Raw genomic sequence first — 139374 nt, forward strand, 5'->3', positions numbered from 1 at the left:
CAGTCTCTAGTGGGCAATATTTTTAAAAGGAATATTTTTCAATATTTTTATTGGTGACATAGATGAGGAAATTGAGTCTTTCATTAGTGAATCTGCAGATGACACTGAGCTGGGAGCTGTGTCCCTCTGTGGGAAGGTAGGAGGGCTCTGCAGAGACCTGGAACTGTTGGATGAATGGGCAGAGTCCAGGAAGATGAAGTTTAATAAGCCCAAGTGCCCAGTGCTGCATTTTGGCCACAATAACCCCTGCCATGCTCTGGGCTGGGAATGGTGTGGCTGGGCAGTGCCCAGGCAGAAAGGGACCTGGGGGTGCTGGTGACAGCCGGCTGAACATGAGCCAGCAGTGTGTCCTGGTGGCCAGGAAGGCCAAGGGCTCCTGGCCTGGATCAGGAATGGTGTGGCCAGCAGGAGCAGGGAGTCTATTAAACATTGACCAAAATACAACAAAAGGACTACATAAGTGTGAAAAATGCCAATCACCTGGTTTTTAAAATTTTGAAAGTTTAATAGTAATAACATGGTTAGAAAAATAGTAATATAATTAGAGTGATAATAATTTGGACAATTTGGACTAGGACAATATGAGACAATAGAAACAAAGAGTTACAGACAGTCCAGGTACCTCTTTCTGGGCAAAATAAGCCCAGAAAAGGACCCACATTAACTGAGGATTAACCCTTAAAAGCAACAGCCTGTTGCATATTCATACACCTCATCCATGATGCATAAATTCCATTCAAACACAGGATTCTGTCTGGGCAGTGTCAGCTTCTGCCTCTGAATCCTGATGGCGTCTTCAGGGCTGAGTGAGGCAGGAAGAACTCAATAATGGAGCAATAAATTCTCTTTCTCTGAAAGATTTGGGTGTCCTGTGGCTGCTATCTCGGTGTGAGTCCTTTTTTAAGAAAAAAAGTATCTCACACAGCATAGTTTCTATTTTAACATGTTAGAACTTAAAACTATATTTAACACATTACTTAAGACAATTAATACAGCATTACTTTCTAACATAACACATAAAATATTCATTTCTATATTTGTGAAAAGCCAATGATAAAATACACAATTTTCACATTAAATGTGTTGTTTTGGAAAGTTATGCTGTATTAATCTCTTTTAAGTAGTGGTGTATTGATCTCTTTTAAGCAGTGCTGTATTAATCTCTTTTAAGTAGTGTGGTAAATATAGTTTTTAGGCTACAGCATAATATTAAAATAGAAACTATGTGATGTAAGATACTTTCTGTAACTAGCTCAAGGAATGGATAAGATAATCAAGAAATTCTTCACATAGAGATAACAGCAAGAACACACCAAGATCCCAAGAGAAGAACTCTTGCCTCATAATTGGGAAAGCTCAGATGAGGGGGAGAGTTGAAATTAAGCAGAAACCCCCTTAGTTTGAAAGGAATTTGATTGTTGTATGAGATTTATGAATATGCAATAGGCTGTTGCTTTTAAGGGTTAATCCTTTGTTAGCAAGGTGTGCTTTTGTGCCAGAATGCAAAAGCACCCGGACATCCCTAATTCTTTGCTTTTTTCTTGTCTTTTATTGTCCTAACTTTGATTGTCCAAATTCTTATTGTCCTAATTTTTATTACAATTTTCATTATTACTAAACTTCTAAAGTTTTAACACAAGTGAATGGTGTTTGTCACAACTACTATTACTTCTAACACCCATCACCTGTATTTTTACCTCACGTGGCCCTGTTTCAGTGCATCTTTCATAGCTCTAATTCTCTAAAGTGTCTGGTTTTTTTGCATGGCCATATTTTGAAACTTATTGAAACAACCTCTCTCTCACCAATGTCACCTCTGTTCCGTGGCCCTCCTAAGTCAGCAGCCTTATCTCAGTGATTGGTCTTATGTATTATTTGTGTATACAGTGAAGTATATAGGGTACTATTACTTATACTGTTATTATAATAATTAATATTTGGAAATTTATTTTGTAACTTTTATTTAGTTAAGGTATAAAGTATTTTTTCTTTAATAGATTGTTTAATTAGGATTTATTGTTTGTTTTTATTTAATTTGTTAAATTTTTCATTTTTGAAGGTGTTTGTGGATGGGCAGAGTGGTTAGATAAGGTTATGTAATATAATCTTTTAAAATTTTTATAATTATGTTCATGTACTAGTAAGGGAAAATTGATGGTGGTTTTGTTTTGTACCAGTTATGTTTAGTAGTACTAATATTTGTTATATTATTAATAATACTGGAAGTAGTATTGATTTTTAAAATTTAATTAATACTCTGGTTTAATTGATTTAATGTTATAGTTGAGGTGAGTTGAGGTAAAAACAAATTTCATCTAACTTGTTTTGTAGGGTTTTAGGGGTAAAACTGTTATTATAGGGGTTTTTTATAATGATGATTTTTTTATGGTTGTTTGGATTTTCTTTTAATATTAGGTGTTATTATAGTGAGTTGCTTGTTATATGGGCTATTTTATATTTTGAGGGAATGTTTTTCTAGGTTTTATTTTTATAAATGAGTTAATATTTTTGGTAATTTCTGTGGAAATTTGTTAAGATTAATAGTTTTATTTTTAGGGGGTACAGGAGTGTCCTGGGGTGACTTTATGACACTCATATCCCCATTTGTCTGTTTAGCCCAGAAATAAGCTCTGCACATTTAAGGCAGGTTCTGAGAGAGAAGGGGCAGAGAAGAAGGCACAGGTTGTTATCACAAACTGCATTCACTCTGCACATTGTGCTCCTGCAGCTCTGCCAGAATCGTGTTAATTTTTACCTCCATGAGGCAGAGAAGTTCCCTGTACTGTGGGTTTTCCTTTTTCTCTGTTCCTGTTTAACCTGCCCTGGACTGAACATCACAAGAGCACCGGCAGCTCACAGCCGTGGCGCACCTGGCAGGGCCTGGCAACAGGGACTGATAAGGGACTGTGAGAGACTGATAAGGGACTGATAAGGGACTGAGTGAACTGAACTACACCCCACAGAGGGGGCTTTCTGAGCTTGTCATCTCTTCACACGGTGAGAGGTTCTGCTGTTTAATATTGTTCAGTTTTTGTGCTGGTAAATGCTTTGCTGGTTAAATGAACAGTTTTTTCCACTTTTATCCAAGGAAATCTTTTTCCCTAAGCAGCTGGGGGTGGGGGAGCATGAATTTGCTCCCTAGAGGAAACTCCTTTAAAGAATTTTCTCCCAAAATTGCCCTAAACCAGGACACTTTGCACCACTTTCTCCCTCCTCCTCCTGTCCCTGCCAGCTCCAGCAAAGCCATTCCCCCACTGGCACCAGCTGCCTCCTGTCCCTCGCTCCCATTTTGCCCACTCTGAACTCCTGGAGCCGCCTGCCTGCGGAGCCGCAGCCGCCGTGGGGCCGGGTAATGGTGCAGGGAATGCTGGCAGGGATTCCTGGGCTGGGCTGGGCCAGGCCAGGTGCCCGGGGCCAGCTCTGAGCCTCTGCTCCTGCCCCTGGGCAGGCAACAGAACACAGCAGGAAAGGCTCGGGGATCGGCAAAGGCCAGGCAGAGATCACTCACCGGTCACTGGTGTAAAGGGACACGACTGGGGGGAATTCTTTGAATTTATTATGACACAAATCATGGCAAGAGAACGAGCGGTAACGCAGCAGGGCTCAGCCTCGGAACCAGGACTGTGCCCTCGGCCCCCGGCAGCCGCCCCAGGGGGATAAAGGATCCCCGGGCCGAGCAGCGGCTCTGCCCCAGCACGGGGATGTGTCCGGAGCCCCCGCTCCGGGCCGGGCTCGCAGGGCCGAGCGCGGAGCAGGCGCTGAGCTGCTCCTGGAGCTTCCAGCGCTGCTGGATCCGGCGGGCGCGGCACAGGCAGGGCCGGGGGCATCGCTCGGTGCCTGGCGGCGTTTGCCGTCCCCAGGGAGAGACTGAGCCCGGCCCGCAGCGCCAGCTCATCCTCACCCTTCTATTGCAATTGCTCCATGGTTAAACCAAGGGGAAACTCCCTCTTGTCGCCAGTTCAAAGCCTTGAGTCAAGGGGAGAACGGAGGTTCCCTCTCGATTTAGATCCCTAAATGATTGTGAAAAATACGGTTTCTTTTCTTAGTAAAATTTAAAAGTTTAATAAAGGACAATAGGAGACAAATATAGTAAAGGAAAACTTACAGTCAGGTGGGTCTTGGCACTCAGCCAAGAGCACACACTGTTTTTGGAAACACTTTTAAAATACTATTTCTTTGCATCATCTCTTCTAGATTTAGACTTTAAAAAACTAGTTTACATGTTTTTAAAAGTGTTTAGCTTGGGTCTTCTTTGGGTCTGCCTTTTTAGAGCATGTGTATTTGTTGGTTGTGCTTTTAGTCTATTCTTATCTTTATTTTTTAGTTATTGGGCTTTTTACAGACAATGAGTGCTGATAGTTGGAATATTAGTTAACAGGTCTTCATCATGTGTTTTTTGGACATTATCCCAAGCAAGCAGGCATTTCAACACAAGCATATTTGTATCAGCTACCTTTAGGTTTTAGTTAACAACAGAAATTAAAATTATATTTCTATAGCAAAGTTATTTTAACACTACACATATAGAATGCATTTTAATATTTGCAAAAAGCCAATACTATCATATGCATCTATAACATGATGCAAAAGGAGAGTCTCCCCTCAGTTTAATCCCGAGTCAAAAGTGAATCAAGAGGGGTTTTCCTTAATTTAGCCCCCTAAAATGAGTGGAAATGCAGTTTCCTTCTCAATTTCCCTCAACGAAGCCCATTCTGGGGGCTTTTGGACATCTTTTTCATCTGTGAAGGTCCCTTCAAATGGAGGGTCCCCCTGGATGGAACTCTTACAGTGGCACATCAAGAGGTTCCTCTCAAGGGAAGCCCTTTCAGACCAGGGACAGCCGTGTTTGCTCAGTTTGAACCTGAAGATGATGAAAATGGGGCTCTTTCCCTCAATTCCAACAGCACCATAAAGTTATTCTCCTTCCATTTCAACATGAAAATCATGGAAAACAGTGATTACCTGCCAAGGGAGGCACCCAAAATGAGGAAAAATGTGTGTTCTCCTGCAATTGAGACCCTTCAAATCGCAGGTGAATGGGAATCCTCCCCAGTACAAACACAATTACAGAAAAGCTTTCTCCTCTCCATTTCAATCCCATTTTTGGGGCACCCGGGAGGGACTGGGGGCACTTCCCCCTCCTCACTGCTCACCCCTGGGGCTGCTGCCCCTCGCACAGTGCTGAGCAGTTCCCTCCCAGTTCCCTGCCAGTTTCCCTCTTCCTGGCAAGCCCCGGCAGGGATGGGGAGAGCACTGGGCAGGAGCTGGGAGCGCTGTTCCTTCCCAGGGCTCCTGATATCCCTGCCAGTGCTCCTTCCTGCTCACTCCCGCTGCTCCCACTCTCCCTCCCAGTTCCCTCCTGGCATTCCCTGTGCTCCCAGTTCCCTCCCAGTGCTCCCAGCGGCAAAGCCCTGGGGGCACAGCGTGCTCTGCTCTTGAAGAGGCGAGACTGGAGCTGTCAGGAGAGCAAACCCGGCTGGGAAACTACACACTGTCACACAGGAACAAAACCCTTAACGAGGATGGGTTTCTCTTGCTGGCACAAGGAGAGAAGCAGAAATCTGACAGGAATATTCTTCATCATTCTGCCCAGGCTCTGTCAAACCCTCCAGCTCCTGCACCTCGGGAAATAACAAGTGGCTTCTAAGCAGTGACTTTGATGTCACTGAGCAGGTTATTATGGATTAATCTCACACTGGAAAGCAGCCTTCACACCCTACTGCTCTTTGCATTATCCAAAGAGTTTGGAGGCTGCCCAGGGAGCTCCTGAGTTATATCTTCGTTGTCAATCTTTTCAGCCCCTTCTTTAATTGTAAAAACATAAATAAAATGCAGGGAGCATTGGCCCAGGGTCTCAGGACTTGCATATCTCTTCTAAAGAAAGGGAAAAAAGAGTGTTTGTCCCAAACAACAGTGTTTAAAAGTTCATGTTATGTACATATATTTTAATAGGGGAAAGAGGAAAAGTGAAATATCAATTACTGTGCCAGTAGTGCTCCAGCCTGTTTCTGTTCTCTTCTTTCAATTCTAGCATCTCTATGATACCAAATAAAACCCCATAACTAAAAGAATATTTAATTCTAGATGAAGGAGAAGCAATCTGGCTGCAGGCTTGTGGCACTCCACTGCCTGGGTTCCACTAAGTGAGCTCATCCCCTCGGCACTTCCAAGACAGATCCCAAAGTCCTGAGCATCAGCTTTCAGCTTTTTGAACACTGAACTGTAAGAAAAGCTGCTGGGGAGGGCCATGCTCCAGGCACATCTGTGCCATTTCATCTCTCCAGCTCTCTCAGCTCAGCTCGGCTCTTTTCCTCTCCTTGCTGGCTTTGGCTCATGCATTTCTTGAGGGGCTGCCCTGCACTGACCAGAGCATGAACTGAGCATCAGACAAACAGCTTCTGGCACTGTGGCTCTGTCCTAAATGGAACATTTCCCAAAGGAATTCCAGGGCCTCCATTTCACTTAAAATGCCTTTTAAAGGAACCTGGTTTGGTGCACTCCATTTCTAAACAAGGAGAGCACAACACTCCTGCACTCCCTGCCGGGGTCATTCTTTGAGCCTTGAAGAAAGGCTTCAAAGCAGCACAGAGCTTGTTAGGCACCCACAACTTCATCCGAAATTTAAGTCAATAGCATGGGCAGAGCCTGACTTTAAAACCTATTTTAAAACTGAATTAAAAAACAGTTGCATTGCCAATTGACAGGATGAGAAAGGTTTCCTTAGCAGTTGTTGAGATGGCAAAGTAAGTGAGAGGATGGAGCATGGAGTGGGGGAAAGGAGGGGAAAACTTTCATTTGCACGGTCGGTTTCTAATCATTGTGCTCACACCCCAAGGACTTGCAGAAGCCATTCTTATATCAAGAAAGGGAAAGGTTCCTGAGTATTTTTCATTTCAGCAAGTGCCCTCAGCAGCAGGAGATGGGAGTAATTTCCAGGAATCAGACATTTTATTGTGTATGACAAACACTGGGGATGTCTAAGGACCATTTGTGGGTTTGATGAGATTATTTTGCAATTGTTCATGTATTAATTTTTTTATAGTATTTAGTTTTTTCTCTGCTGGAGGCTCCTGACTCCCTTAGACAGGGCTGTTATTTTTGATGATAACTTTGGAGTGGTCGGTGCTGTAGAACTGGCTTATAAATTGCAACAAAGTTATTTAATGTATAGCTTTAGAAAGTTAGTATGAATAGATCTCTGTTCTTTGTCTCTGATGAACAAGTCTTTGTTTTAACTACCATTACGTGTGTTTCAAATGATTAGATAGAATTCTTGTCAATATGTTTTGCTCTGTGTGTGATTAGCTGAAATCTAAGCCGAGATAGTTTTATACTGTGCTATAATGTAACACCCCCTTAGCATTTCCCGTTGTAAACATCCTGTCTCCATTGTCCTAACAATGTACTGAGACTGATGTGCTGAATAAATAGCTGATGTCACCAGTCCAGATTGCCCCGTCCTGTTCGATTGTAAATAAGTGCCCTAGCAGGAGCTGCTGTGGCTCTCATTAAAAACTCCCTTCTGTTTCTGTTCTGTACTGGGCCAGCGAGTCTCCCTTCTCTGCTGGGATGGGTTTGTGCCCCACGAGGGGCCGGGTGATCCTTGGCTCACCCTCAGCACTGGTGGCAGTCCCCATGAGCTCACTGTGCACACACAGTGGGACTGTTCTGGCTCTTGGGAGAGCCCCCATGGGCGCTCCCAGATTGGAATGGCTGGGCTGAAGCACAGCAGGAATTGCAGTGCCCTCTGTGCCCGTGCCCAGCACAGCTGTGACATTCACTGTTCCACTGCCCTGGCTCAGGCTGCAAGGGGGCTGTGGCTGCTCACTGGGGACACCTCCCACCCAAAGGCCACCAGCTGTGGGCTACAGCTGTCGGTGCTCTTCCTTGGTGCACAGTTGGCTTAGTTAAAAGCACAGGCTCTCCATGGATGCCTTGCTCAGTTACAGTCCCTGGCAATGCAGCTGTGATAGCTCTGAGTGGTTTGGGTTGAATTAGTGCTGGAGTGCTGGAAGCAAGAGCTAAAGCTATCAGCTCTTGGTTACAGTGTACTGAAATAATAGTTGGGAACACTGAAAATCTAAGAATTATGGTTTTGTCTCAGCTTAGAATTTAAAAGCCCTGTCTCTGTTGTGAAGTACTAGTAACTCCTGTGGGCATAAATTGATGACAAAAGTTTGTTTAGAGGAATGTTAATGTAGAAATTGTTAGTTTGCATCGTGCCCCTGGGGGTAATAAGTCGGGGTTGCTCGGGAGATTTCTGGTGATTTTACAAATTGCATCTGCTCTAAGTTTGTTTGCGATGGAGCCGCCGTTCTTTGTTTTGTGACACGGTGGCGCTGTGAGCCCTTGTTGAAGTTCCCGACAGAGGCTTTTCTGTTATGTTACATTTGGAGCGACAGCGATCAGTATAATATCTCTTTCTCTTTTTGTACTGAGGGTAAGAATCAGGTGATTTTGTATTGTTCTCTGCTTCAGAACTGTCGTTTTTAAAAATTACTTAGGTTTTCTTACAGTTAAAACATGGCTCTTTAATGGGCTCTACCTGTAAAGCAGTGAGGGTTTCTTCAATAGTTTTGGTTTGAGCCTCAATAACTCTTTGGAATTTATTTCCCAGCGAATCTTGGGACTTTGTAAGTTGTTCCCCCAGAGCAGGAGCTTGTATGGTCATGTTGTGCTGTGGAGTGCTGAGCTCACCACAAGCTGAGAGCATTCGTGGCACTGTTGGTGGATGGGCTGGTAAAAGAACCCTTTTACATTTATTGTTTGTATCAGTAAAGGCAAGGCTTTAATTCAAAGAGGATGTGCTGTTTCCTTAGGAGGCTGCTGTTGAACTGCTTGTGCCAAGAGATCTAAAAAGGCAGGAGAAGGTTTAGTTGTGGCTTGTTAAATCAGAGAATCGGCATTTTCATGGGTTCCTGCAGTTGTAGCATTAAATGAGTCTTTCTGGCTGCATTTCTAATATCTCTTATTCCTGGTCTAGAAAGAGATTCGGCTTGGTCTTCAGCTTTATGGTTTGGAGGATCTCTAGCTAATTGACTGATTGTTAGTTGGACATTAAGACTTCTAGCAGAGCTCTCCACTGATCTGTGAAGATGCTTTCACTGTTCCAAGTCCCACAGAATATATTATGAGTTTGTTAAAATTACAGCTGAAATGTTACAGCAGTCTGAAGGTGTGAGGTGATAAGAATCATATCTACTTCTCACCACGTTACTAAAATACTGGGAGTTTAAGCTGATGTCTTTAAAAGCTTTCCTTAACTTCTCAATATCCTAATGTGCTATAGGCTCCCACCGAGGATTAGCATTATTTTCCTTATATCGAACTGGCACAGCAAGGAGTTTTCTGTATGGTGAATAAAAATCTTTACCTCTTATGAGTTTAGGTCTAATGTCAGCCAAATCAGTCAGTTCCCGTTGTGTGTTCACGGGGCTGGGATGGAACGGGTTAAACTCTTCCTCTGCTCCAGAGTCCGTGCCCTGCTTCATTTCCCTGTGGAGGAGTTTGCCAATCGCGGGGTTTTCTCTCGTTGCTCTCTTTGCCGGCAGCCAGAGCTCGGGTTTTTGCAGCGTTGGCAGAGCAGCCTCGCTCCTTGAGCTGGGCAGAGCTGCCCTCGCTGCCGGCCGGGCAGGGCTGGAGGATCCCGGGCGGGCCGGGGATGGCAGCGGGGCTGAGCCGGGAGAGCGGCGGGGGCTGCGGGGCAGCGCCGGGGGCAGCGCGGCTGCGCTCGGGCTTGCGGGGCCTCTGGGCAGGGCTGGAGGGAGGGAGGGCTCGGAGACACGGCTGGGGACGCGCAGGGGCTGCACACAAGAGTGGGGAAGTGGAAAGCTTTGCAGGTTGTTCAAATAAATTAATTATTACATCCGTTGAGCGGAGGGAATACATTTGTGTTTGTATCGACTTGGTTTGTGGTAAAAGTATTGTATAGTTTGAATTTAACTGGGTCTCAGAGGGAAGATGAATACGGAAGTATTATTTAGAGTTAGAAATTGCTTTCGAACCTAAGATAGTAAACTTTTCAGGTTTTGTTTGAAATATCATAGGAATTAGATTAGAGCGTTAAGGCATTTATCAATGTCTTTTGGTTGCTTGGATATTTTGTGCTGGATTATGTTTTTTAAAAGCTTGCTTGATGTTATGTAACAGGAAATAATATTGGTTTCTGTTTGAGTTGAGCTAGTGAGGTCAGTGGAGGTTTTGAGTGGTTTTTTTGTAAACTAATTCTTTCAGATCTTGTTTCTTTGTAGTAGCAATGAACAAACAAATTTTGAGGTTTTAATGCTTGAAAGATAGCTGAGTTATTGTTTTCTTTAGAATGGATGTACTGTTTTGTTGGTTTTTTTAGTTTCTATAGAGACGGGGTAACTCAAAAGTCTATTAAAAGATTTTATTATATTATCAGTCTCAAAAAAGAATGAAACATAAGAACCATAAGCCTCAACGTTGTCCTTATAAAAGCTATTTCCTAATTGCAGTACCTTATCAATGTTTTTCAAGCTATTTTCTTTTACCACACAATACTGCTATTACTTCTTACACGAATCACTTGGATTTGTACCTCACATACTCCTATTTACAATGCATCTATCAGAGCTCTAAATCTCTAAAATATCTACTCTTTTTCTGAACCATCTTTTATGTATATATATATCTACACTCTGATATACTCTTTTTGTATTTTAAAACTTATTTCTAATTCAATCTCTCAACAATAAAATCCCTATTCCATAGCTTTCCTAAGTCAACACACCTGATCTCAATATTTGCATACAGATATACAAGACCGTGTGATCAATTTTTACAGATTCTGTACAAATCCGTTCCTCGCAGCTCCGGAGCAGCCAAAGCTCGGAGCAGCGCCCGAGGGGCAGCGGGGGCGCGGCAGCGGCAGCCGGGTGTGAGCAGGGCAGGGAGAGGCGAGCTCAGGATCCCGGGCACCCGAGCAGGGGGGACAGGGCCCTGCGGCACTGAGGGGTGACACTGAGGGGCCCGTGCAGGGGCTGCTCTCACCAGCACAGGCTCAGCCCACAGCCCCACAGCAGGAGAAGCAGCTCTGGGCTGGGTTGTGGCGGTGGCACCGAATTCCCTTCCCTATGCAGCAGCTCCGACCGTCCTCCTCCAAAGGCGACACAGATAAAGAGCCAGCAGCTGACAGACAGATAGACAGACAGACAGAAAGACCCTTCTTCACAGTCAGGTGCCTGATGCCAAAAGTGGGATTCCTCCTCAGCACGTGTCAGCGGTTCTTCCTCCTCTTCCAAGGACAGTCCAATAGTGCCACGTTCCGGCCACTTTGTGATGATTTCCCGGAGCCGAGGGAGATCTGGATTTCCCATTGGAGCTCGTTGTGTCATGAGGGCAATGCACTCACTGCAGGCAGCATCGGTGGCAGGATGGATTGCAGAGACTTTTCCTTTGCAGCCCCAGCCCAGCGCTGGCACTGGGGATGGAGAGGCACTGAGGTGACCCTGAGAGGAAGTGCAAGGCACAGGGCGCAGCTGAGGAAGGACAGCGCTGTGCTGGGCTCAGAGGTGAAGCTGGCACTGCCCAGCGTGGAGAAGGTCCTTTGTGCAGCCCCTGTTACAGGGGAGCTTGGGCCTTGCTGCAGAGATACGGCCGCTCATGGGAGCAGTTGTCACTCTTGAATCTCCTCTCAACCAGGTACACACACTCGGAATTGCCAAGGACAGGAACCCTGCAGGGAGGAGCAGAGGCAGCGCTGGCTGCCAGGGGAAGCCCTTGTGCCCCTGTGCCCCCAGGCCCTGCCCGGCTCCCCGGCACTCACCGGGAGCTGTAGCTGCTGCCGTCCCCCCACTGCAGGCGCTCGCCCCGTCTGCGCAGCCCGAGCCAGTAATCGATGTTCCCATGGAGGCGGAAGAGCAAATCCTGCCCAGGAGAGAGGAGTGGGAGCTGCCCCGGCCCCTCGGCGGGACACGTGCCCGGGGCTGCCCCCGCACGCCGGGGCTCCTTCCCTGCAAGGCCCCGGCCCAGGGCTGCAGCCCCGGCCCTACGAGCACCGAGCCCGGCCCAGGAGCGCCCCCAGGCTGCCCTCAGCCACCCCACACCGCCCGCAGCCCCTCACTCACCATGGCCTCCTCATCCTTGGCAATGGCCAGGGAGGCATTGAGCTTGGAGCACTGTTCCTGACCCTGCTCCCACGTGCTGTAATCCAGTGAGAAGTTGTAGCAGACCCCATTGTAGCCCACCCAGCCATGGGGACAGCCCAGAACCAACAGCGGAGTCGCAGGTGTGACTGGAACCTGTGGTGCTGCAGGAGGAAGAGGAGAAGGTCTGAGGATTCCCCTGTGCAGGGAGCAGGGAGCCCGCTCTGCCCCGAGGGGCTGGGCCCAGGCTGCTGCCCCTCCCTTACCTGCCAGCACAGCCAAGGCCGCCCCCAAAGCCAGCACCAGCACCAGGAGCAGCAGAATCAGCACTGCCGTGCCCACGGGATGGCACCTGAACCGTTCACCTGGAGCAGGAAAGAGCTGCTGGCTGCCAGAAGCAGAGCCGGCCCTGCAATCTGCTCAGCCCACGGCCAGGGAGCAGAGCAGGGAGCCCTGAGGCAGTGTGGGCCTCCCTCAGCTGGCAGCCAGAGAGCCAAGAGCCTGGCCACAGGCAGGGACACAGCTGTGGCCACAGGCAGGGACACAGCTGTGGGCACAGGCTGCAGCAGGAGAACTGCACAGCCTTGGGGGCAGCTGGGGCTCTTGCTTCCAGCCACGGATGGGGCCCAGCAGAGCACAAGGCCTCTTCCAGACATCGGGAAACAGCCACACACCTGCCAGCCCTGGCCTTGGGAGGGGACACGGGCCCCTGTCTAGAGGCCACAGGGGTGGCCCTGTACTCACCCAGGAGTCTTCTGAGGTTCCTTTTGTGTTCATTGCCCGTTGCTGCTGTGCCCTGGGGAGCCAGGGGCTCCCTCACGCTCCCGTCACTGGTGCAGAATCCATTCTCCACATCTGCACTCACTGCACGCTCACAAGTGGCATCCCCCTGCTTATGCCAAGAGGCTTCTTGGGCCCCAGGCAAGTGTGGAACCGCGGCTGCTGGTCCCTCCTGGAGATGCTGGGGCTCATTCGCAACTCTACTCATGGAGCAGAATTCACTCTTCTCCTGCTCACAGGCAGCATCTCTCTGCCCAGAACAAACAGCACCTTGCTGCAGAGATATCAGGAGTGCTGCTGGCAGATCCTTTGGGAGCTCGGTCTCGGAAACAGCTTCACAGCCGCGCTGATGGCACCCTGAAAGGGACACGAAGAGAGGTCGCTGCTGGTGCCGGCCGTGCGGGGGCTCAGGAGGGCGGTGGCAGCTGTGGCTGCGCTGTCCCCGCTGCCCAGAAGTGCGGTAGCAGGGCGCTTTGCGCCCGCACCCGGCGCCTGCAGCGCTTTGGGCTCTGAGGCACTGCGTTCAAGTTCATGCCGTGCCAGCCCCGAGCCGGGCACGGACACCTCCCGCCCGAGCAGCGGCCCCAGCCCGGTGCCGCACGGGCGGGAAGGGTCCCGCCCCAGAGCAGCCGCCTCCGTCCTAGCGAGAGCAGCCGGGATGAGCCATCGCTGCCGCGGCAGCGGCTCCATGCCGGCCATCCGGGCAAGGAGGAGAGCGCGGGCAGCCGCTCCCTCGGCTGCGATCCCAGCGCAGGGGGCACACGGGGGAAGCCGGCACCAGGAACTCGCCAGAACCCCCCGGCCCTCACCGCGGCCCCCTCCGCCCGCAGCGAGCCCCGAGCTGGGGCAGCACCGACCGCGGTCCCACCTGGGCTGGAGCCGCCGCCTCGCTGGGCCCCGGTGCCGCCGCCGCTCCGAGGTCCGTCACGACTTCGCCACCCGCCGCCGCCGCTCCGGTCCCGTCCTGGTCACACCCACCGGCCCGGCACGGCCGGAGTCAGGTTCCGCTGTGGAGGAAGTAGTGGTGGTATATGTTAAAGGGCACCAAAAAAAGGATGACTCAAGAGATGCATGGGAACAATTTAGCCGATTTAGGAGCTCGTTTTGCCCAATCAGCGTTGAAAGCAGCGAGGGTCCTGCCTTCACCCGCGGTGCTGTGATGGCCGTGCCGAGCCGAGCCCCGGCCGGTGGCGATGGCCGGGCCGTGCAGCGCAGGGGGAGAGCGGGGGGCGCGGCCCCCAGAGGGGGAGACCGCCAGGAGCAGCTTCCCCGGGGGCTGAGGTTCTTCTGCAGGTCCTCCGGCGTGGGTCCCTTTTCCTTAGAGCGGGGTTTTCGCACAGGATTCCCAGCGGCCGTCCCCTCCCACCGCGCCTTTGCAGCCCAGGCAGATAAAAGTGTATTCCAGTTCTCGACGATATCCACCTGGTTTGGATTTGCACGGGAGGTATTTAAAAAAGCGACGCAAAAGTTTTAGCTACTAAAAGCTGTACAGCTTCTGAGACAGTAAAGAAGAAATTAAATCCCAAACAAGAGAGATAAAGAGATGCCTTAATCTTAAAGCTAAAATCCTCTGATAAAACTATGGAAAAAAGACTTTGTACTCGATAACGCTTAAAAGTATAGAGAGATAGAATTCTACTGAAGATCAAACAAAAGACTGCACAGCAAAGCAAACAAATATGAAAGTTACTGTAATCCCATAAAAAATTGAAACAGAGAGAAGAGTAATAAAATTCTGTGCCTCCAAGAAAAAAAAAATATCTCTGTTCCCAGAGATAAAAAATAATTCCAAAAATATATATTAAAAACCTTAACCTTTAAACAACACATCTTTGAAACAAGACCCCATAAGTTAAAATAGCCTGTAAGCAAGCTGTAAAAAAAAGCTTGTAAAAAGTTTTAATATTGGTTCCATCATGTGAATTCATCCATACGTATAACAGACACTGTTCATAAGATATAATCACCATATTTATAACTGGCTTTTCATGAACTCTGACATATCTTTGTGAGATTATCTACAAGACATGGTGTCACTTTGGGCTCTCTCTGTTTTGCTCTCCAGCTGCAGGTGCATCTCTTTGAACAGGCTGTCTGCAGCCGTTCCCTGCACTGCCTGCTCAGCCTCGAGTCCCTTCCCTTGTTCCAGCAGGGTTGCTGTGCCCTGACCCAGGGCTGTCTCATGGTTTTCCTGTGTTTCAGAGTTCCAGGATGAGATCTCTGGGCTCTGTCGAAAGCCTCATCTGAGCTGAGGTCCTGTGGTCTTTCCGACCCTTTTGTGGAAAGGCTTCACAATTACAAGGTTGCCCAAGCGGCTGCTATTCATAAAAAATTAAGAACCACCAAAACTTAGTTTTTCTTTCCTAGTGGAAAAGTATCAATAGCATTAACAACAGAGATTCTCTCCCTAAGGAAGCTGAAAAAACCCTATTTTAAAACAGTAAACTAACTAAAATTTTAAGTTTTGTTTATTACATTAACAGTAAAAAGTCATAAGAGGAAATAAGTGTTCTAAAAGTTTATTCTAACTTATTACTCTCTCTTTTACTTAATGCGAATAAACTTTTCTTCATACGATTTTAAAGTTTTACACTTACTTTACCTTTCTCCGAATCCTATCCACAACAAAAAGTAGATACATTAGTAATTAACCAACACTAAACCCACTCCAATCATTTAGTACATTCAAAAAAAATAATCTCATAACAAACGCACACCACCTAAGCCATAAAGGAACTTCAAGGACTGAAAGCACATGCCTGCCTTCCCCATGTGCCTACACATCAGCTGCCTACTTTCTCTCGCTTAATTGGAGCACTTTCTGCTTCCTCCTCCTGTCCCTGCCAGCTCCAGCAAAGCCATTTTCACCCTCATGGACCACTGCCTCTTCTCCCTCGCTCCCCCCAGGCCCAGCCCCGCCCGGCGTTGTCACGCCGGCCGGGCCTCCCCGGCTCGGCCCGCCTCGGCGCAGCGTCCTCCGATCCCCCCGGCCCCGCCTCGGGGTGCCCGCGGCACCCGGTCCCTCCCCTCCCGCGGCCGTCCTCGGGTGCGCCATTTCGCGCCCGGTCCCGCCCTCCCCGGCCGTCCCCTCGGGTGCGCCGCGGCGCCCGGGCCCCCCCCCCCCCCCCCGGCTCCGGCCCCACTCGGGGTGGCAGCGTCTCCGTCCCCTCCCCCCCCTCGGGGTGCGCGCGGCCCCGGTCCCCCCCTCCCCGGCCTCCACTCGGGGGGCCGCGTCGCCGGTCCCGCCCCATCCCTCCGGGTGCGCCGCGGCGCCCGGTCCCCCCTCCCGCGGCCCTCCTCAGGGTGCGCCGCGGCGCCCGGTCCCCCCCGGCCCCGACCGCCTCGGGGTGCGCGGCGGCGCCCGGTCCCCTCCCGCCCCTCCTCGCGGGTGCGCGGCGGCGCCCGGTCCCCCCACCCCGCCCCACTCCGGGTGCGCGCGTCGCGGTCCGCCCCCTCGGTGCGCCGCGGCGCCCGGTCCCCCTCCGCGGCCCCACCTCGGGGTGTGTCAGCGTCGTCCGGTCCCCTCCCAAACCCCCCTCGGGGTGCGCGGCGGCGCCCGGTCCCCCCTCCCTCGCCCTCCCGGGTCCCGGCCACGTCCCCCGCCCACGGGTGCGCGGCGTCGCCCGGTCCCCTCCGCCCCTCGGGGTGCGCGGCGGCGCCGGTCTCCCCCTCGGCCCTCGACGCCGCGGCGCGCCGGTCCGTCCCGCCCCATCTCGGTGCGCCGCGGCGCCCGGTCGTCCCCCCCGGCTCCGGCCCCACCTCGGGGTGTGCAGCGTCGTCCGGTCCCCTGCCAAACCCCCCTCGGGGTGCGCGGCGGCGCCCGGTCCCCCCCTCCCCCGGCCCCGCCTCGGGGTGCGCGGCGGCGCCCGGTCCCGGCCCCAGCCCCGCCTCCGTGTGCACGGCGGCGCCCGGTCCCAGCCCCGTCTCCGTGTGCACGGCGGCGCCCGGTCCCCCCCTCCCGCGGCCCTCCTCGGGGTGCGCGGGGGCGGCCGGTCTCCCCCCCGGCCCCGAACCCGCCTCGGGGTGCGCGGCGGTGGCTGCTCCCCCCCGCCCCCGGTCCCCGCTGCGAGGTGCGCGGCGGCGGCCGGTCCTCACCACCGCCCTCTTCGCCCGCAGCGAGCCCCGAGCTGGGGCAGCACCAACCGCGGGTCCCACCTGGGCTGGAGGTGTCCCGGAGCTCCGCCGCCGCCTCGCCGGATCCCAGGTGCCGCCGCCACTCCGGTTCGGGCCGACAAGGCGAAAGGTTTTGCCGCCGGTCTTTTAAAGTCTACAGCTGGGCGGGAGGGGTTTTGGCCCTTTTAACCAATCAGCGTGCTAGGGGAAGCAGCCAATCACGGCGAGGAGCGCGCGCTGGGCGAGATGTTCGGAGGCGCTCGGCTTTCCCCGCTCGGCTTTTCCCTCGCTGCCGCCGGCGCTTTCCCCGCTCCCGGGGCTCGGCTTTGCCCGCCGGCTCCGCTTGGCCCCGGGCGAACTCACTCCCCCCGTGGCTCCCCAACCCTGCGGCGGGGCGAACCCCCGGCATTTGCCGAAGGGCTCTGACTGCCCCTGGCTACTGAAGCCTCACGCTCCGTGTCCTAGAATGCCGTAAACATGTGCTGAAATGCTTATTTGAAGTTAGTCTTGTGTTTTTCGTGAACTCTGATTTCTCTGAGAATTGTTACTGGAGAGATTCAAAGCGGTAAATGCAGTGCCTCATAATTATTATCATGTGCAGCATAACACAATCGAATTTCTTTAACAGAAATGCTGATAACATTTATCATATGCTATTACACTAACTACAATCTCCCGGTTTGCTGGACACTTTGCCAAATTCTACATTCTGAGTAATGTTATATTTTATTACTCTACTGAGTTAATTTTGTTTAGAGTCATTTATGTTGAGGTGGATTTCTGTCAGGTTTGAGCGTTGCTGAGTTTGGACAAGGTCAAGTTTAAGTCTTCACTTTAAGCCATTTCTTGTTGTATTCCAATTTCATTAAGATCAGTTTTTAGTCAGTATTAAAGATGTTAACTTTGAGTTCCATTAAGTGTACGCCTAATGCCACCGAGGTGACATTGAATTACTCTGCAATTAATTTCAAGTCCTAAGTTAATTTTGTTTAAATATGTTTGTTTACATGGCAAGATGTGGTTATTTCCTTCTAGAGATAAGACAGATCCCACTGAAGCAGCTGGGATGAAACACTGATAAACACCTGCTTTTGGATAGAAGAAGATACAGTTTGTGGGGCCCTTGATCCTCTCACAGATTGCACAGGTGTCAGTGCTGCACTGCCTGACAGGATCATTGATTGTGATCTCTTCTGCTTTATCTCCCACAGATAACACAGGAGAGTGGGTGGTTGTTCTACATTATGGCTGTTATCCATTGTAAGCTGTTCAGTGTTTCATTGTATGGATACAGGAATGCTGGAAGAATATTGTCTCCAATTCCTGAGACAGTCACTGCTGATATATTGGTTCCATCATGTGAATTCACTCATTTTTATAACAGGCATTATTCATAAGACACCATTACCTTATTTATAACTGGCTTTTCATGAACTTTGACATATCTTTGTGTGACTATCTACAAGACATGGTGTCACTTTGGGCTCTCTCTGTTTTGCTCTCCAGCTGCAGGTGCATCTCTTTGAACAGGCTGTCTGCAGCCGTTCCCTGCACTGCCTGCTCAGCCTTGAGTCCCTTCTCTTGTTCCAGCAGGGTTGCTGTGCCCTGACCCAGGGCTGTCTCATGGTTTTCCTGTGTTTTCAGAGTTCCAGGATGAGATCTCTGGGCTCTGTCAAAAGCCTCATCTGAGCTGAGGTCCTGTGGTCTTTGCCGACCCTTTTGTGCCACATCCTCATGGGACAGGGCTGTGACCTGCTGAGGGCAAGGCTGCTCCTGCTCTGTGGCAATCAGACACAGCCCCAGGTATTCTCACAGGAGCACTCCAGCTGTTTGCTGTGTTTGGGGCATCTCATAGCTGCTATTATTGAGAGATTTGTTTTTGAGGTGTGTGAGGGAGACCCTCCCAATGAGGGTCTGGGCTCTGGCCAGGCCCTGGCTCTACCTGGTCGCAAAAAATTGCCAACAAACCCAGATGTTTTCTGCCTCAAAACTATATTCAAGTCTCTTGGCCTTGGCAATTTGACCCTATACCAATAGGACAGCTGGATCTATTTTTAAAGTGAGCTTGGACACCTTTCCTGGGAATGGCTCTGCAGGTCCTCACTGAAATGAGGTTTGTCAGCTGCTGCAGGCTCTGGGTGATGGTGCAGTATTTAAGACATTGATAATCATGCAATTTCACAAGTGTTATTAATTACATGCATTATCTGACTTATTCTTGATTACTGTCAGGTTCTTTTTTCACTGCATGTATTGTTTTGTTTTGATGTCCCCTTCAATGTTCATAGCAAGAGACATGCATGTTATTTTTAAAACAAAAAGAAAGGGGAATTGGCTCCTAAAGAATGTCTGAATAATGCAATATTTGTACTAAAAGTATTTTAAAGGCTTTTCTGTAGGTGTCACAGTGAGGGTGGCTGTGACAAACCTCTCTGGTTCCCTGACTTCAGGCCAGGGTGGTGAAAATGAAAAGGAGCGGGTTCGATGGAGCTGCCCAGAAAGAGCAGAGAGAAGGTTTTAAAACAATGAGAAAAACGCAAAAGGCTACTAACACCAAAGGATCCACAAAAGCATTGAGACATCAGGGTAATCTAAATTCTACCCCTAATGACTCGAGACCCACCTGTTTCTATTGCCATGAGAAGGGGCACTAGCAGAAATTTTGCAGGAAAAGGAAGCAGGATGAAAAGAGGTTTCAGGAGGAGTAGGGGTGTCAGGGACTGTATTTAATGAGGACTGAAACACCAAAAGAGCCCTTGATTAAATTAAGAATTGGTCCTCACAAGGACAAGCACTTTGTGATCATTTTTAAAAAATGTATGGATATATAGGAATATTTGAAATCAGAAAACAAATTAGTCAGGGGCATCTCACATGTTGAAAAGTGAACAAAAAGGTGTGGAGGACTCATCCCCCTGGGGGCTGCTATATAGTATACAGGCCATTTAAAAGGATCCAGATTCATTTTGCCAAATTACCCCGAGTGGGCAGGTGGAAATATCTATTCGTTATTAATTGACTCAGTGGATAGAGGCCATCCCTGCAGCTCGGGCTACAGCTCAAACAGCAGCCAAAATGTTGTTGAAGCCTATTATTCCAAGATTTGGATTCCAATTGAAAGGGATAAAAGCAAATAATTTGGGGTAGAAGTTTTTATAGTAATGAATGTATGTTTTATGTAGTTTGGCCAAACTAAGTGTGTGAGTGTTTGATATGTGTGATTTGTTTGTCAAAGTAATTGTGTTACAGCAGAGGGAAAATGTGCAATGTGTACCAAAGGCTGGCTAAAAAGTATAGTTTATGTCCACTAGAAATTTTTATACAAGCTACTAATTGTAGGCATTGGATGTAACTATTGTAAGGAGGGTTGTTACATTAACAGGTATTAACATTGCCGCAGGGGTTATCCACCATCAGGGTTGGGTCCAGAGTGTGGACACACTGATACAGTAGTGAGCTCAGCTGGAACATACAAACAGCTTGACTACAGATGGAAAACTTGGTAATTTTGTAGATGAAATTTTAACCTTTGCTCAAACACCAGCTTGCCATCAATTCTGGAATCATTGGGTTGAGTAACCCCACTGTATTTGGAGGCCAAACAACATCATGAAGAATGAATTCAGCATTTCCTGAGACACTGGGATCAGGGGCTAATGCCAGCAGCAGAGGTCCAGAAAGAAACAGAGCACTGGACGTGTGCTGGGCATGGCCTAGGCTGTGCCCCGTGGGCTTGTATTGTCTGTACAGTTTAACTCGTGCTGGAAGGGAACCAAAATAGAAGAAGGGGAAAATCAACTGCTTTGTTTAACCTGCTTAAATCGCTTATGTGACCAGCTTACAATAGCATGCCTTTTCAGGGATTTTATAGGAACACCTTTAAGTAATAGAGATAGAACCTTTAATGCAGCTGTTCAATGAATAGAAGACAGAGACCAATGAGTTTTAGCTGTAATAGCCTATGAACAGGCAAGAGAGCAAGTGTGCCATTCTGTGATAGATAGTTGTGTTATCACCGACAGCTGTTGGGGGAAGGAAATTTATGAGTCACACCATAGATTTGTTTCTGCTACAGATAGATGGGCATTGCAGGTGTGTTTACTGGTGGCAAAGATTATTTAGTAATTATCCCCAACATCAGAGTAAATAGCAACCAGTAAGTTAGATCTTATAACAATTTTTTAAATTGCTTAACTAAATTGTTTTAGTATTTGTTTTATAGAAAAGAGTGTTGAAACATTTCCTGGGGTTGGCACATCTCCAAAGCGTCTTATATTTAATAAAAAAAGAACTGTCAATTAACCCAGGGAAAGCGATAGGACAGTGCCTCCAGACTGTAAGGATCCTGTGCCATCATCCTTGCACCCAGGTGGTCTACACAGAAATAGTATCCTGTGCTATAATCATTGTATCTGAGGGGTGCACACAGAAATAGTATCCTGTGCTATAATCACTGTATCCAAGGGGTAAGAGTGGAGATTGGCTCAGCAGAAATGGTACCAGCAATGAGGTTCCAGGACAGAGATTGTGATACCCAGAAGACAATCTCAGCCCTTGGCTGCAGCCCAAGGGGCCGTGAGAGAGGTGGAGAGTCCAGACTCCTGAGGTACCTGCTCCTGACATGGATCCTGGTACCCTGTGCATCTGCAACCCCTGCAATAAATGCTGCCAACTCATGTGGGACAGCCACAATTCAATGACTGTTTTTGCAGTACATCACTCTGTTGATGCTGAATGTTACAACCAGACAAGTTTACAAACTTGCCACAGAAATGGCTGAGCCTATTGGGGGTGGGAGTTAATCTAGGATTGGGCCAATGGACACCTTCATGCCCAGACTGCCCCACAGAGGGAGAATTCCTTTGTTTCCCAAAAAGAGAAGAGTGGGGAAATTCAGAACAAAACCAGCAAGGTAAGAATAAAGGGAAAAATCCAAGGGTGTTGTATAACCAATGAAGGCAGCAAGACAGCAACTGGGATTTGCCAACTTCAGGTAGAAATCTTTTTGTAGATTTAATGCACAAAATGACAGCCGAGTTGGATTTATCAAGGTTGCATTTGTGGGGGAACTCAAATGGCTGAAAGATGGCCATGGAGGGGTGAAGGTCTAGCTCCAGAACACTTTTAAAAAGGGAAATACACCCAAATTTCTGAGACAATAAAATGGCCTGAAGGGTGTACTTTAAGTCACCAGGTAATTGGAGCAGTTTGTATAACTTGAGAAGGAAAGAACTATACCAAGAACTATACCAAAGAGGTGGGACATACCCCCTGTGAATCTACCTTAATTGTAAATTCAGATAATAGAACGATGACCTGGTGGCCAAACAAAACCCATGGGTATTGGAGAACAACAAAGAGAAATTTTTGCAAATGGGACAATCAAATTAATCTGTGCTGGTATAATAGTTCTGCAGCTGGCCCTTACCATTCCATAGAAAATACAGATCCCTATTGGAACCAACCAGACAATATAAGTAGAACATGGAAGGCCCCTGATGGGCTATATTGGATTTGTGGACAGCAAGTGTGCAGTCAGTTACCCTGGAGATGGAAAGGGACCTGTAGGTTAGGAGTTATCCAACCCTCCTCCTGCACCCTGCCCTGCTCCAAGGGAAATCCACTGGAGAAAGCCCCACTTGATAAAGCCATGGGCAAAAACAAGGCAAACCTAAACATTTTGATTAGGGGCAGCTATAAATGGAGTGAAAATGAATGGCACACAGAAAGGATCATAAACTTTTACGATGCAGCTGTTTGGGCTGTAAACAGATCTGGGGAATATAGAACTCCAAACTATATGTAAATCGTTTGATAAGACTGCAAAAGGTAATTGAGGTCAGTTTGAACAAAACAGCTACCCAACAAAGCATGCACCTGCTAGTAACAGTCTATCAGAGCAGATTGGCCTTGGACTATCTAATGGCTGAAAAAGGAGGAGTTTGTGAAAAATATAACACATCAAAATGCTGTCTAAAACAAAAAAACAATGGAAAAGTGTTGATCAAAAGAAGCTAATTGTACCTGTTAAAAAGTGGAACCCCTCTAGGCAGAAATCTGATGGCTTATACTAGCTGGACTCATTATTGGAATTGTTGGCTAGACCATTTTTTATCTCCTGTGTTATGTAAGTGAAAATACCACATATTAAATTTAATCAAAAAGAGAAATGAGGCAATGTGAAAACCTGGATTTTTGGGGATGTAGAAGATACTGAGATTCAGTCTTTTAATAGAAAGCATGAATCAATATGATCAAAAGAGAAAATGGGAGAAATTGTGCTAAATGGATATGATTCATGCTAACAATTGTAACTATATTGATATTTTAGAAAATATTTGTTAAAAAGTAATAGAGGAAAAGGATATGTAATTAGTGTCATGAAACAGATGTTCTCAGATGTTCATGGAAAAATAGGATAGAGGATGGAGTATTGAGATAAGCAATATCCTAAAACAGAATCGGCCTTGTGATGAACAAAGTTAGGAAAACTCCCAAAGTAAAATTTGCCTTAGGATGAACAAAGTTGGGACAACTCCCAAAGCAGAATTGGCCTTGTGATGTACAAAACTGGGATGATTCCAGGTTTCCACCTATGAAATAATAAGGGTTATTTTTGGCATATAATGCTGGCTTCTATAACACAAGACTTGGGGCACGTGTGCAAACTGTGGGGTTGTTCAAAGGACAGTGCGGATGAGGAGATGCCTTCATCAGAAATGACCCCCAAAAAGCCAAAAGACCCCTTAGCAACAGGTGGAGCATGTGCTGTGCAGTGCAGTGACACAGATTTCAATAACAGAAAACAGGAGGGGATTTACAGGAAAATATTGATGAATGTGTGTTAGCATACAGTATATAAGTTGTGTTTGGATCCTTTTGCCTTTTGTACGTGAGGCAGGGTGAGAAAAACCCTCCCTATACCAAATTGATCGGTTTTGTTTATGCTTTATCCAAATCACTGCCAAATTATTTTGTATCTGCTTGATTGTATTTGATTGCGTTATTTTATATAAAATTGCTGCTCAATTAAAATTGGTGCTAAATTCTAATTTTGTGGTTTATTAAATTAGACATATAGGGACCTCATTCATAACAGTGTAGTCACTTTTGTTTTATTCTCTGTGAGAGGACACAAAGTTGGCAAAGCTTTGGTAAGATTCTGCTCCTCCCTCCTCTCCCTGAAAAAGCCAAGTCTTACAGTGCCCTGTGTAGTGGTTTTGGTGCTGATCAATCACTAGTGCACTCATTTCCTGCTGCTGTGAGATAGGGTTAGGACAAAGTTAAAGCAGGCTTAAAACTTTAAAAGGGTATAAAGAAAATTTTATTAATAGTAACTAAAAAAAAAATAGCAAGAATTAGAGCAAACCTTTTAGAAAACTTCTAAAACTTCTCCTCCTCCCACAACTTTTTCTTTTACACTGACAATGTAAAGAAACAAAACCAAAAATTTCCACTTAGTTTACTACCTCTAAAATAGTCTTTCTTCAGTTCATTTAGGGAGAGAAGTCCCTCTTGGTAATGTTATGGAGACATCTCCACAAGAAGAAAGAGTTTTCTCCTGGTTCCTAATTTGGTCACAAATCGCAGCTGCCCAGGAGAAATTTATCATGAAGTTTCTGTCATTTTCTACATCCTTCCTACAGATCACTGGGCTCTCTCAGGGTCCAGAAGTCACTTTTCCTTTTGGATGGATGGCCTGAAGGCACCCAGGGGCTGCAGGCTGGGACTGCTTCAGAAATCCCTTTGGCTTGGAAGGATCCTTCTACCTGAGAGCTGAATGGGCTGTGCCAACCCCAGAGCGAGAGGGACTCAAGGCAACAGAATTAAAGGCTGGTGAGAGAACCCAAAGAATAGACTGTAACATGCAGAGCAGGTGAGAGAGAACCAAAGATTGAAGATGTCCGAAAAGTGGAGTCAAGCTTCCACCAGCTTGAAGATTGTTTAACTAACACTTTGGGCAGGGAGTTTGAACTTTATCATTTATTGATGTAGTTGTCCTGTTTTAATAGATGAGAATCACAAGCATCTGTTGAGGGGAAATACACAGGGAACCATCAGAGGTATTGGGGCAGTTCCCTTAAGGACCAACAAGTAGAGTGAAAAAGGAAATAGAGGGCAAGACCAGGTTGGCTCCTGTGTTCAACACCAAGAAGATTCCATAGCCCTGCTGTGGGCAGCAATCCCATAGGCATGGCAAGGTGGGGGCAAGAAAGGCACCCCAGAGTTCTGTCATTGCTCAGCTGTCTTTTAATACAACAGGAACCAGAAGGTAAGACTGAGTTGGGCTCTGTACTCACCACTAAGATCCACCTGCTGTGAGTAGCAACCCCATGGGCATGGTAGATGGGGTAAGAAAGACACACCAGACCTCAGTGATCCCATTTTGTCCATTCCAAATAGGTGAGGCAAAGAAAATCTAAGATTTTTTTCCTTCTGTTCCCACTGTCCTTGCCCACATCAACAGATGCTAGTATGTTTCATTAAAAATTTTTGGAGAGATTATCAGAATTTAAAATGGCTGTTAATTCTTCAAGCCAAATGACTCATAGGAAAAGAGGGTTTTTAAATAGATGAACATTGTGATGGTTGGCTCTCACAATTGAGAGACAGATATTATGTATATGTGAGGAGAAGTTTTGTAGATGAATAGTGCTGTTACTGTAATATGTCCCCCCACAGTCCCCTTTCCCTCCCCCTTGCAGCAGCCTCAGTTCCCAGGGCATTTGGGGAGGGCCGGCTCATTACCAGGAGGGGCCACAGGACAACACCTGAGCTCCAGTCAAGGTGTGAGGAAGTGATCTCCACCTGTGGAGGGCAGAGAAGGAGCTGACTGACAAAACTCTGGGAGGGGCTGAGGGTATAAAAGGCAGAGCATCCATTTTGTAAACAAGCACGTGGCTGACAGTCACAGAGGCCCCCAGTGCTGTAATTTTTCCTTATTCAGTCTGTTGTTGTATATTTTGTTAAGGTTTAATAAACCTCTAAAATTTTAAAAGTGACGGTCCTTCCTCTCATCTTCCAAGGACAGTCCAGAAGTGTCACCTTCAGGCCAGTTTGTGATGATTTCCAGGAGCCCAGGGTGATTTGGATTTCCCAACTAAGCTTGTTGTACAATGTGATAAATTTTAAATATAGGTATTGGCTTTCACATTTATGTACTACCTTTTGTTTTGCACGCTATTACTGATCACAAAAACCCTGAAATAGTACAATTTGTAATTACTGCATTTGATATAGTATAATCAGTCAGTTTATGTATGCACTCTGTAGCTTTAATAAATAGAAGTGTCACAGATACTAGCTTAGGCCATAGCACAATAGAGACTGGGATATCTTGGAATGATTGTTTCATGTAACTAACTCAGAAAATGGTGTCAAATACTTAAGTGATTTTCCACATTCAAGGACTTCCTTATCAGAAAGACAAGATAACAGAAACAAGAGCATGAAAAAAAAAAGGCTTTATTGATCCTCATTATCAGGGAGTGAAAATACAAAAAGATAGAATCACAAGAAACCATGAAATATAACAGCTTAAGGTACAAGATGGCCTGAAACAGTTAAAAAAACCTAAATCAGCAAGAAAATTCAAAATTATGGTGCAACTCTTAAAAGCTGTTAAAAATTTACATATATTACATATATTACATATATTACATATATATAATTTAATAATATATTTCATATTATAAATCTTAAATATTAGAGCTACATGCACTCTTATAAATGTACATGTAGCTCTAATATGTAACAGCATATAGAAAGCGTAGGTTGAGTTAACCCTGTGCAAGCATAAAAACAGGACTTAAGGGCAGGACTTAAACCCATAATAAACTTTTATACAAAGTGTAAATAGTGAGCTGTATTTCCCACACATAATGAGGGCAATGCACTCACTGCAGGCAGCATCGGTGCCAGGATGGATTGCAGAGACTTTTCCTTTGCAGCCCCAGCCCAGCGCTGGCACTGGGGATGGAGAGGCACTGAGGTGACCCTGAGAGGAAGTGCAAGGCACAGGGCGCAGCTGAGGAAGGACAGCGCTGTGCTGGGCTCAGAGGTGAAGCTGGCACTGCCCAGCGTGGAGAAGGTCCTTTGTGCAGCCCCTGTTACAGGGGAGCTTGGGCCTTGCTGCAGAGATACGGCCGCTCACTGGAGCAGTTGTCACTCCTCAATCTCCTCTCAGCCAGGTACACACACTCGGAATTGCCGAGGACAGGAACCCTGCAGGGAGGAGCAGAGGCAGCGCTGGCTGCCAGGGGAAGCCCTTGTGCCCCTGTGCCCCCAGGCCCTGCCCGGCTCCCCGGCACTCACCGGGAGCTGTAGCTGCTGCCGTCCCCCCACTGCAGGCGCTCGCCCCGTCTGCGCAGCCCGAGCCAGTAATCGACGTTCCCACAGAGGCGGGAGAGCAAATCCTGCCCAGGAGAGAGGAATGGGAGCTGCCCCGGCCCCTCGGGGGGACACGTGCCCGGGGCTGCCCCCGCACGCCGGGGCTCCTTCCCTGCAAGGCCCCGGCCCAGGGCTGCAGCCCCGGCTCTGCGAGCACCGAGCCCGGCCCAGGAGCGCCCCCAGGCTGCCCTCAGCCACCCCACACCGCCCGCAGCCTCTCACTCACCATGGCCTCCTCATCCTTGACAATGGCCAGGGTGGCATTGAGCTCGGAGCACCGTTCCTGACCCTGCTCCCACGTGCTGTACTCCCGTGAGAAGCCGTAGCAGACCCCATTGTACCCAACCCAGCCATGGGGACAGCCCAGAACTGACAGCGGAGTCGCAGGTGTGACTGGAACCTGTGGTGCTGCAGGGGGAAGAGGAGAAGCTCTGAGGATTCCCCTGTGCAGGGAGCAGGGAGCCCGCTCTGCCCCGAGGGGCTGGGCCCAGGCTGCTGCCCCTCCCTTACCTGCCAGCACAGCCAAGGCCGCCCCCAAAGCCAGCACCAGCACCAGGAGCAGCAGAATCAGCACCGCCGTGCCCACGGGATGGCACCTGAACCGTTCACCTGGAGCAGGAAAGAGCTGCTGGCTGCCAGAAGCAGAGCCGGCCCTGCAATCTGCTCAGCCCATGGCCAGGGAGCAGAGCAGGGAGCCCTGAGGCAGTGTGGGCCTCCCTCAGCTGGCAGCCAGAGAGCCAAGAGCCTGGCCACAGGCAGAGACACAGCTGTGGCCACAGGCAGGGACACAGCTGTGGGCACAGGCTGCAGCAGGAGAACTGCACAGCCTTGGGGGCAGCTGGGGCTCTTGCTTCCAGCCACGGATGGGGCCCAGCAGAGCACGAGGCCTCTTCCAGACATCGGGAAACAGCCACACACCTGCCAGCCCTGGCCTTGGGAGGGGACACGGGCCCCTGCCTAGAGGGCACAGGGGTGGCCCTGCACTCACCCAGGAATCCTGCAAGGTTCCTTTTGTGTTCATTGCCCGTTGTTGCTGTGCCCTGGGGAGCCAGGGGCTCCCTCACGCTCCCATCCCTGGTGCAGAATCCATTCTCCACATCTGCACTCGCTGCACGCTCACAAGTGGCATCCCCCTGCTTATGCCAAGAGGCTTCTTGGGCCCCAGGCAAGTGTGGAACCGCGGCTGCTGGTCCCTCCTGGAGATGCAGGAGCTTCATCATGAATGCTGGCAGATCCTTAGGGAGCTCGGCCTTGGGAACAGCTTTGCAGCCGCGCTGATGGCACCCTGAAAGGGACACGAAGAGAGGTCGCTGCTGGTGCCGGCCGTGCGTGGCGAGGGCGGTGGCAGCTGTGGCTGCGCTGTCGCCGCTGCCCAGAGGTGCGGCAGCAGGTGCGGAGACAAGCGCAGCCTCCGGCAGCTCTGCGGTGGCCGCAGCCGCGGCCCCTGTGGCTCTGCAGCCGCTGCAGCCCAGCTCCGTGGCGGGCCGGGCGCTGAGAGCGCCTGCGAGCTGCCGGCTGCTGCTGGCCCGGGGCAGCTGCGGCTCGGAGTCCGCCTGCCGAGGGGCAAGAAGCAGCAGCCCCGGGCTGCTCACCATTGTGCCCCGCATGATTCCCTGCCCCGGCGCCTCGGAGCCCGGGCACACCGAGCGCCGGCACGGCCGCTGCGGCTCCCAAGAACACAGGGCAGCGCCGAGAAGCCTCGGCCCCGGAGCAGGCTGCATGCGCCGCTTTGTGCCCGCACTCGGCGCCTGCAGCGCTTTGGGCTCTGAGGCACTGCGTTGAAGTTCATGCCGTGCCAGCCCCGAGCCGGGCACAGACACCTCCCGCCCGAGCAGCGGCCCCGAGCCCGGTGCCGCACGGGCGGGAACGGTCCCGGGCACGGAGCAGCCGCCTCCGTCCTAGCGAGAGCAGCCGGGATGAGCCATCGCTGCCGCGGCACCGGCTCGTCCCCGGCGATCTCAGCGCAGGGGGCACACGGGGGAAGCCGGCACAAGGAACTCGCCAGAGCCTCCCTGGCCCTCACCGGGGCCCCCTCTGCCCGCAGCAAGCCCCGAGCTGGGGCACAACCGACAGCGAGTCCCACCTGGGCTGAAGCTGCATCGGAGCTGCTCCAACACCTGGCCACTGCCTCTGCTCTCCGGGCACTCGAGCTGGTGCCACTGGGTGCCGAGGGCCCTGTGGCAGGGCTTTCGGCCGTTTTGACCAATGGAGAGTGCGGGGAAGCAGCGAGGGCGGTTTACGAGACGTGGTCAGAGAGCGGAGAGCGGGGGACAGGGGGAAGGGGGAAAGGGCTGGCATGTCATGGAAATCAACCATGCAATTTAGATTTCCCGCACCAAAGTGACTCCCGAGCCATATTGGGAGCCAGAGTCAGGGCTCTGGCTCCCAATATGGCTCGGGAGTGGCATATTCAGAAGCAGGAGCCACACGAGAAGAGCACCCAGGTTACTCCTGTCCTGCAAAAACCTTGCTAAGAAAAAGGGCCCCATGCTGTTGCCGCTGGTCGAGAACGAGAGCCCCAGGAAATCCGCTTCTGGGGCTCTCAAAAGTGAATTACGGCAGGAATTTTTGCAGTGAGTCTAGCCAGGTGCCCGGTGCCAGCCCCGAGCCGGGCTCCGGGTGCCGCCACCGCTGTGGAATGACCCGAACGCGGCGCCGGCCGCCCTTCCCATCCCGGCCGGACAACGCGGGCACTCGGGCCGGTGCCGCTCTGCGCTCACACCCCGCGGGCACTCGGGCTGGTGCAAAAACCTTGCTAAGGAAAAGGGCCCCTCTCTGTTGAAGCTGGTCGAGAACCGTAGCCCCTTGGAAGCCCCTTCTGGGGTTCTTAACAGTGAATTACGGCAGGCATTTTTGGAGTGAGCCTGGCCAGGTGCCCGGTACCAGCAATTCCCGCGAGTTCCTTGTGCCGGCTTCCCGGGCACTCGGGCTGGTGCCGCCCTGCCCTCACACACCGCGGGCACTCGCGCTGGTGCAAAAACCTTGCCAAGGAAAAAGGCCCCATGCTGTTGCCGCTGGTCTAGAACGGGAGCCCCAGGAAATCCGCTTCTGGGGCTCTCATAAGTGAATTACGGCAGGAATTTCTGCAGTGAGCCTGGCCAGATGGCCGGTGCCAGCCCCGAGCCGGGCTCCGGGTGCCGCCACCGCTGTGGAATGACCCGAACGCGGCGCCGGCCGCCCTTCCCATCCCGGCCGGACACCGCGGGCACTCGGGCTGGTGCCGCCCTGCGCTCACACTCCGCGGGCACTCCGGCTGGTGCCGCCCTGCGCTCACACTCCGCGGGCACTCGGGCTGGTGCAAAAACCTTGCTAAGGAAAAGGGCCCCTCTCTGTTGAAGCTGGTCGAGAACCGTAGCCCCTTGGAAGCCCCTTCTGGGGTTCTTAACAGTGAATTACGGCAGGCATTTTTGGAGTGAGCCTGGCCAGGTGCCCGGTACCAGCAATTCCCGCGAGTTCCTTGTGCCGGCTTCCCCCATGTCCCCCTCGCCCCTCACCGCGGCCCTCCCTCCGCGAACCCTGAGCTGGGACAGCGCCGACCGCGGGTCCCACCTGGTCTGGAGCCGCCTCCGAGTTCCGCCGCCGCCTCGCCGGGCTCCGGGTGCCGGCACCGCTGAGGAATTAAACCTGCGCTCCGCCCGCCGCCCCTCCCATTCCGGCCGGACTCCGCGGGCACTCGGGCTGGTGCCGCTCTGCGCTCACACCCCGCGGGCACTCGGGTTGGTGCCGCTCTGCGCTCACACTCTGCGGGCACTCGGGCTGGTGCCTCTGCACAGAGCCGATCTGGGAGCTGCTTTTGGCCGTTTTGACCGATGTGCGTGAAGGAAAGCAGCGAGGGGCAGCGACGAGTGAGGGAGAGGAGCAGCGAGCTGGAGGGGAAGGGCAGAGCAGGGTGTCTCATGGAAATCACCGTAGTGATTTGTTTTCTTGCACCAAAGCGATTCCCGGCGCCATATTGGGAGTCAGAGTCAGGGGCATATTCAAAAGCAGGAACCACGGATGGGAGCAGTCAGGTCACTCCTGTCCTGCAAAAACCTTGCCAAGGAAAAGGGCCCCATGCTGTTGCCGCTGGTCGAGAACGGGAGCCCCAGGAAATCCGCTTCTGGGGCTCTCATAAGTGAATTACGGCAGGAATTTTTGCAGTGAGCCTGGCCAGGTGCCAGCCCCGAGCCGGGCTCCGGGTGCCGCCGCCGCTGTGGAATGACCCGAACGCGGGGCCGGCCGCCCTTCCCATCCCGGCCGGACTCCGCGGGCACTCGGGCTGGTGCCGCCCTGCGCTCACACTCGCGGGCACTCGGGCTGGTGCAAAAACCTTGCTAAGGAAAAGGGCCCCTCTCTGTTGAAGCTGGTCGAGAACCGTAGCCCCTTGGAAGCCCCTTCTGGGGTTCTTAACAGTGAATTACGGCAGGCATTTTTGGAGTGAGCCTGGCCAGGTGCCCGGTACCAGCAATTCCCGCGAGTTCCTTGTGCCGGCTTCCCGGGCACTCGGGCTGGTGCCGCCCTGCGCTCACACTCCGCGGGCACTCGCGCTGGTGCAAAAACCTTGCCAAGGAAAAAGGCCCCATGCTGTTGCCGCTGGTCTAGAACGGGAGCCCCAGGAAATCCGCTTCTGGGGCTCTCATAAGTGAATTACGGCAGGAATTTCTGCAGTGAGCCTGGCCAGATGGCCGGTGCCAGCCCCGAGCCGGGCTCCGGGTGCCGCCACCGCTGTGGAATGACCCGAACGCGGCGCCGGCCGCCCTTCCCATCCCGGCCGGACAACGCGGGCACTCGGGCTGGTGCCGCTCTGCGCTCACACTCCGCGGGCACTCCGGCTGGTGCCGCCGTGCGCTCACACTCCGCGGGCACTCGGGCCGGTGCAAAAACCTTGCTAAGGAAAAGGGCCCCTCTTTGTTGAAGCTGGTCGAGAACCGTAGCCCCTTGGAAGCCCCTTCTGGGCTTCTTAACAGTGAATTACGGCAGGCATTTTTGGAGTGAGCCTGGCCAGGTGCCCGGTACCAGCAATTCCCGCGAGTTCCTTGTCCCGGCTTCCCCCATGTCCGCCTCGCCCCTCACCGCGGCCCTCCCTCCGCGAACCCTGAGCTGGGACAGCGCCGACCGCGGGTCCCACCTGGTCTGGAGCCGCCTCCGAGTTCCGCCGCCGCCTCGCCGGGCTCCGGGTGCCGGCACCGCTGAGGAATTAAACCTGCGCTCCGCCCGCCGCCCCTCCCATTCCGGCCGGACTCCGCGGGCACTCGGGCTGGTGCCGCTCTGCACTCACACCCCGCGGGCACTGCAGCTGGTGCCGCCCTGCGCTCACACCCCGCGTGCACTCGGGCTGGTGCCTCTGCACAGAGCCGATCTGGGAGCTGCTTTTGGCCGTTTTGACCGATGTGCGTGAAGGAAAGCAGCGAGGGGCAGCGACGAGTGAGGGAGAGGAGCAGCGAGCTGGGGGGGAAGGGCAGAGCAGGGTGTCTCATGGAAATCACCGTAGTGATTTGTTTTCTTGCACCAAAGCGACTCCCGGCGCCATATTGGGAGTCAGAGTCTGGGGCATATTCAGAAGCAGGAACCACGCGATGGGAGCAGTCAGGTCACTCCTGTCCTGCAAAAACCTTGCTAAGGAAAAGGGCCCCATGCTGTTGCCGCTGGTCGAGAACGGGAGCCCCAGGAAATCCGCTTCTGGGGCTCTCATAAGTGAATTACGGCAGGAATTTTTGCAGTGAGCCTGGCCAGGTGCCAGCCCCGAGCCGGGCTCCGGGTGCCGCCACCGCTGTGGAATGACCCGAACGCGGCGCCGGCCGCCCTTCCCATCCCGGCCGGACTCCGCGGGCACTCGGGCCGGTGCCGCTCTGCGCTCACACCCCGCGGGCACTCGGGCCGGTGCCGCCCTGCGCTCACACCCCGCGGGCACTCGGGCTGGTGCAAAAACCTTGCTAAGGAAAAGGGCCCCTCTCTGTTGAAGCTGGTCGAGAACCGTAGCCCCTTGGAAGCCCATTCTGGGGTTCTTAGCAGTGAATTACGGCAGGCATTTTTGGAGTGAGCCTGGCCAGGTGCCCGGTACCAGCAATTCCCGCGAGTTCCTTGTGCCGGCTTCCCCATGTTCCCCCCGCCCCTCACCGCGGAGCCCCAGGAAATCCGCTTCTGGAGCTCTCAAAATGAATTACGGCAGGAATTTTTGCAGTGAGTCTAGCCAGGTGCCCGGTGCCAGCCCCGAGCCGGGCTCCGGGTGCCGCCACCGCTGTGGAACGATCCGAACGCGGCACCAGCCGCCCTTCCCATCACCGGCCGGACTCCGCGGGCACTCGGGCTGGTGCCGCCCTGCGCTCACACCCCGCGGGCACTCGGGCTGGTGCAAAAACCTTGCTAAGGAAAAGGGCCCCTCTCTGTTGAAGCTGGTCGAGAACCGTAGCCCCTTGGAAGCCCCTTCTGGGGTTCTTAGCAGTGAATTACGGCAGGCATTTTTGGAGTGAGCCTGGCCAGGTGCCCGGTACCAGCAATTCCCGCGAGTTCCTTGTGCCGGCTTCCCCCATGTCCCCCTCGCCCCTCACCGCGGCCCTCCCTCCGCGAACCCTGAGCTGGGACAGCGCCGACCGCGGGTCCCACCTGGTCTGGAGCCCGCTCCGAGCTCCGCTGCTGCCGCCGCCTCGCCGGGCTCCGGGTGCCGGCACCGCTGCGGAATTAAACCTGCGCTCCGCCCGCCGCCCCTCCCATTCCGGCCGGACTCCGCGGGCACTCGGGCCGGTGCCGCTCTGCGCTCACACTCCGCGGGCACTCGGGCTGGTGCCGCTCTGCGATTACACCCCGCGGGCACTCGGGCTGGTGCCGCCCTGCGCTCACACTCCGCGGGCACTCGGGCCGGTGCCGCTCTGCGCTCACACCCCGCGGGCACTCGGGCTGGTGCCTCTGCACAGAGCCGATCTGGGAGCTGCTTTTGGCCGTTTTGACCGATGTGCGTCCTGCGCTGCAGGAAAGCAGCGAGGGGCAGCGACGAGTGAGGGAGAGGAGCAGCGAGCTGGGGGGGAAGGGCAGAGCAGGGTGTCTCATGGAAATCACCGTAGTGATTTGTTTTCTTGCACCAAAGCGACTCCCGGCGCCATATTGGGAGTCAGAGTCTGGGGCATATTCAGAAGCAGGAACCACGCGATGGGAGCAGTCAGGTCACTCCTGTCCTGCAAAAACCTTGCTAAGGAAAAGGGCCCCATGCTGTTGGAGCTGGTCGAGAACGGGAGCCCCAGGAAATCCGCTTCTGGGGCTCTCAAAAGTGAATTACGGCAGGAATTTTTGCAGTGAGTCTAGCCAGGTGCCCGGTGCCAGCCCCGAGCCGGGCTCCGGGTGCCGCCACCGCTGTGGAATGACCCGAACGCGGCGCCGGCCGCCCTTCCCATCACCGGCCGGACTCCGCGGGCACTCGGGCTGGTGCCGCCGTGCGCTCACACTCCGCGGGCACTCGGGCTGGTGCCGCCCTGCGCTCACACTCCGCGGGCACTCGGGCCGGTGCCGCCCCGCGCTCACACTCCGCGGGCACGGGGGCTGGTGCCGCTATGCGCTCACACCCCGCGGGCACTCGCGCTGGTGCAAAAACCTTGTTAAGGAAAAGGGCCCCTCTCTGTTGAAGCTGGTCGAGAACCGTAGCCCCTTGGAAGCCCCTTCTGGAGTTCCGAACGGTGAATTACGGCAGGAATTTTTGGAGTGAGCCTGGACAAGTGCCCGGTACCAGCCCCGAGCCGGGCTCCGGGTGCCGCCACCGCTGTGGAACGATCCGAACGCGGCACCAGCCGCCCTTCCCATCCCGGCCGGTATCCGCGGGCACTCGGGCTGGTGCCGCCCTGCGCTCACACTCCGCGGGCACTCGGGCTGGTGCCGCCGCAGCTCGGGGCTCTCGCTGTGGGACGGTTTTGGCTCCTCAGGGTGCGGCAGCGATGCCGAGCAGTAGGGGAGCAGCGAGCGGGGCGGCCAAGCGAGTAGCGCGCCGCCGGGACACCGACGTTCCTGTCCCGAAAAAGGCGTGCTAAGAAAAAGGGCCCCACTCTGTTGGAGCTGGGGAAGAAGCGCAGCCCCGGGGAAGCCGCTTCTGGGGCTCTCAACAGTGAATTCTCGCAGGGATTCTTGGGCTTGGCTGGGCTGGGCCAGGCCAGGTCCCGGGGCCAGCTCTGAGCCTCTGCTCCTGCCCCTGGGCAGGCAACAGAACACAGCAGGAAAGGCTCGGGGCTCTCAAGAAAGGCAGCCAGAGATCTCTCACCCAACATGAGCATAACAGGTCCAGACTGGGGAAATTACAATTAATTGAATTTATTATCATACAAATCAGAGCAAGAGAATGAGATGTACACCAAATCCTAAAAATGCACCTTCCTGACACTGTTCTCTCCTTCCTGGCTTCACTTTCTCCCCAGTTCCCTCTCCTCCTCCTCCCCACACAGCGGCACAGAGGGATGGGTATTACAGTCACGTCATGTCACTGCTTCTCCCTTGGAGAGACAAATCCCTTGTCCTGCTCCAGCCTGGGATTCCTCCCACAGGAGGACAGTCAGATCCTTCTCAGGCAGGCAGACAGACAGACAGACAGCAGATCCTTCTTCACAGACAGGTGCCTGATGCCAATAGTGGGATTCCTGCTCAGCACGTGTCAGCGGTTCTTCCTCTTCCAAAGACAGTCCAAAAGTGTCTCATTCTGGCCACTTTGTCATGATTTCCAAGAGGCCCAGGCAATTCGGATTTCCCATTGGAGCTTGTTGTATCATGAGGGCAATGCACTCACTCCAGCCAGCATCGATGGCAGGATGGATTGCAGAGACTTTTCCTTTGCAGCCCCAGCCCAGCGCTGGCACTGGGGATGGAGAGGCACTGAGGTGACCCTGAGAGGAAGTGCAAGGCACAGGGCGCAGCTGAGGAAGGACAGCGCTGTGCTGGGCTCAGAGGTGAAGCTGGCACTGCCCAGTGTGGAGAAGGTCCTTTGTGCAGCCCCTGTTACAGGGGAGCTTGGGCCTTGCTGCAGAGATAGGGCCGCTCGTTGGAGCAGTTGTCACTCCTCAATCTCTCATCAGCCAGGTACACACACTCGGAATTGCCAAAAACAGGAACCCTGCAGGGAGGAGCAGAGGCAGCGCTGGCTGCCAGGGGAAGCCCTTGTGCCCCTGTGCCCCCAGGCCCTGCCCGGCTCCCCGGCACTCACCGGGAGCTGTAGCTGCTGCCGTCCCGCCACTGCAGGCGCTCGCCCCGTCTGCGCAGCCCGAGCCAGTAATCGACGTTCCCACAGAGGCGGCAGAGCAAATCCTGCCCAGGAGAGAGGAGTGGGAGCTGCCCCGGCCCCTCGGGGGGACACGTGCCCGGGGCTGCCCCAGCACGCCGGGGCTCCTTCCCTGCAAGGCCCCGGCCCAGGGCTGCAGCCCCGGCTCTGCGAGCACCGAGCCCGGCCCAGGAGCGCCCCCAGGCTGCCCTCAGCCACCCCACACCGCCCGCAGCCCCTCACTCACCATGGCCTCCTCATCCTTGGCAATGGCCAGGGAGGCATTGAGCTCGGAGCACCGTTCCTGACCCTGCTCCCACGTGCTGTAATCCCGTGAGAAGTAGTAGCAGACCCCATTGTAGCCCACCCATTCATGGGGACAGCCCAGAACCAACAGCAGAGTCGCAGGTGTGACTGGAACCTGTGGTGCTGCAGGGGGAAGAGGAGAAGCTCTGAGGATTCCCCTGTGCAGGGAGCAGGGAGCCCGCTCTGCCCCGAGGGGCTGGGCCCAGGCTGCTGCCCCTCCCTTACCTGACTGCACAGCCAAGGCCGCCCCCAAAGCCAGCACCAGCACCAGGAGCAGCAGAATCAGCACCGCCGTGCCCACGGGATGGGACCTGAACCATTCACCTGGAGCAGGAAAGAGCTGCTGGCTGCCAGAAGCAGAGCCAGCCCTGCAATCTGCTCAGCCCATGGCCAGGGAGCAGAGCAGGGAGCCCTGAGGCAGTGTGGGCCTCCCTCAGCTGGCAGCCAGAGAGCCAAGAGCCTGGCCACAGGCAGGGACACAGCTGTGGCCACAGGCAGGGACACAGCTGTGGGCACAGGCTGCAGCAGGAGAACTGCACAGCCTTGGGGGCAGCTGGGGCTCTTGCTTCCAGCCACGGATGGGGCCCAGCAGAGCACGAGGCCTCTTCCAGACATCGGGAAACAGCCACACACCTGCCAGCCCTGGCCTTGGGAGGGGACACGGGCCCCTGTCTAGAGGCCACAGAGATGGCCCTGTACTCACCCAGGAGTCTTCTGAGGGTCCTTTTACATTCATTGCCCGTTGCTGCTGTGCCCTGGGGAGCCAGGGGCTCCCTCACACTCCCATCCCTGGTGCAGAATCCATTCTCCACATCTGCACTCGCTGCACGCTCACAAGTGGCATCCCCCTGCTTATGCCAAGAGGCTTCTTGGGCTCCAGGAAAGTGTGGAACGGCGGCTGCTGGTCCCTCCTGGACATACCAAGGCTCGTTCGCTGCTCCAGGAATGGAGCAGATTTCACTCTCCTCTTGCTCACAGGCGCCATCTCTCTGCCTGGAACAAACAGCACCTTGCTCTCGAGACATTAGGAGTGCTCTCGGCAGATCGTTTGGGAGCTCGGCTTCGGGAACAGCTTTGCAGCCGCGCTGATGGCACCCTGAAAGGGACACGATGAGAGGTCGCTGCTGGTGCCGGTCCTGCGGGACACCGAGGCTCAGGCACGGACACCTCCCGCCCGAGCAGCGGCCCCGAGCCCGGTGCCGCACGGCCGGGAACAGTCCCAGGCACGGAGCAGCCGCCTCCGTCCTAGCGAGAGCAGCCGGGATGAGCCATCGCTGCCGCGGCAGCGGCTCCATCCCAGCCATCCAGGCAAGAAGGAGAGCGCGGGCAGCCGCTCCCTCGGCTGCGATCCCAGCGCAGGGGGCACACGGGGGAAGCAGGCACCAGGAACAGAACCCCCCGGGCCCTCACCGCGGCCCCCTCCGCTCGCAAGAAGCCCCGAGCTGGTCCAGCACCGACCGTGGGTCCCACCTGGGCTGGAGCCGCCTCCGAGCTCCGCCGCCGCCGCGCCGGTCCCCGGGTGCCGCCGCCGCCCCGGCATGTCCCGAACAGCCACTTTCCCGTATAGGATGTCCTGAACGCTCCCTTTGCCGTCACAGAGCATTTAGAGTCGGCCGTGGGCTAGTTCCGGCTTTGGCCAATCAGCGCACGGAACGCAGCCATTTTGGCCAATCAGCGCAGAGCCTGGGCCGCGGACTGTGGGAGTCTTGTGGAAGTAAAGCCGAGCGAGAAGGTTTCGACAGCGAGCCCGAGAACCGAAACAATTTGTCTGTCGTCGGGCAACTGAACACAGGATGGTGTTAGCATGCTGGGTAGCCTATGGGGATCCCGGGCCTGTTGCCAGAGCGCACGAGTCACAGCTTGTGAAATACAAAGCTGTATTTCGTGTCGGGTACAAACAGGCGACGTGTGTATTTGTGAGTGAGAAATGTGGGCCCCGACAATGGGAGAGCTGTGAATTTTAATAATAACTGAGGTAAATAAAGCATGGAAAAAGGCATTTGAAACTATCTTTTGTTTGCACTTAACCCTGCTTGATTTAGGAGCATTTGAATTAAAATGTTAAGGATGTTGCTTTTTGCTTGCATTTAATCCATAAAGAGCTCTGCAATAATAACTATTTGAAGTATAATTTCAGAATATTACTTGTATCCTCTAAAGTATAGCTTTGGAATATATCTAAAGGAAAATATGCTTATCTCACGCCTTATTGAAGCAGAGAAAAACAGCTTGAGAAAGGAAGATGAAGATCATCTCAAGGATTTATGGTTTTGACCAATGGGAAGCTGGACATCGCTGTTATGAGATTTATAGTCTCTGCAATTAAAAGGTGACCCACATCTGGGGAGCTGGACTCCACCAGATGGGATTCGTCTTTCTTCTTTCAGAAACTGGACCGTCACCACCTGGGGATACTCCTTTTGAGATACATCCTGAGAAATTATAATCACAATAGTGTACAGAATTGTAATGTAATAATTCGGAATAAAAACTGCTGATGAGAAAAAAACCTGGAAATAGAAACTGCTGAAAAAAAACCTGATAAGTACCCCTACAAATACCTGTAACCATCAATTATCGGTGTGCAGTTGGAGGGAAAACTTTCCTCACTGTACTCAGCGGTGTACCCATACTTTACCATATTAAATAATAAATTGATTGCTGCTTGAATATTCGTCTAGTCAAGCTTCTTATTCATAACATTAGGAATGCCGGGAACCATCTCCCGTCGGGGACAGGGGGTGACCGGGCCGTCACCGGGCCCTGCTCGGTGCTGGGGCAGCGCGGGCGGCAGGCCCGGGAGCGGGGCCGGGGGGATCGCGCCCGGGACCGCGCTGGGGCTCGGGGCCGCGCCGGGCACCGGGGGAGCGGCGGCCACTCACGGCTGCACCGGTTTCCGCGCGTATCGCGATATCATCCTCAGCGCCGCCGCCCCGCCGCCGCCATCGCGCCGCTCCTCCCCGGGGGCGGAGCGCTTTGGGCCTCGGCGCGATGGAGGCGCTGCGGCGGCCGGCGCTGCCCGAGGACGCGGTGCGCTACCGCCTGTTCGCGGCGGCGGCGGCGGGCCCGGGCGGCGAGGCGCTGCTGCGGCGCTGCGCTGAGCTGGCCCTGGTGCGCTTCGCTCCGCTCCTGGCTGCCTACGTGTGGCAGCGGCAGCCGTTCCGCCTGCGCTACGTGCCGGGCCGCGGTGAGCCGGGAGCGGGCCGGGAGGCGCGGCGGGAGGAGCGCCCGGAGCGGGGGGACTGTGAGGGAGATCCGGCGGCCGGAAACCGACGGCGTGTGAGAAGGGATCCGGCGGGCTCGAACCGGGAGCGTGTGAGGGGGACCCGGCGGCTTCCCCGACTCTCGGTGCCACAGCACGGGTTAACCCAGTGAGGCATCTGGTGCCGCCTCCCTGCTGCAGCCGGGCCGTCCCCGAGCACAGGACACAAGATTCTGTCAGCAGGGTCTGGGATATCCGCAGTGAGGGAGACTCCGCAGCCCGTGTGGACAATCTGTTGCCGGGCACGGCGTTGCTGAGCCGCCTCTCCTGTCTGTGCCCCGTGCAGGCGAGATCCCGGCGCACTTGGGCGGCACCACGGAGTTCGGGGATAACGTGGAGGATGAGTGGTTCATTGTGTACCTGCTGCGGGAGATCACCAGGGAGTTCCCGGGGCTGGCAGCCAGGTAAGGCGGGTGCTGCTGAGCTGCTTTAGTGGGAGGGCTGCCAAGGGGCAGTGCCTGTGCTCTGAAGGTCCTGTCTTACCATTGCCATCCTTGGAGGTGTTTCCCCATCCCAGACACGTTGGAAGTGTCCAAGGGCAGGTTGGATGGGGCTTGGAGCAGCCCGGGCTAGTGGAAGGTGTGCCTGCCTATGGCAAGGGTGTTGGAACCAGGTGTTGGTCTTTAAGGTCCCTTCTAACCTTAGACTTTCTATGAGTTTATGAATGTTAAAAAAAACCCCAGCAGACATGGATTCAGAAGTGTCCCTGAGGGTAGGGAATGCTCAGGGCTGGAGTGTTGCTGTCTCTGTAAGGACACAGGCTTTGTCTGGTCCAGGTGAAATAATGAGCAGACACCTTCACCTGGATATGGGTGGTTGCTAATGGCAGTGAATTAGAACGGGGATCATTATTTTGGTCATTAGCCAAAAATTGTTCAATTATTTTTCCCCTACTCCAAGATTCTTAAAAGGGCGGGACTACACCACCAAAATTGATTGCAAATGTGTACCTGGAGTGTCAGGCTCATACTTTCCTTTTGTTTGAGGGAACAGAGTGAGGGAGTTGAGAACGTTGCATTCAGGGCTTTTCTTAGCATGAGGAACCAGCAGAGGTCGCATGTGACACCTGAAATGCTGCTTTTTAATGCCTGTGATATTCTGAAGCAGTTAGGATATCTTGGTTCCCCTGAAGCACTTCTCCAGTTGAAGAGACACATGGTATTATTCTTGTTAGGGAAATAAGATATATTTGATGAAATTTGTTGCAGTTCAAATAGGGATTTTTCCTGGTTGGATCGTGGTCTCTTGCATCTCAAATAACCTTTTTAGAAAAGCTGTGCTGCTTCCTGCACTGGTTCTCTATTTGTACTTGAAGGAGAAGGATGATTTCAAGGTGAAGCAGTGTGTCTGTGGCTTTTGAACATTCCAGGGAAAATACATTTTAACCCTTGAACTTGTGTTAGGAGTTGCAGTGGGGCCAGAGCTTGAATCCTTATCTCTGTGTGAAATGAATTAATGTGTTTAAAGGGGACATGTGCAGGTTGTTCCCCTTTGAAAGTAATTTATTTTGGAAATCAAAAAGAAAAAAGCAAGATGTGGGGATTGATTCATTCATCTAAAGCAAGGGGAGAAATACACTTGAGTGAAGAAAACCCCCATGTGTGATTGTGTGAGGTGTGACTGATTTCACTGGTTTACATTTCATTTCCACCCCTCTAGAATTCAATATTCTTCAAGATCCATACATAACACCATAGACCTATCTGGGCCCATGCAAGTGTAATTTTTATGTGTGTGTGGTTTTTGTGACTTCTGGGAGTTTTGGTGAGGTTCTGTCAGATTTTTTTTTAAAGATGCCTTTGATTAGTTTTTTGAAGTTAATAAATTGGACATAAATGGACTGCTTGTTTGAAGGTTATAATGTTGGACAACTTTATTGAGATTCTTAGGTTAATATCCTTTAATTTACTTCAAATACAGGAATGCCCCTTGGCTGTATTGAGTTCCAAGTGTTCATGGCCAAGAGGTTTGAGTTGTTCTGGTTCTCTCAGCATTTCTGTGTGACCAACAGTCGCCCTTAGGAAGCCTGACTGTGAGGAGGAAGGGGAGGGAGAATTGTTTGGGTTCATGCCTGTGGCTTGCATTCAATAGGGAGAAATGGAAGGATCAGCCAAGTACCTGGAGCTGTTGCACATGGCAGAAGATCACTTCCAGCAATCTGTTGCAGTCCCAGAAAGGTGAGAGCTGCTTGAAATTCATGAGTGTCATAGACCCTACAAATCCTGTAAGTGACCTTTGAAATGCTTGTTACAAGCACCTGAACCCTTTTCTGCACTGCACATTGAGCATGGGAGCTGTGGCCAGGGCATACAAGTACTAATTCCTCTGGAATGCTCCACTGGGAGAAGTTCTGGCCTGAGTAACTCTTTTATCTTGGTTTTGTGAAATGCTGAGCTCTTCCAAGTGGATTCCAAGTGGTGACTGCAAAGCAATTTTTGCTTGGTTGACTGCAGAAAGTGTAGAAAAGTTTCATTGAACAGCAGTGCCAGTGAATAATGAATACAGGGTAATCTGTCTCCTTTACTCAAGGGGCTGGCTGTGGATTTCTCTGGAAGATCAAATCCAGAAAAGAAATCACTACAGAAATATCTGAGGCTTTGGCAGGTCATAATATCTTGGCTGTTATTTTTTTGAGTTTCCAGTCTGTGCTGGTTGGGATCTGATAATCTCAATATTTACCAAGGCAAATGAAATGTAAAGGAAAAGAGCCATGACCAATGGGTTTGGAGCCATCAGCTGGGAATTGCAGGGACTGACTGTGCCCTGTTTTGGCCAATGCTCTGGGTAGTGCTCTGGGACTTCCCCAGATTCATTTCCCTTTTGGATGTGCTTGCACAGAAGGAAAAATGAAGAATTCAAGTGAAAACCTGAATGCAGAGCATGTGATCCCATTGAATCCATTTCAGTAAATTGATTTTGGTTTTTCTTCTAGCTGTGATGAAGTGAGCCCAGGTGATGAAATCCTGGCACTACTACAGACAACCCCCATTGATGTGAAGGAATTGGAGAGAGAAGCAGCTTGTCTTCCTGCAGAGGATGGTGAGCTGGATGGGGGAATTATTCCTATTACAGATGGTTATTTGTGGGGGGAGAGGGGCAATGCTGACAGCTGTGAAGGGAGAGCAAATCCAGCCTTCCTCAAGACTAAACACTGGATTGGCTCTCCCAGTTTAGAGTAAGCCTTTCTTCCTCCACTGAGTGGCCAAAGGCTTCTCAGTGACTAGAATGGTCTCTCTGAGTTTGAGCTCTGCAAAGCAGAGTTTGTAAGTAGAGACAAGAAATCTGCACTCAGTTCTTCTCAGCCTCTCTCTGCCTCTGCTGTGTGTGAGCCAGGAGCAGCACAAGAGCTGAACTGCAGAACTGAGCTGCAGGATGGTTGCAGCCCTGTCAGTCAGCTGGTTTGGGCCTGTGGGCCAGCAGGCTTGTGCAGAGTAACAGATCTGTGCTGTGTTCTTGCAGATGACAGCTGGCTGGATATGACACCAGGTGCTCTGGATCAGATGCTGAAGGAGACAAGAAATGAGTCCCTTCCTTCCCCAAATGAGGAGGAGCAAAACTATGACTTGGAAACAGTTGCTGAGAGCATGAAGGCTTCACTTTGTCAGCAGTTCAGGGAGAGCACTGGCAGGTTGGACAGGGATTAGAGATGGACAGCAAGAGCTGGGAAGTGTGAAGAAGGTTCTGCTAAATTTCAAGGAATTTGGACTGCTGAGAGGTGAGAGACTCAGAGAGATCTGTGGTGGAAAAATGGGGTTAACAGAGGTTTTTTAATTGAGACAAGAATAATGAGCAGTTAGTGGTGGAAAACAGAGGTACTTGAACCTTGGGAAGGGTTGGTGTTTGACCAGGAAAGGTAATTTACACTGAAAATACATAAAATTCTCCACTGATGAGTAGCTAGATCAAGTTTAGATACTTTAAAACATAATTGAGGTGAAGAACATGATCACATTGAACTGCTGTGTGGCCTGTGCTATAGAAAAGGTCCAAACAGATGGAGGGACTCCCTTAGTGATGAGGAGAACTCCTGAGCTGAGGTTCAGAACAAAGCTGCTCTTTTGCAAACACTCCAGCTGCTGTTGCTGCTTGGATAATCTGACTTTTCCATCAGTGGGGCTGGGATTTCTCTGGGGCTCTGCTCATCCCAGCTCTTTCCATTTGTTCAGCAGCTTCCCAGGGGAGCCCTGCAGGGCTCTGGGAGTGCTCCCAGGAGAGTTTGGCATGGCAGAAGAAGCATTTCCATGCTGCCTCTTCCTCTGCTTTGAGGTAACACACCAGGCATCTCCACTTTTAATTCTGAGTGTTTTTAGTGAAGGAAGCCTGATGGAATTAATTAGGGAAGACAAGAGGTGTGTGGTTCCCTTTCAATGGATTTCTGTCCAAGTGTATTCTGGAGTTGTTGAACTGGTTAATTTTCCCTTATTGTCTGTGTTTCAACTGGGGGAATCCCCATTCACCTGCAATGCTGAGGGCATCAATGGAAAGAAACCCTGCCTTGGCCATTGTTTCAGGGCTATCAATGGATGAGGAATCCCCATTTTCTTGCTGAAATAGATCAGGGAACACCCTTTGTTGTTGTGGTATGTTGTAATGTCCTGTTTTAGATTTCCAGGTCACCTCCCAGGTGTGGCAATACCCGTTCCCCTTCCCCCTCGCCCCTTGCTGAGTGAGTCCTGTCAATCAGGCTTAACAATCCAACAAGGCGTCGTGTGGTTGGTCAAATTCAAAGGATGCCCCTCACGCCAGGGGGTCATTGGCCTGTCTGGGTGTCCCTCACCCCTTGAGACCCCGCCCGCCCACCTGGTTCGTGGCTCACCTGTCCCCTCCCCTCCCCTCTCCCTGAGCTTAAAAGGTGAAGCACGCCATGCGCTCGGCATTCTGTTGGGGTTCTTCCCAAGATTCAGACATCTGTAACCATGGAATAAACCTCTGGATATTAAACCCTCCAGCAGAATCCCTCCTTTTTTCTCTTCACCTTTGCCTGAAGCCACTTCCTAAGGTAAAAGGAGTCCCCAACAAGCATGGACTTGTTTAGTGCCCAGCTGAAACCACCAGCAAGCAGAAGGTGTCTCTGGGGTGATACACCACAGAAGCCGCCTTTGCCTCAGCAGCGAGGGTGAGACTGGCCCAGGCACAATCTAACTGGTAATATTGGGATTCATATTCAATAGTGGTTTGTGTTTGGGGGCCTGTGGCTGGGAGTGGCCAGCTGGGTCCTGAAAATCCACGATACGCAGGATAGTTCCCAGACCCAAGGTGGCACCAGTGCCAAGTCGGGCTGGTTTGATACTACCGACTGGCTCCTGCAATCTGCCATCCATCCGTGCAAGGGTGAGGGACTTTTGAAAATCCTGAGCTCGGCCCACCCATGGAAAGGTGAGGGGCTTTCCAAAATCCTGAGCTCAGCCTCCTCTCTGTGTCCAGGCCCCCACCCCAGTGCCTGTGGTAGAGTGAGGGGGACACGGCTGGGGCTCCGATCCTCCTATTTTGGTCACCATTTTGGGGTGACCAAAGCAGCGCCATCATCACTTCCCCTTTCCCGGGTCAGGAATTCCTAAATGCAAGCTTTCAGAATCCCACCCGGCGCTTCTGGATCGGCCTCTCGGTGCCTGTGGCCGGGACGGGCTGGATATGGGAGAACGGCTCCGACCTCGACCAGGAGGGGTGAGCGCTGGCGGTCGGGAGGGCACCCCGCTGTCCCCAAGGGCACCCCATTATCCCCGAGGCCACCCCATTGTCCCCGAGGGTGACACGGGCTCCTTCCTGCCACGCCCGCAGGTTCCAGCTGGAGGTCGGGAAGGCGCCTGGATCCTGCGGAACGCTGAAGGGGAATGGGATCAGCCCTCAGAGCTGCGACACGATGCTGCAGTGGATCTGCCAGAAAGAATCTGTCGAGATCTGAGCCTCCGTTGCACCCCAAAACCGGCGTTAACGCGGTAAAAATCCCCATTCCCGCGGTGCCAGCATCCCCCGGGGATGGGCAGAGCCGCAGCCCGAGGCAGGCGATGTAGGAGAGGTATCGACCTAAAAAACCGAATAAAACCTAACAATAACTTGGAGAATTGCACTTTTGGGAGGAACATCGGGAAGAGGGAGGGAGAAAGGGAGAAACGTGGTGTTTTAATTAACGGGTAGGAGAGGTGAGGCCGCAGGGCTGCTCTCCTCTCGGAGGTGTTGCCGCTCCACGCACAGGGCTGGGAATGCCGGGCTGTGAGCTCTGCAAAACGATGAGTCCCTTTTCAGATACATCTGGAAATTTATCAATCGATCCGTCCCGTGCATCCCTTAAAATCGCTTAAAATCCCTAAAATTTTAATAAATTTAACCCCATACTATCACCATTCCCCCGAATGTGCTCACCTTGGCACCCCGCAGCTCTCACTTGAAGATATCTTCAAAATATCTTCAAAACCCTCTCCAAAATCCTTCCAAAATTCCAGAACCTGTCCAAAAATTAATTAAAACTCTTTTCCAGACCTCTCTGGCGGGGCCAAACCCGAGGATTTTCCCACCTGCTGCCCTCCCTGGAGCCCATTCCCGAGGGATGTTACGTGGGACAACGCTGCTGCTTTGCTTTCGGGGTGGGGATCCCCAGTTTGAGGAGGCTTTTGGGGGATTCCCGCTTTTTTCCAGAGGGTCTCCACGCTTCTGGGGGTTTCTCCCCACTTTTGGGGGTCACAGAAGGGTTTGGAGACATGGCTGGGGACCCTGAGGACAGGATGCTGGGAGAGGGGAGATTGTTACTATAATTATTGTCATCATCATCATCATATCATTATTATCATTATTATAATTATTAGAACTATTATTAAATAAATATTATTAAATAATTATTATATAATTCTTATATAATAAGAATAATTCTTATGTAATAAGAATTCTTATTCTTATAATTCTTATATAATAATAATTCTTATATAATAAGAATTATTATTAAATAAATAATAATGATAATAAAAACCAGCGACTTATTATTATATAATAATTATTATTATTATTCTGATGAAATCCTTTCCTGTATTATTTTAGTATAGTTTTAATATAATATATATCATAAAATAATATTATATATAAATGAAATAATACATATTTATATATATTATTTATATGTAATATATATTTATATTTTTATATATATAATATATTTAATATATATTTTATATAATTTTATATATATAAATAATAAAATATTATGATATATTATTATGATACATTATTATATTATAATATCATTATAATATATAATATTATTAATAAAGATTATATATTTCATCATTACTATTATTATATTCAAGAATATAGACATTAATATTAATTCTTACTCTATATTTAATATTAACATAATTATTAATATAACATCAATATATTGATATAGTTTAATATAGTACTAATATCGTAATACGATATTAAAATATGAATATGAATATAATTAATATTACTATTAATACAAAAATTAGACAAATTAAATATAAATATAAATATAAATATAAATATAAATATAAATATAAATATAAATATAAATATACATAGACTCAATAATGATGATAATGATGATAATGATAATGAAGATTATAATTATGATAAAAATAAAAATAATAACAGTACCAATAATAATAATAATAATAATAATAATAATATTAACACCCTCTCTCCATCCCAAAGCCACCTCCTCAGGTCCCCCTCCCTGGGCACTCCCAGATGGTCCCAGGGATCCTGGGGCACTCCATTCACACAGTATATAATTATACAGTTATAATTGCCCCTCCCGTTTCTTTCTGGAAAGAGGAAACAGCCCTCCCTTTTTTTCAAACCTGACTGCTTTCAGACTCGACTTTTGCATCAGAACCTGAACTGATTGGTCCTGCTGGATCTCTGACCGTTCCTCTCTCATAAACAGGTAACCAATGCACAGGGCAATGCCAGCCCCCAGAGGACCCTGGAGCCCTGCACAACCATGAATAACTTGGCTTTTTCTCTCTCCATCCCCCTTCCAAGGGGCTTTAAAGGAGGTGTGAGAGTTTTAGCAGTGCCAGGAGATGCTTGGCCTCTGCTGGGAAGGGCAGCTCCCTTCTGTGGGACAGCAGTGACTCTGGCACAGCCTCAGCACCAATCCTGACGCCTGTGAGGAGAGGCCAAGCCGCTCTGATATTTCAAATAATCATCTGAATAGTGGGAAAGCCACTTTCTACCTAGGCTGTGTGACTGACCAAAATAAAATGGAAATGGGTTCAGGGCCAGCCTGCTCCCCTTTGCTCTCATGCCACTGCTGTCCCCTCACCCAAATGGCTTCTGTCCCTCCTGGTGTGGCTTTTGCTCTCTAGCCAGGTATTCATAGCAAGATATTCCCTTCTACCTGAGCCTTTTAGCCATAATAAACACACCAAACTCTCTGTTTCCTTGGTGCTGATCTGTGCAGATTAGCAGTGGTGCACCTGCAGAGAATCTTTTCAGGGCTGGAGGAACAAACTAAATTTTCTCTCACCTCCCCGAGGGCAGGATATCACTTAGAATGCATAAATATGGGTTTTTAGGCTGTTTTTCTTGAGGGCTGGGCTCACTGGAGTTTGCAGAGGTTTTTGCAGAGGAAAAGCCCAGCTCCTTTGGGGTTCTCTTGGGCAGATGATATTTTCTGAAAAATCCTTTCCTTAGGATTTTTCCTCCTGAGAAGATGTGAGGCCTCGGGAACAAAATGAAAGCAATGGTTATCTGCTGCTGTGGAATGCAACAGGTGCATCTGTGATTGGTCTCGTGTGGTTGTTTCTAATTAATGGCCAATCACAGCTGGCTCCGACTCTCCATGACAAAAGCCTTTGTTACCATTCTTTCTTTTTCTATTCTTAGCCAGCCTTCTGATGAAATCCTTTCTTCTATTCTTTTACTATAGTTTTAATATAATATGTGTGCTTGAGATAAAAGCAGAGTCTGCAGGTGTCACCTTGTGAGAGGTGGCAGCAGACAAACAGCCACCACCTGTAACACAGCAAACTCCAAACGCCAGGAGATGATGATGCTGCTGTGTCTGCTTCAAAAGAGTGCAGGAAACGTTAAAGAGTGTTAAAATTTTAAAAGTTGAATAGTAATAAAATGGTTAATAAGAAAATTTTAAGAGTGTAAAGATTTTAAAAGCTGAACAGTAATAAAATGGTTATAAAAATAGCAATATAATTAAATAAAACTTAATAATAAAAATTTGGACAATTTGGATTAGGACAGTATGAGACAATAAAGACAAAGAGTTACAGACAGTCTGGGTACCTTTTCTGGGCAAAAAATATGCCCGAAAAAGGAGCCACGTTAGCAGAGGATTAACCTTTAAAAGCAACAGCCAGTTACATATTCATACACCTCATCCATGATGCATAAATTCCATTCAAACCCAGGATTCTGTCTGGACAGTGTCAGCTTCTTCCTCTTAATCCTGACTGAGTCTTCAGGGCTGAGTGAGGTGAGAAGAACTCGATAATGGAGCAATAAATTATCTTTCTCTGAAAGATTTGGGTGTCCCTGTGGCTGCTACCTCAGTGCGATGTGGGTATCACACACAGTATCTCACATAGCATAGTTTCTATTTTAACCTTATGTTATAACCTAAAACTGTATTTAACACGCTACTTAAGAGAATTAACACAGCATAACTTTCTAACACAACACATATAATATTAATTTGAATATTTGCTAAAAGCCAATAATAAAATAACATATTTCACACTGTGCCAGGGCATCTCCACCCTCTCAGGGAAGGGTTTCTTCCTAATATCTCACCTAACCATTCCCCCTTGTCTCAAATCCCTCTCCAGCTCGCCTGCAGCCTGTTCAGGCACTTGCAGCATCTCTAAGGTCTCATCTCCCGGGAGAGTTCTCCTCTCCAGGTGGACATCCTGAGCTCTCCCAGGCCGCATCCAAAGCAGAGGAGCTCCATATCCACATAATTAATAACCAGGACGGGTTTACAAACTGTTTGTTGTCGTTTTTTTGTTGGGTGGTTTTGGTTTGGTTTTTTTTAACAAAAAAATTCGGGGTTTTTTGGTATTTTAACAAAAAATTCCGTCTTTAGGGTTTTACCGCCTGTCTCCACGTGAGGGCGCTGCTCTCCCGCCGCCGCCTCGGCCTGAGGGGGCGTGGCTTGTAATTACGGGGGCGTGGCCTCCGTGCGATGCTGGAGCGGCCTCCCCGCGCTGTGGGCGGGGCCAGAGGGGCGTGGCCAGCGGGGCGGGGCGGGGCCAGCGGGGCGGGGCGGGGCCGGTGCGGGCCGGGACCCCGCGGGGAGCGGGAGGAGGAGGAGGAGGAGGAGCGGGGAAGAAGAAAAGAAGGGCGGACGGAACGACAGAGCTGGCGGCCGCAGCAGCGATGGTGAGCGGGGGCTGCGGGGCCGGTGCGGGCCGGGGAGCGGTGTCCCGGCGCGGCCTGTGTGAGGCAGCGAGGCCCGGGCCTCGTCCGGCGGGGCTGGGTGCGGGCTGAGGGGTCCCGGGCGCGCTTCAGGGGATGCCTGGCCCGGGGTTTGTGGTCAGGTCCTCACTTTGTCCGCCATCTGAGGCCCATACCCTTCCCCTGAGCCTAAATATGTCCTTATATCCACATACTGCTTTTCCACAATTACCTGGTTTCGGGGCAGAGAGGGTTAGGAGCGGTGTTTTCGCCTGTCTTGGTTAATTTCCCTTGGGTGGGGCACAGTGATGTTTTCCTCGTGATTTTGCTGAAGGTGCCGATCTGGCCGAGAGAAATCGTGTCTGCTGATTGATTGTTGTTTTTTTTAGAGACGCTGGTTGCTAATTGGCTGTTATTTTTTTAGCTGGAAGCAAACTTCGGGATTGCTTGGACTATAGCCCACATTGGCGTGAATCTCGCAATTCCTCAAACCTGGAAGGGGCACTAGATTTCTTGGTTGTTTGGTTGGGCCTTTCCCCCCCCGTCAGCAGGGGGAATTGAAATCACAGCTGCTGAGTGATAAATGAAGCAGCATTATCTTTGTCCCATTCCTTTGTCCCGCTTGGTTACGGCATTCCCAAGTGCCGTGGCACAGCACCCAGAGCCCGGCACAGCTTGTGTTGGGGTTGCTTTCAGCTGCCAAAATTTGGCACTGGGTAAATCCTGGGCTGCTTGTCCAGACTGGCCTGGGGCTGCTGGGGCCCTGTTGTGCCAAAGCTTTGCGGAGGAAATTGCTGCTTATTGCACCTGAAAGACCTGCTCGGGTCGGCTCTTGTATTCGCTGGATTGGGCAGTAGCTGTTGCACGGGATTCCTGGCTGCTGGAAAGCTTAGCAAGTTGTGTTTGTGCTCGGGGAAGGAGGAGAAACACTGACACACAACATTTTCCCTGAACTGTGGTTTCACCCTGGCATCCTTCCTGTGACCTTAGCAAAAGGCAGGGTGAAGCACTGGAAATTTTATTACCTACACGGGTAAAATCTTTCTTTTTCCGTGTTCTGCTCATGTCTAGCCTCTTTCTTTCTTATCTAGACAGGGTAAAATCTTTGTTTTTCTGTGTTCAGCTTATGTCCAGCCTGCTCAGAGTTTCCCACACTCTTCCTACCCCGAGCAGGGGAGGGTTTGCTGGGGTGCTGCCTCATTCGCTTCCTGCCTGGGGTTTCTGCAGCAGTGCTGGGTGCTGTGCAGATAACCCCAATCCCAGCGTTTATTGTGTGTGGCGTGGCAGCAATCACAGCCTGGCTGTGGCTCAGACTGGAGCACCCCACTTCTGAGTAAGGATTTTGGGGTTCTGCTCGTCTCTTTTTTCCAAATACGCGACTTTGCCGATAAAAAGTTGTCTCCATCTTCTCCTCTACCAGCTGCAGGTGTCCTGGTCTATTTGCTGTGGTGGTTGTGATACAGCTTTCTGTGTTAGGAAAATGTGTATTTCCTGGGAATCTGCCTGTAGAACACCCTCAGGATCATTGTGTTCTGTCTCCTTTGCCCCCTCTTGCTCATCAGGATTTATCCCTGCCATATCAGGAAGGACGTGTGATGGATATTGCAGGGGTCAAAGGCTCTGTGTGCAGGTGTTGATAAGATAATTTTTGAGGATTCTGCCCTATGGTTGGACCTGCCCAGGAGCAGGGCCCTTCCTGCAGAGTGGCAGCATTCAGATTGTGCTGATACTGGGGGCTTTGTGTGTGCCAGGCTTGCATAACCCTGCTGGGGAGCCGTGCCAGGGCTCCCTGCTGCCGCCTTTGTCCATGGATGCCTGCTCCCAGAACAATTGCCATGCTGGGCTCTGCTTCCACACTGCTCCTGCCAAGGCTCAGTGCTGGGGGTACCTCTCGGTGGCACCCAGGTGCTCGCTGATATTGCCAAGAAATGCCCATTTTATTCTCTGGGATCTGAGGTGTGGAGGAATGGAATGTGTCCGGATGAGCCCCGCATGCAGGGAGCTGGGCACTTCTTTTGCCCTAATTATTGTGGGTGGCAGCAGAGGATGTTTCCTTGCACATTCCTGGAGCTGGTGACCCACAGAGATCCATGGTGAGCTCACCGTTGGGTGGATCCTGTCTCTTGTGGGGTCTGTGCTGCCCGGAGTGTTTGCAGAACCTTCTATACATTGGTTTGCCTAAGGGAGCAATGGGAATGTGACACCTTGTGTGTGTTTTGGGTTAAATGAAATTTGAATTTGATTTTTGGAGTCCTTTGGGCTCCGGTAAAATGGTACTTTTTTTTCTGAGCCACCAATCATTTTTTTTCCCATTTTGTTTTGGTGGTTTTACATTCCATCTCTGCAATGGAAGCTAGAATGCTGCTGTACTTACTGTGACTCGCTGCCTTGTTTGTTTTTTGTGCTGAAGCTATAATTAGCCATTGTTTGGCCACTCCCCTTGGGCTCTCAGGGCTGGTGGTACAGTATGTATACATTCATTTTGCGGATGCTATACGTGGCAAACCTCCCCCCAGGTGCTCTCATTCTAGAAAAAGAAAAAGCTTCAGTATGGCAGTGGTGGAAGTAAATGCAACGCAGATGAAACTGGTGGTATTGGGGAGCTGTGGTAAGATGAGTGTGGCCTGAGTGTGTTTTTAATTTCACTTCGGCCCATACACCCAAAAGTTCATGATTTTTGATTTCTAAGCGATCACGCATCCTGTGTCACTCTGTCTGCCCACATCCTCTGGTCCTGCTGGGCAGCACGCGGCCCAAACCTCAAGCTGCAATTAGGAGCTGACTAACGAACATTCCCTGCCTGCTCTTATGCAAAGGTATTTGTCAGGCTGGGGCTGGCAGGGAGGGAGCAGGAGCAGAGTCATTGCCGGGGTGCAACCAAAACACCGCAGGCACAGGCAGTGCAGAGCAACCCGCGCTGTCTGAGGAGGCTGCGCTGCCATTGCTCAATCCCATGGCTGCCTCTGCAGCAGGAATGGGGCAGCATGGTGGCTCTGTGCCATTGCTCAATCCCATTACAGACTCTCCAGCAGGAATGGGGCAGCATGGTGGCTCTGTGCCATTGCTCAATCCCATTACAGACTCTCCAGCAGGAATGGGGCAGGATGGTGGCTCTGTGCCCCTGCTCAATCCCACTACAGACTCTCCAGCAGGAATGGGGCAGCATGGTGGCTCTGAGGCTGGGCTGCCATTGCTCAATCCCATGGCTGCCTCTCCAGCAGGAATTGGTGGCTCCCAGTCCAGGCTGGTTACTCCGGTCAGATTTGTGGCCAGCACACGTGCAGGCAACGAGGTGTCAGCGAAGGCAGGGCTAATTGGAGTCTTCCTTCCACTTGTGAGCTGAATAAATGAGGCTGCCGTGTGCTTGCTGGCTTGGTGTGGTTTGTTTTCAGTCAGGAAGCTTTTCCTGGGCCTCAATTACAGTGGCAGCACCCGTGTTCCGGTGTTCCGCCTGCTCCCATAATCGGAGCTGACCTGCTCGGGCCCTTGGAGCCTTCTCCCTTGGCCTGGGTCACTGTGTGACAGCCACCTCCTGCCTCTCAGCTCTGGGGACACGAGGGAAGCTGGTGGCACACACAGATGCTCAGGTTAGGCTGTGTGGGGAAGTGGTCCCAGGGTCCCTAATTTGGGAATACGTGTGGATTCAGGTGAAAGCTGAGGGTGTGGTATAAACTGACAGGGAGTAGGTTTAGATTGGATCTTAGGAGGAAATTCTTCCCTGAGAGGGTGGAGACACAGGGTGCCCAGAGAAGCTGTGGCTGCCCCTGGATCTCTGGAAGTGTCCCAGGCCAGGCTGGGTGGACCTTGGAGCCACCTGGGATAGTGGAAGGTGTCCCTGGATCCCTGGAACTGTCCCAGGCCAGTTTGGGTGAGGCTTGGAGCCACCTGGGATAATGGAAGGATTCCCTGCTCATGGCAGGGGTTTGGAACAAGATGAGCTTTAAGGTTTTTTTCTGGCCCAGTCCTTTCTGTGATTCTTTGATCTTAGCACTTCCTCCCTGGACAGTCGGCCTCATGGTATTGCATAATGTAAGCTTGCCTTTAAAAGCTGCTTTTATTCTGTGGCCCCATTTTAAACCCACTTTAAAGGTTCTTTTGGAGGGAGGAAGGTTCAGCTGGTAAAATCTTTCTTCCTGTTTTTCCCACAGGTAAGCTCAGACAGTGTTTCAATTTCCACAGAAGGCCCTTGTAATGAAAGGCTGAGATTGTCCAGTTTATTGCCATTCTGTTTCTCATTTTTGTTTTGTTTTCTTTTAAGCTTTTTTTGTGTCCTACAACTCGCAGCTGAGGAAATGCTGTTCTGGCAGAAATGCAGAATGTGCTCTCATTAGCTCTGGCATTCCTCCCCCCTCCCTTTTCCATCATCTGGGACAGAAGAGCATTACTGCAGTTAATTTGTGCTCTTTTGTAGTGGCATAAGTGCCGTCCCTGGAACCAGCTCAGCTAGCTAATGACTTTTAGAAATAAAGTACTAAGGATGTATTCCTAATCTGTGCAGCTAAAAATTCAATATGTAAACTGCTTAGGTAGCTGAGTGCATTAATATCAGTACAAATGAGCACTGCAAGTCCTAATGATAGCAATTAGTATTTTATCTGATACCTGGGTCTGTCTTGCTGCTCTAAGAATAAAATCAAATCCTCCAGTGGAGGTTTTTTTTTTCTCCCTGCACTTTAGTGTGCTCATAAGTCAGGTTTTTAAACTGCTTTGAAATAATCCTGTGGCTTGTGAAGCTTTTATGTGTTCTCTTACAGAAATAAAAGCAGCTTATCTACTTTCTTCTAATGGGAAAGGAAACCTTTCTTTTTTGATGCCTTCACAAATAAGCAGTTTATTGTCTTCCATGAAATCCTGTCCTGTAGACAGGTTTAAAATCGGGTCGGCCTGTTGTCTTTAGCCCAGCTGGGGAAGCAGGAAGGGTTTATTCACTGAGCATCACCTGCAGGGATCCAGGGGCAGCCACAGGGAAGGAAGGATTCCTTCCTGACACCCATCCCTCTGTCCTGTCCATTCTGCTCCTCTAAAAAGTCACTCTGTCTCTTTTTTATAGGCTCCCTTTTAACCCAGCGCATTCCTGGGTGTAGTAAAGACATTTGAGTGCAACCTTCTCAATGCCCTCTGTGGGATTAAGTGAATTATTCAGGACGTAAAGGTCTCTCATGTTGTGCTGGATACTTTCAGGGAAAGGAGCATTTGGGAAAAATTGAGCCAGGGAGCTGAGAAATTGTAATTCACTGCTAACTCATCTTCCATGCCAGTTTTCACTGGGTTTTTAAATCCCAGTTTTTGTTATCCTCCTAAATGGATCAACCTCATCCTTCAAACTCATCTAAGTATGAAACGAGCGAAGAAGGAAAGTGGGAAATACAGAGAACTTTATCTGGTCAAACTGTAACGCTTGTGGATTGATTTCAGATTGGGATATTTTTAAAGCAAGAAAGGGGAAGAATTCTTCAATGTCTTACGAACATAGTGAAAATCTTCTCTCATTTGCTCAAAATTTGCATTTACCATTGAGTTCCTGTATGTCATTTCTCAGGGGTTTCAGTGACAACAAAATGTGCGGACAGCTGGGATCTTCTGTCCCGAGCTTTCCCCAAGAGTGAGGTCAATCTCCTGCCAGATTTATTTATTTTGGCTTGGCCATTGGCTGGAGTGACTTCTGTCAAGAAGGTCGTGTTCCATTTTGACTCAGGGCTTACAGTGTCCTCCATCTTCAGGGAAAAAAAGAATAAAATAAAAAGGGCACGGCCCGCTTTATATTTGATGCTGCAGCATTTTCCTGCCATGAGCTGAGAACAGCTATTGAGGCGCAGCCCATTAGTGGCTCCATTTCCATCCTTTCAGTGCAGAATGATATCCTGGAATTTCATCCCAGGCAGGCAAAGAACCAAAGTCATTGCTGCTGGTTAAACGCTCATTTCCAGGGCCCTGCCAGTGAACATTGTGCAAACTCGCTGGAACTTAAGTGGCACCTCCGGTTAGGGTTAGCTGGAAAAGGTGGAATTCTGGGGTTAAATCGGCTTTGTGGTGAGTGGCTTGGAGGACGGGGCATTCATTAGCTGGGACGTTGCCTAATTGCAGCGGTTTGTGTGGCTGCCTTGTTTTGGAGGCTGAAGCGGCTGTGATGTATTTTTAAATTGCCCTTTGCTAAGTCAATAGGTGCTAATTTGCCTTCTCAGAGCTCAGCGCTGCCTGCTTTTGCCCAATTCAGTCCCTGTCCCTTCAGCCTGTGCTGGGACATGGGTGAAAACCCTCCTCTGTTAAGGGTAAACGCTGTTAATTCTGTTTTCAAATTTATTTATTTGTCTGTTTATTTTTACTTATTAATAATTATTTACTAATTTTATTTAAATTTATTTATTAATTAAAAAATGGGTTTGGGTTGCTTAAATACTTTCAAACTCTGCCCTGTTATATGCATTTTACTGCTTTTCCATTGTAGTGAGTATTAATTAGTGTTGCTTTTTGGTAAGGAAACCTGCCTTCCTCCTTTGGTTATTAGAAAAAACCTTGGCTTTTTAAAAATACTGTTAGTAGCCTCTCCAGTTGTATTGGGATGACACATTACCCCCTAAATAAAAGTTCATGAAATGATGCTTCAGCTGTTGGCTTGACCCAGAAGTGAGACCTGAGAAGGGAACTTTTTAATTTAGTGCTTGTTGAAAAAACTGCTCTATTCCCCCCTGAAATCCAACAGCACAGGAACCAAGGATTAATTCCTTCCCAGGTTTAGTTATGAATCTTTGAACGTACTTTCCCTGTTGTTTGGAGGGTGAAGCTCTCAAGTGCTGGAAGTCTCCCCAGTTAAACAGGGCTGGTCAAAAGGGAAGAGGGATTTGGAACAAGGCTCAGTCCTTTCTCATTCTTTTTATCTCTGGAAACCCTTTCCCAGAGGATTGGATGGAGGACCCTGTTCAGGGGGAAATGTCCTTTCTGTCCTGTGCTTATCCAGTTTTTGTGACACTCCTGAAGAGCATCTGGTTTGGAACAATTGATTAGGAGCTTGGGCTGTGTCCCGACAGTAATTCCTGCTGTGACGCTGTAATTGTGCTTGCATCACCGTTTTCTGGGGGTTATTTTGGCAGCAGCAGTGTTTTCCTCTCCCATCCCCCTCGGTGTGTAACATGCTAATTAGATCCTTAAATTAAGGACTTGCTGAGTGCTTCCATCTTCATTGAAAATCCAGCCCGAGGTGCTTAATGGACCTGTTTTGGTGGTGCCTTCACTCACCGCCTGAGAATTCCTTGGAAAGCAATTGTCACAGTTCCTTCTCTTGGGCAGTGGTGGGATCTGGTGGTGGTTCTTGGGACTGTGCAGAGAGCCTTGCATTCCTCATCTGCTCCTGGTGCTTCTCTCTGAGGTCTGATGTCTCTGAAGGTGCGTGTGCTTTTACCTGTGTGGAAGGGAATAAAAACTATCTCCTACCTCTGCTTTTTGTGTCACAGATCCTTCAGTGAGGTCCACAGCTCACATATGGCCCTAGGCAGCTCATATTCCAAAATCCTCTGATTCCTCACAGAGTGGGACGCTTGTCTCTTCTTCTTCTTCATCTTCACCTCAGATCTCACATGGGCAGACTGCTTGACACTATACATCTGTTCTCTAAATTTGTACCACAAACAGTGATCCAAAATACAGCTTCCAAAAAATGAAACCCTCACTGACAACATTTCAGTTTTCAGAAATAAACAGCCAGAAGCATGCTTGCTTAAAATGATTTCTACAAAGAACTAAGCAGTGTATTTAGGATCTATAGCACTGATTTAGAAAGGTCAGATCATCTACCACTCCAAAAAATGGCTGGAATAATTTGATTTCTTTGAAAGGCAAATAGAAGTAGTTCCTTCCTTGAAGAAAAAGGAGAAGATGCCCAGTTTAGTTGAAATGTATCTCTAGGACACACACTTCAGAACTCAAACTAATTTTTGTAGGAATTAAGGAAAGCATGGGGTCTGCATACCAGAAAGCCTCTTTTTAATCTGCAGTTGGATTTTTGATGCCCTACTCGTTTACATTTGTGTTTTCCTTAACTTTGCACAGGATGCCATTACTCCCTACAAGGAGATCCTGCAGATGTACTGGGAGAAGGTGACAGGCTTTGTGAACGCCCGCTGTGAGGGGCTGGAGCCCTGGCAGCTCATTGGGCTGACTTTTTCTTCCACGCTTGCAAGTGTGTGGCTGCATGGCTTCCTCTGCCAGCCTGAGAGTAAGTATGGGACATTTCCTTACCTTTGAGGGAGGGGAGGTGGCCCTGAGCCCTTCCTGGGCAGTGGAAGGAAGGAGGGTGGAACAAGGCCAAACTTGGTAAAACAGACTGTGAAAAATCCGTATTTTATGATTGGCTTTTCACAAATATTCAAATGAATATTATATGTGTTGTGTTAGAAAGTTATGGTGTGTTAATTTTCTTAAGTAGTGTGTTAAATATAGTTTTAGGTTATAACATCATGTTAAAATAGAAACCATGCTATGTGAGATACTTTTTTTAAAGAGAGGACTCGTACCAGATAGCAGCCACAGGACACCCAAATCTTTCAGAGAAAGAGAATTTATTGCTCCATTATCGAGTTCTTCCCACCTTGCTCAGCCCTGAAGGTTCAGTCAGGATTCAGAGGAAGAAGCTGACACTGCCCAGACAGAATCCTGTGTTTAAATGGAATTTATGCATCATGGATGAGGTGTATGAATATGCAACAGGCTGTTGCTTTTAAGGGTTAATCCTCTGTTAACGTGGCTCCTTTTTGGGGCTTATTTTGCCCAGAAAAGGTACCCAGACATCTGTAACTCTTTGTTTCTATTGTCTCATACTGTCCTAATGCAAATTGTCCAAATTATTATTACCCTAATTATATTACTATTTTTATAACCATTTTATTACTATTAAACTTTTAAAATTTAAAAACCCAAGTGATTGGCGTTTTTCACAAGACTTTCTGCTGTCACCTAATATTTACCAAATTCTTCTCAATTAAGGTCAAGGCCTGCCTGGCGAATGAAGCTCCCCTGTTCTGTCAGAGGGTGCATGGAATGTGCTTCTGCCTCCTTCCCTTTCCCTCCCCTCCCTTTTTCCTCTGGCTGAACTGTGTGCTTGTCACAGCACACTCTTGTTGCCCAAACCCTGGGGGGATTTATGGAGAGCTGGGTTCCTGCGAGCTCAGTCACTGCTGCAGAGTGCCTGGATAACTCCTGCTTGTTTCCCTTCCTGCTGGGGGAGGAGCTGTGGCCTTGATTCCATGCTGGGGGCACATTTCATCCTCAGAATGTTCGAGATGTAACTGCGTGTGACAGTGTGAAGAAATTTTCTTCTTGTGATTTTTTTTTTTTATTTTTAAAGATGTGTTTCCGGAGTATCTTCCTGTTTTGAGCGGTTTCTGGTACTGGCAGCTCTTCGGTGGAGCTGAACTCTGCAGAACTGCAGTTTCCTCTGGTGGTGTGATGCCCTCAGAGGTGCATTTCAGTTCCCACAGGCCCTGGGGTTGCACTCTGGTGGCAGATTGTTAAAAACAGCCAAGTTTTTAACCTGATGTCTCCTTCTGTGTCTGTTTCTGAAGCAGCCCTTTCTGAATGTCTGTAAAGAACAAATTGCTGTGAAACTTCTGTTCAGGACAGTTATCTTCCTAGTTAGTATTTGTGCTGTTGCCCAGTGTATTTTGTTTAAGTATGGGCTGGCTCTTAGGAGATCTGATTAAACTGTCAGAATTTTTCAGGAGTCTTTTCTTGCTGTGGAAATTATTGATGGAACAGTGTGCACACTGAGATGTGCAACAGAAATTTAATTACCAGGGCACTAACAAGTATTTATTGCAGAATGTGCCAGTTAGTATCCTTGGTAGCTTTCCAAATTGTATATATGAAGTGAAATGTATATTAAGTGTAGATAAAAGTATAGTCTTCAAATGGTTGATTTTTAAGCTTTATTTGGTTATTTTTTGGTTTGTCCTCTAACTGCTGGTGTGCAGGCAGGACTGGGAAGGCATTTTTGGTGGCTGTAAAGCATCTGTGTCATCCTGATTTCATTCCTGCCTTTGGAACTACCCGAGGAGTTTTCCATGCCTGTCATCAGTGGCTTCTCTCATTTGAATCTCTGTGGAATTTCTGCCCTTCCCTCTGTCCATCCCCTTTCCCTGAGTCACCTCCCAGTGCATCCAACAGGGCAAATCCATTCTCACAAATGCCCCTGTTCTCTCTTTGCTCTGGGAGCCTGCTTCACACTGCTCAGTGCTTTTGTTTTTAAGCAACTATTCTGCTTTTTAGAGGCAGGAAATGTTAATAATTCCTTACCTTTAGCAAACCCTGAAATCCCTATTTTTCCATAAAATCCACACGTGGGTGTGAATTCCCATGTAAGTAAGAAACAAATAACTGATTCCTGCAGTGCAGATGTTTCCATGGCATGATCCATCCATGAAAACCTTTCCCTTGGATCCGCTCATCTGTCTCACCCTGTGTTATTTCAGCTTGGATCAGGAATGCTGGGCCTGGATCGTGAGCTGCATCAGAAGTTTCTGTTTTGTTTTTTTTGTTCCTTAAGTTCCTTTCTGCTTTCTGTCTTCCAGGTTTGACATCCCGAACTAAAAAACAGTTCTTTAAACTGCTGAGGAAAATGCCGTTTGTTGGGGCTATAGTAAGTATTTGAACAAGTATTACAGGACTATTCCAGGTCCTTTTTTCAGCTCTTTTGGAGAATGTACAGTTGAGTGCATCTTTGTTGTCATGTCCCTGTGATCCTAATGAGCCAGGACACACACCTGGAATGTCTTCTGCTCCCTCTGGTTTAACGACAGATGTAATTTCTATCCAATCTTTATGTCATAGCATCACTCCCATAATAAGGGGGTTCCACCTCTTTTTAACTTTTGAGCTATTTATCTTAATAGAAACTCAATAATGAGTGAATTCTCCAGTAACATTTTAGATTTTAAGGAAATTATTTTAATTCTGGAAGAAGGTTCTGGATTGAACTGGAGTTATTCTTCTGAAGCAGTGTGGAGTGTGAGACAGCAATTGTCACACTGACAGCAATTCCACACTGTTGTGCAATGTGTTTTTATTTTAATCAAGCAGCTGGCTAGGATTTGTTCAAGGCTCAGGTAACTATTAGCAAAAGTTAGCAGAAGGATATCAACATTTTGTGTAATCATTAAAATGTCCCAGGAGCTCTAGTGTTTGGGAGCTGGTCTTTGGTGTTTGTTTGTTTGGGTTTTTGCTTTGTTTTGGGGTTTTTTGGGGGGGGTTTTCTGGAGTATTTTTGTGGTGGGTTTCGTTTTTTTTTTCCAGTTTTTTTTTTTTTTGAGTTTTTGGGGTGGTTTTTTTTTGAGGTTTTTTTTTGAGGGTGTTTTTTTGAGGGTGTTTTTTTGATGGTGCTTTTTTTGAGAGGCTTTTATTTTTTTGAGGCTTTTTTTGAGGATTTTTTTTGGGAGGGTTTTTTAAAATTTATTGAGGCTTTTTTGGGGAGGGTTTGGGGGTTTTAAAATTGTGTTTGTTGTTTTCTTTCTTTTTTTTTTCCCCTCATAAAAAACTTGAAACGACAGCTGTCAGCATGTTTTATCAGGCCAAGGACTGGGGCTGAAGAAATGCACAGCTGGGTTTATTTCACCTCGTAAACCACGGCATCACATTGATTGTACTTCCTGCTGCTTGCTGTGCTGTGTATTTACACCCTGATTCCAGGGGTCACATCTCTTCCAGGCAGCTTTATCCAAGGAGGAGCACAGAGGAATTGTATTTGTGGGTGAAGGGAGGAATGGTGAATCTGACTCCATGTTCTTAGGAGAATTTATTATTTTATGATACTATGTTATATTAAAGAATACAGAAAGGATACAGACAGAAGGCTAAAAGGATAATAATGAAAACTCGTGACTCTTTCCAGAGCCTCGACACAGCTTGGCACTGATTGGCCAATGAGACAAAATAATTCACATGAAACCAGTGAAACAATCACCTGTTGGGTAAACAATCTCCAAACACATTCCACATGTGAGCACAACACAAGAGAAGCAAATGAAATAAGAATTTGTGTTCCTTTTTCTCTGAGGCTTCTCTGCTTCCCAGGAAAAAATCCTGGGCCAAGAGATTTTTCAGAAAATATGACTGTGGCACAGAGGAATTTTTTTCCTTTTGGTGTGGGAGACAGGAGGAGTTCTGCAGTTTCTCCCACATCCCTCTGGAAGGGACTGAATCCCCTCCCTGGCCTGTTAAGTGCCCCAGCTTTCACCTCCTAACCGGAGTAGTCCTTGGTGAAGCAAATTCTCTGCTCGTTTCTTGCCTGCCTGTTAGAAAGGACACTTTATACAGTCCCTGTTGTGTCCAGGCTTCCCTCCCCAGGGCTGAGCCTGCTCCCCTGTGCCAGAACACTCCTGCTGTCTCCTATCTGTGTCCTCTTCCTGCTCCCTGATAACTTATCAGGTGCTCACAAGAGGCCTTGACTTTGAAGCATTCCAACGTCCAAAAGTCAATATCCCAACACCTGTGTTGCCTGGAAGAAGAATCCTTACTTTGGAATGTGTTGAGAGAAGAAGTCTGGGGTTTCCTGAGTGCAGGGTGTGGGTGGGAAGAAAGAAAATCTTTCTTTATTGACTCTTTATTGAGATTTCTTTATTATGTCTCCATTTTTGTGAGTTTCCAAGCTGTGTGTGTGGGGGTAGAGGAGGCAAAGTCCAAACCAATGCTCCTGAAGACTTCTACAAATTAAAAACTGTGGCTTGAAAAGGTTTGCTGGATAAAAAATGCAGGTTTTTTCCTTGAGTTTTATTTCTCAAAGGGGTCAAAGCTCCCAGTGGAGCAGTTCCTGTCTGCTCCATCAGCACCACAGATACAGGCAGCAGCTCCTGTCCTGCACACACTCAGCAGTTATTTAGAATTTGACCAGTGCCATAGTTTGATAGGCTTTTTTCTTTCTTTTTAGATTCAAAAGAAGATTGATGAGGCCTTGAATGATGTCACTTCCAGTTTATCCTTCCTGAAAGATGAAAGGGAATATATCAAAGCGCTGCCGGAACAAGGCATGAGCCAGCCTGAAGTGCTGCAGAAGATGAAAGAGTACAGCTCAAAAGGTGAGTCTGTACTGCAGCAGACACCACACATGACACTTCCTCTCCTAAACGAGTCCCAGGAACTCCTACTCATGGTTTCAGCTTAAAGATTTTGTCCCCTTGCAATTTCTTGTCTGTTTTTCTTCTGGATGTGACTGAGATTTACGAGTTCTAACGCTGTACATTAAAATTCTGTTCCTTCCATCAGAATTCTAGGCTGATGGGGAGAGGAGAATTATGGAGGAGGTTTTCTTTTTGGATTGCATTTCTGAGCAGCTGCCTTGATGTTTGGTTTTACCAGAAATGTGAAGCCCCAGAAATACTCACAATCAAAAAAGGCAATTTCCAAGCAGGATTGTTAGGGAATTTCCAAGGCTGTGACCTAAGTTAAGAGAGACAATGGGTTTGTGCCTTGCAGAAGCCTTTTAAGGCAGAGTGATGATGGTGTTCTCCTGGCTTGAGTCCACACAAGCAGTGTCTGACACTTCATCTGAGCTGCCTCTCTCATGTAAACACGTTCCCCCTGATTTGTGTGCTTCTTACTCCCCGTGAGCAAATCTGGGTGACTTCCTGTCCAGGGCAGAAGATACAACTGCCCTGCTCCTATCCCAGATTTGAGAAATGCCTTGAATTTTCTGCTCCAAATTCAGAGACACACAATTTTGTGCTCCAGTATTCTGGAACAACTTCCTTCTTTTCTGCTGCTGTGTATTGCTAATATTGTTTCTGTCTGTGTTTTCTCTTAAATTTTTGTTCTTCCTTCACTGGGTTCTTTTTTTTCCTAAAGTCCTCCCTCCCATTTTCACCCTTCCCACCCCTTTGGAAGTTGCCTGGAGACTTAATTAAAATTTAATTGAGGTGCCAGCACTGTGGATTTGAGCAGTACAAACTTGGCTTTTCCATCTCTTCTCAGCTTACTGTTTTGGTGGGTGCTCTTTGAAAGTGGCTTTAATTTAGTGTCCAGTTGGTTGAACAGCAGTTTGGGGAGGCTGCTGTGGATTAAGTGGATTATTTATTAATATAACTGCTTGCTCCAGCTACATGTTGGTTATGTGCTGACTCTTTAGTCATCATTTTCTTGCTGTTTGCTAACTTCACACAGTGCCAGAGGCTCAGCTGTACACAGAGCCGTCCCTGGGCCACAAAACTCAGGGGAATCTCAAAAGCTGAGTTGTCCTCCGTGGAACTGAGGGGATTTTCCATGTGCTTTTCCACCCTGTCTGGGAATGGCTGAGTTTGTGAGCAGTGTGCCCTTCCCTCCCTTGCAGGAGATGTGCGCTGGCAGGACGGGAAGGTCTCTGGGACTGTGTACAGTGGTGAAGAGAAACTGACCCACCTGCTGGTCAAGGTAAGGTGCAAGCAGGCCAACTTGGCGTTTTCAGGGTGACCACAAACCCCTCAGAGCTGTTCCAGCATCCCACAGTAAATAGGGAGGATCTAAAACTTAATTCTGGGAAGGGGAATTAGTGGCAGTTTGGGCAGTGTGACTTTGGCCAGGTAACTGTCCCTGTGAAAGATAACTCTTCAGGTTATCTTACCTTGTAGAGATAACTGGGATCTAATCAGATGAGATGTTGAGTGAGAAAATAATTAGTAATTACAGGTGAACTGGAGACTGGTATTGGAACAGCAATCATTGTTTTGAGCAAAACTAAACTTTTCACTGTTTTGAGCAAAACTGAACTCCTCTTGGTTTGAGCAAAAGAGAAGCTTTGGGAAATGCTTTTTGAGCAGTGGAGCACTGAATCACAGTGTCCAAGTGCAGTGGAGCACTTGGACAATGGAGCCCTGGCATGCTTCAGTGGTGTTTCTGTGAGGTCTGTTTACCTGCTCAGGAACTCCTCCCTTTGAGAAGGCTGCAAAATAACCTGAACAGCCTAAAGGTTTGTTTTCAAGTACATCTCCTTCCAGAGTTGTTTTGCTAGAAAGGGAAGTCTGGCCCTCTTGTTCCTGGGAACAGTTTTTGTTGCAGGCTCTGTTGGGTGGCTCCTATTATTGCTGTTTTCTTCCTCATGTTGACATTTTCTGTGCCACTTCTGGAGAAACAAAGCTCAGAGCAGCCTTTCTGGAGGGGGCTCGGCTTGGATCACTTTGTGGAAACATTCCCTTTGTTTGTGCTGATTATTCACTGGTTTGTTTTGCTGTATTTTGTTTAACATCCCTGCAGTTGCTTTTTGATCTGGACTGCAGGAGGTTGGAGCTGGCCTGTTCCAGCCTTGTACCCTCAGAGTCCACAGTTGTGGAATGAGCAGAAATACTGGTTTCCACAGCCACTTTCCTTGTGCTGTGGGTGGGCATTTGTGCTGTACTGCCTGCTTCAGAACCCCCTCTTAACAGCAAATTTGAGAACAAGTTCTGCTAAGTCACCTTTTTTTTTTTTTCCTGATTTGTGTAAAGCAATTGCAGGATGTATCTTGTGTTATTTAAAAACAGCAAAATTATTAGATCTGTCCTTAAAACAAGAGAGATTGCTGTACTGTAGAATCCACTGCAGAGGTCTGAATGCCTTAGAAAAACGTTTATTTTTTTCTTTATTTTACTCCTCAGCTTCCCAGCTTGTGGCATTTACTTGCAGGAGCAGTTAAGTCCTGTAATATTCTTAGGGTAAAATGCAGCTCATTTCCTTCTGGAGGGCACATGGGGAGTTCTTAAAGCCTCATCTGCAAGTCTGACTTTCTCTCTCTGTTTTCTGAAGGTGTATGAAGAGTTTGCCTGGAGTAATCCTCTCCATCCAGATATATTCCCTGGTCTGAGGAAGATGGAAGCAGAAGTAGTGAGGATTGCCTGCACGCTCTTCCATGGGGGCCCCAAATCTTGTGGTGCTGTAAGTGAAATGTCTTTGCCTCCTGAACATTTTGGGCATTTTTGACTTTGATAAGTGCAAATGCACCTTGTGCTCTCTGGGTGAGCTCATTCTGGTGTATTCCATGCCAGCTGTGTGGAGGTTGCTTAATTCCTCTTCTTGAGAGAGACAGTTTCACTCAGAGAAACAGTTTTCTGAGCATGACCATCTAGTTCAGCTTTTTTCCCCCCGCTCTGAAGTGCCACAGGCTTGGTGGCAGTTGGAAAGGAGCAGCCTGGCTGGGTGTCAGTGGGGAGTGTGAGCAGACAAGTGTCACTCTGAGAACTCCCCTCAGTTTCACTCTCTGAGCTGGAGATGTGTGAGCCTGCCAGATTGCTGAGCTCAGGGACAAGCCCAGCTGGCTGCCTGGCTGCCCACCAGCAAGCAGGCATGGCATGGATTGTCAGCTGGCCAGCTGGAAAGCTGCATTTCCATGTGGCCTTCCTGTGCTAACCAGTTGTAGAGTCGTGATAAAATTCCCAGCAAGAGTCCAAATGTGTGTTCTTAAGCTGGTGGAGGGCAGTGGTGACACAAGAGCTTAGGAGCTGAGCTGGCCTTGAGTGGGCTCTCCCTGGCAGCTGGGGACCTGCTTGTGGTGAGCAGTTGAGTCCTGGAGTAGCTTTGTAGAAGGTGTAGCTGGGATCAGACTCCCGGGGGACTGAAGATGAGCTCAGCTGTGTGGGAGTGCTAGATGTGATTGCGTTTGAGAGGAGGAGGAGGAGGAGGAGGAGGTGACACCCTCTGACCTGACTTGTCCTCTCAGGACTGTGTTCCTTGTGCCACTTTCAGCTTGTGAAAAATGCCAGTCACTTGTTTTTAAAATTTTTAAAGTTGAAGAGTAATAAAATGGTTATAAAAATAGTAATATAATTAGAGTAATAAAAATGTGGACAATTAGGATTTTGGACAATACAAGAAAATAAGAACAAAGCATTACAGATAGTCCAGGTACCTGTTTCTGGGCAAAATAAGCCCCTAAAGGACCCACGTTAACAAAGGATTAACCCTTAAAAGCAACAGCCTGTTGCATATTCATACACCTCATCCATGATGCATAAATTCCATTTAAACACAGGATTCTGTCTGGGCAGTGTCAGCTTCTTCCTCTGAATCCTGACTGAGTCTTCAGGGCTGAGCGAGGTGGGAAGAACTCGATAATGGAGCAATAAATTCTCTTTCTCTGAAAGATTTAGGTGTCCTGTGGCTGCTACCTCATTCCTTTCTTAAAAAAATATTCCACATACATAGTTTTTATTTTAACCTTACATTATAACCTAAAACTATATTTAACACACTACTTAAGAAAATTAATACAGCATAACTTTCTAACACAACACATGTAATACTCATTTGACTATTTGCAAAAAGCCAATCATAAAATACGTATTTTTCACAAGCTTTAGAGGAGGAACCTGCCTCTTTGCTTACAAAAACCATTTCACCTCACCTCAGCTGCCTCCTGGCTTGCAGAGCTGAGATTATCTATCCCTGGAGTGGGGCAGGGGCTGGGATGAAGCTGTTGGGACTGGTTTCTGTGAGCAGTTGGGACATCAGCTGGCACAGCAGAGCAGGCAGAGAGCTCTGTGCCCCGGGTGGCTGCCTGGGGTTTTGTAATGTAAAACACAATGTAAAGGTGTCAGCCTTGGCCTTGGGTGCTCTCCCACTACAGTGGAAAAGTGGGATTGCCTAAGAGAGGGTCAGAACAGGTAAAAAACTGCATAGCCAAAGTGAGACCTGCATGAATGTACTCTGGGGGATCCTGCTTTTCCTTCTGTCCTCCTCTCCCTCCTGAGGATGGTGCCACACAGCAAAGGAAGGGCACAGCCTGCTGTGGGGTTCTGTCCTGGCTGCTGAAACACAGTCCCAGTGGCAGGGAGAAGGGGAGGGCTGGAAAGCTGATCAGCCAGAAACAGAAGATGAATTGCACTCCTGTAATTACCCTGTCTGAGTGAGTGTTTCCAGTGGACTTCTCGTCTTCCTCCCACTGCTCTTCCTGACTGTGAAGGATCCAGAGTTTTGTATTTGCAGGGTGCCCTGTGGCAGGAAGGAATGATGAATCTGACTCCATGTTCTCAGAAGGCTAATTCGTTATTTTATGATACTATATTATATTAAAGAATACTATACTAAACTATACTAAAGAATACAGAAAGAATACTTACAGAATGCTAAAAGGTAATAATGAAAACTCGTGACTCTTTTCCAGAGTCCTGACACAGCTTGGCCCTGATTGGCCAATGAGTGAAAACAACTCACAGCAGAATCCAATGACACAATCACCTGTGGGTAAACAATCTCCAAACACATTCCACATATGAGCACAACACAGGAGAAGCAAATGAGATTGTATTGTTTTCCTTTTTTTCCCTGAGACTTCTCAGCTTCCCAGGAGAAAAATCCTGGGCCAAGGGATTTTTCAGAAATTAAGACAGTGACATCCAGAGTTGCTGATCACTGATGGGGAGATGTGGGTGGGTGTATGGAGGTCACATGCTCTTTAAGTAGTTGGGCTCAAAGACTTCTCTTATCTTTTTTTCTTCTCCCCAGAACTGAATTAACATTTCAGAATAATTTCTGGAGGCTTGGGCAGTTGCAAACTCAATTAAAAAGAGGATTTTTTTTCAAACTGATGACTTGCTTTCTGTCTTGGGAAGGCCCTGCTGCAGCTGGTGGCTCAGTGCTGCAGTTATACTTCTGTAACTGGTGAGACTGTAAAGCAGAGAGGTTTTAATGCTAAAGGTTCAGACATGCCTTTGCCTTAAATTGCTCCGGGAGATGCTTCAAGTTTTTAAGCAGTTTTAAAAGTAATCATTTTCAGCAGTGGATGGAAGTTTCCTATTTCTCACTAATTACTGCTATTGTTCTTACTTTAAGTGTGTTATGCAAGAGCAAAGAGACAGGGATCAGTGAGTTGGGGCGCCTGGAAGATTCTAATCACATTCCTGCAATGATTTGGAAGGACTAATTAGGCTCAGCACATAGAAGAGGAACAGGGTAGTTAGTTCTTCTCTGATGTGCTCATGTTCACAAGGTGCTTTGTTTTGCAGTGTTAGCTGTGTGGATTTCCCCTGTAATTTGGGGAGAAATCAGCACTTTTATGCAAGCTGCAGTATTTTTGTTTTAAAGTGGCTTTTTGAACTTTAAAAAGAAAGGGTAGCTTTGAAGTGTAGGGAAAAATTCTGTGTGCGTGTGAGACATGTGAGTATTTGATGTGGATTTCTCTGGGAATTCATCATCCACTTATTCTACAGCTGAGGACAGGAGAGAGAAGGCAAAATCACCAGATGCAAGCAGAAGCTTCCTGTAGAAACCCATTTTGTCTCTTCTCCCCAAATTCTGTGGCTTACAAACTTTGGCTGCACATTTGAAGTAGGGAGATGTGAGTAACATGTCTTGAGGGGGGCCTAAACTGTGCAGATCTGTCAGATTTTATCTGTAGTGATGAGCAGGTCACCTTGAGAGACACAAGTTGTGGAATTTACAACCTGCAGGTTTCCAGGGGTTTTATGGGAGGCTGCCACAACATTATGACCATGCAGTGGATTGTGGTGTGATTTTTTACTCTTGTTACCCTAGAAATAAATTGTTGTTTGCTTTTTTTTTTTTCTAATTCATGGGTAGTTCAGCTCAGTGAAACTTCTGGTTAGCTTTGTCTCCAGGGTCTGAATGGACATGTTTTTAGGTGAAAATGGCAGCAAAACTTCAGAGACCATGAACCAAAGTGGTTCTTTAATGTTTGACAAAGGAATCCTGCACCAGGGACCCTATCTCCTATTGCTGTTGTAATGTTGAGGTTCCAGAGCACTGGGATTTGGAGGGAGGGAGCAATGGAAATCATACACTGAGTTTGGAAAGCAGGAGGGATACTTATTCCTTGTGTTCTCTCCTCTCCCCTCCCATTCGCAAAACAACAAATAAATCAAGAGCACAAAATGTCTGTTTACCTTCCTTTTTCCCCCACACTTTGCCTGGCCTTTGAAGATAGTGCAGGGCTGCAGAGCTGCCTAAACAATGCTTGTTTCCAGCCCCTTTTCCCATGGCAGGGAAAAGCCTGTGGCTTCATTGAGGGGAGAGAGGAATGTGTGTGTGTGTGAGCCCTGGGCGGGTGCTGAATCACCGCAGGCTCTGGGGAACTGATCCTGTGACACTGATTCAGGCTCTGGCTGCAGCACAACGAGCTTGCTGCCAGTGGCTGAGCTGACAAGGCCTCCTGTAAAGGAGCAGCCCCCATGCACAGGTATCATCCATGTGGCTTTTGCTGTTGGAGCTGTGCTGGGCTAAAGGTGCTGTTCCAGACTTGGGCACTTCTCCGTGCTGCAGACTCACAATGTGCTGACTTGGGCCAATTTAGGAAGCTGAGCTGGCTGAAATTCAGCTTTTTTGGGTGGATTTTCAGCTGTCTGAGCAAGCTTTCTGTGTGGTCATCTGCCAGTCTGGGTGCCTGGGAGAAGATCCATCCTGGATGCTTTTCCTTACCCTGCATGTGACTGGCTGCTCTGACCTGCCAAAAACTGTGTGTGGCTCAGCATTCCCATGATAGAGCCAGACTTTGGGGAAAGGCTTGTTACACACAAAGGCAAGGTGTTGGTGTTTTGGTGGTAGGATTGAAATGAGAATAACACTGTACAGAGGCTGCTTTTTCAAGAGCAGATTATCTAGGTGAGCACAGGGAATGCTGCCCAACAAGGAGCTGGTGTTCAGTAACACGAATCCCAAGATCCCCACGTCCTTCCTAGCAAAGTTTTCACAATCATTATCCTAAGCAGTGTTGCAAGGGTAGGTGCAAGTATGCAATAATCCCATTCCTCTTCTCCCACCCAGTAGGAAGGCAGTCTTATCACCAGCTGGGTTTTTTTTTTTTCCAAAGGTAGTCACAACCTGACAGATCTTTATTCATAAAGGGTGTTGAGAAGTGAGTGGCACAGCCCATAAAACCTTTAAAACATTGTTCCTGCTGCCATCCATTTGCTCCACAATTAATGCAGAGATGTCTTTATCCAGTGAGAAGCTCTGTAAGGTTTTATCTCTGACAGCTGTTGCTTTTAAACTTCCCCCAAAAAGCAGGAATTGTCTGTGGTGTGACAGTTGCTTCTGCACTGCCTGTGGCAGCAGCTGCTGCTGGCTTGGATTGTGTTAGGAACAAATCTTGGCAGGCTGTGAACTTTGTTCCTTATCTCTGTACTTCGTGTTTAGTCATTGTCACACAGTCACTTGGCATTTTCAGGGTTTGCAGCCATGTCAGCAGGGAAAAACCGAAGGAAAGCCCAAATGTCATAAGGCACACAAATGTGATTGGCTCCTTTTTCTGTTTATTTTTGAGGGGGAAGAGGTTTAAAAGGGGAAGTTGCAGTTGGCTCAGCAGGTCTGAGGAGCAAAATTAGTCCCCCACAAGCAGTATAAGTAGGTTTTGATTCCTCATTTATGTGAACCTCTGTATAACTGTCCCAGGTACTCCATATCCTCAGTTTTTGGCTCACCCAATAAGTCAGCCTTCAGGCTGCCTAAAAAGCCAACCTGACGTTTTCCCAGGTTAAAATTTTACTGGGGAAGGTTGTACCCAGTGTCCCCTGCATGCCAGAACTCACAGAAGCTGACCTACAAGAGACCTTCCACTTGAGGAGTTCCTTCCTGTGAAGAGTTTAATTTGTGTATTTGCAGCAGCTCTTGAGTTCAAGTATGCAACAGCAAACCTGTGTGCGCCTTCCTCTCCTCCACCTCCTGATGCAAACGCTGTGGTCAGGGTGGAGAGGGCTGGGACAGCAGCCTCAGTGGGTGGTGTGGGCACTGACTGGGCTGGCTGGGGAGGGGAATGCACAAATTCCTCCTGGTGTAAAGTTCCTCGTGTCCCTGAGGGCTTGGAAGCTCTGGTGTTGAGCAGACCTGGGCTGGCCTCAGCAGAGAGGAGAGGTGGGAGAGTTCCAAGTGCTGCAGCGTTCCAGGTTCTGGGAAGGTTTTGTAGCTGAGGAGTGGTGCCAGCCCTGAGCTGGCTGTGCCTCAGCGTGGCACTGCTCCAGACCTAATAAACCCTGCTGGACTGCAGCTGACTTAACACAGAGTCAACCTTGTTGTTTCTGTGTACGTGGCACAATTAATCTGTAATGCAGATAAACATCCCCAGGTAATCAAGAGCTTAAGTACCAGCAGTTTTGTGAGGTGAGGTGACTGTACAGTGTGTCCCCTCCTGCTGGGCTCTGGAATTCTATACTTCTTGTTTGTTTTCCTGTTCCCACATCCCATTTAAATAAAGGATTCAGCATTTAAATGTGCATTTTCAGAAAGCTGCCTCGTGCTGTTCAGTGCCTTCTGCTGCCCTTTAAACCCTGAGTTGTCCTGTGCACTTTGAAGCAGAGTCAAGAAATGCTGTTCCTGCATCCCTGTTTTGCTTTTCCCTCCTGCAACACCCATTGTTATTTTTCCTGTTTGCTTCTTTTTTGGTGACAGATGACATCTGGGGGCACTGAGAGCATCCTGATGGCCTGCAAGGCGTACAGAGACCTGGCTTATGAGAGAGGCATCAAGCAGCCAGAAATGTGAGTTGTGCCACCACAGCTTTTTCCTTTACTGTCCCCTTGAGCTGAGATGCTGCTGGACCTCAGTAATCTTTCATTTCATAGCTCATTGCCACCTCTTCCTTGTCCATCTCTGTGTGGAAGGAAGGAAGAGTTCAAAAGCACAGAAAGTTCTAAAGCAAGCAGCCTGGGGGGCACAGATGTTGCAGGGGCAGCTGTGTTCTGGCAATACCTGTCTGCTGCTCCAGACAGCCTGCTTGGATCAGCTCTGCTCTTGAGCAGAGATTGTCAGGCCCTTTGAAGTATTCAAGGGGTTTGATTTATTCACATCAAAGAAGGCTTAGCCTGAGAACTCTGAGGCTGGAGTTGGAGCTCAAATGAGGAATTGTGCTAATCATTACGCTGCTAATAGAGGATTTGCTGTCTCTTTTCTAGATGGTGCATGGGAAATATTTCTCTGGTTAATTGCTTTAAGGGGAAAATGTTAAAGGAAACAAAACACTGGTGGTTCTTTTCTTCCCTCTCTAGCATTTAAGGCTCTGATAATGATGTGAGGCCTCAGAAAACAGGGTTAACTGAGGCTGTTCAGCCACTGCCACTGGAGATGGGAGACAGCAAATGTTGCCTTCATTTGATCTGTTCCTTTTCCAGGCTGGTCCCTGTGAGTGCCCACGCTGCCTTTGACAAGGCAGCACACTACTTTGGGATGAAGCTGATCCAAATACCACTGACCAAGGCGATGGAAGTGGATGTTCAGGTATCACTTTAGTCTCTCTCTGTGAGGAAATTAACATTGCACAGCAACTAGGCAAGAAATCTGCCTGTCCAGGTAGTGAGTCAGTGGATGAAGAGGGAGGAATGTTTGTGGAAACAATGCAAAACAGCATGAGGAAGTGTCATTGCAGATGAAGTTGTATTTGAAATAACTGGATAACCCTTTTTCCTGTGGGATTCATTTAGACTCACATAATTTATGTATTTCCTAAATAGCCCCAGATTTCAGAGGAGGGTGAACAAAAATATTATGGTGTTTCCCAGCGGATGAGTGGTTGTGGCTTGTTGCTTTCCTCTCTGTACTCTTGTATGCCTTGAACTCTGCATGTTCTCACTCTTTATCTTTTTTGGCAGGATGGCACTTGGTAAATGGAATGTGAGCATCTTCTCTCTTTAAATCTTCAGGCAATGAGGAGAGCCATCTCGAGGAACACAGCCATGCTGGTCTGTTCTGCTCCCCAGTTCCCACATGGAATTATGGACCCCATTGAAGAGGTGGCAGAGGTAGGATACCCCTGCCTGCAGGAACCTGTGTTGCAGCAGTAAAACCAGCACAGGAAGAGTGGAGGGGTTCCAGGAAGCTGAGCAGTGAATTTGGGGAGGGATCCCACTGCCTGGAAGGGCATTGCAGTACTGTCCTCAAATTGAGCTGTTGAGCAGCAGCAGGGTTTGTAGGATGCAGTTTGGGACTGAGGGGCAGTGTGTGACTGTGAGACCAACCAGAAGTGCTCATGCTGTGCTGCCTGAAAGGAAAGAACACCTAAATGGCTTACTTGGTGAAAAGGCTTTGCTGGTGGTAGCAAAATGGGTGTGGAGGGAGAAGGAGTCAAAGGCCTGGGATCTTATTTTCTGAACACACCTCTTGATTTATTTCTTTCCTCTCTGTGCCCCAGTTATTTATTTTGTATGTGACCAGCCAGGGCCTCTGACCTTCTGTTCATTTGGCTCACACCCTTTTATTTTATTGTAGATATTCCTTTCAGACAATGTTGTCACATTCCTTTGGCAAACACAGCAAACTACCAAAATGCCACATTGTTTTTCCTGCGTGTGGAAGGCAGGAAAAGGCATGCCACAGCCAGCCAGCCCTTCCACATCTCCTGTCCTCCACTGCTTGAGAGTGGTGTGATGTTCTCAAAGGGTTCAGTGACCATTTGACTGTGAAATGCCAAATACGTTTTGGTGACTGGAGTTTGGGTGCTCCAGCCACATAATTTTGATCTCTTGTTCACCCACAGCTTGCAGTGAAGTACAAAATCCCCTTCCATGTGGATGCCTGCCTGGGTGGATTCCTCATTGCTTTCATGGACAAGGCAGGGTTCCCCCTCAAGCGTCCCTTTGACTTCCGTGTGGAAGGTGTGACCAGCATTTCTGCTGACACCCACAAGGTGAGGAGAAGGGGCTTCATGTTTGGGCTGTGAATCCTGTTTCCATCCTGGCCTTCAGGCATTTCTTCCCTGCTGTGTGGAGGAGCACTGAGGTGCAGGGGTAGGGGCTGCTCTGTCCATGTGCTTTGTGCAATGTGCCCAAGTCCCCACCTCATCAACCAGAGCAGAGCACTGAGTGCCACATCCAGTTATTCCATGAACACCTCCAGGCATGGAGACTCTGCCACCTTCCTGGGCAGCCCCTTCAACCCTGACAGCCCATTTTTCCCCTTCCACAAAGAAACTTCTCCTGATTTCCAACCTTAACCTCCCCTAGCACAACTTGAAGCTATTTCCTCTTGTCCTGCCACTTGTTTTCTCAGCAGAACCTGACTTCCCTTGGCTGTCCCCTCCTGTCAGGGACTTGTGCAGAGCCACAAGGTCCCCCTGAGCCTCCTTTTCTCCAGGCTGAGCCCCATTCCCAACTCCCTCAGCCCTTCCTGGGGCTCCAGCTCCATTCCCTTACCTGGACAAACTCCAGCCCCTCCAGGGCTCTCTGGCTGGAGGATCAGAATGGGACACAGCCCTCAAGGGTTCCCAGCAGAGGGACAGTCACTGCCCTGATCCTGCTGGTTAGGCTGTTCCTGATCCAGGCCAGGTGCCATTGCCACATGGGCATGTGGTGGCTCATGTCCTGGCACTGTCACCAGCACCCCAAGGCCCTTTCCAGCTTTCCAGCCTGGAGCTGCAGGGGCTTGCTGTGACCCAAGGGTAGGGCCTTGCACTTTGCCTTGCTGAACCTCTGCCCATGGATCCAGCCTGTCCCAAGCCCTCTGCAGAGCCTTCTGCTCTCCAGCACATCAACAAAAAGGATCTTGGTGAGGACCTGCGTGCATTCCTGTGGCCTCTTGCTGCTTTCTGACCCTTTCTGTGCCCCTTGCAGTATGGCTACGCTCCCAAGGGCTCCTCGGTGGTGCTCTACAGTGACAAGGAGTACAGGAAGTACCAGTTCTTCATAGCCCCTGACTGGCAAGGAGGAATTTATGCCTCCCCCTCGGTGGCAGGCTCCAGGCCTGGTGGGATCATAGCTGCATGTTGGGCAACCCTGCTGCACATCGGAGAGTCGGGCTACGTTGAGGCTACCAAGAGGATCATTAGAACAGCTCGCTTCCTGGAGTCAGAGTAAGGGTTTGGGTGCTGCTGGACCCCTCCTCACCAACTGCCTTTGGTTTGTTTTTCCCTGGTACCTGCTGGGCATTTGCAGGAGAACATTTGTGTGTGCCCAGATAGCTGAGGGGTGCAGGCACCTTCATTCAGCTTGGCTTTGATAATTCCTTCTGCCTGAGCCATGGCTGAGGGGGAATCTGGAGGGAGGACAAAACAAGGGTTATACTCTTCCTTGTTGGGGTGCTTGGGTGGCTATGTAAGAGAAGATGATTTTCTGTCTTCCCTTGCTTTTCTGTCTTCCCTGTTTTCCATTTCTTCCTGGGTTTACTTGACCTTAGGGTATGTAATGACCCAGGTGCTCTGGCAAGCCCCAATGGCCCAGGCTGGGTGCATGATTTTTGGGTGGGAATGTGCTGCCATCTGTTCCCTCTTGTAGGTTTTCCTTTAAGGCTCTGGAATGTCTGAACCCTGTAACATTGGTCAGTCATTTCTTTTCTCCTCCTCCTTTTCAAGGTTGAGAAAAATCGACAGCATCTTCATTTTTGGGAAGCCAGAGGTGTCTGTCCTGTCCATTGGCTCGGACACTTTTGACATCTATCGATTATCTAATTTTTTAGCTGCAAAAGGATGGAACTTGAATGTCCTACAGTTCCCACCAAGGTGAGTGTGTGGAGACCAGGGAGTGATGTATTTAGCAAGATGCTCAACTTCAGGCCATGTAGCTCTCGTGATTTGCTGAGTACTGTTGTCCATAGTTGATAAATTGTATGTAGAATTTTCCTCTGCAGAGCAGGAATCACTTTTGTAATTGCCATTATACAGCAGTGAAGATAAAGTAATAGTAATTTTAATGAGCCTGGCAGAGGACTTTCTCTTTAGCTCTATCTAATACAAGCAGAAAAATGTAAATAACCAAGACTCTATCTCATGTTTAGTTAACTGAGGGCTTGTAGATTGATTTATTGATTTTTACTGTCTTCCTTCTGCCTGCTGAAGATGAAGGAAATCAAAACAACAGTGAACGGCTGATTACTTTCAATGTAAAATTAATCTTTGTCAGAGACTTTCCTTAAGTGGGAAATTGGACTTTTGTGGGCAGAAGGGGCCAGTGCTCCCAGATGCAACTGCACTGCACTGAAAAGAATTGTGAGTGGCCATGGGAAGTGAAGTCCAGGGAGCCTGAGGTGGTGGCTCAGAGGTGGGTGCTTCCTTCTGGTGATGGCTGAGAAGCTGCAGAGGAGGGAGAGGGAAATGATGGCAGGGGTCCCCATGCTTGCAGGCAGCTGCATTTTTCTCACCAGAGATACCTGGAATGAGGTGAGAAACTTTAACCTAATTGTGAAGCCAGGAAGGAAGGAAGAAGGAGCTGGTTCTAGCAAGCATTTTGCAGGGATTACCCTTAGTGGGAATGGTGTTTCAAGGAGAGGCACAGTTCTCAGTGGCCGCAGAAGGGCTCAGGAAGCACGGAGCTGTGTGTGCTGGAGGTGGTTAATGTCTGCCCTCTGCCTGCCTGCCCAGCATCCATCTCTGCATCACGCAGCTGCACACCAAGCCCGGCGTGGCTGAGCGGTTCCTGAAGGACGTCAGGGACAGCATCCAGGACATCATGAAGGACCTCAACGCCAAGACCACAGGCATGGTGAGGAGCCAGCACACGGTGAGGAGGGGGTGTTTGGGCTGGGGGTGTTTCTCCTGTGTAACAGCCTCTCTTCTCTGCTCAGGGAGCCATCTATGGAATGGCGCAGTCCGTCCCAGACAGGAGCCTGGTGGCAGAGATTTCCCAGGCCTACCTGGATGGCCTCTACAGCACGGATGTTCTGAGCACTGAGAAGCACATGAACGGCTCTCCCAGCCACCACTGACTGTAGTGCAACAACCTGTGCCTTGCCAGCCAGCACTGGGGTAGTTCCAAAGGTTTCCTAGGGAAAGAGATTGCAGTTCCTTTGTTCCTACAATTGCAGGTCTGAGGGTGGCTTGATCTGGAAGAATTCCTTCCCTGTCTTAGTCTCTTCTGAAATCTGCATTGTTTTCATGCCCAATTTCAGTTTTAGGGCTTTTCCTCCCTCCCCCCTGCCTGTTTTCATCATGGCTGTTGATGGTGAATTGAATGTCCATTCCACAGCTCCGAATTCCTCAGGTATTCTGCATGTCACTTCATTCCGTGTTATTTCTCCTCCTCAGACCTGGTATTCAGCCAGTGTCCAGCCAAGTGTTAAATTTGAGTTCTCACATTGTGTTCCACGGCTCCAGTCTTCCTGGAAGCTAATGGCAGACAGTAAATTGGAAATTTTGTTTTCTCTTGAGTATTGCTGTAAGCTGCTGCATTTAACAGACCGTGCTGGGAGCCTTATATCTGTGTAATGCAGAGCTGATAAATTGGCAGAGGGAAGGTAGTCATGGCCTCCCTTTGAAATCTGAGTGAGACTGCAATCAATATCTGCTGAGGGGGAGAAAAAAACAACACAAACTCCTTTCCTGGAATCTCTTGAACAGCAGCAGAAGTAGAAACCAAGCAGGTGGTGCAGGGAGAGGAACTGGAAGGTACTGAAACCCCCAGGTACATCGTGGCTGTTCTGCTCCCCTGCCTCTCGTAGAAGACATGCATTGACCACCCAGGAGTGCTGTTTTCCCTTGCACAAATCTGGAGGGAGGTGCAAAGCTCATTTCACTGTTCAGAATCTGAAGGTTTTACACTGTCCCCTCAGGATGCTGTATCAGGGCCCTGGCCCCTGTCACAGCCAGGGACGTCGTGCGCAGACGGTTTTTTAACCATGGTCTTTTAGTATCAGAAAGGTGACTTTTGTAATAGCAGTAATCTCAGCTCTTTGCACTGATTCTTTTAAGGCACATTCTCAAAAGGGCATTCACCATTGTGCCTTGATGCTTCTCTGGCTTTTTTTTTGTGGCAGGCCAGGGAGGGTTGGAGGGTTCAGCTGTTTGACCATGACCTTGGTTCTGGTCGTTTCTTTATGGTACTAATTCTGAAAACAAACCTCAAAGGCAGGCTGGCCTCAGAGGAAGAAGCACCCTTGCCTGTTAGGTATAGGATAGTAGTTGTAATGAGCCAGTCCCTTCACAGTATTACAGAGATGCTGGGAGAAGCAGAGGAAAGGATGCAGCAAGTCAGAGCTGTTTCAGCCTTGGGCATGGCTCAGCCTTCCTGTTTTTCCCCGCTGTTTTTAGCGTGAGAGAGGTTTCCTAGCGCAGCCTTGTGGCCTCAAGGACAAGCCAGAGTCTCTCAAGTAGCCTTGGAGTTACTCCTGCAGGGCTTTCCCATGTTTCCTGTCAGCTTTTTGCATGGAGCAGAGTTTCCCAGGCAGAGTCCCACAGGTGGGTGAAGACTTCATGCCGTGTCTGCACAGTCCTGTGCAGGGCACCTGAAGGCATCTCTCTGCTCCAGCCTGTTAGCCTGAAGCACAGGAATTGCAAGGAATGAGAAGGTCACTGACCAGCTCCTGCACAAACCAGCCCAGCCACTGTGGGAAGGATCCTGGCTTTCCAACAGCTTTATTCCCTGTGCTAGGAGACACAAGCATTTTGGCCATCTGCCCTGAGCTTGATGACTTCATGCAGGTCTCTGAGCCCTTTTGAAATCATTGAATTGCCTGAGAGTTTCTTGATGGTGATATCAGCTCTGGCAGTTTGTATTGGACCTATTTATTCTCCCAAGGTCTTGCCAATGTGACCATTACTGTATCTCTGAGTTTGGAGACAGTCTTCAGTGTCTGGCTACTGTGATGGTTCTCTTTGGAACCGAGATTTAATGAAACAAAACAAACAAAAAAAAAAGGGAGGTACTCTTTTTGTTTCTGCTTTAAAAGAAAGAAGGGGTGGATTGGGGTGGGCTGAAGGAGAGCAAAACTCCCTTCTCTTCCTTCCCTGGTTGCATTTTCCTCCCAGGAAGTAGGTGGATCTAACAGATCAGTGCTCCATTTCACACTTTTGGATGTATTTGAAGATGTTATTTGTAAGTCAATGTATTCTATTCTGGGCTTTGCTTATTAATAATATTTGTGGGTTTAATTGTTCCATGTGTATTTTTCCTGTACTGTAAGTGTAATCCTGTGGTCAGGAGTAGGCCACTGTAATTCCCTGGTGTGTAGTTTTTATTCATCCTTGTCACCTAACATGTAATCTGCATCTAGTTTATCATGCCAAATGGTCCTGGAAAAACAGATTTACAGGCTGTGTGATTGTTTTAAAGACAAAAAAGGAGAAGAATTTGATGAACTGGATTATGATCTGAAACTGGACGGTACTTTTAGACCTGGAGGGATCCTTGCCAGTGTTAATTCCTGCAGGATTTCCTGGTTTTCCAAGCAGGACACTCAATTTGTGGCTTGTACAAAGCACTCCCAAGGGATTCACCTGTTCTTAGGTACTAGAATGAAGAATATCCAATGGGATGGACCAAGAAGAGATGTGTGTCTTCATGCCATGGATTTCATCTGCACTTTTCTGATGACTTGGGGGAGAGGGGAGCGGAAGGGTTGCGTACAACACAATAATACCTTGCCCAATAAATCCACGAGGACTTTTTAATGGACAAATGGGATGAGTTGATCTGATGGCCGTTTCCTGCTTTGCTCTGATTTGCCCCTGGTTGAACTGGAGGCTGAAATAGCTGGAGAGATGGTGAAAATGGGCCTGGTTTGTATTAAAATGGTGCATTTAGCTATCTAGGCTCACTGAGCTCTTATTTTTCTGCTTCAGTGCTTGTTTGAATGAATGTGGACCTGTTGTTCCTGCCATTTGCTCATGCACAGCCTGGTCTGTGGCAGGCAGGATGGTTTATGAATCTCACTAACTCTGCCTGAGGGCTGCTCTGTCCTTCTGTCAAAATGAAGGTGCTGTCCATGTCTGCATCTTGTGTGTGATGTTCAAGGATGCTGTAAGTTAAGAGCTGTGGATTTTCTATTAATACTTTGTAGAACTTAAAAGGGTTTAAAAAAGAGAAGAAAAAGAGACTTGAAGTGGGTGTTTGTAGTGCTTTTCCCCAGACTGTGGTGCTGAAACCAAATGCTGTTGGTTTCACATGAGATCATTGTATCAGTGAAGATCCTGCACCACAACCTCATTTTTGGGTAGTTTTCCACCCTAAGCAGCCCTTGCCCTGGTGCCATGCTGCTTTTGCGCCTTTTGGCTGTCCTTTCCCTGTGTTTGTGCGATGGCTGTGATTTTACACAAGCAGTTTTTACCTGCCTGGCTTTGATCCTCTCTCAGTCCTTCAGAGCCCAGTCACTCTGAGGTGAAGGCACGTGCCCTTTCTGTGTGAAGGTTTTTTGTGGCAGCATCACCACCTTGAGGGCAGCCAGGGAAACCTGTTGGTGTCATTTGGTCAGTGAGGCCTCTTTGCAAAGAGCCACCAGGTTAAATGAGATGTTTATTGTAAACATTTTCAGTTGGTATCCCGGGAAAGGCTGGCTCTAGTCGGGGTGAGACCACGTGCCTGATGTAATACTGCTGGAGAGGGGTTACAGCAACGACAAACTGCACAGCACCTTGCTGCTCGGCTACAGAGAAGCCAAAGGGGTCACAAAATGGGTTTAAGCACTTTCCAGGAGGTAAGGAGCAACAACAGGGGCAGGATGGGGGCAGGCTCTGGACAGATTTACTGGTGTAACTTGACTCTGGAAGGACATGGACCTGTTGGAGCGAATCCAGGATGATCAGAGGGGATGGAGCACCTCTGCTGTGAGGAAATGCTGAGAGAACTGGGATTGTTCAGCCCAGACAAGAGAAGCTTTGGGCTGACCTCACTGCAGCCTTCCAGTGCCTGAAGGAACCGACAAACACGAAGAAGGATTTTCTACAAGAGCAGGCAGTAACAGGACAAGGGGAAATGGATTCACACAGAATAGGTTTAGATGGGATATTGGGAAGAAATTCTTCCCTGTGAGAGTGGGCAGGTGTCTAGGGAAGCTGTGGCTGCTCCTGCATCCCTGGCAGTGTCCAAGGCCAGGCTGGATGGAGCTTGGAGCAGCCTGGGATGGTGGAAGGTGTGCCTGCCATGGCAGGGAGTGGGACTGGGTGATCTTTAAGGTCCCTTCCCACCCAAACCATCCCGTGACTCTGTGATGTGACTGACTCCTGGTAAGAGGCTCAGCAGCTGGGGCTGTGGGATTACATGGCTGAGGAAGGGTTTAGGGATGGAACCTGCGAGATCAGAGATGGATACATGCACCCTGAGCAGTGCCTCCATCCATCCGAGCTGCGCTGGGGTGGCTGGCAGGGTGTCAGGCTCTCTGGATCCAGGATCCATCTCAGGCTCTCTGGATCCAGGATCTGTCTTGGAGGTGGGAAAAGGCTCTGGGTGCAGGGCACAGTGGGGTTTTGGCTGGTCACTGGGATCCCTGGTCAGGAGAGGGAAGCTGCCACCTGCTCGATGAAGCTGGCCAGGTTGATGTCCCGCTCCGACAAACCCCCGCAGTCATGGGTGCTCAGGGTGATGTGAACCTAAGGCAGACAGACAGACAGACAGGCCCAGAGTTGTTGACAGAAACAGCAGGGCTGCTCTCCCCAGTGCTGCATCTGATGAGGCAGGAGCTCCACACTTGTTAGCAAAGTTCCCTGGGCTGGCAGAGGTGCTCTGGCACTTTGCCTGCTTTTCCTCCTTCCCACAGCTCATGCTGGCCACAAGCTGTCACTGCCACCCCTGCCTTGGTCACAGCAGCCACCTGTGCCCATTTCCAACTCTTTTCCCCAGAAGCTTTTCCTGTGGCTGCTACTTCATACAGTTATTAATAAGTAATGCTGGTGCCAGCCTTTGGCAGCTACTGCTCAGCTGGGCGGGATAAAAGGAGGAGGAAAGGATCTGTGGTAGCTGAAGGCTGGCTGTGATATGGGAATAGCATCTGAGGGAAGAGAGATGAGAACAGCACTTGCTGCTCCTGTTCTGTCCCTCAGAAAAGGGAGCTGCTCCCTGAGGGGCTCTGCTCCGTCCCCACCACCGTGTTCCTCACCTTGTTGTACACATTGAACCACTCGGGGTGGTGATCCAGTTTTTCTGCCTGTAGAGCCACTCTGGTCATGAAGCCAAAGGCCTGCAGGGTAAGAAGGAAAGTTAACTCTCAACCATTTACCCTACAACATATTGGTTTTCACTCCCATTACTAATAATTTTACCCTGCCTGTGTCTACATAACCCAACCAAATGCAAGACCTGTGCTACTCTGGGGGTTTTCTATGTGTTTTCCTCTTCCTGAGGAGTGTTTCCCAGACAAATTCTGTGCTGGGTTGGTCCCTTTGGTGTCCTGGGGAGGGTATTTTGCTCAGCCATTCCATTTCAGGAGAGACCCAGAGAGCTTTCTTTAGCTGAGCTTTGCAGAGGGGCCTCTCAGTATGCAGAACTGTGTCCCCCTGGTGCTCGTACCCGGTTGAAGTCCTTGAAGTGGAACTCTTTGAAGATGGCATCTCTGCCTTCCACCTCGTTCCACCCCACGGCTCTCAGGTTGGGCAGCAGCTGCTCCCTCTCTTCCGTGCTCAGCCTGTGGGCTTTGCCTGCCTGGAGAGGGAAGAGGAGCAGGTCAGTGTGGCAGCAGTGGGATGAAGCAGATGTTGAGAGCAGCGAGACATCCCATGGGTGGTGGAGTGGGTGGGAGGGTTGGAATATCCATGTCCTCTGCTCCCTGCCTGGAATACATCCTGCATGTACCAACAGAGTCCAGCTGGTCCCCTCTGTCCTATCACCTGCAACACCTCCCACGGTGCCTGAGGTGCTAAAAAATGATACCTGTGTGAAGTTAAACTCCAAAATACATTTTCTTTTACCTATAATCTCCTGGGGAAAAAAGAAAAACAACCAACAACTTAAAAAGCAGAAGATCTTGTGATCATTTCTAGATCTGAGAGTTGCTTTAGGGTTCCTGAAATAGGAGGGCCTTTCCCTCCCTTTCTCTCCCTCCCTTTCTCTCCCTCTCTTCTTTCCCTCTCTTTATTGGGAGCCTGCTTTTGAGGAGAAAAAAGTCCTGGGTATCAGAGCTGAGTCACACTAAGCTGCAGTTCAGCTCCTTTTCCCCCTCTCCTTTATGTTACAATGGATTTTAAGAGGCTGTTTCTGCCTGTGAGGAACAAAGGGCAGAGGGAGGGATTGTGGTTGAGCTGTGCCTCGGGCAGAGCTGCTGGTACTTATTTTTTAAGGGGTGGTAGTGGGGAAGCAGCAGTTGTTGGCTTTGAGGGGTGTTTATAGGCAGAGATGAAGCTAAAATGAAGCTCTTGGGGATGGGGGCTGCCTGAGCCAGCTCTGCTCTGGCCCACTGGGGAAGGCAGGAGTGAGTGCAAAGGGGCACTGCTCTCTGAGATGTCATCTTCTGGCAACTGAAATTCTTCCACAGAATCACAGATTGTTCTGGGTTGGAAGGGCCCCACAAGGATCATCAAACTCCAGCTCCTGGCCCCGCACAGGACAGCCCCAGGAACCTCACCACGTGCCTGAGAGCATTGTCCAAACACTCCTTGAGCCCTGGCAGGTTTGGGTGAGTTGATCTTTCCAGCTGCTGATGATAAAGAGATCCCTGTAATTTATTCTCCCTTGTGTGCTGTAGAGCCAAGTTGGATATGAGTTTTGATAAATCTGGCCCAGTTTTTTTGTGGGTATTTGATCAGCAGCCCCTTGAGATGCTTTGCCTGGGCATCAATGCTCGGAAGTGGCAACTGAGGCAAATCATCCTCTCCTGTGCTTTCCCTGCTCACAGGCTGCACAAACCCAAAGGACCAGCTGTGAAACTGATGTTTTTGTGGGTGGCTCTTGCATGTTTTGGGGAATACTGGAATGACAACACCCCATTCCTATGGTGCCTGTCTGTGTATCCCTGCATGGAATGGAGAGTGCCAGAGTGTCACTGGGGGTGGGATGCTTCCCGTCCCCTGGCATTGCAGCTGCAGGATTTTTGGGGAGGGTGTTCCCTGCCTGTGCATATTTTGGGTGACCCCCTGGCAGCCCTGGCTCTGTCACCCCCATCCCCACCCCCAAATGTCAACGCTGTGCTGGCAGGGCAGGCAGTGAGCAAACAGGACCGAGCTCAATAAACGCTGAGCCGTTGCCCTTCCCTCTGATGGGGAGATAAGCCGGGCACAGGTAGCTTAGCAACTGGGTGAGGTGGGGACACACAGCGGATGGCTCTGAAGGGTGCAGGGCAGGAGATTCCTGCACCAGGATTCGGGACCAGGGGCTGAAACCTGCTCCGTATCGGTGCTAAAAGGAGGAAAGGTAAAGCTGGAGTTGTAGCTTGGAGCAGAGGGATGAAGGGTTCCAAACCAGCCTTCCCCGGGCACAGCAGCAAAGGGACGTGGTGTAATTGTTCTTTTTCTCTGTCGTGGCTCTGTGGGAGGATGGCCCCGGGGCTTTTTCCAGCCCAGCTCCTCCCAGCACCAGCGGGAGGCATGGCCAGGCTGAGGTTTGGCACACAGAGCCAACTCCTCTGGCTGTGTCCGAGGGCAAACCCTCTGCTGGAGCACCCTGTGCCCTCCATCCTGCTGCAATCCATCCTGCTCCACACCAGGACATGGGCCAGCCTGCTGGTTTTGTCAGGATGGCATGATAATGCTTTCATGTGCCCTCGCTCCCTAAAAACACACTCTTCTCATTAGGGAAATGAAATTGCTTTGTTTTCTTCTGCTGGCTCTCAACCGCCAAAAAGTTGGGATTTTAATTTTTGGGGTTTTATTGCCAGCAGGAAACCAAGCAGATGCATTGTGCAACAGAGGGAAAGGAACCAGCAAGGGAAATTGGGAGAATCTGAACCCTCTTTGCTCTAAAATCTTGCCTTTTAAAGAATCATGGAGTGGTTTGGGTGGGAAGGGACCTTAAAGATCATCCAGTTCATGAGCAGGGACACCTTCCACTATCCCAGGTGGCTCCAAGCCTCATCAAACCTGCCCTTGGACCCTCTTTGCTCTAAAATCTTCCCTTTTAAAGAACCATGGAGTGGTTTGGATGGGAAGGGACCTTAAAGCCTGTCCAGTTCTACCTCCTGCCATGGGCAGGGACACCTTCCTCTATCCCAGGTGGCTCCAAGCCATGTCCAACCTGGCCTTGGACACTTCCAGGATTCCAGGAGCAGCCACAGCTGCTCTGGGCACCCTGTGCCACGGCCTGCCCACCCTGCCAGAGAACCATTTTTCCCTAGTGAAAAGCAGAATTTCCACCTAGGCAAAGGCACGGCGGGCAGCCCTGGAATGCTCTATTCGCTGCGGTGGAAAAGCCGATTTCCAGCGGGGCCGGGCGCGTTGTGGGGCCGCGCAGATGGAGCACACGCGGGGGTCCCCCTTGCTTTACAGAATGCGGAGAGGGGGTCATTCCTGGCGGACCCTCTCCCTCCCCCTCGGAGAGCCTGGAGAGCGAGCGCTGCCTTTGGAAAAGCAGCAGCAGGAACCGGCGGAGCTGCGCGTTACTGATTAACCACAGCGCCCGCTCCTTCCCCTTCCTCCTGCCGCTCCTCGCACCCTCCGGAGAGGCACGGCGAGCAGCCGGCTGGCCCCGCAGCCACTCACCATGGTTCTGGGTGATGTGATGATGGTGATGGTGATGCTGCTGCTCCGTGCCCGCCCGGTGATGGACGCTCCCGCCGTGCCGATTCCGTGCGGTTCCTCGGGGCGGCGGAGGCGTGGCGAGGCCCCGGGTCCGCCCCCGGCCGGCCGAGCCTTCCCAGCCCCGGTCACCGGGCATGGCCGGACAGGGGCGCTGGGAGCCCCGCACCCCAAAGCCGCCATGGGTTTGGGGCCGAGACGCGCGCCGCTCCATTAAAGTGAAAAATGTGTGTTTTGTGATTGGCTTTTCGCAAATATTCAAATGAATTATACATATTATATATATATATAAAAAATACATAAATATGAATAAATATATATAAATACATAAATATATATACAAATACATATATACATATTATATATACACGCATATCTATAAATACATATATACATTATATATATACACATATATAAATACACATGTATATACATATTATATATATATGTTTATACATATATTATATATACACCTATATATTATATGTATATATATGTGTATACATATATTATATGTGTATATATACGTATATGCATATATATGTGTATATATATATATTATATGTATACGCATGTTATGTGTGTTTTGTTTGAAAGTTACGCTGTATTCATTCTCTTAAGTAGTGTGTTAAATACAGCTTTAGGATATAGCATAATGTTATAATAGCAGCTATGTATGGGGGATAATTTTTTTCAAGAAAGGAATGAGGTACTTGCACCAGATAGCAGCCGCAGGACACCTGAATCTTGCAGAGAAAGAGAATTTATTGCTCCGTTATCAGAAGAAATGAACTTCTTCCCACCTCGCTCAGCCATGAAGACTCAGTCGGGATTCAGAGGAAGAAGCTGACACTGCCCAGACAGAATCCTGTGCTTGAATGGAATTTATGCATCATGCATGAGGCGTATGAATATGCAACAGGCTGTTGCTTTTAAGGGTTAATCCTCTGTTAACGTGGCTCCTTTTTCGGGCTTATTTTGCCCAGAAAAGGCACCTGGACTGTCTGTAATTCTTTGTTCTTATTGTCTGATATTGTCCTAATCTCAGTTGTCCAAATTTTTATCACTCTAATGATATTGCTTCTCACTGGCTGCCTCTCCAGGTTAGGCCAGGTTATATCGGCTGAGAGCCCTGCAAATGGAGCAGAAGGAGGAGCAATGCCCCACACAACATTTCCCAGCGCTTTTAAGGCATTTTCTGCCCTTGCCAAGGCAATGGTGTGTTCATGGATGCTGAGTGCTGCTCCCTGGCATTTTCCCTCTCCAGGCCAGATGGATTTGTGCCCATGTCCTGCAGCTCATCGTCTGCTCAGCCCACTCACATGATGGGCAGTTTTCCAGTGCTGACCAGTTTTTATTGTGCTGCTGTACGTGGCAGACAGGAATTCAGCCCCCTGCTATTCCCTCATGGCTTTCTTCACCTCTGAAGCAACTAATTCCACATTTATTTATTTAATTTTTTTTTTAGTGCAACATGATATACATCCCTTGTATATACTCTTGTGCACATTTTGTTTTCTACTGTAAGGGATTGTGGGTTCTGCAGAGATGATTTATTTTTCCAGCAGGCACGTTAGAGGGAAGCAAATACTTCTACTATTTTATTTTTTTTAAAATTTTTTAAAATTTTTCCCTCTGTAGATTTGTTTGCTTTAGTTGCCCCATCTGAAATGGGACCCTTTAGTTTTGTGTTTAATGATTAACTGAGGGGTGTTGGGCAAGGTGTTTGCTCAGAGCAGTTTTCACCCTGTGCAAGGGGTGAACCTGTGTACTGGGAACAGATTTGTGCTCTTTTGCCCCTCTCCTTTTTGTCTCTTTTACAGCTGTGCTGCTTTTGGTGGCAGCCAACCCCACATGTGTACAGGACTCTGCATATTTGGAGGGAGGTCTCATATCACCACTGAAATTCTTATTTTGTCAATAACTTTTTAACAAAACATACCTGACCTGAAAGCTGCTTTGCTTGGGAGCAATGTTCTGTCTCCCATCTCAAAATTTGCTTTTAGATGGGATATTGGGAAGAAATTCTTCCCTGTGAGCATGGTGAGGCCCTGGCACAGGGTGCCCTGAGAAACTGAGACCCAAAGGGTGTGATCTGAAACATTGCTCTCATGGCCAAATATATTTAATTAAAGAGCTTATTTAGCACTGGAGGGGATTTATGGCAGGTGTGACAGGTTTAAGTTGACAAAAGGGCCCAATAAACAGAAATGAATCATTAATTAATTGTGTGCGAGATTCCCTCTTGTAGCAGTGTTTTATCAAAACCAGTGGGGCTCTCAGAGCAATGATCAAAATAAATTGGAGGCTGGCAGAAACTGGGGCTTTGCTCTGCTCACACTGTGTGTCAGGCTAAGGTCTTTTGTCTCAGGCAGAGTACCCTGCATGGAAAATAAGGTGAAAAGAACAGCAATAAAATGGCATCACCACTTCTAGTATGTTGCACACAAATCCCAAAGTGGGAGGGGAGGTGCTTTCTGAAATTCCTGCTTTCAGGAATATCAGGGCATATAGGAGTGAGCAGTGTTTCACTGAAGGGAGGTCTTGGTTGGGTGTTAGGAAAAGATTTTTACAGAAAGGGTGATGGAGTTCTGGAATGCCTGCCCAGGGATGTGTTTAACATATCCTGGATGTGGCACTGGGTGCCAGGGTTTAGCTGAAGTGTTGGGGCTGGGCTGGACTCGATGATCTTGGAGGTCCCAACCCAGAGATTCTGGGATTCTGTGACAAATCTGAGTTTTGCTGCAGTTTGCAAGTGGCTTTGGATAAACTGCTTAACTGTCCTCAGTCCCCATTCCCTGTGCTAGCTGGGATACTCATTTTAATGAGATGTCTCATGAATTATCTGGAATCTGGGAAGCTCTTAAATCCATGTAACTCACATGTAACCATGAAATGTGATCCTGCTTTTAGATCAGAACAACAATACTTCAGAACTGAGCACATTTTGTTTTGATTTTCCTAATACTGTCTGAATTCACAGAGACAAGTGACAAAGAAATGTGATTCATCACATTCATGATTGCTTCTCAGGTTTCCCAGAGGATGATGATGATGCAGACCTGAGTCCAAGGTATCCAGGAGTGCTTTGCCATGGATCCTGAGAGGAATGGCAGATTTGTCTTTACAAACAAGCTGTGGGTCTGCTGGTAGATAAAACTAGCACCGAGAGATAAAAGAAACAATGGGGAGGGTTCCAGTGATTGATGAATGGAAAAAGAGATTTGCTTTTACAAATAAACTTTAGGTTTGCTGATCAATGAAAATAGACATTGAAAGATGAAAGAAACAATGGGGAAGAAAACTCCCTAAATTTCATAAGAATTAAAATTAAAAGGGAGGGTTATACATTAGAGGGGAATCTTTGGTATCAGGCATTTTGGGAGTCTGAACCTCTCAAATGCCTCAGCCAAGGGGGAAAGAGAGAAGGGAAATGCGGCTGGGAAATTGGGATAAAAAGGAGGCTGCATCCTCCAAAAATTTGAGAATAGGAAATTCAGAGTTGGGACAGAATAATTCTGTTTGCATTCTGTGTTTGCTCTTGAAGCCACACACAAGGGCTCTGGCAGGTGATGCCCCCCTGTGCCACAGATCTTTTCTGCTTCCCAGGAGCAGACAGGGCTGAGATCACAGAGGTTGTGGCCTTGCCAAGGTCCTGCAATAGGATGTGTTTGTGCCAGGGGAAGGCAATCCATCCAAACTGCCTGGGTTGCTGATGGATTAATCCTGGAGCTCTGCGCTTCCCTGGGCACAGCTGGAGCCTGGCTCAGCGGAAGAAGCTCCTTGTATGCATCCAATTGGTTTCCTGACTTTCTGCCCAAATTTCTTTGTCGAACAGGTTGGGTTTTCTGGCAAATTTGCAGGGGTGGCAGAGGGTGAGTGAGTGTGAAAAACACCAATCACTTGTTTTTAAAATTTAAAAAGTTTAATAGTAATGAAATGGTTATAAAAATAACAATATAGAGTAATAAAAATTTGGACAATTTGGATTAGGACAATATGAGACAATAAAAACAAAGAGTTACAGACAGTCCAGGTACCTCTTTCTGGGCAAAATACACCCAAAAAGGGACCCATTTAACAGAGGATTAACTCTTAAAAACAACAGTATATTCGTACACCTCATACACGATGCATAAATTCCATTCAAGCACAGGATTCTGTCTGGGCAGTGTCAGCTTCTTCCTCATAATCCTGACTGAGTCTCTATGGCTGAGTGAGGCAGGAAGAAGTTCATTTCTTCTGGTAATGGAGCAATAAATCCTCTTTCTCTGAAAGATTTGGGTGTCCTGTGGCTGAAATCTCATTTCTGTCTTGAAAAAAATATCCCCCATACATAGCTGCTATTTTAACATTATGTTATATCCTAAAACTATATTTAACATGCTACTTAAGAGAATGAATACAGCATAACTTTCTAACATAACACATATAATATTCATTTGAATATTTGCAAAAAGCCAGTCATAAAATACATGCATTTTTCACAGTGAGTATCTTGACAGATCTGGAAAGCGTTTTCCCATGTTGAGGAGTTTTGTTCCCTGTTTATTCGGGCAGGGTTTGGCACTGCACGTCAAGCAGCTGCTGTACAGCCACGTCCTGGCACTAGGGGTCAGGAAAATGCTGGAAAACCGAGATGTTCTGAAACAGCCCAGGGTGAGTGAGGGCTCTCAGCATCCCACCTGGTCCCAAAATCCAGGACCTGGGCACCCTGCTCTAGCACCTCTCCACCCTCACACAGGAGAATTTCTTCACAATCTCCCCTTGAAATCTCCCCTCTTTCAGTTTAAAACTGTGAAAAACGCCAATCACTTGTTTTTAGAATCTTAAAAGTTTAACAGTAATAAAATGGTTATAAAAGTAGCAATATGATTAGAGTACTAATAATTTGGACAATTTGAATTAGGACAATATGAGACAATAAGAAGAAAGAGTTACCGACAGTCTGGGTACCTTTTCTGGGCAAAATAAGCCCGAAAAAGGAGCCACATTAACAGAGGATTAACCCTTAAAAGCAACAGCCTGTTGCATATTCATACACCTCATGCATGATGCATAAATTCCATTCAAACCCAGGATTCTGTCTGGGCAGTGTCAGCTTCTTCCTCTGAATCCCGACTGAGTCTTCATGGCTGAGCGAGGTGGGAAGAACTCGATAATGGAGCAATAAATTCTCTTTCTCTGAAAGATTTGGGTGTCCTGTGGATGCTATCTTAGTGCGATGTGGGTATCACACACAGTATCCTACATAGCCCAGTTTCTATTTTAACCTTATGTTATAACCTAAAACTATATTTAACACACTACTTAGGAAAATTAACACAGCATAACTTTCTACCACAACATATATTATATTCATTTTTAATATTTGCGAAAAGCCAATCATAAAATATGCATTTTTCACAAAACCATTCCCCTTTGTCCTATCACTCCAGTTCCTGATGAAGAGACCCCAGATCATTTGGTTGCCATTTCTGTTTTCAAGTCCTGGAATTCCTGGGGTGTTATTCCCAACTTTGCAATTGTAGGGAAAAGCAGCCAGAGGACCGGAGAGGGGCCCTGGGTGTGGATGTAAAGGTGAGGTCTGTCTGTGCAAATGTTTTATTGGGTAGGATTAGAGAAAGCAGGGAAGCTTTTGGGCAAACAAGGCCTCTGATCAGAACCGGGAACTGTCAGGCTGCAAATCCAGGTGAGGAGATTTGCTCAGAGATTCCTGAGGTATTTGACACCTGGAGATGGTTTGGGAGGAAGGAGTGACTGTGGCACACAGGAGAAGGTGAGAGGATAAAAGATTTGCTAAGGTAGCCATTTTCTTGGAGAAAGAGAAGTTTATAGGTCATGGCACATGATGAGGGGACAGGGCCTAACTCCAGGAGCTTTGCTGTATGGTAGAGTTGTGGATTTTATTTCCTAAATCTGCCTCTGCGTGGTTTTCCTAGTAGTATTTTTCCCTCTGATCAGGGCTGAGAGAGCAGACAGAGTGGGGTTTTTTTGGTGATAAACGGTGGCTGGGGGTGGCCTGTCTCTCACAGACTGTCTGTGGGAGTGTGTTCGGGTGCTCAGAGACTCAGGTGAGGTATTTAACACCTGGGGATGGCTTCATTCTGGATGGGTTCATCTGTGGCCATGCCAGGAGGGTGGTGGGTGAGCAGGGGAGCACGCTGCTGGAAGTACCCAGCACAGAGTGTGGTGTATGAGGAGCTGCTGCAGACATACTGTCCCATTTTGCATTTTTCCTAACGCAGAACCTGCTACTGGAAGCTCATGGTATTCATGTCAGGTGCAGCACTGATTGTTTTTTTTTCCTTGTTAGCATTAAACATACTCTTTTGATGAGGTTACTCTCTTATTTACATTACCTCTTCTCTTCCTCCCCAGCCTAATGAGCTTTGTTCTGCTTCTCACAGACTGAATCCTTGTGCTCTGCTTGTTCTTGCTATTAGTGGCAAGGACCACTGGACCATGCTGTCTGCGCTCTTTGTTCAAAGCAGGATCAAAATTAATGGGAAAATTGTGTAGTGGCAATCCTGAGAAGCCAAAAAGCCACAGTGCCTCACCTGCTGGGGGTGGTAAATTAGATAACAGAGCTCGTGTCTTGTGGCAGGAGAGCCCTCACAGCGAGAATGGGGAATGAGGGAGGGTGGTGGTCACAGTGCTGGGACAGAGCTGGCTGCTTCCTGCAAGGGTGGAATTCAGATGTTAGGAAGATTTAAATGGGATTTTGGGAAGAAATTGTTCTGAGGGTGGGTGTGATGGTGTTCACAGGGGTTCTGGGATGAGGGAAGAGATGAGGATCTGACTCCATGTTTCAGAAGGCTGATTTATTATTTTATTATATATATTACATTAAAACTATACTAAAAGAATAGAAGAAAAGGTTTCATCAGAAAGCTAGCTAAGAATAGAATAGCAAAGAATGATAACAAAGGTTTGTGGCTCAGCTCTCTGTCTGACCCAGCTGGGCTGTGATTGGCCATTATTTACAAACATCCACCATGGGGCAATCCCAGATGCACCTGTTGCATTCCACAGCAGCAGATAATAATTGTTTACATTTTGTTCCTGAGGCCTCTCAGCTTCTCAGAAGGAAAAAAACTAAGGAAAGGATTTTCCATAAAAGATGTCTGTGACAGGTGGGGACACTGATTCCCAGCGCAGCTGTGGCTGCCCCATCCCTGGAAGTGTCCCAGGCCAGCTTGGACAGGCTTGGAGCACCCTGGGATAGTGGGAGGTGTCCCTGCTTATGGCTTAAAGGGCTTTACGATCCTTTCCAACCCAAACCATGCAGGGGCTCTGTGTCCTGTATGATTTCTCTATATCCTGAGCCCCTCAGAAGGCGCTTGTCCTTGGAGAGGTCCCCACAAAGGGAAGGAGAGGAGGGTGAGTGTGTCCCACAGTGTTTGTCCATGGCATGGGAGGGTTTCCACTGGGAGGGCACACCAGGGAATCCAGCCCTAGTGCATCATCAGTGCCTTGGGACAAACTGCCTGCAAAGCAGAGAAGGAACAGACCCAGTCGCCAAGGGCAGAAGAAGAGGGAGAACAAAAACCAGGAACTTTTCTCCCCAAACCCCTGCTCCTGTTGTGGTAACAAACAGGATGAACAGCTCCAAGGCAAGTGGGAGATGTGATATTGACCACCATGGCAGCAAGGACTAAAGGCAGCAGGATCCAAAAGCAGCCTCTGTGTCAGTAGCAGCGGCATCACTCAGCAAAGGGAAGGTTTTTCTCCAGGTATTGATCAGCAGTATGCAACAAATGCCCAGCATGGAAATAAATACAGGTGCTGCAGAGCCTGAGGCCACAGGGAGCTCTGTAATAACTCAGCTGTCTCTTCTGATCCCCTCCAGCCTGGTGTCTGCAGCTGCTCTGCCTTCTTAAGCAGGTAACTGAGGGTTTATGTGACTGATCCGTGACACTGCAGAGGGTCTCACCCCAGCAGCTCCTTGCAAATTCAGCCTGGCTTCTGTGGGCAAATCCAGCTGAGGGCAGGAGGGAGAACTGGGATATTGAAAAGCACTGGCATTTTTTGCCACACTCCTGGTGCCACTGGAGTTCTCCTGGGTACAGATGAGGCTCACAGAGAGGGAAGGAGTGAGAGCCCACCTCATCAGCACAGCAGAATTTGGGATCTGAATTGCTGTGTCTGCAGCTCAGGTGTGGACTGCAGCAGCAGGCTCCTGTTTTGATTAGTGGTGCATAGCTTTTATTAATTGATGCTGTAAAATACCTGCTGCAAACCTGCTGCTTTCTGGGCTGCAAAGCAGAGAAATGTGACTGTAGGTGCTGTGGTTCTGGGTGTTCATTGCCAGAAGGAGGGAGGAGCTGGGGAGAAGTTTTCTTGCTCTCTTTGTGGCACCATCTTCTGATAAAATTTGAGGGACAACCTGAGATATACTCCAGGTTTATTTAAGGGATACTAGATTGGCTTTTATTTCACTTGCTTATGTTTACACTGCTGGGAGATTTAGCTGTGCTTTAGAGCACGGAATTGTGGTTTTTCCTTACAGAGCTTCAGAAAGGGTATTTTAGAGCTTGTGGGAAACCAGCAAAGTGGGGAACAGGCCAGGATCTTTGCCCTGTGCCTCTGTGTTTGCTGGCAGTAAGCACAGTGCAAAACCCACCTGTCTTACTTTCCAAGCCTCTGTAGCAAGCAGTCAAGTCTGCCATGTCAACAGAAACCATGAAAAGATCTCTGCTTTCTGCTGAGGCAGAAAGATAATTTGTGGCTCAGGCATGACTGAGATGTTAGGTGCCAAAATTATGACCGGTCTGTCAGATTGGCTGGATAATTTTTACTCCCAAGCCTTCCACCAAGATGATTTTCAGTGCTCAGAAATTAGTCTTACTCTGCAGAGCTGTCAGTGTCTCCCAGCTGTGTCAGTGTGTGCTCTAACAAATGTGCGTACATGTGGTAGAGCTGTTTCCTCATCATTCCCTGCACTCCTCCACACACCTGGGAAGCTTCTCCTAAGTGCAGCTCTCCCCTCCCAGGGGTCACTTTTGTCAATTTGTTTCTTGGTTTGTTTTCCAGTAGCGTAGAAAACTTCTATAACAGGCTGCTTGTTGTGTGGGGTTGTTGTTTGTGTTTTTTTCCTAGGCTGTGTAGCCACACAGGGGAAAAGGATTTCATGTTTTGAGTAGATTATGCTTGAAATTGATGTGGGGGAGGTTTCTTTGTGGAGGTAGGGAGCTGAAGCAAGGAGAAATTGAGACCTCAGTGTTTAAGACTCAGCTCTGAGTAAAACTTTACAACTGCCTCCCTTGTGAGGATACAGAGAGGGGCTGTGCTGAGGTCTCTTGTCAGGTTTGCAAGGGGTGTAGATCCCCTGGCAGAAAAGGAGCAGCAGATCCTTTGGGAAAGGAGCATCCCTTCCCTGACCTCTGTCTTGGTTTGGAAAGCCAGGTGCCTGCTAAGGAAGGCAGGAGCCTCCCCTGAAACGGAAAATGTAAACACTCCTGCAAATTGTTATAAATTTTAAATTAAGGGGCTCTCAGGCAAAAATATGGGAGCAGGAATAACAGTTCTTTAATAGGGAAGGAAAAAATATAAAAGGATCAAATAAACAATGCAGTGCACTAGAACAACACTGCCAGAGTCAGAACCCAACCTGACACCCTGTGGGTCAGGGTGTTGGTGGCAGTCCCATTGGAAATGTGGCTCAGCCCTCCTGCAGTGTCAGGGGTGGTTCTGTTGGAGCAGGGGGGTCCTGTAGAGAAGGATGTATTCTGCCTCTGAAGATCCAGTGGAAGGAGATACAGCTGCTGTTCCTCTGGGGAATCCAGTGGAGAAAGCCGTGCTGGTGTCTCAAAACCTCTGGATTATATCTGGGTAGCAATGCTTGGCTCCTCCCCCTGGGCTCCCATCTCCCAATGGGATGTTATAGTTCTGTCATGGTTTGACCAGGAAGAAGTGGGAATTCTGGGAAGCTGTGGTCAAACCAATGAAGGTTTTGGGTTTCATACTGACACCTGGTGTAGCCAGTGGGGTTTGGACACACCTCCGAGAATACACAGGGGTTAAAAGCAGGGCACTGCCCTGGCACTTCCTCTTTGGACCTCGTCGGGCGAGGAGGTCAGATCTCTCTCCCCCGCCCGGCCCGCTGCTGCTGGGCGGGGGAGGGGCCAGCCATGCGGTAAGGCCTGGGGCCTGGACAGAGGGGGCTTCGGGGGGGGCTCCAAGGATGGAAGGGTGGAGGAGCCCCAAGAGACATCGAGCCCTCGAGCAGCCAGCCCCCCCTTCCCCCCCCCCAGGAGAGCAGCCAGCGAGAAGGGGGAGGAAGACTGCCCGGCCGCAGCGGCAGCGTGTGGGCAGCATGCGTGGGAGCCGTTCCGGGACCGACAGACAGAGACTGAAAACTTTTAACCCTTTCTTGCATGATTGGGGCCTTGCAAAAAAAAAAAAAATGCTAATCCTCCTCGAAGCTGAATAAGAAGAGAGATAAGAGATGAGATGTGGAGATGATTGGATGGGGAGAGATGATTTAGAGTGGCCTTTTGGCTGGACTTTTTCTTGTAGCCATGGACTCAGTTGTTCCTGTGACACAGACTGCATTTAGGGGGAGGCAGTGCCTCAAAACCAGGAGGGTTCATTCGTGAGGACCCCCCGGCCCCAGGGGGTTGGAAAAATATGGGGGGGACAGTTGTCCCAAAAGCAGAGACTGTGCCTTTTTGGAGTGAGACAAGGCATCCTTGAAAGACCACCCTAAAAGCAGCTCTGGCCATGTCTCGGTGGTGAGAGCACTGGGCATGGAAGGAACATGTCACAAGCGGCAGAAGGACTTTTTTCCCCCGGGCGGTGCCGAAGTGACAAGGAAGCATCCGGGATTTCAGTGTGTTTCCAGGAGAAGCCTATGGAACAAGAAGGACTCCGTTCCTCTTCATGAACTGCAGTTTTGAGTATACTAACGTGTGGGGCCAAGGCTGGGCAGTTGTTTTGAGAGAATGTATTGGATTGGGAAAGTCAGGTGGTGGGGAGGAGGAAAAGTGGTTTTTTGTAAGGTTTTCAATTCTTTTCTTTTTCTTCCTTATAGTCTTTCCCTATTTTTCCTGTAGTTTTAGGTAATAAAGTGGTCTTTATGTTTAAGTTAGAGCCTGTTTTGCTTATTCCTGGTCACATCTCACAGCAGACACCAGGGTGAGGCATTTTCATGGGGGGCACTGGCTCTGTGCCAGGCTCAAACCCTGACAAGTTCTTATCAGCCATGCAGTGACATTCAATAGTCTGTTATCAGCAGATGTCTCCCTGGTTGTGGAAGAGATAAGGAAATCTGCCCACTGAACAGAAGACAGCTGCCATGCAGATGGTAAATAGAACACAATTTACTTGGCAATCCAGGACAACCTCCCACAGCCACGGTCATGGGTCAGTCACCTCCCCTTCCCTGGGGACACCTGGCCCTGCAACAACACATCTCCTCCTCGCAGGAGGTGGGAGTGTAGCCATGGTATCTTCTGAAAAATCCTTTCCTTAGGATTTTTTCTCCTGAGAAGCTGAGAGGCCTCAGGCACAAAATATAAACAATGATTATCTGCTGCTGTGGAATGCAACAGGTGCATCTGTGATTGGTCTCATGTGGTTGTTTCTAATTAATGGCCAATCACTGTCAGCTGGCTCGGACTCTGTCCGACATACAAGCCTTTGTTATCATTCTTTCCTATTCTATTCTCAGCCAGCTTTCTGATGAAATCCTTTCTTCTATTCTTTTAGTATAGTTTTAATATAATATATATGATAAAATAACAAATCAAGCCTTCTGAAACATGGAGTCAGATCCTCATCTCTTCTCTCATCCTCAGACCCCTGTGAACACGGTCACAGTGGGAGGTGGACAAAACCCATCTGGAAGAGTTTTTGCCTTTGTTTCTGGTGGTGAAGGTGAGCTGTGAGCCTGCAGTTGCCTCATCCTTTTGGCTCTGCTTCCTGGCTGATTTGGGTTCTATTCTTAGCAGCTGATGTGCTGCTGGAGTCACTCTCCTCCTAACTCTGCTAATTAATCAATGTGCCCCGTGACAGCCCTTGACCATTAAATAATATTCATTAGCATCCAGACCCCACCCGTATGGATGAACCCATCTATCTTCATTAGCTCCTGGATTTCAGCATCAGGAGCAGGAGCCAAAAGGGACAGTGAAAGGGCGCTTTTCTTCCTCATCCCTGTGAAAAATGACCTTGATGATATTTTTCTTTCTTCCCCTCCCTGCCCCTTGTGTGGTGGTTGAAGGAGAAGGTGGGCAGGAGCTTCAGCTCCTCTCCTCATCCCAAGTGACCATCCTTGGGGAAAAAGGAGACAGGATGCTCCTTAAAGGTGGTAAATAATGTATGATTCTCTGTAAGGAATCCAAGAATGTCTCTGGGGCCACGAAGGAGGGAAAGTGAAGATGAATATTTATCCATGTCCCAACAATTAACTTGGCCAGTGGTGGAGCCACATCTGCACACAGATGTGTACCCCTAAACTGTCCAAAGCTGTGTGCACAACCCCAACACCAGGAAGGAGGAGTTACACTTTTTGGAAGTGTTTCCTCACCCGGAATTATTAATTTTTTTTTTCCATCCTCCTGTAGATCTTAGTTGGAATCCACCTCTGTTGATGTGGGTCTGTTGAGAAGATGAAAATCAGTGGTTTTCCTGGAGCCACCACTGTAAGTTATTTATACAGTGATTAGTTAAAGCTTCAGATATTTAATGCAACCTTTAAATCACCTATCCACCAACAGCAATTGGTCGCATAAAACTCCATTGAGTCACTTACTGTTTTTCTCAATATGTGCATATATTTAATTTTCCACAGACCTCTCACTGATATTTTCTGCTGAGGAGCCAGTAAATCCGGGGGCTTCATAAAGTGTTTTCTTGCATGGCTCTGAGTGAATTACTTGTAAAGGGAGCATGGAATATAAAAATTCATCTTGCAAGGAAGTTGCCCTGTTGGGTGAATCCCATCTCTATGTTAAAACAGGCTGAAACCTTAATATGAAATGTATTTTCACAAGATGGGTAGTTAGTAAAGGCTCTTCCACCCAGCCAGCTTTGAATATTCAACCTGGTTGGTTTTGCTTCTGTGTTTTCTCCCTTTCTGCCTCAGCTTGTGGAACAACAGCTGCTTTGTGCCAGGGGTTGAAAATTGTACCTGTAAACACTTGAATTCAAAGGTATGGTCAACATTTAATGGTTTAAAGTCAGCTCAGAGAGCCAAGTTTTCATCTTAGCAGAGGAAATGGAACTTGAAAGTAGCATTTTGGCTGTGCTTGGTGGGCTGAGGGACAACGAGAGAGTGGCAGGTAAAGGAGATGGGAGCCCTTGCTGTGCCTTCCCACCCAGCTGTGAGTGCTTCACTGCAAATCTCGTCACAAACACGGGCTTGACTTCTTCACTGCAGCTAAAAGCTGTGTAGCCCCTTCCCAGCATTGCTATGGCACCAGGAAAGGGGGAAAACGTCCCCAGACTTCAGAGGACCTTTTCCAGGTGTGAGAGAGCCCCTGCTGTATGTGAAGTTCAGAGCCAAAGACTATCTCAATCCATCGTATTTAACTTTGCCCAATTCCCTTCCCGTTTTCTGCAGTGATAAAACCCCAATTGCTCTTTCATCTCTCCCCTTTTCCTCCCAAGCAGGTTCTGTGAAAGCTGTGTTTGGGGGCAGTAAATCACAGAATGGAAGCCTCCTTTCATAAAATGCTTTATGCCTCCCTCCATCAATATTTCAACGTGCAACACAGACACCAACATTTCACTTTAATCACGCTGCAAATTTCCTGGCTGAGGGAGAAAGCTGAACTCTGCAATGCAGCCCATCCCCTTCCCCTCCTTGCTGTGGGATCCCTGCAACATCCAAACTGTGGGTTTTTTGAATCTGACTCCATGTTCTCAGAAGGCTAATTTATTATTTTATTATACTATATTATCTTAAAGAATGCTATACTAAACTATACTAAAGTATACAAAAAGGACACTTACAAAATGCTAAAAAGATCATAATGAAAACTTGTGAGTCTTTCCAGAGTCCTGACACAGCTTGGCACCAATTGGCCAATGAGTGAAAACAATGCACATGAAACCAATGGAACAATCTCCAAACACATTCCATATGAGCAAAACACAGGAGAATCAAATCAGATAAGTATTGTTTTCCTTTTTCTCTGAGGCTTCTCAGCTTCCCAGGAGAAAAATCCTGGGCGAAGGGATTTTTCCAGAAAATGTGAATGTGACACAAGGACTCTTCTGCTTCTCTTCTGCTGTGAAATCCTTGATCCAGCCCAGCAAGATGTTTTCCTTATTTTCAAGGAGCAAGGCACACCAAGTATGTATAGTTGTGGGGATATGGATGGAGAAATTTTGTGTCCTCAAAAGAATTACAAATAAATAATTTGCTGGACCAAGGGGGACAGCACTGCCCAGCTTGGAAAGAATCACTTTTTTTATGGAAGGATCAAGGGAGGGCAAATGGCACCAAGCCACTGCTAAAAATTGATGAGGAGGGCAAAGCATGTGCAGATTTCCAAGCAATGAGTAAGCACCATGACATCAAGGAAGGGTTTTGTCAGTGGGATGGAGAATTCCCATCAGTGATGTGTCTGAGGGATGCAGAGCCAGACAAATTTCATCAGCAGAAGAGACAGAACAGTAACTGAGGTGTTCAGGTCACTGAATGACACTGGCAATGTCATTCCTACCCCCTGCCTGGTGCAGGTAGCTCTTTTTGGGAGGTTTGGGTGATGGTCACCTGCAGCTGAGGGGCAGTGCAGGAATCAAGAGCCGTTCACTCAGTTCATGTGCCAAAATGCAAAACTCCAAAGTCACAGAATGGTTTGGGTTGAAATGGACATTAAAGACCACCTTGTTCCACCCTCCTGCCATGGGCAGGAACACCTCCCACCATCCCAGGTGGCTCCAAGCCATGTCCAACCTGTCCTTGGGCACATCCAGGGATCCAGGGGCAGCCACAGCTGCTCTGGGCACCCTGTGCCAGGGCCTCATCACCTTCATGGAGAACAATTCCTTTCTAATATCCCATCTAAACCTCCCTCCCTCAGTTTAAAACTTTCTACAGTTTTCTTCCCTCAGTCTAAAGCTTTCTACATGGCTGATGGTGACTGCCCTTGTCCTGTCACCATCAGCCCATGTAGAAAGCCACTCTCCCTCCTTTTTATGCAACCACATTTAGGCACAGGAAGGGGCTCTCTGGTCTCCCTGGTATGAACAACCCCAGATATCTCCGTGGCAGAGATGCTCCAGCCCTCAGAACATCTCCATGGCTGATGCTGCCGTGTCCCTCCCAAAAAACCACAGCAGGTATTCTCAACGTACAACATTCCCAGGTAAGTGATGCAGGATGAAAATCCACACGACAAAAGACAGAAGGAAAGCAGGGGGCCCCTGATGCAAAGGAAATCTGTCCCTGGTGGTGGTGCTGTTCCATCATGGTCAATCAGCAGGAGAGGTAAATCCCCAGCAGCTGGTGTGGGGTGTGACAGGAGAGAGGGCACCAAACCGGGTGGTTTATCAGTGCAATTCCATGTGACGAGCTCTGTGCTGGGATCCTGCACAGGGAGCAGTGCCTGTGACACACTACAAATGCTTACTGGGAGGGAAGGAGGCATTCATTCCTTGTTAGCACACACAGACGTGAATATTGCACTGATTTATGTAACTCCCACAGCCTGGCTGCTGCTGAACCCTCCTCAAAACACACATCCAAATTAAGGTGCTGTGCAGCAGACAAATTGCTCCCTGTGGAAACTTTGTTTGCAAAGTCAAGGTTTTTGCAACAGCTTATTTAAAGCCCTAAAAAACACCCCCAAAACAAGCTGTGTTTGGAGAAACAAATATCTGTCTGTTGCTGGTGTCAAGGCCCAGGATGTGGTTTTGAGGCAAACAGAATGCCACAGCAGTTCAGGCTTTAAGGAACAAGGGTTGGCATCTTTGGATATGGATTCACTAAAATTCATTCAAGTCCAGGCAGCACAAAAGAAATGATTTAACAAATGGATCACCTGCCTGAGCACAGCAATTTGGGATTTTGGAACCGAGGGATACACATTTGGAGCTGAGAGGGGGAGTGTGGGATGTGTTATCCTTCACCCAACACCTCAATGCAGCATTTCCTTTGCGAAGGAAAGTGTGAAAAGTGAAGATAAAGCTGTGATCCCTGTTTATTTTTCCTCTCCCCAGGGCTGGTGACTCCCTTTTACTCAGAGCTGCAGCAGACTGGCAGAGGAGCCATTGGGTAATGGGAATTTTCCTTCTCTGTACGTGTGTACAATGCTCAAGCCATGGTAGAGCAAAAATAGAGTTGTTTTGGAGAACCTTTCCTAGGATCTCCTTGAAATTCCTCTGAAAGTGTTTTCCAGAAATCCTGCTCCTAGAAAAGTTAACCTGGTTGTAATGACAGGAGATGAGGAGGTAAGGGCAAGGCAGAGGGCCCTGAGAGAAGGTTGAATTACAGAAAAATGCAATTGCTCAAAAGACAAGTCTTCATCTGCAAGACTGGGGAGAGTGTGGGAGCTGTTTGAAGGATGTGCCATGGGATCAGAGGCAGGGACAGCACCAAAAAAGCATTTCTGAAGAGGTGGGAATGGCAGTCCCAGTTGTTAGCAAGGAATATTCCCTTGCTGGCCCTGAGATGACACAGACCATCCCAACAACCAGTGCTCTTGAACAGGAGAGTGTGCAAGGAGCTGAAATTTGTCTGTCCTCACAGGAAATGAGGTTTGGCTTGATCTGGAGGAGAGAAGAGGTGTCTGGATGGGCAGAGTTGTTTGCCAGGTGGATTTGCCTCCCTGACTGGTGCAGCAGTTGCTGTAAGTCATTCTTAAAGGCTGATGAACGTGGCCTGTACCTGTGCAGTCAGCAAGGAGTTTTGGGGTGAGACCTTTTGTTCTGGACCCTAAACAACAGGACAGTTAGGGAGGAGAAAGGGAAAATGGCAGGTTTGCTGAGTGCCTGCTCCCCAAACACTCTCAGGCACACCCTGGTGCAGCCCAGAATAAACAGAAGGGATCTGCTTAGGGGAGGTTTGGGTTTGCTGTCCTCGGCTCCTGTTTGAACACACTCTGCCCAAGAGTTGTTTTGCATTTCACCAGGGAGTCTTTTGGCTAAAGGGCATCGCTGCTGCTGCAGCAGAGTGCAGCTGTGCCTGCCCCTGCTGCCTCCAGTGGATATCACATTTCATTACCCTGATGAGCCCGAGCCAGTTCTCTGCTCGTGTTAATTTGCCCACGAGCCAGCCTGTGTCACGTCCCCAAGAAGCTGGTGACATTTTCCAGCCTCCCCCATCCCTCCTGCTTCTGAAACCTCTAATAATAATAATAATGATGATGATGATGATGGCAGCCTTGTCCCTTTTTCTACTTCTTGCTTCTGAAAGGGAGGGGCAGAGACTCAGCACTCAGCCCTGGGCTGGGGCAGTGTGGGGTGCATCCCCCTCCCAGGGCTCTGTGCTCCTGTCCTGGGGCTGCCAGGGCTCTCAGCCTCAGGTTGTGTGGTTTGGGGAGTGGGGTGGATGGCTTGGCACCGTCCTGACCTTTGGGCTGCAGTGTGTGGAGGAGTGGAGTGCTCCTGTGCACTTAAAGCCTCCAGGCCTTTTGCCTTTTTCCCACTCCCCAAAGCATGGGTGCATCCCTAAGGAAAGGGCCACATCTCGCTGGATGGTTTGGAAAGACAGGTGTCTGCTAAGGAAGGCAGGAGCCTCCTGGAGTGGAAAATGTAAATCCCCTCCCTCATAATTATTAGGATTCTGAAAAATGTTTGCGTCCAGAATTGAGGTGGTCAGAGAGTGAGCAGTCTGTCCAGGGAATGGTCACAGCCCCAAACCTGGCCCAACTCAAGGAGCATTTGGGCAATGCTCCCAGCCATGGGGTGGGATTGTTGGGGTGTCTGTGTGGGATTTGATAATCCAGCTAATAATCCTTGATAATCCTTGTGGGCCCCTTCCAGCTCTGGATATTTTATGATTCCATCAGATGTGCTTCTGCATTTATCGCAGAGAATATTAATGCATGCTTTTTTCCCCCTTTAAATAATGAAACTTCTGCTTTACCTAATGATACATGATGATAATTTTGCTGTTCTAAAAGGCTGAAGCTGAGCCATTGAAAAATCATCGGTGCTTGCATCATCCTAACCTTAAGGACAGGTATTAATTTCTCAAGAAATCTAACAAGCTCTAACAGGACAGAGAAAATTAGATCCTGATTATTGGTAGTTTTGAGAGAGATGAAGGAGCACTCTTTCAAAATACTTCTGTGCTTGTTTCCCTCATCCAAGCATCCCAAGAAGGCAGTTCAACACTGTTCCTCCTGCTCTCCACTGCTTATTAGGCTTTGAGATAAGCTTGGTGCTCCATATTCAGCTTTTTTAGAGGAAAGGTTAATGCACATTGGTCCATAAACCCCACTGGAGGCTCTGAGAGGCTTTGTATGGAGCACATACAAAGAGAGCCTGGAGCATGTGTGGACAAGAGCACTTCCACGAGGAGAACTGATTGAAAGAGAGCTTCAGGATGAGTGTGTGAAGGGGCCTTTGAATGGGTTTGGCTGTGACACAAAGCTGCTCCTGAGAGCTCTTTGGCACAAGGAAAGAGGCTCTCACAAAGAGTTAGTTGTGTGTTGCATCAAAAGATGCGGGGTCAGGGATTGGGGTAAGTGGATCTTATTGTAAATGGATCAAAGAGATCTGGATACAGAGACTGGAGCTGAAGATAATGACAGGGAGGAGTCACCACTAATGAAATGTGAGGCTCAAAGCATTTAAAATGTGGTGGAGAAGGTCCAGGATCTTCCCTCAGCCCTAAGCAGCCAAGGATGGTGAAGTGGCAGCAGTGCCTGGGGTACACCCACCCAGGTGGAGCTGGTGAGGAAGGAGAGGCCAGGGCAGGGGGAGCTGGCAGAGGATGCCTGGATGCTCCTGGAGGAAAAGCTGGAATCTGCACAGTGTGTGCACAGCTGGTGGGAGATGGCTGAGTTACAAGGGACAGGTCATAAATAGGCTGTGAAATGCTACAGGGACTGAAACAGTGATAGAGATGGGGCTTTGGAGCCATCCACCATCAGTGGATCCCACTGACACCTTGGGTGCTGCTGAGCCACCAAAACAGGGCTCCAGTTGCACAGAAAACCCATGCTGAGAAGGGCCAGGGTCCACAAAGGAGACAGAGGAGTCCTGCAATTTTAATAAGGAGAGAGAGTCACATCTCTGTGAAGTCTCTCTCTCTCTCTCAGTTTCACAGGACTCAGCCTCCTGTGCTGAACTCCTGGTTGCATGTTGCCCTCTTCCTTTGGCTGAGGTAGGAGGAAGGTGCAGCCTTCCTGAACTGCCCATCACACATTCCCTCCCTTGAACATGTTATTTTCCCCCAAAATTAAATTTCAGACTGTCTGGGCTCTGCAGTTGGCTCCTGTGGGCCCAATTCTCCTATTACATTAAAATTCAGAAGTCAGACTGGGTTCTGTAACAAACTCAGCTACTGTCATACCCCATTTTGAGGACATTAACCCCTAATTTTTCCTAAAGACTCTCACCCATTCATTGGGTTGTTGGTAAGGACATCAGCACCCATCTTTCAAACTCAACCTTCAACCTCCAGGCCAGAACCACCAGTGATGCTTTAAAGACTCCAGATGTCCTCGAGCAAAGCCAGCTAGGAGGAAGTGGTAACTGAGGAGGGTTTTTAGGGTGTCCTGAGCTCAGCCACCTTCTGAGGTGTTTGCTTCTCCCTGCAGGAGCCTGCAATCCCAACCTCAGCCCCTCAGCAGCTGCTGCACCTCTGGGGACATCAGCATTCCCAGGACCTGCCTCACCCTGGGCAGAGACAGACGGTCTCCAAATGCTCCAAGCCTGGCCAGAAGCTGCTGTGCGGAGTGATTTCTAATCCAAAGAGAATTTTTTTTCCTCCCAGCATCCTTCAGGGACGTTTTCCTCTGCCCAAAATGCTTCCTGCTGTGTTGAGTCGTGCTTGAAGCCGTGCTTGTTAAATAAGTGCCGCTGAGCTTTAAACAAATGAAGTTGATTTACCAGGGCTGTAGGATGGCCAGGTATCTAAGGTGGTATTTAAGAGTATTGGCATTTGGAAGGCCGAGTGCTAAAAGCACTTCATTTTTATTTCAGCTCTTAATTGAAAATCAGCTGGTTTGTCTCGTTCTCCTTCCCTGCTCCCATGCCCACGGTGGGATAAAGGTTTTTAACGTGACACAACGTGTTTGTCAAAAAGTGCCTCCAGCCCAGGCTTTCACTTGTGGTTTATTAGTTTAATTACCCAGGGTCTTGCAAAGATTCCTCGGTGAGGCAGAAATGAGAGAGTCTAATGTTTCTTGGGCTGGATCCTTACATCATGTGAAGGCACCTGGTGAAGGCAGCGAGGTAAAAACGTGGCTCCTGTGATTAACCTTGACTGGATTCAATAATACCTCAGAGTCACATTATTGCTGTCCTTGTGCTTTGCCACCTTCTCATCTTTCTAATTTGTCTTTTCTTCCTGCCTTTGCAGCAATAGCAGGCAGATGTGTTAAAAAATAAACCTCTCCTGGCTGCCTTGTGGGACAGAGCTCCTCTACTCGCAATGATTTTTAAATTTTCTTTTTTAAACTTTTGGTATATTTCTTGCTATTTGTGTTTTTCTGGCACTGGTGCACACAAACACTTGCATGAGAATAGTGAGAATAGCTACTCAAGAGCTGTTTGGAGATGTCCTTGTGATTTTTTTTTTTTAAAAACGAATTTTTGTGATGATGTGCTGAATTCAGCCACTCATCAGGACAATTCAGCATTTGTTCACACTACAAGAAGTTCTTCCTATGTGCCATTTTAGGAGATGGTCCTGACATTTTTTGTAAGAAAGGCAGGGTTGGAGCTGGGATGTCCACAAAGAAAAGTCCAGGTGCTTCCTGGGCTTCTTTCCAGTGATTTGCTATTCCTTGTGGGTGTTTTGGTGGTTTTTGTTGGTGTTTTTTGGGTTGTTGGTTTTCTTGGTCACCCAGACCAGAGCACCGAGTGCCACAAGCTGTTTGTTGAACACTTCCACCACCTCGTTGGGCAGCCCCTTCCATTGTTCAACAACCTTTTCTGTGAAGAAATCCTCCCTGATGTCCAGCCTGAACCTCCCCTGGCACAGCTTGAGGCCAGATTCCTCTTTTTTGCCAGGAATTCTGGAGCAGAAATGTGGATTCCAAGACCTAAGCAAGTAAAATGTTTGGAAAATACCTTGCTCATCCCAACCTCCAGCAGTAGGAGCAACCTCTCTTTGTGAGACTTTCACCCAGAAACACCAGCAAGTGTAAATTTTGGTTAACACATCCTTCTGGCTATTTTTTGGGTTTGTTTTGTTTAATCTGGAGGATGTTGAACTGCCAGCTGTCCCGTTTACTCCATGGTGTAATTTAAGATGCTGGTTGGAGGTGCAGCATCCTTAGGTGAGAGTTGCTGGCGACCCAAAACATTTTATCTTGGTGGGATTTGTAGTTTGGTGGATTTATGGAGGATTATCTCCTCTAAAAGGAGATTTAATCTCTCAGCTAACACTCAGCTGGCCTGGGTGGTGCATCACAGGTTCCATTTCTCTGGGACTTGGGGAAAAAGGTGCTTACCAGATGCATGTTTATTTTCCATTAGGAGTGGTTTTACCAAAGAATGTATCAATACAGAATTTTCTCTCTGCAGGTCAAGAGGAAATCTACATGTACTTTTAGAAACACAGACAGCGAGACCATTAAATTAATTTGTATTTGCTTTAATAAAAGTGCTTCTTGCCTTCAGAGAATGATAATGGCACTAGATTAGTGCATCCAGGAGCACCATTGTGAGTGGCAGCTGGAGAATGAGAGCTTGATGGGATCTAAAATGAAAGAAGAATGTTTGCAATCAGTTTTGTGCTTCATTCTCCTCTCACCCCGGCTACCTGAGATGTTCGACACATAATTCTACAATTATGTGGTGTATTTTTTATTCTTTTTAAGGCAAGGTATTGTAAGTCTTCTGTAAGAAACTCTCAAGATGCTATTTTCATGCAAATAGCTTTGTGTGCTAAATTGAGGAGCTTAAGAAGCACAGAAAATACAGGAAATGTGGGCAGAATGCATTCGAAATGTAAAAGTTTCCTGGGAGTTGTCAACAGCTCTTTGCGAAGTCTGCTGCCTGCACCTTTCAGCAGCTTTTCTTTGTGATTGCTGGGTGAAAAAACCCCCAACAATTACAGAAGTGAAAAGATGGTGAGTGGCTTGTTGCACCGAGGAGCAGCTCTGGAGAGCGATAAAGGAACGTTCTGCACCTCGCCTTTGTGGCTTCGGCAAAAACGAGGCGATAACAAAGCCCCACTTATTTTCCTATTTCCCACATTCAAAGCAAGAGAATGCCCAGGTTTTTCATGGCTTTTTCCTAAGGTTTCTCTGGCACCTTCTAGGACGTGTCCCTGTGTCTGCGCCTCTCCTGAAGCAGCAACTGTAGTGAGAGAAATCCGAATTTCCCGGTGGAAGGATCCTCATGGCTGGCACGGGAGATGAGAGCACAAGCCGTGATTGCCCAGGGCCGAAATCATCCTCTGGAATGGAGAGGGGCGGGAATAAAGGCAGCGGCTTTTCCCACCCCCCGAAAAGATGAGCGCTTTCTACTGCACTGCTGCGGGTGATTAAGGAAAACAATTGCGCTCTGACAACAGGCATTGACATCTCCAAATGAAAAAGGAGGGAAGAACAGATTCTGGGAGTCTCGGCATTGATGAGAATGGATTGCCCTGGATGGCAGGGAATATTACATATATATATGTGTGTGTGTGTATATATATGTATATATATGTGTGTATATATATACACACACACACATATATATGTATATATCTATATATGTATATGTATATATAAAATTATATATTATATATAAAATATATATTATATATAATATATAAATATAAAAAATTATATATTCTATAAAATAGAATATATATAGAATAGATTACGTGTATAGAATATAAATTCTATATAATATATATTATATATATAATTTTACATATAAAAATTCTATATATTAAAAATCTAAAATATAGCAATAATAATAAATTATATACTATATACTATATAATGTATTATAGATATATTATTATATATAATAAATTGTATAAATAATATTATAACATATAATAATATATAATATATTATTATACTGTATATATAATTATATAAAATATATAAAACTATATTATATTTAATATAATTATATATATAATACATATATACAACTATATTATATATTATACTATAAATGTTATATATTATATATAACGTTTGTTATTTATAATATATAATATATTATATACATGCTATATATGCACTATATATAGTATATAAAATATATAATTTATATTATATATAACATATATATGTTATGTATAATATATTATATATAACATATTTTATATAATGCTATAAAAGAATATATTAAAATATAATAATATAATATTTAATAAATAAATAAATATAAAATTTATTTATTTACTTACTTACTTACTTATTTTAAGTGGTGCCTAGAACAGTCACTCCCACCAGAGGAGTTCAGGGGTAATCTGTGGCACAAAACCGACTCTGTACTCACATTGATGAGCCCACTGAAAGTCAAACAAGGAAAAGGCCTGAGTGAATGAGGACAAAGAGGGGAGGGGCAGCTGGGTTAATGCTGATAAATGAATATTTGACGTTTGAGTTCAACTTCCATTTGCTCGCAAATGAAAACAATTCTGTCAACACTGCAGGAGATGGGCCGCGCAGGCTTTTTTATTTGTCTTTTCCCCACCAAAGGTTAATTCTTCTTTGATTTAGAAGGTAAAAAGAAAGGGAGAAACGTGGACTTTAAATGATAGGCAAACACAGGGGCTGGCTGCATCTCCTCAGCACAGCCCTGCTCCAGCAGCTGGAATGGGATACCTGGGCAGGGGAGGAAGAGCTTGCCAGACAGGTTTCCTAGAGGAATTTTTTGCTCACTTCCAGCCCCGAGGTTAAAACCAGGATGTTTACAGCCACATCTTTTTATAGGCAGCATGTGATAGGTAATTTTATGTGAAAAATCTCTTTAGTCCCTTGATAGAAGATGTTAACTTAGGTGAGACTCGTTCTCCTGTGAATTCTTGGCATGCTTATAAAAGCCCCCGTTGCAGCTCTCCAAAATATGAGCTGTAAAACTTGTTCCTTGTTAAAGTTACAATCAGAAGGTGTAATAAAGGGATTATTCAGGCATGCATTACCACGGAATGTTCATCTCCAGGCACTCGGGTTCTCGCTCTGCAGCAGCACCGTGCTCTGCCTGGTAAATCTCCTGGTGGCTGCTGGGGTAGAAAACACAAACCCTCCTTTCAATAATGTATCCCTACCCTGCTGTGCCTCTCCTCTGGTACAAAGACAGCCCCCCTTTAAAGTTTAATCAGTAATTTTATTGTTGCTCACAGGCAAAAGGTACCAATCCCAAAAATATAAAATCAGGAAAACTGGGATGGAGAAGTTGAACAGTGGATGGAACTGCAGCTTCTCCTCTGCTCCTGCTGGTTTTAATTGATCCTTCATGGTGGTGTGTGCTTATTTGGGAGAGGTGACCCTGGGAGGGTGACAGGAACCTGTTCTGGCTGGCCAGAACCCATCTCTGCCCAGCCACAAGAGAACCAAGCTCTCGGTGGTGGAGCTGTGCTGGAGCAGAGCAGGGAGTGGGGAGATCCATTTGGATGTTTGGTTGGATTTCTTTCCCCAGGTGGCTCTCTCAGAACAGCTTCTGTCCTTGCAAAAGGCATTTTGGCTTCTGTTTGTGTTTCAGTGGGATAATATCAATCTGTTGGTGTTCCATCTGTCCCTCTGTGTGTTAATGTTATATTTGTTATACTTGCTATATTTGTTATATTGTTTGTTATATTATTTATTATATTTGCTATATTATTGATTATATTTCTTATTTTCTTACATTTCTTATATTTCTTCTGTTATTTCTTATATTTCTTATATTTATTATATTATTTCTTATATTTATTACATTTCTTATATTTCTTGTATTTGTTATTGCTACCCTCTCTTTTTCTCCAAAACCCCTGCAAAGCCAGTCTGGGAAAAAAGGCTCATTTTGAACTCTGAATCACCAGTATTCTCTGGAGTCTCCTACAAGCCTCAATTTGGGTTGTAAAGCTGGTAGAAACGATCCAGTTTAGGATGCTGTTGGTTTTGCTGAGCGTGTGCTACCCCACCAAACATTTTTCTTTGTCAGTCCAGCTGCCACTTTAGATCTCTGAGTCCATATTGTGCTGCTTTTCTGCTTGAAGAGAGATGCAAGAAAACCAGCCTGTGCTGTGAGGCATTTCCAGCCTTTGAATAAGTTGTACAGAATTTTTAAATTTTTCTTCACTTTTTTTATTCCCCCCATGATTGCTGTCTGCATAGGTAAAGCCCAGCAGAGCAAATGCTGATAATTCATCTGAAATGAAGCAGAATTATTGGAATATAGACCAGCACTTAGGTCTTTTGGGGAGGAAAGGAGGCATTTGGCACAGCTTTGCCATGGATTGATACAGGGATGGCAGCAGAGGAGAAAAATGAGGGGTTTTCTTGGAAGCCTGGTGCAGGAATTTTATGCATGGCTTCCTGGCTATCTGCACAGGAGATAGATATTTATATATTTACATATTTATATATCTATATATTTATGTATTTATGTATTTATGTATTTATATATTTGTATATATATTTATATGTATTATAATTTTATATTTATTTTATAAAAATAGGAGATTGCCATCATTACGGAAGTGTTACAGATGTGCTGTCATCTCAAGGTCACAGTTTTCCTTGTTCCCTGGGTGAGGCTCTCTCTGGGATTGGTGATCCATGCTGGGAATTCTCCTGTCTCTCACCCTTCTTTTCCTGCAGGGATTTCTCATGTGAGCCATGACGTGCTCATGCATTTCCTGCCTGTGATTGCTGCTGCGTAGATAACATTGAAATACCTTTCTTTTAAAAGTAAAAAAATTTTAATTTAAAAAAATTTAAAATTTTAAAATTTTGCAGATTTTTAAAGCTGTGCAGATTTGAAGGTTTGGGATGTGTTTTACCCTGGAATCGAATAAGTTTGAGGGCTTTTTTTGTAGGTGTGAAAGTACTGAAGGCCTTTTTTGTACCTCTTAATGGTGTTCTCCTTTTTTAGGGGTTGGAGTCAGTCTAGGAGCTCTTTCCAACATCAAAGATTCTACAGAATGGGTTACTTGAGAAACGAGCTGGATTTCTACTTCTTTTAGCCTGAGCTTGATGTCCAAATCATGTCAGGATTCTTGAAACATCACAGAGACTTAATTGACCTCCTAACCCCCCAAAACCTCTAATTAAAGGGGGGAATAATTTTGCAAGGACATACCAATAGTGATTCCCCAATCTAGAGCAGTTATTTTGCTTTTTTTTTCCTTAAATGCAAGTTGTATCACGCATGTTCCCTTCCGCCAGTCAATATTTCATTTTGCCATTGTTCTTTAATAATCCTGTAAAGTCTGAGTCCAGCAAATGCTCCTCCTGGAACTTGAGCTGTGTGGGAAGGTGAACACAGGGCTGGAGCAGGGAATTCTTGGGCCTTGCTGGGAGGGGAGTGCACTCTTGGGAAGCTGCATTCAGCATTTGCCTCTGGGATTATGCCAAGAATAATGCCAAGGTATTTAATGGTGTTTTCATAGAACCCCCATGCTGCCCACCTTCCCTGCTTCTCTCACTTGTGGCCTGTTCCTCCCCACCAGCCTCAGCCTCCCACACTTCAGAGCTTCCCGCCTTTCCCACCTCACCTTCGGGGTCTTCTCAGCCACAGAAATTCCTGCAGGTGGAGCTGGAATGCCATCGTGCTGCCGGAATTTCTGAGGCACGGTTGGCTCTGCTTCCCTGAGCTTCTTGGTGTTCTCCTTGGCCTCCACGTGCCCGAATTTGGGCACCTCTGGATCAGGACGCTGCCATGGCCAAGGACATCGTGTTGTGCTCATTTCCTTGTAACACTCATCCTGATTTTATTCCGACAGGAGGGAATCTCATTCCATTTCTTGTCCCCTGAGGACTTGTGATGAGAGGCACAGTCTTGGAGCAGAAAACAATTTGTTCCTGGCTTCAGCTGTTTGATATTACTTGTGATGAGGTTGTCCTTTGCACTGATTTATCTGGAAAGGCCTCTGGGCATTCCCAGATGCTGGGCAGCCAGAGAGGAGGTGAGAACAAGAAATTCCATGCTCTTGGTGCCTAATTTTCCTGCTGGCTATTTTCTGTTTCCTTTAAGCCTCAAGCTGGGGATGTGAAGCCCTGGTCTGGCTCCCAGTGCACCTCCCTCCACTGTGCTGTTCAGTCACACCAGCAGAGTGTCTCCCAGGGTGAGAAACAGCTCCTGAAGCACTGGGAGAGCTCCAAAAGGTTGGGAACGTGCCCAAAACATCACCAAACTGATCTGTGCAGGTTTCCTGCTGTGAGCACCACAGTTTAAATGTGAAATGTGGTCCTCAGCCCCTCTATCTGCAGTGCCACTGCCTGTGCTGAGCTCCCCAGAGGGGCTCCAGTGAGGGGCAAGGGCCTGAGAAAGAATCTGCACCCTCATCTTGCTCCCTCCCTCCCTCCCAGTCTGGGGCATTTTGCAGCTTCAGGGCTTCCCGAGCTGGAAGTTAATCTGTAACTTTGGATTTAATAGTCCTTGATGGACTTTTGCCAGGTTGTTCAAGCCTTTTGTGTTCTGGGCCCTTGGTGTGCCCTGTTGTAAAGGGTTCATGCTGCTGTGACAGAGCTGGGGGCTGTTCCAGTCATGCTTCAAAGTCTTTGTTTTTCCTGGTACGTTGAATTTTTGCTGTTTTTTCTCAGGCCTCTGGCATCTCCTGACCTTTCTCTGGCAGGAGGAGCATCTTGCAGCCCAGCTCCTGATACCTTTTATACCTTTTTTCCCTTTTGAGGATGTGGTCTGCTGCCATGCAGGCCATCAGGCCAGAGCTGGGGCAGCTGCTGGGCAACCTGTTGAGTTCGTGCTGGGGTTTGGTGCAAGTCCTACAAACTCTGCTTAAAAAAAATTGTGTGTTCTCAGCTCTGCCCAAAAACCAGTGCTCAAACCCTGAGCCAACCAGTGTGCTGCCCCTTTCTTTCCTGCTCTGCTTTCCCTGTTCATATCTGCTGGAAGGGCTCGTGTCTCAACATCTACCTGGGCACGTCCAAGTCCTCGTGCAGAGCTGATGTTCCCACAGCTCCCTCTCCTCTGGGTGTTTTCTCTTTCTTACTATTCTATTCTATTCTATTCTATTCTATTCTATTCTATTCTATTCTATTCTATTCTATTCTATTCTATTCTATTCTATTCATGTCTGTCCCATCTCAGCACCCACCTGGGCACATCCAAATCCTTTGTGCAGAGCTGATGTTCCCATACTCCCCCCTCCTCTGTTTTCTTTCTCAATCCTTTTTTTTTTTTTTTCTTACTGCAGGTTATTTTAGCCCAGTAAACTGTTTTTTTTTTTTTGACAGTAAGTGACATGAATAAATCCTTTTCGTGTCCTGCCCCCAGCTGATTATTTAAGGGGAGAAGATGATTAAATCCAGCAGGGCTGATTTGAATTCTGTGTTGGCAGGAAGGGGGTGGCTGATGGGGGTCTGTCAAGCCACAGAGTTTGCCTTCATCAGCATCTTGGGAGAAACAGCCATGCCAGCTGCTTAAAACATCTGGTTTGGGTTGTTCCCTCCACTCCCCATCCCTGCTGTTTTTCTTTTCCTTTTCTTCTGGAGAGCTCAGCCTTGCTGACTCGGAATGTTGGATCTGGAGGGGTGGCAGCTTGGTTTCTGCAGTGCCACTCCAGCACCAGAGCCTGGTGAGGGCTGCTGGCTTGGAGTCCAAGCCAGGGGCAGCCAGAGCAGTGAAAATCCAGCACCATCTGCTCCCAGCTTTGTGCAGGAGGAGATGGTGGAGGATTTGTGGGGCTCTGGGCTTGGTGTGGTGCCAGCAGGGAGCAGGGAGGGCCCCGCTGTGCAAAGGGAGAAGGTGTTTTCCTAACCTTGGTGGCATGGAAACGGGAGCAGAGAGAGCCAGAGCAGCCCCAGCAGAGTTAATTAAGTGCTGCATTTAAGAGCTGGAATCGAAAGGAATGGCTTTGCATTTATTGGAGTTGGCTTTTCCTGCTCTCAGGGCCTGGGGGAGGGCTGAGTACCTGTGCAGTGGGCAGCAGTGCATTAGTGTGGGTTTGGCTGAAGGCTTTGAGAGAGGAGTTCTGGGCTCTCTGAGCAGTGGATTTGCTCACCAGCAAGCCAGCAATGAAGGCAGAGTGCTGTGAGTGCTGCCAGGAGGATGCAGGGTGAGGATCCCTGTCACTTTAGTTATTTAAGGTTTTCTGAGCCTTCTGATGTTGACATCCTTGTAGTGAACTTTCTCACACACTTTCTGTAAATAACTCATTGTTTTGCATTCCTTTGTAGAAGAAGAAAAAGTTAATAGACTGTTGGTTTGACCAGTGTCATTGGAGAGGTGGCACTGTCACCCTCCAATCCACTGTCACTCTTAGAAAACTATAAACGTTAAAGTCAGAAAATAAACTTCCCTTTTCCTTCACCTTGAGAACAGCAGTGTGCACTGTTCCCTTCTCAGTATCCTTCTTGTGATGGTTCCAGACCTGGGCACAGCATTTAAGGTGAATATAAAACCCACAAACACCCAAAATGCAGCCCAGGCTGTGCTGATGGGGTGGCTGAGCTCACTGTGGGTTCAGACACCCCCTCCAGGCTGGGCTCAGCCATCAGAGGGGTCAGGAACCCTCCGCTTGGAACAATCAGCAGTGTTTCCTGTGCTCTGGAAAATCCAAACTGATCTTGTTTGGTGTCTGCCTGCACCTTGCTGGAGGAGAATTCTGTCCTGCTGAGCGCTGTGCTGTGCCAAAAGGAGCAGGTCCCTGTCTGGGGCAGAGCCAGCTCCTGCTCCCAGCATGGAAATGGAGCTCCTGGGCTCCCCTGGCCTCGCCCTCCACTGCCACTGTTTCATAGGGATATTTATCTCCTGGTATTTTGGCCACAGAGCATGACTTGCAATATTTCAGGTTTCCCTGGCCTGTCCTTTCACCTGCCTGTCTTTTTCCTTCAGCCCCCCCGTGCTTCTGATGCCTGACTTTATCATCTTTGCTATTTCTGACCCTTTTTTTGGTGCCTGATTTCTGCTGGGGGGAAGATGGAAAAGGTCAGGCTCTCACTAGTGAAGCTGATTTCATTTGTTTGCCGCATCTGTGGACAAACTTGCATGTGTGTTGCAAGTGTGAGCTGCCAGGAGCCTCCTGGGCACATGGGCCCCGTGGTTGTTTATTTATTTACCTCTCCTCTGTTGTTCTTTTCTCCCACCTGATCCAGTATTCCCAATTTTACCTCTCCTTGCAAGACAAAAAAGCTTAGTGGGCTGCAAACAGTAAATAGAGCTGACATTTGCAGCAGTCAGTCTGATACAGGAGGATGGGGGATGCAGCAGCACTTTTTTGGGCTTGTTTCTACTCATTTAAAATCTCTTTTAATCAGGAGCTAATGACAAGTTTTGGTCACGAGAGCTGATGCAGAGGGAAAAAAACAAAACCAAAAAACCCACCAGTTTGCATTTAAAATAATGCAAACCATTATAAATAGGGAGATCTGCAAGGATATAATCAAGCTAAATTGCTCATTGTTGCTCTCACCAGAGATGATTTCTTGCCTCTCTCTGGGTTGGGCTGTCGTCTGGCTTTAGGGAGGATGTGTTCTCTCTTTATTCCAGCCATAAACCTTTGCAGCAGCAGCAGCTGGCGGCTGTAAGAGTGAGTTTTCCCTCTGGGTTTTGTGCAGATCAAGCACAAATATTCCTGGTGGCTTGGATGTTGCTGTCCGAAGTGTGGCAGGAAAATTGTCCTGCAGGTTCTGCCCCTCCCCTGCAGCTGAGCTGAGCCCTTCAGGTGGAGCTGTCCCCTCCTGCAACAGGTCACAGCATCAGGAAAGCAGCTCTGCTTGGGCACACAGGGCTCTCTCTGCCTGCAGATGGTGTGCAATAAGCTCTGGATTTCAGTGACTCTCTGCAATTTATCCCATTGAAAGTGGCTCAGCCTGGAGAGAATCAGGATGCTGAAGTCTCCAAACAAATCGTGATGCATTTAGTGCTTGGGTGGTTTTTGGTCCTAATTTTTTTCAACTGTGTTGTACATGAATGCAGCATAAGAACTGTGCACTTTTCCCTGCTTTAATTGAGCTAGGGTGTGGGAACATGGAATGGTTTGGGTTGGAAAGGACATTAAACTCAGCCAGTCCTACCCCCTCATGGGAAGGGACACCTTCCACTGTCCCAGCTTGTTCCCAGCCCCATCTAGCCTGGCCTTGGACAATTCCAGGGATCCAGGGGCATCCCCAGCTGCTCTGGGCACCCTGTGCCAGGCCCTCACAGAGAATTGTTCCCAATATCCCATCTACACCTTCCCTCGTTCTGCTTTCCCCCTTCTTCTATCACTTCATGCTTTTGGGAAAAGTCTCTCTACTTTGTGTATGTACAGACAGCTAATAAAGCTGAGCAGCAGTACTCTGGTCTGCTGGTTTTCCTGCTAAATTATTAAAAAAATTATTTAGCAATAATTTGCTTGGTTGTTTTTTCACTGGGCAGCTCTCTGAGAAGTGTAGGTGGCTTCAGTCACTGCTTGGCAGTGAAGCTTGCCATGGAAATGCCACAGCCTGAAAAACTTCATGGTTGTGGAAGGCAAATGTGGCTTTATGATATCACTCTTGGCCCAAAAATACAGTTTTTGGCTCAATTATTCTGCATGTGTCTCTCTTAAAGCTTTTTTCCCCTTTGCTCCACTGTGGATGGAGCAACTTTTGCTGAGGAATGGGAGCATCCTGAGGGTTAAGTGACCTAATTTCATCTGTGCTGCTTTTGTCTTTCTACCCTCAGAAGGCAGAGACCCTAGACTGAAAAGCATATAAAAAGATTCTAATTAGTACAGGACAAAAAAAAAAAAATAAGGCTTCCCCTGAAAATGGGACTGATTTTAATCTTCTAAATTAGCAAAGGGGTGGAGTTACAGCAGCAAGTGTGGCACCTACTGGGATATTCCACAGCATCCTTGTTTTTGGTGGGAAGGCAAGCTCCTGGGGTGGAATTACAGCTCCCATCAAAGAGTGTCTTGTTTGGCCATGCTGACAAGGCACTGATGTCCTTGTCACTGCAAATGCCAACCTGACTGCCAGGCATGAGAGAGGTGAAAGGGCCTGGTGTCACCTCCTGCCCACCTGTGACAGGAGGGACGCCTGGCTCTGGTGGCAGCTGGAGAGCCACCAGCTCCTGGCTGAGGGTGGCACGGAGCCTCCTGCCATGCCAAGAGCTCTCCTCAGGGGAGCAATGTACCTCAGAACTCAGTGTGCCCCAGCCATCCTGCTTGGCACTGCGCTTATCAGAACCCTCTCAGGGCCCTCTGGAATTCATCAATTTACTCAGACATAAACTGTGCTAAAATGTGAAAGAAGAAGCTGAGAAACCAAATTCCAAGGCCACAAGAAGGAGATAGCAGAGAGCTGTGAGTCACCTGCCTTGGGATCTCGCTGGTCAGAGTGAACCTGAGAAAAGTTCCAAAGTTTCTCTTCCCAGCCTGGTGGTTGAAGAAGGAGTCAGAGATCTTCATTTCTCAGTCTCAAGGTTGTTTATTGTATCTTATCTATAAAAAATTTTCTCCTGCCCTGCCGAGATCTGCTCACCAAGACAGTCCAGGCACTCTGCCTGCCCTGGGGCAGTGTTATGTCTTTATACTAAAAACTACGTGTACAATATTTACCATAACTTCCCAATACCTATCACCCATGTTAGACAGTGAGTTTCTACTCTAAACCAATCCAAAAGTGCCACCATCACAGCAGAAGATGGAGGCCAAGAAGAAGAAGAAGGAGAAAGGCTGGACACACCCAGATCCCTTCATCTTGCCTCCTGAACCCCCATACCAAAAACCCCAAAATCTACTTTTCCACCCTGTGATAAATTCACTATCATTCTACCTAAAATGTTGTGGCTTGCAGATCTTCATCTAAGGTTGGTAATTTGCTCCATGGGTCACAATCAAACCCACAGGGGCATCTTGGGCTCTGTGCCAGGGTTTGTGAGCCCCCTGGCAGGGTCTGGGCTGCTCAGCACAGCCACAGGGATGTTCTGGCTCCTGACACACCTGGACTGTGACCAGTCCCATATCCTGAAAGGTGCATGGACAAGACAAGGCACCAACAAGAAATGTTTAATCAGCATGTGCAGTAGTGGCAGAATCTATAAGTAAGTGTATAATGTACACAATAAATGGCTTCTCTTTAATCACATTGGTCCAGGAGTCCTGGATTTCCCACATCTCAGCCCCCCTCTCATCGGCAGCTGGCTCAGGAGGTCCCACAAGGAGCAGAGAAGGCAGGCACCCCAGGAAAGATGATTTTTGGGGTGGCTCTTGGGAAGAAGCCCGGTGTATTTGGGATTAGGCACTAGGACACCACAGCTTGCAGCCTTTTTGGCCAGATCCCTGTGGAGCCTGGCATTTCTGCCAGGTGCAGATGAAGAGTTTTGCTGGGTGCTCGGAGAGCTCTGCCCTCCACCTGTAATTTTTTTGTCAGAACTTTCATTCCTCTTTATTGCTGTTTTTCTAATTTTTCTCTGGGCTTCTAATGACAGTGATTATGCCAAATGCAGCACATTTCATGTACTGTGGAAATGACTTTCAGACCCAACTCTCAGGGCTTGAAGGACCATTAAAAACCCTGCTTTTCAGAACTAAGCTTTGGTGTTCTCCCCACTCTATTTCCAGCCCTGTGTTAAGCTGTAAAGTAGTAAAATTGCTGACTTGATTATGTTGCATTAATTAATTATCTCTATAGCAACATGCACTGATGTCATAAATATGAGAATTCAGCAGTGCAGCTGGATGGCAGAGGAGCTAATGGATAAATGGGGAGAAAGCTTTTTTTAAAAAAATCTCTTCAGTAGTTAAGTAAACAGATTACTAATAAAATAATATTTTGCACAGTTTCTCTTTCGCTGCCCCATTTCCCTTGTGATGGAACCTTCTGCATTGCACAGGTCCTGTGTGTTCCTCCTAGAGAAGTTTTCCAGGCTCCATGTCCCACTCTCAGCCTGCTCAGAGTCCTGCTCTCTTTCACACTGACCTGGAAATGTGGAAATTGAGGCAGCAGAGCTTCTCCTTGCAGGAGGAATCCCCCTGCCTTCAGCAAAGCCAGGGATGGTTCTCCATGGGCGAGGGAAGGGAATACAGATAATTTTGGCACTGAGAGGTGGAGGGGCTGACACAGTGCGAGACAGTGATGTCAAGAGGCAGAGGAGATGGAAAAAAGTGGATTTTGGCTCTGAGAAGGCTGGGATGCTCTGCTTTGTGTGGGTACAAGTAGTTGTTGCTTGTCTAGCCCTGGGTTATCTCTGGAAGTCCTGGCTGGCTACTGGCTCTCTCCAATTTTTGTTTTTGGATTAAAGGCAGGAGAGAGGTGTTTATGGACAGTGTCTGTGCAGTGGGGCTCAGAGAGGGACCCTGTCCCTGTCCCCAGGAGTTTGCAGCAGATGTGGTGTCCTGAGAGCCCAGCAGGAACGGCTCGTGGTGACAACTGCACAATCAGGCTGGGGAGAGGAATAACCAGTTGTTTCAAAGGAAGAAATATGGTCAGAAGAGTCCATAATTGCACTGAGGTCTAAAGCTCCACAGAGGTTGAGACCTGGTGCTTTTCTCACTCATTTTTGTTGTCAGTCTCTCCCCTGGATAATTTTGTTTTGCGGTTTGCTTGCAGCCATCAGCTGTGAAGCCGATCAGTCCTCACCAGTCCAGCACGAGGCTGGAGCAGTAAAGGCACTCTGGGGTGAATAATTTATTCAGTTAATCTATTTTGATTTCTGTCATTTGACAGAAAGTCCCAGGCAGGGTCTGTGTGGAGGAGGCTGGGAATGCAGCTCTGCTATTTATACAGCACCCTGGCTCTGGGAAGAGCTGCGAGGATCTGCTTGCTGGGGTGAAGAGCTTGTGATCTCAGAGCACTTGGGATGTCAGACACCCCTGAGTTTCCAGCAGGAAAAGACCTGGGGACGCTGGATTAGTTTGGCACTGCGGAGGAGCAGGGAAAATTCACGGTGAGGGTGTGATGGGCACTGCTGGGTGAGCTCTGGGACAGTGCTGAGGGTTAAAGCCGGCCCAGACCATGTGCAGTCAGATCAGGGCTTTTTCTGTCTCAGATGGGGCAACTGAGAGGCATTTTAAAAACTTTTATTCCATTTTCAGTCTCATGTGTGGGGTGAGACAATACAGATGTTACCATTCACACCATCACAATCAGAACCCATTTCCTAATTACAAGTGTTTCTTGGCCTATCAGCTTTTGCTGTGCCATGCAGCATCTGGTGGGAACAGAAAACCCCAAACATTGCTGGCCTGCTCCTTGTTTAATTAGTGCCACAGGTTTAACTCAGAGTGCAGGGCACTGCACAAACACCACGTTATAAACCACCCTTTCTGCCTTTCTGCTTATGTGCAGGAAGGGTTAAGCTGTAAAACAAATCTCTACATGAATTAAAAAACTCGTTAGCATGGTAATATTTTGATTTCCGCCGAAAAGTGTTTATTTTGGTAGCCTGCACAAAATTTCAGCTATTCTAAAACCCTGAGATTTCACAGGCAAGCTTTCATGTTCCCAGCAGAGAAGGAGGTGAGATACTCAAAGAATCTCTGTTCTTATTTCAGCACTGCACTTGCCAGCCAAATTTTCCAAAAGAGCCCAGTTTGCTGACACAAATGGGGCTGCTGATGTGCCCAAGGAGAAGGAAGTGCTGGGGAACAAATTCCTCCCTGGGTCCAAGTCTCTCCCATCTTATCTTCCCCTTCCATATGTTTCCTCTGTAATGAGAGGAATTATTTATCATTAAAGTGATATATAATTTAAAAATTAAAGTTAATGAATGCTTAAATTAATTTACTGACAAAAACAAATGTCTGTCCTTCAGCTTCTATAATTTTAATTGGAGTGGGCTACGGCTTAATTAACATGTATTGATTGTAGTCCTGAGTGCATCTATAGGTGGGTGGACTGTGTTGGGAGAAATCCTCCTCTGAGATGAAGATTTGCTGATAACATTCTGAATAATTGTCTTGTGAGGAGACAGAAGTCTTTGCTGTTTTCTCTGCAGAAAGCTTTAAATAAAAGGTACTGTTTATAATTAAGGCAAAAAAATTTGGCACGGCCGCTTTATAGATGGGGAGAGAATTCTGCTGCAAAAATATTAATGAATTGAGTCATTAATTAGGTGCACGAAGAAGACAGAAAATTGGAGGAGAGTTGGAGCAAATAAAGAAGCGGATGCAACTGGAAACTTTTTGGGGTTGTGAGGTGGTGATTGATCAAAGGTTGGGGTTGATGATCTTGGAGGCCTTTTCTGACCTAAATGGTTCTGTGGTTCTATAATTCTGTGATTCTCTCAGCCTTGGGTTTGAGAGGTTTTTGCTTCCCTAGCTAACAAACTCCTCCTTCTTCAAAAATACATTTTTTAAATTGAATTGTAGAGGTGCTGAGAAAACAACCAGCCCTCTAGACTTGACTCACAGCAAAATGTTTATAAATTCAGATCCAGGCTGCAGAGACAAAGAGTAAAACAGAAGAAGAGGGGATTTATTTTGTGAAGCCCCACGTTACCTGGGTGGAAGAGCTTCACAGCTGCCTCCCATCAGCACTTTGTGCACAGGGGATGGGAAGGGGGACAGTGGTGATTTAGGGAGCCTCTCGCCCCCTTTTCTGTCCCCAAGCCCAGCTGGCAGCTCCATGTGCTCCTTCTTGGAATCACAGAACCCTTTGGTGTGGAAAACACTTCCAAAACCATCGAGTCCAACCTTTAATTCACCCAGCACTGCCAAGGCCACCACTGAACTGTGTCCCCAAGTGCCACATCCACCACACCTTTTTTAAACACTTCCAAGGATGGTGATTCCAACACTTCCCTGGGCAGCCTGCTCCAGTGTCTGGCCACACTTTCAGTGAAGATTTTTTTCCTGATATCCCGCCTAAACATCCCCTGGTGCACCTTGGAGCCATTTCCTCTCCCCTGTCCCTTTTTTCCTGACCCTCCCCTGGCTACAACCTAATTCAAGTTTTCCTTTTGGCCTCCATGCCCTAGAGGAGGAGGATTTTGATTCATCCTGAGGGGCTGTGTAAATGGAAACTCCTCTTCCAACTTGTCAGGCCTATCCCTTGCTCTGTCCCTTTTTATTAATGCCGTGCACAGGCAATGCCTTCCTGGAGACCTTTTTCTCCCCCTCCAATATATTGAATAAATTTTACATCAGGAAGGAAAGTAACTTGCAATAATGACCCATCAGTGGGTATTTAAGATTGCTTTAATGGGCCACATTGATGTAATCTCCACTTTTTCCTGGGAAGATCATACTGGGCCATAACCTCGATTCATATTTATGTCAGAAGAAACTATATGGTGGAAATGGCTCAGAAAGAGATTTTCCCTGCTAAGCAGTCAGATACAAATGTACAGAGCTGCCAGAAATGTGCTGGGGTTTGAAGGCAGACAGGGAAATATCAGATGTTTAGGGCATTTCTCTCTTGCCTGGAAAAATTCCTGAAAAACTGGTTTCTCACCCTAGGATGTGACCCAAGAGGGTGTGTGCCCATGGGACCAGAAATGTGCAGCGTTGAGCAACTTTGGGATTACTCTTAGGAGCACTTTTATCATCTTTTTCATGTGAGCATGAGAGGTGTCTGTAGTTTGCCTGGCTAAAAAAATAAAATCAGGAGGGAAAGAGAAATATAAATAAAAGCAATGGAGGTGTATGTATATAAATATCTATACATAATATAAATATATTTACATATAATATCAGTAATGTTTGACCTTCCAGTCATGTCCTTATGCCTGTTATTCCTTATTGCTCAGACCCTTCTGAAGGCCAAAAGCCAGCCCGGCCTGGGGGCATCGGGGACATTTGTGTTGTCTATAAACTAAAATAAAGGATGAAAATTGCATTTCAGGCCATTCCTCTTGGCCAGAAGCAGCAGCTCTGTCTTGCTCCAGCGCTGCAGGAAGATGAGATAAAGTTGCAAGCTCCCTTGGCCAGGATGGATGAGGGTGCAGGGGAAGGCAATGAAAATCACACAAATTCCCCGAGCTGTCTCGGCCAGGAAGGGACAAACATGACTAATGCTGCCTGAATGATTTGCACAAAAGGATCTCTTGGACAAACTTTGCCTTCCTGGAGGTAAACTGTCAGAGGGCACAGCTCAAGTTCTCTGATGTGCTCATGAGTCAGAATTATTTAATGAGGGAATGGAGCAGCCTCCCCCAGGCTCTGGAGCCGGGTTACCCAGGGGAGCAGCACCAGCCCCGAGCAATGAGCTCTTCTTCTTGAGGTCACCCCCAGCTCTCCCACATAAAATCACTCCTTGGTTTGTGTTTTTGGGATCATTTGTAGTGCTGTGAGGTGGGAAACCTGATTGCAAAGAGGTTTTTAGTGACACAAGCATCCAAGTGGTGATGCCAGTGCTCGGTTCCTAGAAATGCTTCCAGTGGTTCCCATCTAAAAAAAAAAATAAAACATAAAGCGTGGCTGCACTTAATTTCTTTTTATTTTCTTTTCTTCTTCTTCTTTTTTTTTTTTCTTTTTTTTTTTGGTACACCATCAAATTTTATTGTTCTTTCTCTCAACCCTTTTGACACACTTGTGAGAAGAATAATTTATTCAGCCATTTTGTCAGTGCCATTATTTCCAGCAGAAAGCCAACAACTAAAAATTAGTGGTGTAGCACACACACACACACATGCAGGCTAAAGAATGAGACTTTCTTCCTTTCCTTCTTCCTCTGTTCTTTTTCTTTTAAAGCATTCATTTGTTGAAAAATAACATTTCAGGTCAGCTGAAATTATTTGTGTTGAACTCAACAAAAAAGATGACAGCAGAAAGCATCAATTTGAAAAAAACCAAACCATTTCTTTTGTGCATTTTTAGAAATTAGATGCTTTTACTTCTGTTTTTTGAGGCCATGTTTGGAGCCAAAATGAAACTAACGTTAACTTTAAAAAGATGCTCTTTGGAGCTTCCCTGTTGAATATTTTTCCCCCACCCTCAAATTTTCTCCTTGCTTTAAATTTTGTTTAGGAAGAAATAGTTTGTCCTGAGCTGGCTCAGGATGAGCCTGACCGAAAGGTAGTAAATCCACATGGTTATTAACTGGTTGAAGCCAGTTAAAAAACTGGAATAACTCCTGTGGTGTAAGAGAGCCTGGAGGTGTCTTGGATCCTTTTGGGCATCCAAGGGGTACAAAAAAAAAAAAAATGAAATAACTCCTGTAGTGTAACAGAGCCTGGATCCTTTTGGGTATCCAAGAGAAACCAAAAACTGGAATTACTCCTGTGGTGTAGCAGAGCCTGCAGGTGTCTTGGATCCTTTTGGGCATCCAAGGTACACCAAAAAATTGAAATAACTCTGGCAGTGTAACAGAGCCTGGAGGATCCTTTTGGGCATCCAAGGGACACCAAAAACTGGATGGGATCCCTGAAGCATCCTGGATTTTGCTGTGCTCCTGCTTGGAGCCCCCTACCTGCTCACTGCACAGCAATATTTCCCTTTAGCACGTCCCAGGAGCAGCAAAATGGCCCAGGCTGGTGTGGAAATGTAAGAATGAAGTAAGAGTTCATTTTTCCTTGCTCTCCCAAGCAGGAGATTCATGAGGTGGCTGGGTGAGTTTAAGGGAACTTGCAGTCTTTTCATCATACTGATGGGTGGATGGATGGTGTGGCTTGGGGAATGTTTAAGGCTTTAATTAAATCAGGGCTGCACTCTCTGCTTTGGGGAACCATTCCCAGCCTCTTCAGGCCTTGTGTGGTGCTGGGATGACCCTGGCTGGATGCCATGAGCCCAACAAAGCTGCTCCTGCACTCCCCTCCTTGGCTGGACAGGAGAGAGGAAATTTAAAGGAAGGCTCAACACCAGGACAGGGAAGGATCACCCAGGAATTACTGTCATGGGCAAAAGGTCTCAGCTTGGGGAAAAGAATTTCATTTATTGGCAATCAAACTGGAGTAGTGTAATGAGAAATAAACCCAGATCTTAAAAACACCTTTTCCTCACCCCTCCCTTCTAGTCAGGCTTAATTTCACTCCTGAATTTTCCCCCTGCTCCTGCCCAGCTGGGAAATGGGGTTGTGGTCACTTTGCCACAAATTTACTGTCTCTGCCACTTCTTCCTCCTCATCCTTCCCCTGCTGCAGGAGGGGTCCTTCCCTCGGGAAGGAAATATTTGAAATATTCCAAAGGTGAATCCTCCCCACAGGCTGCAGTGGGCTCCTCTCTCTGGGCATCCCTTGGGATCACAGCCTCCTTCAGGAGCATCCCCTTCCTCCACAGACTGCAGGGGGATAGATCCCTGCTCCATCCTGGGCTTCCAGGGCTGCAAGAGCTCTGCTGGGGCCAGGAGAAGCTTCTGGCACTTCACAGGAGCCCCTCCTGTAGCCCCCCACTCCCAAAACCTGGCCATGCCAGCCCAAGGCACCTTGAATTGTTATTTGGGGTTAATTTTTCAGCCTTAAACAAACCTGTTATTTTAGAGATTAAAGTTCCAGCATAAACAAACTCATATGCACGTTGTTTTTGCACGGGAGATGTTTTTAGTATCATATTTAATGTTCCAAACAAAGCCATAGCTCGTGGTGTTTTGCAGCCTGGATGCCTTTGAAAGGGTAGATATGGACCTCGTTTGATGTTGAGCTATTTGGGGCTTTTTATTTGCATTTTGAGGCTCTTATCTTGTAGGCAGAGACTCCTTTCTGTGTCTGTAGATCAGGATGTCACCCACAGAGCTCTGTGGAAATGAGAGGTGGCTCCAGAGGTGCAAGACACAGGTTCAGGAGCAAATGGAAAAGAGGGATATATAACATTTTCACTTTGAGGTTTGCCTCATCCTAGCAGAGACTGGAGGTAACTTGTGTTTTTTTCTGTGCACCTTTGACTATTTTTTTTGATTTTTTTTTTAAAGCCATCCCAGACTGGCAGAGGGGGGGAGGTGAATTTGCTGGAAAATTGCAATGCCTCCCCAAAATTCAACAGCTGCCCCTGTGTAGGAGCGACAGGGGTAGGATGATTGGGATGGATGGAGAACAGAGATCTCTGCAGCCAGGTCAGGAACTTGGGGTTTATTGCAGAGGGCCTGGGTGCAGGGCCCTGCTGGGATTTGGGGTTTATTGCAGAGGGCCTGGGTGCAGGGCCCTGCTGGAGCTGCAGCCATAGCCCAGAGCAGGCCCCAGAGAGAGAAAGAGGGGTAAAGAGAGTGGGAAAGAGGATGAGAGAGCGAGGTTCCCGTTACAATACAATAAATCTTCTTCTGGTTATGGAACTTGGGGTTTATTGCAGAGGGCCTGGGTGCAGGGCCCTGCTGGGAGCTGCCAGACACAGCCCAGAGCAGGCCCCAGAGGAGAGAGGGGCAGAGAGGATGAGAGGGTGAGAGAGTAAAGGGTAAGAGAGTAAAAGCATAAGAGAGTAAAAGGCAAGAAGCAAGAGCTAAGACTAAGAGCTAAGAACTAAGAGACAAGACATAAGAGAGCGAAGTTCCTGGTACAATACAATAAATCATCTTTTGTGTTGAATATTCTGATTCTCACTAACCAGTCTAGTACAAGATACAAATCCCACAGCATTTCCATACAGCATATAAGAATCACTACATTACCACACTGTGTTACATTTTAAACTCTAAAACTCCTCTTTGGGCCCTTCTGCCAAGCTGTAGGGTCTGCTCTGACCCTTGGGCCTGTCTGCAAGCAGAGGGTGTTGTTCCATCAAAAGGGGATTACTTGCAGGCAGCCACACCATTGTTTTCCAGTTGTTCAGTAACTGAGGGATCTCAAAGCTTGCTTTCATTTCAATCTCACTTATAATTTCTATATTCTCAAAATCTTTTGCCAGACAATCATATTTATAAGGCTTTCCTGTTCCATCTACCCCAACACCCCCGAGTGCTTGGCTTCTGGGCATGGCCGCAGTGCCAGGGGCCAGGGAAACAGAAACTACCTGCAGAACTTCAGCTCCTCCTCAGAGGGCAGGGAGAGGAGAAAGGGAGCAGGGCAGAGCTGCTGCTCCCTTGTTGGCTCAGTGATGGGTGATGAGCATCCGTCCCTCTGAGCTGCAGGTCAGGCTGTCAGGGGAGGACTCTCAGCTTCCTGCAGGCTCCCCACAATGTGAGGCTCTGCAAAATTCGTGTCTGATGAGCTTGGGGGGCTTCCTGCTGGTGGACAATGCCTGCTGGAGAGGAAAGCCCAGCAGGAGCAGTGGGAGGCTCTGAGGGTGCTGCTGCCACCACACAGTGCCACGGGCAGCCCTGGGTGGCTCCCCGAGTGTCACTGCCCCTCAAAATCAAACCCCCTTCCCAAATCCATCCCAGCAGGGCTCAGGATGCTCTGTGGGCTCTGCCTTTGGCATCCAGAGCAGCATCTCAAAGGGGAGGGTGCAGGGAGGGATCAGGCAGGCACTGCTTTGTGTAAGCATGTTGTTCTAATGCACTTATCTCTTGTTTCTGTAAAGGTTATAAAAGTAAATAATCTTGCTCTAACACAGTGTCCTTGCAGTGCCTGTGTGGCTCCATGGATAACTCTTCCTAAGGCTGACTTGTGGTGATTAATACTCCACAGAGGGAAATTATTTTTTTTAAAAAGGGAGCACAGAAGTAAAGCTTGAAGATGCTTGCTCCCTTCATGCCCCCTGTGCTTCAGGCTGATTAGCTTTTGTTTCCTCCTCCAGCATGAGGGAACTGGTGAAATGTGCTCCCTCCTGCCCTGCAGTGTTGATCCCTGGCACTGTGAGGATTAGCAAGTGCCCAAAAGCATCAGGAGGTGCCTTTGCTGTGCCATAGGACCCCTCCTCACAGGCCTGGGGAGGCTGGCAGCACCCTGTGGACCAGGTGAGCAACATCAACCTTCTTTCTGTGTGCTGAAGAGAGACTGGAGAGGGGCTGTGAGCTGGGCAGGAGAGGCTGGAGCGTCCCAGCCCTCCCTTCTGGCACTTGTGCTGTGCTGAGCTCAGGATGCTGCTGGCCCTGTCTCTGTAATGGGATTTTTAGCACTCTTCACAGACCTGCCCTGAGCTATAGCCAAGGGCTGGGAGAGCACTGGGTTGGTACTGCCCAAGGTTTCCCTGAACGTTGTGGCAGGGTACCAAGCACAGCAGCCAGGCTTGCACCTGTGTGAAACACTGAGATTAATGAAAACTGCCCCTTTCCCCTGAATATTCTCAGTATTGCCCCCCTCTCCATGCTTGAACTGTCTTGCCTGGGATTACACTTCTGCATTCCCTCATTTTCCAGAAATGTTTTGTGTTTGTGGAGCACAAATGTTGCCCTGAGCCATCCAGCCCTGTGTGCTCCCCACAGACGTGGCTTCTCCAAAACTTTCCACTCAGTGCTCAAACCTCTTTTGACCTTTGAAAGCTTTGGCTTGGGAGGGAAATTCTTCTACTCCACGAAGGGATGCTGCAAAATAAATCCCACCACAGGCAAGGGAGAGGCATCTAATCTTCCTGCTCCTTAGATTTAGCTGTGCCATTAGCCTGGACCCTGCACATAAAGCTAATTTTATAATTTGTAAACGTTGCTGAGTGGGTTTTATAGAGGAATGTTGGGAAGTGATGAAATACCTTCAATAGATTTATAAAGAAGTTTAATGCACAAAGCTCTCTGCCCCCCTCCTTCTGTCTTGGAGTTGCACACAACAGAAAACATGGCCATGGGAAGGGCTTTGTGGCCAGCACTCAAGCCTTTAATTTTGCTTTTACAAGACAGTTTTATAACATCAAGAAGAATGGAAAAGCTGCAAGGCATGCACGCTCAAGACGCTGCGCTCCTGGAAAGTTCTGGATGGGCTCCAGGCAATGTTTGGTGGCAAAGAAAGATGAAGGGCTTGGAAAGAAGAGGAAATAATGAGCCAAGCCCTCATCCTGCAATATTCCTGTTTCTGGGAGCTGGGAATGCCACTGGAGCATGGGAAGGACAGAAAGAATGTGTTCCTGCAACACAATGTGTCTGAGGGCGAGTTCTGATTGCATCAGTAACAGCTGCTTCTGCTCCACCCCACTGAATTTTCCTGATCTGGTGAAAATGAGCCACCCCATGATCTGCAGAGCTCAAAAGCCTGCTTTTTACTAGTGCCTGGGCACTTTGTGGAGCTCCTGTGTGGTTCCTCCTGGCAGGAATTCCTCTGAATTCCTGCTTTCACTGGGGAGGAAAACACTTGTGGTGCCCAGTGGGTACCACTGTGAATCTCCTCTGGCTTTGGTTTTTTTTAGATGGAGTAAAAATGGACAGACAGGTTTGGAACTGATTAGTGAAGGGAAGGACAGATGGATGTTGTGACTGTGTGTTCCCTGTTTTCCTCAGGCCAGCAAGGGGGACGTGTCACCAAACCTCCATAACGCAAGAGCCTGCCTCAAACAGCCCCACCATAGAGGATTCTGCAGGGTTTTGGACCCAGAAATCTGAATTAGCAGGATGACTGATAACCAGCTGACAATCAGCATGCACAGAGCTTATCACCCCCAGCAGCAGCCCTGTGCTCCTCCTCTTCATCACCCCAGGGCTGAGCAAACCCAGGGCCAGCATCCTGCCCTGGGTCTCTCCTGAGGACGACCAGAAGATCTGGAGGAGAAGGCTCCTGCCAGCCCACTTTGCCCAGATTCATCTCTGCCTTAAGACCTTACACACACTGAGAAGTGTTGGAGGGAGGAAGGATCACCAGGATGTGTTTTTCCACTCCATCTCTTTGGTTTTTATGTTCCTAGTTGTGTTTGCTTTTAACGATTCGCAGCTTGGACTCTTTCCTGATTTTTCTTCCCTTTTTTATTGGTATCTGGTTTTTTTTCCCCTCTCTCTCTCTATTGAACGCTGATGGAAAAGGAGAGTGCTTTCCTCCTGCCTACTTAAATCTTTGGCTGAGTTGCACAGAAAAACAGTCACACTTACTGCAGAGCTCCCAAAGCCTTCAAATCATCAGGGGAGAGGGGAGGGGGGAGCTGCAGAGGGAAGAAAATCATTTGTACAGGCGTGGAGTGAAGAATCACCTTCCTTTAAACTCATGATCTGTCTCTGTTCCTACAGATTGCTGTCTCTGATCTTTTTTTTCTCTGCCCAATATCTCCTTTCTATTATCTTTCCTCTGCCTTTGCTGTGATGTGTGTGTGGCGTGTCCCTTTTTTTGCTGGGATGTTCTTGCTCCCTGGAGAGTTTGAATAATAAGAATGCTGGGACGTGAAGATCCAGGTTATTGACAAGAAATCATTACTAAAACCTTTTAATGCCTCTTCTGTAATTGATACAGAGATGGGCGGGGGGGGGATTTTCCTGTAGACACAGGGTTTTTTCCTCCCCTCCAAATGTCTTTAAAAGCCCTGAGTGTGGTGTCCTCCAGCCATTTCCTAATGGGTTAAAGCATCCTGGTGCCAGATGCTTTGGGATCTGTAAATATTGCCCTGCTTGCAGATGGATACACTTGCAGGGAAGCAGATGGAGCCTGAAACACTGAGCAGCAGAAGACCCCAGCAGAGTGCTCGCTCTCAGCTGAGCATCATCCTAGATGTAGTTTTGGGGTCCCCCTTTAAGCTGCCAAGATGTTTGCACAGCTGTTGTGGCCCTGCTGGCCCAAGTTAAAGTGGGGAGAGAGAACAAGAGGGGCTGAAAACACCCAAACCTCCTACCTTGGCCACTGGGGGCAAAACCAGCCTGGCTGGGATGAGGGCACTGCTGTGGTGCCCATAGGAGGGGAGGGATGAGGGTCCAGCAGGGTGAGACTTGGCAAAGCCCCATTTCCTCTACCAACTCTATCTCCTGACCATCTCCCTGGGTTGTTTTTATTCTCTTTTTGCTGGCATCTGTTGCTAGGAGATAGAAAGCACAGTTCTTTTTGAAGCATCTTCAGCTGCCTTCCACCTTCCTGGAGAGCTTCAGCTTTGTTCAGTGTCCCTGCTCCTTTCCTTCCCTTGGGCTCATCCTTTTCATCTTTCTCCCCACACGGGGGTCAGGATGGATTTGCCACGTCCCTGCTTGTGAGCCTGCTCCCCAAATCCTCTGGTTTTAACTAGCTCAGGATTCAGCATCAAACACCTGCCTGTGAGCTGAACTGGTGTTCCAGATGCCCCTCCCCAGGGATGGAGGAGTCAGGACTAAGGGAAGGAAGCCCCTCTGGGATGTGTGCAACCCCTTCTGCATGCAGATCTGCACAGGCAGCTCCTTCCATCTCCTGGGTCAGGATTTGCCCTTGGGATGTGCAACAGCTTCTCACCCCTCTGCAGGCATTTCTCTGCTTCAGCTTCCCATGAAAACTTGCTGCTTTAGGGGTTTCCCTTACACAGTTAAAATAAAAAGGGAGGTGAAGGATGCTGCAGAGGCCCAGGTGAGAACAGGGACGAGATGTGGGTCGGGGCATTGACCCCGGTTTTGGGCTCTAAATCACTCTGTGTGTGCCTTTAAAAAAAAGAAACCAAAATCAAACAAAATGCATGAAAAAAGAGAAACCTGTTCTTATTCTTCCAGCTTATTCCCAGAACTGCAGACACGAAGCAGGTGGGCACTGAGGGCAGCAAAATGTTTAGTGATCGCTGAGCGAGGAAGTGACATTTTCCAGCTTGCCTAAGGATGCAAGAAAAATGCATCTGTGTCTGCAGCAGCCCCACGAGCTGGTGCTGACCTATTTACGTGCCCAGTTATGCACACAGGCAGATGCCCTCTTCCCACCTCAGAGCAAGGGGCTGAGCCAGGACAAAAAATTGCCAGAGTGGAGTTTTTCCTGAGAACCAACCCCCCCTGCCCAGATCCTGGGATGTCAGCAGAGGGCTCAGCAGCAGCTCAGGGCATTGCAGTGATGTGTTTAGATGAGATCTTGTTTATTTTCTTTTGGAGTGAGGGATGCAGCTGGTTTGGAGGGAGCAATGAAAAATCCAGGCAGTCTTTTCCTCTCTGCATCCATTAATGCTCACTGAGCCAGGGGCTGCCCCACCACGGTGCCTCTGGTAGCCCTCCAGTGCTCTCTCCCCCTCCTTCCCACCCTGATTTACCATTTCCCATCTTTCATTTCTGTTGTGGCCTGTGGCAGCGATTGCTTCACACATCCATCACGCTGTGGGTGTCACAGTGTCATGGTTGGTGACTTTGTTCGAGTTCCAAAAACCTTAAACCACCTGAAACCACCAAGCCCCAGACCATGGTTAACCTGCCTTTAAAACTGAGACTGCAGGAGAATTTTCCATGGAAAGTGGTGAAGGTTTTAGTGATTTGTTACCCCCTTTGCAGTCTCACTATAAGATTTAATTTCAATGTTATCGGCATTGAGTTGGGAGTGATAACAATATGGAAATGAGAACTCAGGATGGATCTCAAGAGCTAAACTGAGCTTTGTGAGTTGGAAAGAAACTTTCCTGGGAACTTTTTCCCTGGTTTTTTTCACAAAAAAAAGTTCTCAGAACTTTTTTGGTCAGGCTGTGCAAGCATTAACTCACGATGGTTGGAGGCTTCACCATCAAGAAGTCCTTTTCCTTTACCACACCTGGGCAGCATCAGAGCTGTTTGAACTTTAATTCCACCTATGGAAAGGGGACAGCTCACTGGAGGAGGGACAACAATAAAAAACAATTTGTTCTGGAAAAAAAGGCTCATCCTACCTGGCTCCCCAGCTGTGGTGCAACACATAACCCTTATCAAAAATAACTGCTGTTACTAATTGCTCACGCTGAGCTGGAAAAAGACAAACCCCACACCCAGGGATGCTGCCACCCTTCCACCCCACTTTCCTGCTCTGGATAATGAGGGAAATCAGTCATGCTGCCCTGGGGCTGCCCATCCATCTCCTTTCTCAGCAGTGCCAGGGGAAGCCTGGCCAGCCCTCTCCCCTGTGAACTCCTTGCAGGACAAGGGCACAGGCTGTAGGAAGTAAAAGTTAATGTTTCCACAGTGCTGGGTGATTTGCAATTGCTCTCTTGGTATTAATGATCTTAAAAAAAAAAAAACCAAAAAAAAACCAAAAAAAGAAACCCTGGCTCTAAATGTGCCTGTTTCTACCTGAGAGAGCCTGTTACAAGACCTCCTTGAGTCCTCTGCAGTGGGCACTTCTCTCTTTGAGCAGAAAATGCTGGCTCAGAAAATCCCCAGCAACCCAGAGGTGTAAAATCACGAATGAAGTGAGTTTGCCATTTGCCTAGTTTTTCTCACCCAGTTTCTGCAAACACCCCATGGAGGTGCTTGAAAAGGACAGATTTCCCCTTCTCTTTCCTTGCTAGTTTTGTCATTCTGACAAATGGTTGATGCATTGGTTGAGTTTCTAACGCTGCTGGAAATGGTCGTGGCTTTCATGTTTTCCAGCCAGCACCGTGATTTCCACAAAGAAATGAGAGTGAGAGGCTGGGCCTGACTCTTCCTATTGCTCTCTTTCACCCCTCCACAATTTGTTGTCCTACAAATAACACCTGCCTATTTTACATCTTGACAGCAGCTTTCCTTATTTATTGAAAAGCTGGGGATTCTTGGGGGATATTTCCATTTTTCTCCGCTATTTCTGGTGGTTGTGTTACAGCAAACTGGTCCCCAGCTGCACCTTTTCCCCTCAGTTTGGGCTGGAGGGAGCCTGTCTGACTTTCTGGGGGATCAAAAATCATCCCAGGAATGGTCTGCAAGGAGCAGTTTAGGGATGCAGTGTGGAGCAGCTCAGCAGGGATGTGGTGGCACATGGGGACAGTCCCCTGTTCCTCTGCTCTGCCACGTGGAGCCCTGGCACCTCTCCTGGTTAATGGCCATGGAAACAGTGTTGTACCCCTTCACCTCTGCTTTTGGCGGTGCCAGGGACAGCTTTGGCTGGTTAATGCCTCATTTCTTTGTGGAAATCACGGTGCTGGCTGGAAAACACGAAAGTCACAACCATTTCCAGCAGCGTTAGAAACTCAACCAACACATCAACCATTTGTCAGAACGACAAAACTAGCAAGGAAAGAGAAGGGGAATCTGTCCTTTTCAAGCACCTCCATGGGGTGGAGGAGATTGACATGGAGTGTGAGAAGTTTGGGATTCTGTGTGGAGTTGTTGAGAGCTGGTCTGGGTCACTGGTGAGAACAGGACAGAAAGTTCTTACATGAGATAGGAAACAGTTTTTGCTGGGCTAACAAACATCATCAGAGCTGCTCTTCAGCAGAGTCCTGTTTTAGTTGTCAGCCTTTACCAGCTGCAAAGACAGCGTTCTGAGTTTCTGACAGGATCCTGAGTCTCTGTGCCTCTGCTTTCCTTAAGATGTCATTCCCAGACACAAACTCCCTCCTGGAAAGAGGATGGCAATTCCCTCACAGAATCACAGACCCACTAATGTTGGAAAGGACCTCAAAGACCATCGAGTCCTCAGGCTGTATTTATTAATCTGTCCCCTTTTCACTCATGTTGAAGGAAATGCCATCTTCTGGCTAGAAAATGAGAAATGAAAGGGGCATGAAAGATCTGATTTTATTGGCATTATTTGATGTATATCTAAATAAAAAAGAATTGTAGAATATGCTGAGTTGGAAGGGATCCACAAGGATTAGCAAAGTCCAACTTCTCATCCCATGTTGCCACATTTTGCTACTTTTTTGTGGTCTTTAATTGTCAGGAAGTCCATGGGTTATACTTCTTCCCCAGTGCTCAGTGAGCAGCAATATTTACATCCCGTGGAGTTTTCTTTTCCTGGGAAAAGCAGGAGTGAAAACTCCTATTGCCATCCCCTCTGCTGGCCACAGCTTTCTCCTTTTGCAATATGAGCTGCTGTCTAGCACCAAATAGGATCATATTTAATCCCAGGGACATGGTGTGGTTTCCCAAAGTGCTGTAGCATAATTGGAAAAAGAAGAACGAGTGCGGGATCGCAGCGAGACAACTCAGCCGAAATGTGAACTGAACACATTGCAAACACCCCGGGACCTGCTCCTGCTCCACAGCACTATTTATGGTCCTTAACTGATCCAGAAGAGCTGACAGGATAAAAGAGGAGCCTGTTTCTGTTCCTTTGCAATTAGGCACCGTGCTCCCAAGCATCTGTTTTCAGGGGAGATCACTGCTGGTGATTGTGTGCCTTGTGTTTTCTTCTGAGGGATGCTGGAGCCAGCCTGGAGAGCAGGGCTGGGAAAGGGCTGCTAGAACGATAAAAGAAATGAAGCTGGTGCCTTTGGAGGGGAGACAAGGAAAGCCTGGCTTAATTAAATTAGCAGAATGAAAGCTGAGGAAGATAGCTGCCTATAAATACACTGGTGGAAGATGGGGAGGGCAGAGCAGCACGGGAGGAGAACTATTTATGCCCGAGGACAGTGTTGGCACAAGAACAAATGTACATAAACCGGCCCAGAATAAATTCAGCCTGGAAACTGGAGGATTGTTTCTGACAATTAGAGAGCAGTCGGACTATGGAGCAGCCTTCCTGTGGGAATAGAGGGGATAAAACCCTTCCTGCTTTTAGCAGGAGGGCTGGATCCGATGACCCAGGGATGCCATGCAGCCCAGCACTCCCTCTCCTTTCCTTATTTTTCCTGTCATTTCTGCCTCAGCCTCCTGTTTATGCCAATTCTCATCACGTCCCACCCTCCTTTCTGTCGCCTGATACGGATCTCGGTTGCTGGCTCTGCTCCCTCTTGATGCAGGTGGCTTTCTTCTAACAGCAATAAATTCCCCACATGGTCAGGAGCCTGCAGCATTCCTGGTGCTTTTTAGTTTCCTTTTTTTCTAATCTCTGCCAAATCCTTCTTTGTCCGTTTGTCCTTCTCACATGGAGGGGTCCAGACACGGGGGACAGTTGGTGTCTTCCAACCAAGGTGTCTCTGCCAAGCCCCACGCAGGTAAGAGACTACCTGGGGGGAGCTCTGATGTGTCCTGTTTGGGTTAAATAGGCACAAAATGGCAATCAGAGCCTATTTCCAGCCCTTGCACCACATGGTGCTGAAAATAATTTGTCCCAGTGATGGAGAAGGGCTTTGGAAAATCCGGAGTGTTGGGAGCCATGGATGCTGAGCAGCCTTGGGATGCTGACAGCAGTAGCTTGCAGCCTCAGGCCTGGGAGTTGTCCCATTTGCACAGCTCTTTCTGGGACACATCCCATTTGGGCAGCTCTTTCTAGGATTGGGAAATGATGGGATAACTTCAGAGTAACTTTGTTGGCTTTTTGAGTGCCTTTTCTCAGGTTCCCCTCAAGCTGCTGTGGAGGGGATGGGGCAGGGAGGTGGCTGAGCTCTCCCTGTCTGCAGGGATGCTTCCAGGAGGGCATCACTGATGCTCTTGGCTCGTGAAATTGGATGTTTGTGTTTGGTTTAGGTGCAGCAATATTCAATATTTAGGAGGACTTTTTGCTAAAAATATGGGCAGCGGATGGATGAGAGCGGGTGTGAGGAAAAAAAGGGATTTTTATGCTTGTGGGTTGTACCTGTTCCCCTAAGCTGGAGCTTTTCTTCATTTATTACCATAATGAAGCCCCGTGAAACTTCCCAAAAGGCTGGAGGCCTTGCAAGGAGAAGCATAAGACCAAATTTCCTCCTTCAACCGAATCATAATGTTGAATCCCAAGTGTGCCGGAGAAAAAAGAGAAAAATTAGAAGCCTTTGTCAGGTATTATGTCAGCTTTCTGGATTATCAAAGGGAATCTTTTCAGCAAGGCAGTTGAAATACTGGGTTTTCAGGGGAATTAAATGCCAGCCTGTGTGTTTTGGGTGCCTAATTCTTCTAAGGCCTTCAAAAGCTCCTGTCTTCATTCCCATTCTCTGAGTGTCACAGCTTAACCCGAGCCACGTGCGTGCTCCATCCCACATGCAGACAATTCCTCCTGATGAGGGAGCAGGGCTGGTGCTGCTGCTGCCTCCTGCACGCACACAGCTCTGCCAAAGGACTGCAAAGTGCATCTCTTTGAACTTCACTCTGCCTGCAGTTAATTGCAATTACATATTAGTTATCAGGATCAATAGGGAAGTTGGGGAGGGAGGGAGGGATGTGGGAAATAAACCCCCTTTGCTGTGATGCTTCACCTCATTTCCTCACTGCTTCACAGCTCAAACACTTAAGTTGCTAACCCTCTAATGCCCATTTTTTGCTAAATCCTGTCTTTATTGAGGGTTTGAGATTCATCCTTATCAGTCCTTTCTTTTCGTAGAGCAAAGTAGAACAGATATCAGATCAGAATGCATTAAAATAATAACCCTAAACAATGCAACCAACCAAACTAATTTAGTCAAGCAACAGTTTGCATGCATCAAGGTTTTTTACTCCCTTAACTCTGTGTAATTGGGCTGCAGGTAAAGCTGAATAAATAATTTATGGAAGGGTAAAAATGGGGAATGTCTCAGCAGAGTGTGCTCAAACCTCATGGAGGGGTCACTGAGGAGGGACTGTGGGGGTCCCCATTGGGAGGAGCAGAAGGCCCTGTTTGGATCCCATCAGGGAGGGATTTGGGCTGTGTGGGACAAATCCCATCTGTGGGGTGAGGGATGCTGTGGGCACAGCATTGGGTGGGACTGTTCAAACTTCTCTTTGATGTTGCCAAGACCTCAAAGGGGGTGAATTGGGAAGAATTGAATCTGTAAAATTCTGCCTGCTCCTTCCAACTCCTTGCCACCCCCATGGCCCCGAGGCAGCTTTGTC

At 48.3% G+C, this 139374-nt stretch overlaps 6 protein-coding genes across 8 annotated transcripts in view; 2 read left to right on the forward strand and 4 right to left on the reverse strand.

Annotated features, from left to right (window-relative positions):
• Positions 1-14405, reverse strand: part of LOC135449761 (C-type lectin domain family 2 member D-like) — a 28822-nt gene extending 14417 nt beyond the window's left edge. Inside the window, exons 1-7 of one of the 2 annotated variants that reach the window (XM_064717084.1) lie at positions 13967-14405; positions 13756-13851; positions 12852-13244; positions 12374-12472; positions 12090-12271; positions 11789-11889; positions 11160-11698 (exon numbers count right to left, since the gene is read on the reverse strand). In XM_064717084.1, coding sequence (XP_064573154.1) covers positions 11584-11698; positions 11789-11889; positions 12090-12271; positions 12374-12472; positions 12852-13095 — 741 coding nt within the window. In that variant the 5' untranslated portion in view covers positions 13096-13244; positions 13756-13851; positions 13967-14405 and the 3' untranslated portion in view covers positions 11160-11583. Of the gene's footprint in view, positions 1-11159; positions 11699-11788; positions 11890-12089; positions 12272-12373; positions 12473-12851; positions 13245-13755; positions 13852-13966 lie in introns of those variants that run through there. The other variant, XM_064717085.1, reaches the window with a different exon arrangement.
• A 12053-nt stretch (positions 14406-26458) lies between these two features.
• Positions 26459-31303, reverse strand: LOC135449758 (uncharacterized). The gene is made up of 6 exons (XM_064717080.1): positions 30939-31303; positions 28378-28674; positions 27900-27998; positions 27616-27797; positions 27315-27415; positions 26459-27224 (listed from the first exon to the last, which is right to left on the reverse strand). The coding sequence occupies exons 1-6, from the start codon at positions 31285-31287 to the stop codon at positions 27110-27112; spliced, it is 1143 nt and encodes a 380-aa protein (XP_064573150.1). The 5' UTR covers positions 31288-31303; the 3' UTR covers positions 26459-27109.
• Positions 31304-35647: 4344 nt separating this feature from the next.
• Positions 35648-37577, reverse strand: LOC135449762 (C-type lectin domain family 2 member B-like). 2 transcript variants are annotated; one of them, XR_010440828.1, is made up of 4 exons: positions 37126-37577; positions 36842-37023; positions 36541-36641; positions 35648-36450 (listed from the first exon to the last, which is right to left on the reverse strand). XR_010440828.1 is itself a non-coding variant. In XM_064717086.1 (4 exons), exons 1-4 carry the CDS (start codon positions 37218-37220, stop codon positions 36336-36338), a joined length of 516 nt encoding a protein of 171 aa, XP_064573156.1. In that variant the 5' UTR covers positions 37221-37577; the 3' UTR covers positions 35648-36335. The 2 variants fall into 2 exon arrangements, 1 of the variants encoding a protein (XP_064573156.1); XM_064717086.1 differs by having other exon boundaries at positions 36842-37046.
• A 2314-nt stretch (positions 37578-39891) lies between these two features.
• On the forward strand, positions 39892-46224 carry LOC135449937 (protein ecdysoneless homolog). Its single transcript, XM_064717412.1, has 6 exons — positions 39892-40087; positions 40449-40566; positions 42254-42339; positions 43095-43201; positions 43622-45826; positions 45941-46224. Exons 1-4 carry the CDS (start codon positions 39892-39894, stop codon positions 43106-43108), a joined length of 414 nt encoding a protein of 137 aa, XP_064573482.1. The 3' UTR covers positions 43109-43201; positions 43622-45826; positions 45941-46224.
• A 4186-nt stretch (positions 46225-50410) lies between these two features.
• SGPL1 (sphingosine-1-phosphate lyase 1) lies at positions 50411-80901 on the forward strand. Its single transcript, XM_064717410.1, has 14 exons — positions 50411-50512; positions 58571-58736; positions 61087-61154; positions 63438-63585; positions 64833-64912; positions 66260-66388; positions 72848-72936; positions 73567-73672; positions 74095-74193; positions 74928-75077; positions 76000-76238; positions 76737-76883; positions 77742-77862; positions 77945-80901. Exons 1-14 carry the CDS (start codon positions 50510-50512, stop codon positions 78083-78085), a joined length of 1686 nt encoding a protein of 561 aa, XP_064573480.1. The 5' UTR covers positions 50411-50509; the 3' UTR covers positions 78086-80901.
• A 687-nt stretch (positions 80902-81588) lies between these two features.
• On the reverse strand, positions 81589-86835 carry PCBD1 (pterin-4 alpha-carbinolamine dehydratase 1). The gene is made up of 4 exons (XM_064717411.1): positions 86715-86835; positions 83596-83727; positions 83186-83266; positions 81589-82679 (listed from the first exon to the last, which is right to left on the reverse strand). Exons 1-4 carry the CDS (start codon positions 86715-86717, stop codon positions 82581-82583), a joined length of 315 nt encoding a protein of 104 aa, XP_064573481.1. The 5' UTR covers positions 86718-86835; the 3' UTR covers positions 81589-82580.
• Positions 86836-139374: the final 52539 nt, after the last annotated feature.

Source organism: Zonotrichia leucophrys, chromosome 6 (assembly GCF_028769735.1).
Source record: "Zonotrichia leucophrys gambelii isolate GWCS_2022_RI chromosome 6, RI_Zleu_2.0, whole genome shotgun sequence".
NCBI classification, from domain to species: Eukaryota; Metazoa; Chordata; class Aves; order Passeriformes; family Passerellidae; genus Zonotrichia; species Zonotrichia leucophrys.

Excerpts from the sequence above, each read along its gene's own strand:
- LOC135449758 (XM_064717080.1), bottom strand. The coding sequence starts at position 31,287 with ATGAGACACCCTGCTCTGCCCTTCCCCTCCAGCTCGCTGCTCCTCTCC. Across the intron at positions 27,999-28,377 it reads GAACCTTGCAGGATTCCTGG|GTGAACGGTTCAGGTGCCAT; the intron begins GTGAGTGCAGGG and ends TTCCTGCTCCAG. Across the intron at positions 27,798-27,899 it reads GGCCTTGGCTGTGCTGGCAG|CACCACAGGTTCCAGTCACA; the intron begins GTAAGGGAGGGG and ends TTCCCCCTGCAG.
- LOC135449762 (XM_064717086.1), bottom strand. The coding sequence starts at position 37,220 with ATGGTTCAGGTCCCATCCCGTGGGCACGGCGGTGCTGATTCTGCTGCT. Across the intron at positions 36,642-36,841 it reads CCAAGGATGAGGAGGCCATG|GATTTGCTCTGCCGCCTCTG; the intron begins GTGAGTGAGGGG and ends TCTCCTGGGCAG. Across the intron at positions 36,451-36,540 it reads GGCAGCAGCTACAGCTCCCG|GGTTCCTGTTTTTGGCAATT; the intron begins GTGAGTGCCGGG and ends TCCTCCCTGCAG.
- LOC135449937 (XM_064717412.1), top strand. The coding sequence starts at position 39,892 with ATGGAGGCGCTGCGGCGGCCGGCGCTGCCCGAGGACGCGGTGCGCTAC. Across the intron at positions 40,088-40,448 it reads GCGCTACGTGCCGGGCCGCG|GCGAGATCCCGGCGCACTTG; the intron begins GTGAGCCGGGAG and ends TGCCCCGTGCAG. Across the intron at positions 40,567-42,253 it reads TTCCCGGGGCTGGCAGCCAG|GGAGAAATGGAAGGATCAGC; the intron begins GTAAGGCGGGTG and ends TGCATTCAATAG.
- SGPL1 (XM_064717410.1), top strand. Across the intron at positions 72,937-73,566 it reads GGCATCAAGCAGCCAGAAAT|GCTGGTCCCTGTGAGTGCCC; the intron begins GTGAGTTGTGCC and ends TTCCTTTTCCAG. Across the intron at positions 74,194-74,927 it reads CCATTGAAGAGGTGGCAGAG|CTTGCAGTGAAGTACAAAAT; the intron begins GTAGGATACCCC and ends GTTCACCCACAG.
- PCBD1 (XM_064717411.1), bottom strand. Across the intron at positions 83,267-83,595 it reads ACTTCAAGGACTTCAACCGG|GCCTTTGGCTTCATGACCAG; the intron begins GTACGAGCACCA and ends CTTACCCTGCAG. Across the intron at positions 82,680-83,185 it reads GGTTCAATGTGTACAACAAG|GTTCACATCACCCTGAGCAC; the intron begins GTGAGGAACACG and ends TGTCTGCCTTAG.